The sequence below is a fragment of the Rhineura floridana genome, chromosome 7, assembly GCF_030035675.1.
Source record: "Rhineura floridana isolate rRhiFlo1 chromosome 7, rRhiFlo1.hap2, whole genome shotgun sequence".
In the NCBI taxonomy this organism is placed as follows: domain Eukaryota; kingdom Metazoa; phylum Chordata; class Lepidosauria; order Squamata; family Rhineuridae; genus Rhineura; species Rhineura floridana.
In genome coordinates, this window is record NC_084486.1 from 73,533,448 (window position 1) to 73,677,626 (window position 144,179).

The 144,179-nt window shown below is 41.9% G+C and overlaps 2 protein-coding genes across 9 annotated transcripts; one reads left to right on the forward strand and one right to left on the reverse strand.

Moving 5' to 3' along the window:
* Positions 1-1,679: 1,679 nt before the first annotated feature.
* TDRD1 (tudor domain containing 1) lies at positions 1,680-51,300 on the reverse strand. Of its 5 annotated transcripts, none has more exons than XM_061635932.1 (25): positions 51,146-51,300; positions 45,814-46,133; positions 44,935-44,999; positions 44,106-44,247; positions 43,374-43,479; positions 42,336-42,387; positions 40,805-40,909; positions 39,641-39,817; positions 33,439-33,582; positions 33,038-33,209; positions 29,900-29,986; positions 28,934-29,110; positions 27,456-27,563; positions 24,513-24,680; positions 23,571-23,825; positions 22,623-22,745; positions 21,866-21,976; positions 17,725-17,895; positions 9,303-9,557; positions 7,958-8,068; positions 7,134-7,247; positions 4,639-4,806; positions 3,852-4,061; positions 3,608-3,654; positions 1,680-2,531 (listed from the first exon to the last, which is right to left on the reverse strand). In XM_061635932.1, the coding sequence occupies exons 2-25, from the start codon at positions 46,091-46,093 to the stop codon at positions 2,439-2,441; spliced, it is 3,441 nt and encodes a 1,146-aa protein (XP_061491916.1). In that variant the 5' UTR covers positions 46,094-46,133; positions 51,146-51,300; the 3' UTR covers positions 1,680-2,438. The 5 variants fall into 5 exon arrangements, with proteins under 5 accessions (XP_061491916.1, XP_061491911.1, XP_061491914.1 ...); XM_061635927.1 differs by having other exon boundaries at positions 1,681-2,531; positions 24,513-24,683; XM_061635930.1 differs by lacking the exon at positions 51,146-51,300 and adding an exon at positions 49,976-49,996 and having other exon boundaries at positions 1,681-2,531; positions 24,513-24,683.
* Positions 51,301-51,309: 9 nt separating this feature from the next.
* Positions 51,310-112,795, forward strand: CCDC186 (coiled-coil domain containing 186). 4 transcript variants are annotated; one of them, XR_009764011.1, is made up of 18 exons: positions 51,310-51,520; positions 61,586-62,262; positions 69,734-69,860; positions 71,518-71,646; positions 73,136-73,348; positions 76,665-76,784; positions 79,240-79,344; positions 80,504-80,602; positions 80,787-80,873; positions 83,215-83,357; positions 91,901-92,156; positions 94,443-94,632; positions 94,729-94,809; positions 95,379-95,589; positions 103,471-103,690; positions 105,287-105,421; positions 106,362-106,603; positions 109,603-112,785. XR_009764011.1 is itself a non-coding variant. In XM_061635933.1 (16 exons), the coding sequence occupies exons 2-16, from the start codon at positions 61,601-61,603 to the stop codon at positions 105,368-105,370; spliced, it is 2,727 nt and encodes a 908-aa protein (XP_061491917.1). In that variant the 5' UTR covers positions 51,310-51,520; positions 61,586-61,600; the 3' UTR covers positions 105,371-106,132. The 4 variants fall into 4 exon arrangements, 2 of the variants coding, with proteins under 2 accessions (XP_061491917.1, XP_061491918.1); XR_009764010.1 differs by having other exon boundaries at positions 106,362-112,795; XM_061635933.1 differs by lacking the exons at positions 106,362-106,603; positions 109,603-112,785 and having other exon boundaries at positions 105,287-106,132.
* Positions 112,796-144,179: the final 31,384 nt, after the last annotated feature.

Consider the following 144,179-nt stretch of genomic DNA (forward strand, 5'->3'; position numbering starts at 1 on the left):
AGAGGGGCCTATAGATAAAGAAACAATGGATCTAATGTGGAAGTATTGTGTTGAAGAATGAAATGTAAATGTATCATCAAAGAAAAGCAAACATAAATCTGTGAAACTTGTGTAAATAAAGAATAAAGAGAAACTGAACTGAACTGAAACTGTAAATAGAAACTGTAAGAATCCATGTACTGAAATGTATTTGTAATGAAGGTTAATGTTGTAGAAATGTAATAATTGTAACATGATGTTTTGAAGTCTGCAAGTCTCAGGTGGGGGCTGTTGGTCAGTGACGCAGGTTGTGAGACTTACAGATAAGGTTTTTAGCAGAGAGAGAGAAACCTGAAGCAGAAGGGTTAAACTGTGAGAACAGAGTTCCAGACAATCAAGGTCAGTGTGGCTAGCTGAGTGTGTGATAAGCTGGGAACTGGCAGGATCTCGGGTGTGGGGGAAGAATTGTCAATGGAGGAAGATGTCTCTAATGTCTTTGCCTAGTAAAGACTCTTACATGAAACTTGCCTGGCCTGTATTATTCCTGTTCTAAACGGCTCTTGGACTCATACTACGTCTCACCTACACACGCAGTGCGCTACAAATCCATGGGCAGAGAGACCGGAGAACACATTAAAAAAAATGACCAGCTTTGCTTTCAAGCCTGTGTCTTTGCTTTAAGGTGAAATTGATAAACCTGTGCTTTGCTATCAATAAACTTGATAAGCCTGTGCCTTTGCTTTGCTAGAGTGAAACTGACAAGCTTGTGTGTTTGCTTTGCATTAAAAGGATCTCTTGCTTTCTCCCAGGGCTGGGGAGGGAAGGATCCAATACAATTCAGAGGAGGAGGAGGGGATGGATGGCAGGTAGGCACCCTTTAAAGCCCTTGTTAAAGCTGTCCCCACCATCTATGAACAGGTGTAAGAACCTATCCCCATTCTTTCTATGTTATGTTTTACCTCTGATATAAAACTTTCTTTTAAAAAAGTAATGTCCCGGAACACATCTAGTTTGTTAACTGAGGTATTACTGTATTTATATTCTAGCTTTTGCTAGCAACCTATTCACAACATGCAGTGTATAACAAGTTCAGAGTTGCAATTCTTTGTGACTGAAGGCCATGTACACAACAGTTTCAAGAGTATAACTTTCTTGATTTAAAGATTCATAGCACAATCCTATGAATGTTAGAAGAAAATCCCACTGTGTTCAATGGGACGTAGAACCTGCTAATAAAGGAATTCTAATTGGGGCTGTATCAAAGTCCCTGGCAGCCAGGACAGAGGGAGAGCACAGTTTCCACCTCTTTTTGCTGCCCCAGCTCTAGGGTTGGCTCAACAGAGGAACATGAGGATCAGGTCCCTTGCGGGACCAATGCTGCTTTGGTTCTCATATTCAAAGCCTCCAGCACCCTACCTCCACTCTGAAAAAAGATTTTGTGCTACCTACTGGCAGCTGGAAAACCATGGGGAAGGGGGTGCCCAGGTATAGCAGAGCAGGATCTGATTCAGCACATACCCCCATCCCACCCCATGGATCATAATTCTCCCCAACACAACATCAGGGGGAGAGGGGGTTAGGATTGCAGTCTGGGTAAGTTTAGGATTACAGTCTGGAAAAAAAATGCAAGGAGAATCACCTCACTTCTCCAAAAGAGGCAAACAATTCAGAAAATTATTTTTATTAGCTACATTAACTAAATACATTTCCATTTTTCTTTATGTAAAGTCCTAAATACTTTTTGAAAAAGCCATTTCAAATTTAAAATTAGACTAGACATATTAAAAACTTAAAATACAGAATTTTAAACCAAATAATTACGGTCTTCATGGGCTATTTAAATGAAAAGACGTTATATTAATTGCCTTTTTAGCTTGAGTAATTTCTCACAGAATGAAGTACAATTCCCTATATCCAGAAGGCATCATGCCTTTAAATTTCTACTCAGTATCAACACTGAGCAAGGTAATCTTTGTAACATGAATACTGGAAAAAAGGTAATTGGTTACACTGATACAAGGTGAGCAAGAACTGAACACTTCCCTGACCATCCTCTGAAGGGAAGTATGCATTCCAAATGCCAGATAGGGACCAAGCCTTCGTTTATCACAGGCTGTAGTAGCTGCATTAAGTACAGTTGCATTCTATGTGCTTTATCACTAGTTCCATCTTCTGTAAAAAAAAAAATGTGTTGCATTTTTTGTAGTATCTTTCAATAACAACTTCAATATATTGGTGCAGTCAATATTCTACTGAAGTCAGCAACAAAACTTCCACTGAAGATGGTTTTCTGTTATATCTCATACTTTTTGCATTCTGATCTTATTGGTCTTATTACCAAAGACCTTATTTCCAATTAAATATGTTGGACTGCAGGCTTAGGTTAGCGTTCTCAAAAGGCATGGTACATTTTAACTGTACTCTAGAATCATATAATTGCCATTAATTGCAGCCCAGCTTTATCCTTCCAAGGGCTTTATCATTTCAGGAAGTTTATCTTCCCCAAAGCGGTCTTTTAAGAGAAAACAAATAATCTGTTCAAGCTTTGTAACCTATGAGAAGATAGAAACACAGCAGTTACAATGGAACAATTTTATCATATGAGGGGCTCCAACCTTTCTGGCACGGAGAGGGGGTACATTTGGCAAACGGAAAATGTTGTGGACACCACAAAATACCATTTTCACATCAAGTAAAACCAATTATAAGCAGTGGAAAAACCCACCAAAACAAAAATCCATAGGTTACTCCTCCCCCAATTAAATTAGGAAAATAAAAAAGAGCAGGTAATAATACCCTTCCCCAGAAACAAATGAATAAGGCTGGCAAAAACCACTCCAACAAGAACATAAACCAAACACAAGCAACCTCCACCCAACAAAATAAAAAAACCCGGCAAAACTCTCCCAACAGAAAACTGGGCAAAACAAAAATGCAGACTCTATATACACCAAAAGCAGGCAAAAGCACACTCCGGTTAGTCCCCTATTCCTCAACCCTTACCAGGTAAGACTTACTACATAAACACTAGGTCCTAGGTCACATACCACTGTGAGTTATACTCCACTTCTTTTGATGCAAATGATGTACCTCACTGAAGAAATACAAGTTTCTGAAATTATCCTGGACCTACAATATCTGAGCTTCTCTTTTGGGTTTATTCAATCACAATCATCATGCTATTTTTTTTTAATGCAAACACTCAACCCCAAGTATTTTGTAATCCCCAAACCTAGTTACTTCTTTATCTTGAATCCAAAAACACTTCTGTTGGAGGAAGGAAACCTTCAAATCCAGCCTCATCTCTCTCAAAATCAGGTGGAATATACTAAAAATCAGTTTGAAAGTTAATGACATACACCGAGTTTTTGAAGCCAATATTGTTTGCCACCCAAACTTCGCTAGTAAACATTCAGGGTTTTTTTTTGACAGCAACATTTAAAAATCCATGTTTTACACTAGTGATCTTTCCATGTATGTTACACAACTGATCGTCTGACTACTTTTAGCACACTCAATACAGTCTGTAGGTGGATGCATCTTTACACATAAAAACAATCTTTAATTAGCTCTGTAAGCAATCAGCATTGGGAAATAAACAGAACTTCAGTTCCAAATTGAAACTTACTTGCTTTCTCAACTCTGTACAACAGCACTTAGTGTTCTTTGCACATTCTAAAAGAAAAACAAATATGTTTCTTACACCACTGAGCATCATTAACACTGAATATAGCAAGGCATTTCCAATGTAGAAAATTAAAATGCTGACTTAAATATTTGTGTTGTGTGTGTTAAGAGATACCATTTTGAATCCTTTGAGCAAGTATATGCATTATTTTAGCAGATACACAAGCAATTGCCTCTGTACTTACGATTCTCACTGTTGCTATATCTCGCCAAGTTTTCGATTACTAATTGGTCAGCTACATTCAGAATACCGTTTTCACAGTTTTTTTGAACAGTTACTGCATGGATACTCTTGCTAACTCCTTTCACAGTAACTATGATACACTCATTCAGTAAGAGACTTTTCAGCTTCTCTGTTGCTGATATGCACCACTTTCCATCCAGTTCCTTAATTCCTAGAATACAGACAATATTTGTCAAGGCATTTGGCTAGTACAATAAATATTTTTCAACTGAAAATTAAATACAGACAAGCATTAAATTAAAGTCTAGTTTATTGATTGTTTGCAATGCTACAGTGTTTATAAATCTGACTGCTTACAGTACTCTTCTAAATTTAGTACCATTAAAATAATGGAAAGTGCCTTGCTCAGATATGAATACATTTGTACTCCTTCTTTCAGATTAACTCTGCCACCACGAGAATACATTCTGCATACAGTTGAATTTCACATCATGTTCCTAATTCTCATGGTTATGAAGAAATGCTGAAAAGGAGTGCATGGAACACCCTATGGAACATTTCACAATTTAATTTCATATTTGTATTCCACTTTTCTTCCCCAAAGAATTTCCAAGAGTACATTGGGAAATAACATTAGCATTGCTTATTAGTGCACTAACAATTCAAGGGTCTGGTAACATAGGTAACAATATAGAAACAGAAATATTCATGGAAAATATAACTTCATGTTAGACATTTGGTGGGTTTTTTTTTTTTTTTTTGACAAATTAGGCTGGCTGGTTTGTTACCTGCAAGGGAACACTTAAGTATTTGAAAAGGGAGTTCCAAGTAGGGCACAGGTATAGGCAGAAGCCTAGAAAACGGCAACATTTCCACATTGCCATAATCTGCATATGCCACTTTGACTTCTGATGCACCAATTCCCAGAATAACAGCACGGTACCAATTGTCATCACCTAAAAAAGTGAAAAAAAATTAATTCATGACTTAGTTTGGAGGTTTACCATTATATGCACGAAGCATCCAACTGCATATCCTGCTTGTTGAAATTTCTTTTAAATGTGAAACTAGTAAGCATCTTCCTGAAAAGCTAGTCCTTGTAGATATTCATTCCATCTCCATCGGGAGAGAAGAGATCTTTACACAGTTAAAGATAGGCAGAACATTTAAAGATGCTTTTACTTGTATAGCAACCTAACTCTGGGTTTACTTTCTCCCAAGGAAGTAACCGGTCCAATGGACCCAGAGTACAAAGCTAGCACATATGCAGTCCTATTAGCTTATTCTGTGGCCCATGAAAAGAGCAGATACTCCAAGTTACTGAAGACCTACACACATGCAATAAAAATGAAAGCCATCACATTGTCACTCAGCATGGCAGCATCATTCCATGGGAGCAGGGGGATGAAGGCACTGGATAGCGTACAGGTGGGCAAGCGAAGTGGGCATGAGGCAAGCAAGCAAGGTGGGAGAGTGAGGTGGCCTGGGTACGCCACAGAGGAAGCGAGGACAGGCCAGCATAGCTGAGCTGTCCTGCTGTTGCTGCCGGTCCCCCATTGAAAGCCTCAGCTGCAAAAGGCAAGGAGGAGGGAAGTGGCGGGAGAGAACGGTTCCTGAAGTGCTCCCCCAGCTACTCTCCACTGTTCCTGTGATGCTCAGCCAACCACCTTTCTCCTTGCAGAAGAAGGTCTAAAGGAGAGGATGAAGTTTGGCAAGCAGTTTGGGGATGGGATGGAGACGAAGCTTGGAGACCTGTAGGAGGGGGAGGGCAACCTCTTTGAAAGTCCCTGCGTATCTATGTGTTTGGGAGTCTCTCTGTGTGCGTTGGGAGTCCTTGTGTGTGTATTTTTGGGAGTCCCTGGGAGTGTTGGTGCACAAAGCATGCAGGGGCAAAGCCTCTAATATGTGATAAATTCAGGTGGTCATTCAGCGGCTGTAGTAGTAAAGGTTACAATTCGATAAGCTGGACTTCACCAAGAGTTTTTAGTCATGCAGTAAGTTGCCAAGAATATTATTCTTTTCTGCGATGACATATTATGCAAGAATTGGGAGCTACCATCTTTTAAACAGGATAGTGTGAAATGGCTCAGATTTTACTCAAGTCATCCTCCCTTTTTGCAGGCTACAAACTCTACAGGATTACTTTTGACACTTTTACAAAAGCTGGGCGAGGTCATTAGGAGATTTGGAGTGCGTTTCCAGCAATATGCTGATGATACGCAGCTCTACTTCTCCTTTTCATCTTCTTCAGGTGAGGCTGTTAATGTACTAAACCACTGCCTGGCCGCGATAATGGACTAGATGAGAGCTAATAAACTGAGACTCAATCCTGACAAGACTGAGATGCTGTTGGTGGGGGGGCTCTCTGCCCAGATGGTTGATGTCCGACCTGCCCTAGATGGGGTTACACTCCCCCTAAAGGAGCAGGTCCGTAGTTTGGGGGTCTTATTAGATCCGCTCCTGTCACTGGAGGCTCAAGTAGCCTCGGTGACACGGAATGCGTTCTACCAGCTTCGGCTGGTAGCCCAACTATGACCCTATCTGGATAGGGAGAACCTTGCCACAGTTATCCATGCTCTGGTAACCTCTAGATTGGACTACTGCAATGCACTCTACGTAGGGTTACCTCTGAAGACGGTTCGGAAACTTCAGCTGGTGCAGAATGCTGCGGCCAGAGTTCTTACTGGGACAAAAAAATTTGATCATATAACACCTGTCCTGGCCCAGCTGCACTGGCTACCAATATGTTTCCGGGCCAGATTCAAAGTGTTGGTTCTTACCTATAAAGCCCTTAATGGCATCGGACCGCAATACCTGGCGGAACGCCTCTCCCGCTATGTACCTACCCGGTCGCTGCGCTCGACGTCGAAGGCCCTTCTCCGTGTCCCAATGCATAGGGAGGCACGGAGAACGATAACTAGAGCTAGGGCCTTCTCAGTGGTGGCCCCCGAACTATGGAACGCCCTCCCTGATGAGATACGCCTGGCGCCTTCTTTGTTATCTTTTCGGCGCCAGGTAAAGACCTACCTCTTCGCACAGGCATTTTAAAAATTTTTAAATTTGAATTTAAAATTGGAAAATTTTAATTATGTTTTATTGTGTATTGTATTTACATCCACTTGTATTTTAACCTGTTTTATTATGCTGTACACCGCCCTGGGAGCTTATTGCTATAGGGCGGTCTAAAAATGTAATAAAATAAATAAATAAATAAACCTAATCCCCCCCCCCCCGTTTATAAAGTGATATTTCAGTTTTCTATATATACATTTCATTCTCTCACCTGTGAATCTAGCACAACATGGTTCACCAACTTTTGGTTTGAAACTGTGATCACTCCAAGAATTGCAGTAACCTGCAAGTCCAGTCATTAATTTATGGAGCCTCTGTGGATCTACTAAAATGAAAAAAAAAAGTGCAATATCACTTACCACACACCTGCCCTCAAGAACCTTTCAGGACAAAAATACATTTATAGCATTTGGAAACATGCTACTTAACAAAACTAGTTTCTTGGATAAAATTATGCATAATAAATTATCAAATTTGCAAACCTAAAGGATTTCCTCTTTGTTTGATTCAAAAATGTATGCTTATCAGGATTGTCTTCCTTCATTTCTTCAGTAAATCCAATCCCAAAATTACAATACTTTCAATTGCAGCAGTTTTTAAAAGTAATTTTATGTTAACAAAATATATATACTGCTTGATTGTAAACAGAACCTCTAAACAGTACACAAAAAATAAAAAACACTGCAATTGTCAATAAAACACAATTTTTGAAGTCTTTGCACATTTTTTGGTACAGATACAGAAGTTAAACACACAATGGGTTCAAGATGTAATGGGAAAACATGATTTTTAAAAAAGCATGAAATGATAGTTTAAACAAATCACAGCTCTCCAAATCTGGATGTGATTAGTTAAGATTAGATGTAGAAGGTTCCAGTTTCTTTCTCACAGGAGCTAAAAAGGAGAGGGAAGGATAAGGATGCATGCCCAAGGTTTGCCACGGTTTACACAGTGGAAAACATGGTTTCCTATTATGTCTGAACTGGGCCTGTGTAAAGAAACATATGTCAGCATATAGTTTACTTTAGCTCTTACCTTTCATTTTTGTTGGTACAACATAGAATAAACCAGGGTTTATCACATCTAATACATGAACAGACACAGTTTCATCAACTGGTAATTCTGCTGTTGTCCACTGTTTGCATTCTGTAATATCAGACATGTGAAAATGATTTCTAAAGCATTTTATGTGGCAAACCTCACATATGAAAATTATGTCATTAATTAGATCCCATCTGAGCATGCTAGCCAGGGATTGTGGGTTGTTGCTCCCCCTTGCACTATGGAGGAGTAATCTCCATGTTTATGGTAAATCATTAACTACTGCTTACTGCACGAATGGGCAATCTTGCTGTCTCCACGGGCACAGCAAATGCTGGGCAGTGCTTTTAAATATACAGACATTTATTTATTATTTGATTTATATCCTGTCCTTCCTCCCAGCGGGAGCCCAGGGCGGCAAACAAAAGCACTAAAAACACTTTAAGCATCATAAAAACATACTTTAAAATACATTAAAACAAAACATATTTAAAAACATTCTTTAAAAAAGCTTTCAAGACTTTTTTAAAAAAGGTCAAAAACATTGGTTTTAAAAAAGTTTTAAAAACACATTGAAAGACATGACACGCACTCCTTCAATAAATACTCCCCCCTACACACACACACACTCATTCCTCACTGCTCAGCCACTAGCTGGGCAGTGTATAAATTGCTGGGGGAACAAATGTTAAAGCCTGCCCCTTAGGTTTCTGATGCAGCGTGAGGACAGCGATCTTGTCTGGATCAAAAGCTTTGGGGGAGGAAGTTAAAGCTCCCACCCCGCACTTCCAGTGTGCAGAAGGTTGCTTAGCAGTGTGGTAAAAGTTACCTTTTCTCCACTGCTGATGGGAGGATTGCAATGGCTCCATGGGCTTTGAGAGGCCTCATAGAAAATGGCCAACGGCTGCATGCAGCCCACTGGATGCCCACCTGTGGTTTACTGGGCCACAGGTTTCAGAAATAGATTTATTTATTTATTATTTGATTTATATCCCGCCCTTCCTCCCGGCAGGAGCCCAGATCTGTATCATGGCCTGTTATGAAAAGCACAATACTTCATCGATAATGGATTTTGTGATGTTTGTTTTCTGTTTGAAGTATGTATGTGTACTATTGCTTTGGTTCCTTCAGTTTTTCTACCAACCGCTATCAAGTTTCATTTATATTTCCATCAATGTGGCAACATTTACCAATGAAAGTCCAAAACATGCCTAGTGACCCAGTAATTTCTGTCCTTTGCAACCTAATATGCTCAATGCCGCAGCAGTTATATCATACACTTAAAGAACAATTTTTATAGGTATTCATGCCACTAAAAAAATCAGTAACATTAAATTACCTTGGGAATAATTGGTTGCCAATTCATCTGGCAGCATACTGAGATTTGACAATGTTTCCTTTTTTAAAGCCAATTGTTCATTAATTAAAATTTCACTGATCATTACTGGATTGCCGGTGGAATTGTCAATAAGCTCTACTTCAGCACCATTTGTTGTTAAAGAAACTACTCTAGCCTGAAGCTTCTTCCCAGCTGTGCACATCTGTAGTGTTGCTGTCGCTTCTGTAGTCCATTCCTTATTTATAGGCCTCACACCTGAGAAAAATATTATTTAAACAGTTTTTAGTTACTCTTCAGACAATGTTCTTAAGATCACTAAAAGCTTCAATCCATCACAGTAGCTAGAGAACTTGCATCTCAGTAAACATGAGTAGAACCACACTAAGTTTTTCAGAGGACCATGAAAACTTTAGAGATCTGTTATTGCAACTAAAGCAGCTATCTAAAAATCTGGATTGCCTGCATTAAAAGAAATTTCAAGTTGTCCACTCTCATAATTGTACAGAGCTCTTGCATACAAGTGCATACTCAAAGATTTGTCTCTTGAATACAATGATGAAGCACGATGAAAATGTCGACCCAGTGTGCGGCAGCTGTGAAAAAGGCAAATTCCATGCTAGTGATAATTAGGAAAGGTATTGAAAATAAAACAGCCGATATCATAATGCCATTGTATAAATCTATGGTGCGGCCGCATTTGGAATACTGTGTACAGTTCTGGTCGCCTCATCTCAAAAAGGATATTCTAGAGTTGGAAAAGGTTCAGAAGAGGGCAACCAGAATGATCAAGGGGATGGAGCGACTCCCTTACGAGGAAAGGTTGCAGCATTTGGGGCTTTTTAGTTTAGAGAAAAGGCGGGTCAGAGGAGACATGATAGAAGTGTATAAAATTATGCATGGCATTGAGAAAGTGGATAGAGAAAAGTTCTTCTCCCTCTCTCATAATACTAGAACTCGTGGACATTCAAAGAAGCTGAATGTTGGAAGATTCAGGACAGACAAAAGGAAGTACTTCTTTACTCAGCGCATAGTTAAACTATGGAATTTGCTCCCACAAGATGCAGTAATGGCCACCAGCTTGGACGGCTTTAAAAGAAGATTAGACAAATTCATGGAGGACAGGGCTATCAATGGCTACTAGCCATGATGGCTGTGCTCTGCCACCCTAGTCAGAGGCAGCATGCTTCTGAAAACCAGTTGCCGGAAACCTCAGGAGGGGAGAGTGTTCTTGCACTCGGGTCCTGCTTGCGGGCTTCCCCCAGGCACCTGGTTGGCCACTGTGAGAACAGGATGCTGGACTAGATGGGCCACTGGCCTGATCCAGCAGGCTCTTCTTATGTTCTTATGATTAACATGCTTTAGGAACACATCTCAGCCCACAGCAAGAAAGGGTACCAGACACACCCTCTGAGGCCACTGATGAGTGAAAGCATAAGTACATCTGCTTAGTTCAAGCCCTAAAGGGCCCTAAAATGGACCATTAGTCTCACCTGAAGGGTGATTTTCATAGGAGGTAGGCCATCAAAGCGGGTAGTGATTCCACCTATCGTCCGAAGGCAAGAATGTTTCTGAAGTCAAGACTAGGGGCGTCAGGCCCCTCCCACTCTCCAGTTCATTCACAGCGAGATATCTAAAAATGCAGGAAAAAAGGCCAACGGGCCTACCGGCAAGAGCATAACATAATAGCAACATTCATAATAATACGATTCTAACATAACCGTAATAGGAGTCTTGACTTCACTAATAAACGTAATAAAATAGTGTAACATAACAGGGATATCAAAAACAATCCCCAAGACTATCAAAGCATCCAGGTTTCCTCCAACTGGGAGGGTCATGATGGCCTACCTCCTATGAAAATCACCCTTCAGGTGAGACCAATGGTCCATTTTCCATAGGAGGTAGGCCATCAAAGCGGGATGTACCAAAGCAGCCCATAACAGGGAGGGACCACCCACATGCTAATCATCATTAAGAACCTGTTGCAACACTCGTCTGCCAAAAGAGGCATTGGCAGAGGCATAACGATCTATTCTATAATGCCTTATAAACGAGTGTGGGGTAGACCAAACGGCTGCTCTGCAAATATCAGCAACAGGAGCATTAGCAGCAAAAGCAGCCGTAGTGGCAGCTGACCTAGTAGAATGAGCTGTTATACTAGGTGGAACAGGAAGCTTAAGGGACTCATAAGCTAAGGTAATACATGCTCTCAACCAGCGGGATAAGGTAGAGTTAGCAACTTTATGCCCCATAGAGCGTGGATTAAAGGATACAAACAAAGACTCAGTCTGTCGTATATCCTAGGTCCTGGAGAGGTAGGTCTTGAGAGCCCTCTGAACATCCAACGAATGCCAAGCCTTCTCTAGATGATGGGTAGGATTCGGACAAAATGAAGGAAGAACAATGTCCTGGTTGCAATGGAAAACTGAATTGACCTCGGGGCGGAAAGAAGGATCAGTTTTCAGCACAACAGAATCCTTGTGAAATACACAGAGATGGCAAGCAGAAGACAATGCACCCAGTTCCGACACTCATCTCGCAGAAGTGATCGCAATCAGGAACAGGACCTTGAAGGACAGCAGACGTAAAGGCACAGTCCTGAGGGGCTCAAAGGGAGGGCGTTGTAAGGCCTGCAGAACCTTTGACAGACTCCATGAGGGAAAACGGTGGACTACAGCTGGTGAGCATAGAGCAGTGCCTCTGAGGAATCGTTTGATGAACGGATGTGAGGCAATAGGGGCACCAGTGGAGGACACTGAAAGAATGGACGACAGAGTGGACGCATGTCGACGCAATGTGTTGGGTCTAAGTCCCATCATGAGGCCCCTATGAAGATATTGCAGCACTTGTTGTACTGTAGCCTGTGAAGGATCGAGGTGCTGAGTCTGACACCACCTGGAAAAAAGCCACCCAAGTATGTTGATATATATGGGTGGTGGATGGTCGTCTCGAGGCTAGAATAATGTCAATGACAGCGTCCGACAGTCCAGCCGACCTCAAATGTCGCCATTCAAAAGCCACGCTGTTAGGTTGAGCCACTTGGGGTCCTGATGACATACTGGGCCCTGGGATAGGAGGTCTGGCCTGACTGGGAGTGTCCAAGGTTCCGTCACTGACATTGCAAGAAGGTCTGAGAACCACGGTCGACGGGGCCAATATGGTGCTATCAGAACCAGTCATGCCCTCTCGCGCCTCGTCTTCCTCAAGGTTCTGGCTAGCAGTGGAATGGGAGGGAAGGCGTACAACAGGCCATCCGGCCACGGTATTGACAGAGCATCCACCGCTTCCGCTGTCGTGTCCAGGTATCGTGCGAAGTACCTGGGGAGCTGGCAATTGTGACTGGAAGCAAACAGGTCAACTGAGAAGAGGCCGAATCGACGCTGGAGAAGATGGAAAATGGTTGGATGAAGTTTCCATTCTCCTGGAAAGACTTGTTGTCTGCTGAGCCAGTCCGCTGTCACATTCCAAATACCTCTGAGATGCTCTGCTTTCAAGGACTGTAGATTTTGTTCTGCCCAGTCGAAGATGAGGTAAGCTAGATCCTGCAAGGAACGCGACCTCGTTCCTCCTTGTCTGTTTAAATGTGATTTCGCACACGTGTTGTCGGTTCGAATGAGGACATGGTCCAAGGGGAACAGAGATTGAAAATGGAGCAGAGCAAAGTGGACAGCCTTTAGTTCCAGCCAATTGATGCTCTGAGTCTGTTCTGCTGCGGTCCAAACCCCTTGAACATACTGAGTTGCAGTGGGCCCCCCAACCGAGGAGACTGGCATCTGTGGTGATGACAGTCCTGTGGGGTTCTCTGAACGGAGTGCCCTGGGTGAGATGTTTTACCCTCATCCACCAGCGGAATGACAAACGCAGTGTGTGGCTCAATGGAATTGGTCGATGGCTTGAGCTGGCAATGTCATGTTGGAATGGCAGCAAGGCCCACTGTAGCTGGTGAGTATGAGCTCGAGCCCATGGAATAATATGAATGGTGGACACCAACATTCCTAGCGCCCTGGCTAGAAGCATGACGTCTGCGGATGTTTTGTGCATCAGAGATCTTGCTATGTCTGTGATAGCAGTTATGCAATCTGGGGACAGGAACACAGTCGCTTGCAGGGTGTCCAACATTGCTCCTAGGTGTTGCAGACGTTGGGTTGGTTGTAGATGGCTTTTGTCGAAGTTGACTAGCCAACCGTGGGCCTGTAAGACATGTAGCGTGAGTGTTAGGTGACGATGAGCCCGATCCCTAGAATTCGCCCGTATTAGAAGATCATCCAGATAGGGGTAGATGTGGACCCCTTGAAGCCTAAGGTAAGCCACTAGTATGAGTAGCACCTTGGTAAACACTCTCGGAGCAGACGAGAGTCCGAACGGCATGACGCGATATTGGAAGTGCTGGGAGCCAAAGGCTAAACCAAGAAATTTTCTGTGGGCTATGCAAATAGGCACATGGAGGTACGCTTCCTTTAGATCAATAGAAACCAGGAAGTCTCCTTCGTGCAGGCTGTCTGTAATGGAGTGGAGGGATTCCATTTTGAACCTGCGATACTTTACGAAACGGTTAATGAACTTGAGGTCCAATACCGCCCTCCATGAGAGATCTCGTTTGGGCACAGCAAATAGGAGGGAGTACACCCCTTCCGACCTCTCTGCAGTAGGGACTGGCTCTATCGCCGCTATGTCCAAGAGGTGACGTATCGCAGTCTGCATGATGCAATGCCTGGCTGGTGCCCTGGGACAAGGGGAGGGATGAAACTTGTCTGGAGGTATTGCCCAAAACTCAACTGCATATCCATAACAAAAAAGATCTCTGATCCAGGAGATCTGAGTCAGACGTAGCCAATGTTTGCCAAATAGAAGAAGTCTGCCCCCAACTGGTATTATATTAATACTGTCTGCGCTGGCGAGACCCTCCCCTGTATGAGGACGTTGAGGAGCCTCTGCGGCCCTGGTACTGACCTCTACCCGGGAAACGTCGGTTCCAGCCTCCTCTGGAGGAGCGGAAATCATATGTTGGGAACTCACGGCCTCGTCCCCCGTTCCTCGAAAGGGCTGAGACGTGCGGTACGAAGCGAAGCGTCTAAAAGGTCTGCGCTCAATGTTTCTGACGGTGGCCAAGACAGGTTTTTGAGTGTCCTCAGGGTCAACAAGCACCGCCTTTAGTGCCTCCTCGCCGAAAAGTAATGACCCGGCATAAGGTGAACGAGATAGATTAACTCTGGCAGTAGAGTCAGCCTGCCAGTGACGGAGCCAGAGGGTCCGTCGGGCAACAACCTGAGCCGCCATGGCTCGTGCTCCTAGCTGATTTGCGTCCAAAGTGGCGTCGGCTACGAAAGCAGCTGTTTTGTGCAATTTTAGTAGCGATCTTCGCAGAGAGACAGGATCTGGATTGGGATCGTCGATGAGGTCGTCCAACCACATCATCGTGCCCTGGCGAAAATAGAGGCTGATGTAAATGCACGCATAGAAAAGGCGATGGCCTCATGGGTCTTGCATAAAGCAAAGTCCAGTCTGCGTTCAGTGGCATCCTTTAAATGAGATTCTCCTTCTCTTGGCAAAAGAGATCTGGAAACTAAGCTGGAAATTGGCTCGTCTATGCCAGGGACAGCCAGTCTGGTAGAAAAGTCCGGGGCCAAAGGATAAAATCTGTCCGCAATGTTATTAAATCGGCGTGCTTGTAAAGGGTGAGACCATTCATCCTTGGCCAGTTTAGCGATGGGGTCTGGCACAGGAAGATAGTGTTCTGTTGGAGCGGGGGATTTCAAGACCCTGGCCCCTTTTAAAGAGGGAGTAGAAGCTGCAGTGGGAGTGGATTGAAGGCCTAGGGTGTTCAACACTCTGCGCGCAAGAGGCGGGTAGTCTGAGGCATCGAAGAGACGATAGGATGTATCCTGCTCATGTTCCGGATGGTCACTCCAGTCGTCTCCTTCGTCTTGCAGCGCGAACGCGGATTCCTCCGCACAAGAGACGTCATCAACAAACCTGCCCCTGGCAACGTCAAACGGATTTGGGGAACATGAAGGGTTCGTCTCACTGTGAGCAAATTGGTCCCCACTGTGTGGAGGTCTAGCGGGAACTTGCGATGGTGACTGTCTCTGAGCGAAAAACGACAGCATGCCCTGAAGTTGAGTAATGAACTCCTGGACAGCTGCAGTCCCGGAGATGTAGCCAGTTGCTCTTGGATAGGCGGAAGTGCGGACGGCCCCACAGGTAGTGAAGAAGAGTAAGCCCCGGGTTGGGTGACCGTTGGCTGCTCAGCAAAACCAGGGGAGTCCTCCTCATCAGAGGACGCAGCAGGAGAATGAAAGAGGGTAGTTAAGTGTGCATGGATTGACCCCTCTGGAACTAGAACAGAGACATAGCGGGGCCGATTGGTTGTGCTGTGGCTGGAAAGATGTTTGGTTTTGGCAGCCGCTTTAGGATGCTTATGTTTGACCGCCTTAGGTGGATTAGGCTTGGTCGTCTGGTTTGCCTCTGGCTGTTGTTTCGGCTTGGTTGCCTGGGTTGTCTCTGGCTGTTCTGCCATCATATATTTTAAGGGTAGCAGTACACGGCACATGACTGGGGCAGAATGCACTGGCTGATGGCTAAGTACACTGCCACGATGGGGCAGAATGTACACTATGAACAGACTTAGTACACGGCCACAGATGGGGCAGAATGCACGTCCAGATAGCGTGGCACAGTATCAACAGGTGTGGTACAATATAGAGCAGAAGTAATATTTGCACAGCTTGACCCAGTATCAACAGCTGTAGTACTCGTCCACGGATGGGGAGAATGTACAGTCCAAACAGCTTGTATGGTATCAACAGCCTTTGTACACAGCCACGGATGGGGCAGAATGTACAGTCCAGACAGGGATTATATGGTATCAGTGCCTTGCGCGCTAGGTATCAGTTAGTCTGGTGCACCATAGTGCAGTATTAATAGTTTGATGAAATAGGCACAGATGCACAGGAGTTGTAGCAGTAACAGTCTTTGTACTGGTTCAGATAGAAACAGTAATCAAATAGTTGCAGGGCCAGCAGCAGAAGCAGAGTTAATGAAGGAACCTATATAAAGTGATAGAAGCCTATCTGTAACACACAAACAGGGGCAGATCACACAGGGGAAGCTGACAGGAGTTCTGGACTCTGGTATCCACAGCCCGTGTAAGGGGGCCCCCCCTTGCAATACTAGTGGGCTAGCAGAAAGAGCGGGGAAAAACGGACAATCAAAATGGCACCCGCGAAAAGAAGCGGGGAAAAGGGCCAATCAAAAAAAGGCTAGAAACTGGTGAAGAAGCAATGGCGGTTAGGGAAGCACCGAAGAGCTCAAAAAACACCTTCAAAGGAGACGATCTAATGGCGCGGGGCTGATAAGCACGATCGCAGCTAGAGAGCGGGCTAGCTCTGTATTGCCGCGGGACAGTCTCAGCTGGCAAGGAGAAAGACGGAGCCGCAGCTGCAGGCTCTGAAGGCAGTCGCGGCGAGCTTTAAAATGCCGCAGACCGAGCTGGAGGGAGGCGGGATAGTTCAAGTACAGTGGACACTGAATAGGGAAAACTGCAGGCGCAGGCTTTGAAACTGGCGCAAAAGGGTTAAAGAGGAGGAGGACGGCAGTGCGAGAGCTGTAACGGCAGGCTGCCGGATTAAGTGAGCGGCCGCCTGCTGAGGAGGGGAAAACCGCAGCCGCGGTCTCCCGAAATGGCCGTTCAGAAAGGCAAGGAGCTGCAGCAGCAAGCTCCTGTAAAAATTAGTGTCCGCCGCCTCTAGAAGAGAGGACCGCAGCCACGGTCTCTCTGAAGTGCCGTCAGGCGCTCACTGGGGAAGAATCAAGGGGAAAATAAAAACCCTGCAAGAAAATCCCCAGGGGAAACAATCGAATTTTAAACAAGTGTGAACAACCAAATAAAGGATGAAGACAAGACAGGGAAGGACAAAAACGTACAGAAGTACACAGAAATCTCCCACCCTGTCACAAAAACACGAAAGACTTATCTAAGCTAAGCAATAATCTCAAACTTGTTCGGTATGAAGGCAAGAATGAACTGGAGAGTGGGAGGGGCCTGACGCCCCTAGTCTTGACTTCAGAAACATTCTTGCCTTTGGACGATAGGTGGAGTCACTATGCGCTTTGATGGCCTACCTCTTATGGAAAATAGTGAAGATTAATGAGAGAGGAAAACAGATTCAAAGCAGGCACGGATATGGGGGCAGTGGTTTGTTAATTGTTAGTTAAACAGAAATATGGTTTTAACACAGTGTTAACTTCTTGTCTCATTTACAGTTCAAAAGATCAGTGAGATTTGTTTCAGTCATAGACTAATATGTATAGAACACAGCAAACCAGAATATAAAATACAATACTGATAAAAGTATAAAAACCTCTCAGACCCCATATAGAACTGGTAAGGTTCAATATTTCTATTCAAGTAAGGGAACTGTACCTGACAGCCAACATCTGATTGCTTGAAATGGGAGTTTCATAAATGCAGATGAAATCTGTCTGACTTTGTCCAGAGTAACCTCTTCACAATTTCCATAATCCACAAACAGAACTTTAAATGATTCAAATGAACTGGTCTCTTTCACCAAGGCACGATACCATCTACCATCACCTAAATTAAAATAAGATGAACACAAAGATCCTGTACTAATTAATAAGCATACAAATAACTTGCTCTCATAAAAAATAGTTTGATTTTTGCTTCATGTCTTACTTACACGTACACAGATAAAAGCAGATTCATGCTATCCTTCTATTTCACAGTGATTCCATTTTTAGTCAGTCATTAAAGTTAGTACTTTTCTTGCATTAACAGAGTAACATCCTATTCAAGAATAATAAAAAATAATATCCATACCGTGACACACTTTCAGCCTTGAAAAGAACTTGGTGTGGAGAGAGACTACCATCAAAAGATGGCTGCTTCGATCTACCATGCCCCACACTCCAGCCCTAGGAATTTTCTTAAGGGAGTAGCTGCTAGGCGAACTGTGAGGGGGTTTCTAACCTTTTGAATCTAGCTGCAGGGAGGGGGTTGTCTAGGTACTACTCTGGGATATTAATTGACCTATTGGTAAGTATTGTGCTTAGTTCAATTTTGATATGTTTTAAACAAATGTTTAAACTCTCGGCTTAAGAATTTTACAACATTGTGTATTACTGTTATTGTAATATTGTATTTTTACTGAATTTCTTGCAAACTGCTTTGAGCATAAATGTGCAGAATATACAGATTAAGCAATTTTTGCTTGACTATTTTACTGCTGCTTGATTCGACTAATCAGAATTAGACACATTCAGTTTTACACTGGTATTCAAAATTTACCATTGAGAATTTTTCTAACACAGATCATTTTTGCTTTTTAAACTTGAAATATCTGTGGCAACAGAGGAAGGGTTTAACCTCCTACTTGCTCAGAACGTATTGTGTGCATTAGCTGTTTGTACTATACTCTCTCCTAGGAAACCCTTCCCCAGTTCTGTACTATGGCCAAGCTGAAGACAGAAAAACAAAAATATAGTTAAAAGGAAAAAAAATAAAAAAACAGCTATGACCTAGGCACTGAACTGAAACCCTCTTGTGGTGTGCTGTTGGATGAAACTGATGATCCACTTGAAGATATAAAATGAGAACAACCATTGAATATTTAGCAGATGTGCAGATCTTTGTACTTCTGAGCACCAAATACCAGTATTCTGTTCTCTGTTTAATGTGGGAGGTATCCAAATTGGATAAGTCAAAGCTATGCAAGATCCTGGTGAACTAAATGGTTGCACTATGGAGGAGGAACACGATTAGCATTCTTCTCCCTAATACCACCTCAAAAGAAACAAGCACGCTAGCCAAGAACCAAGTGGTGGTTCCACCAATTTCTACAATTGGTTCATTTGTTGATAGAATTGCTGAACTGGTTGCTGCTTTGGTAGAGAAGACTGCAATATTAGCGTGGTATGGATTCTACTGTTTCATAAGCTAAAGCGATGTAGCTCTTGAGCCATCATGCTACTATGGCATTGGATGCATTTCTTCCCACAGAGCTGGGGTGAAAGGACTCAACTGTCTGAAAGAGGCCATGCGATGCATGGAATTTCAGTTGCTGTGTATATCTAGTATGCCCAGTAGAGTGAAAAGGTTTGGGACAGAAGATGGTAGAATGAGCATTTGCAACCAGTGAGCACAAGACAAAAACTTATAAAGGTTGTGGCCTGATGACCACCTTGTCCTACTGGCATATGCTTTATAGTCCTTTATGTATAAGGCATTGATCTCACATACTTTTCTGGCCAAGGTTATCACTATAAAGCAGACTATCTTGAACAAGTCTCACTGCTTTTAAGAGGAGAGGCTTTAGCTAAAGCTTGTAGAACAAAGTGAAGATTCCAGAAGGGGAATTTTTGTACTGTCAGTAGACTAATGATGGTCTTCAGAGAAATCTCATAAGAGTGTGAAAGATGAATAGGTGGAATCCCAATTGGATAGCACTGTGAAAGGGCACCTGTCTTTTTAAGGTGTTTGACTTAAGATCTAAGTACAGGCTTGACTGCAGGAAGGCTAGAAGCTCTTGAAGGTTTCCTTCCTGTAGTTACATTTGCACCTTTTGGTGAAAGCCCTCCTAACTTCATAGATGCGAACAGCAGACTAGATTTTTCTTTGAGTTGGCAAGTCTTTTCTGTTCAAAGGAACTAGTCTGGGTCATTGACAGGTGGACTTGTTCGGAAAACCATGGTTTCCTTGGCCAGTACAGGGTTGTATGCTTATTTCATCCACATTTGCCAACAGAGGTGTTGTGTGTTTAGGCGTGTGTGTGTACAAGTACAGCAGGGTCAGGTTAATGCCAGTGCGCCTGTGGCTTCTGCCCCCTTGGATCAGAACTTGTACAATAATCTTCGGGTCTTGAGATTTAATGGGGAAGTGAAATTGTGATGGGGGATTGAAATGTGTCTGAATAGCTGTGCAAATGAATTGATTGTGATTCCATTTACTCAACAGCTGATGATCTGGCATGTGAAAAAATCTGCTTGATGGTGTGACTGTCGTGATGGTTTAAAAGGTTGGCTTCTGCTCATGTTAAGAAAGCCTCCACTTCTAGTGAAGGAGCAGAATCTAGGCTGTGCCCACACATTAAGTACTTTCAATTTTATGCCTCACTACTGGATGATGCTTGATGGAATGTTTGTTTTCCCCTCTCCTCAATTAGTTCCAGAAACCTGAGGTCCCTCGTGAGAATGTGTTGGCATTTGTGTACCTCTGTCTGTGCACCTTTAAAAATAAAGTCCAAGGAATTGCAGATAGTAAACATCCCTCAAAGTCATTTCAAAAACAGTCAATTTAATTTGATTTCTGAACTACAGAGTATTTGAGAAGTATATCAGAGGAGAAAGAAGTAAAAATGTGAGGTCAGATGCAGTTGTTTTTTAAAAAAACCATTAACTACAAGTGCCTAGTTGAGGTTCCTCAGGGTGTTTATAAGTAATGAACATTATTAAATCCACTCCATGGAACTATTAAGCATCACTTTAGAACAGAGCTATCTACCCTCACTTTACTCTGACCTAGCAGTTGCTGTTTCCTCTCCTCTTCCCCCACCCGTGCTAGGCAGAAGACTCAGTTAATCGAGAAACAGAGCACTTTTAAGTTTCCCTTAAAAACAGAACATGTGCAACAGCCCAATAAGGTGTGCCTCATCAGGACAAAGCTGCTGCATACTGAGAGGGAGATAGGGAAATCGAGGGGTGGATGTCACCTGCACAGCACTGATGTCTTCTCTGCTGCCTCCCACTGCCTCTGCTAAGGAGGCATCTGCAGCTACTCTTATGGAAGTATGGGCTAGTGTGGAGCTAGATGGCACCACACAAATGCTACCACAATTCAGCCATATAATGTGATTCAGTGCGTCCAAGTACAGGTAACATGCGGTTTTATATTGGATTTACTTCCCTTACTAGATGTGCCCTATATCAGGAAAATCCGAGTTTAATGTGCCAAAAGTATGGCTAGTTAGTTGGATGAGGATGTCGTGTGAATGACACCAAAAAATTAAGGCACATGCAGCTTCAACATCAAACTCCCATGTGGGTGAGCTTTGAGTTCCCTCTTGGCTGTTTATGCAGGTGGCAACCTCTGATGTACTTTCTTCTCTGCAGGTTTGCTCAGCAAATACTTTTTTGTTGGAGTCATGAGGAATGTAGGCAATGGAAAAGAGAAGTGGCAAAAGAAAAACAGTATACTTTTTAAAACAAATACATAAATTACAACAGTCTGAAAATAAAAGGAAAAAGGAGGTAAGGAATTTTCCTTGAGGAAAAGCAGGAGAGGAGGCCTCAAGAACTCTAAAGAGGTTAGCTTCTGTTTGCACCATTTGGTTAAGGTCTTTCTAGAAGTTTCAATACTTCTGACTCCTGAGTGATGACAAGGAAGAACAGGAAGAGCTTCTTCGGGGAGGGTGTACTATGAAGAGCTAAGTCACACAATTCCCTGCTTTCTAAGCAAGTATCCCGTTGGATACTTCCCACAGCAAACAGATAAATGCAATTCCTGTAAAACATCAATGTAACGCACAACAGAATGAGCAGGAACTTACCAGAGAAATAAGCACAGCACAGGTCTCCCTTTTTTACTTTGGAAACGTTAGTGACTGTTTTCTGGCAGTACTCTGCTAAAGACATATTGAGTTCTTTTAAAGCATTCAAGCCTGCAAAATTAAGATTGAAATTGTACAATTAAGCATTATCAAAAGTTTAATTACAACAGTCTAGTAGTGCTTCCAATTTATGACTTAAGTCAGCTAAAACTTCATAGTTAAACAAATATGGAAGAGTTCTATCAAGCAATTCTACTATTGCGATAGTACTACATATAAACCATATGACATGAAGTTTGAAGTAGTATAACAATTATGGTATTGACTTTGAAAACAACTTAAATATACAGCTATTAAATAAGCTAGCATGTAGCCAGCGTCATTATCAATTCTGTCTGAATTCCCCTACTTTATTGTATTCACAATTTTATGGTGAAGAAAACCAAACAAGATATATGTACAACAGTATGATAGAACATCCTCTCAATCTTCTCTACCTCTATACAAAATGGAAGAGAATGCTCCTCAAGGACCAGAAGAATTCTGGCCTAGGTGAACTTGTTTGCATGTGTGAGTGAAACAAGCAATGAGACGTCTGCCAGCTCCCCAAATCATGCTTAGTTAAGCAAACTGGATAGATATGAAAGTGACAAGCCTGAGTGCAGGAGTGTGTGGTTGAAAGGGAGCTATAGAACTTTGAAATATAAAGCCAACACATAAGAACAGGGCACTCAGAGGGGGGGAAAGGAAGATGTACCGTCACTGTTTAACAACTGGCAATAGAACTCGCTGGGGTTGTACAGCACACACACCACCACATTTACCACCTGTTCAGCTGTTAACGTGACCCAGGACCAATCAAGTTTGTCCAGTTGTTGACCTATGCATAAATACAAAATATAAATAACCTTATTTCCCCAATGCCCATTCTGCAGGTGCTATAAAACGATTTCCATCAGTAATTACAGCTAATGTATTTCTCATTTTTTCTTTTTTAGCACTTGCAGTGTCTGAACTAAGTTTCACAGGGAGATTAGGATAGAAGTTGTGTGAATATTATAATTTAGGTGCAATGAAGGGAAAAATATAAAATTCTGCACACACTGAAGGAAAAAGAAGGACTTAAGGCTGCTCCTAAACCCCAGAGTGTTGTTTACTATAGTAGGGGCCTGCTTCTCGGCATTCCGCTAATACGGTGCCAGCAGGGTGATCAGCTGGAGTGGAGGCTGGAGCTCCCCGTGCCGGAAGAGGGGAAGATCAGCTGCAGCATGCTCCAGCTGATCTTCTCTTCCAGCATGATCAGACTCCCGTGCTGCAGCTGATCTCACTGCAGGAGGGGAAGATCTGCAGCTGATCTTCTCTTCTGACATGATCAGACTCCCGTGCTCCAGCTGATCGCACCGGAGGAGGGGAAGATCAGCTGTAGTGCATTACAGCTGATCTTCTCCTCCAGCACGATCAGTGGGTTAGGTTCCAGACCGCCGCGCTACAGCTGATCTTCTCCTCCTCAGCGCGATCAGCGGGTTAGGTTCCAGACCCCCATGCTACAGCTGATCCGCTTTTGGCGGTTTTCACTTTTTGGCAAGGGTCTGGAACCTAACCTGCCGTATGAGTGGGGCCCTACTGAATTGTAATAATCAAACTAAAGAACTAGTATAGGACAGATTCTCAAGCTAGCTACAGTAGCAACTTTTCACACACTTACCACTAATTTCTTGCAATGTTCCAGTACTTGTTTCAACCACTGTTGAGATAATTGTGGTTTCTTCCATTGCAAACCCCAACTCTAAAAGGCATTTAGCCACATTTATTGTTGGAGTCATGGATTCATCTATAAGTTCTACCACAAAAGTTTTTTCCTTCTTATCTCTTACTCTTATATTGACCACTTTATTTTGCACCAGCTTCTTCATGACAGAAGTTGACTCTGTGGACCAGATTCCAGATATTGGCTTCACACCTGGGAATAAGAGGGTTTTTTTTTAATTGTCACCCTTTTACAAGTTAGATCTTTTGTGTTTTTTTACAGCTGGATTACATATACCAAGCACTATCCTTATAAACAGCAACATAGTATATTTCTAACATTTTAGATCAGGTCCCAATTACCTTTTAAGGTATTTGCATATCCACCACTCTATTATAGATTTCACATTCCCAAATACAAAATGACACACAAGATGTTCCTTTAATGTCAGAAGCAGCTACACTAATATTGAAGCACTGCTGGCCCTTTCTGCTACTGTGCCTCTTACTACGTTTGCAGGAGTGCCAGGCTATTCTGCTCAGTTCTAAGCATTTAGTACTAGAGCCTCAGGGACTACAAGATTTCAATGGCAAACTTTAAATGAAAGGAATTAACATAGTAATCAGTATACATATAAAAAGTTATTTGCTATCATACACTCCAAAATCTCCCACCTCAGAAGGAACCTCACAGCTGCTTTGTATAGCTTGCATCACATTGATGCATGTTTCTGATGGGTCTGTATCCAAATCCCGAAGCTGTACTTGTTACAAATTCTATGGCACAGCTCAACCTTGCATTTTGTCTACTCGTGCTTCCTCTTGACTTTCCTCACTAAAGCAGCAAAATAATAGTTGCATCTGCTATTTTCAATGTGTATTTACTCATTTTGGTTGATACCTGCTAGGGTGCACTTTATAGCCTGTACTGGTAACTCCATTAATTTTGGAATGATTGGTCTAAGTTTAGTTAATTGAAGGACTTCAAAGTTTCCATAGTCTACATAGCCCACTAGAGCAGTTTTCTCTGAGACGTAGGACAAAACTGATGCACGATACCATTGGCTGTCTTCTGGAAGACAAAAATGCATTTGTCATGTAAAAATCATATTGACTAACAGCCCCATGTTAGACTGATTTTTGCTGCACCTGCACAAGCAGTGGCTTTCATTGCTGCAGTACAAACCTTACTCAATACTAGCCAAGCTAGTTCTTCCGCACACAGCAGCACAATTGCTACCTAAAAAACATCATGGGCACAGATCTGCATTGACTTCTCCAGTCAGAAAGGATGCTGTAATTCAGGGCCAACAGGGATTCTGCTGCTTCTGATTGATGTGCCTAACTGTCCCTGTGTGGCCGGCCAGCTGTACTGCAGAAAGGGCAGAAGAAAGCTGCTGGCTCAGCAGTGCCAACAGCCATGTAATTGTTTTGATTAATTGTAAACCAAAGATCAACTGAAAAATGCTCCCATATAAAATGCCAGACACTAGCCATTGGCCAATAAAAAGCAAGTACAAAAATTCCATTGAAGAGCTGAACCTCCATTTTCTGCATATAGCTAAAAAAGCTGGCAAGTCCCTGGCATGCACATGTAAATCAACAGAAGAGAAACTGAGCTGAAATCTCATATTCCACGACAATTCCACAGCGTATCCCAACAATTATTTAAGTTAATTCTGCCTTGGAAGAACTATTATATAGGCACACAACTACATTGATAAGATACCCATGAATTATCTATTCAATCCTCATTCTTTCCGACCTTCTCTGCTGCCTTTGCACTGTTGACTATTCACTTCTGTTCAACTCATTCTGACCTAGGTCCCCATGATTCTGATTTCAGATGTTTCTCTTCCTACCAAAGTGTTTTTCAATGGTTCCTTAAAGGGAAGCTCTTAGCCTGTTGCCCCTTTCTGTTCCCCCCCCAGATATATATATATATATGTTTTAAATTGTTTTTAACATATATGTGTTTTAAATTGTGTATTTGTTTTAATGTTTTTGATTGCTGTAAACCGCCCAGAGAGCTTCGGCTATGGGGCGGTATACAAGTGTAATATATATTGATTGATTGATTGATTGCACTTGTATACTGCCCCATAGCCAAAGCTCTCTGGGCGGTTTACAGCAATCAAAAACATTAAAACAAATATACAATTTTAAACACATATATGTTAAAAACAATTTAAAGCACAATTTTAAAATTTAAAACAATATACAGTAGGGCCCCGCTTTACAGCACTTTGCTAATGCGGTGGCTTTCAATTAGGGAAAGTCCCCGCATTAAGGCGCTTGTTCCGCTTTTACGGCGCGTTTTTTTCCGTTGCGCGCCATTTTGATGTCATTTTGGCACGACGTGCCCCATTATCGTCAATGGGGTTCCGCTTTACGGCGGGGGTCCGGAACGGAACCCGCTGTATAAGCGGGGCCCGCCTGTAAAAACAATTTAAAACACATGCTAAAATGCCTGGGAGATAACTGTTATTGGCTCATAGCTTCCTTCTTTCTACATTATCATTCCCCAGCCTGGCACCCTCCATATGTTTCAGCCAGCATGACCATCATTCAGGGTTCAATGGAGTTTTAGTCCAAAATATCTGAAGGGCACCAGTGTTCTTCAACGTTGTAGTCAAACAACATCTGGGGACCCAAGGTTGAAGAGCACTGTTTTATGTTGTTCCTTGGCAACTTCATTAAATCCCGTAACTTTCAGCACTAATGACACCCAGTTCTGCCATCTACACCAGAATTTTCTCTCTACCCAATTCAGATCTTCAACTGCCTTTTTTACCTGAAACTCAGTATATCTAAAACCAACCCCCTCATATTTCCTCAAAAGCCTTTCTCCTTATGTTGAATAGGCATGAAGCCATGGCTTTGTATTTGACCTGTCTCTCTTTGTACCACATACTTTTTGCAGTCTGCTGCAATAATGTCACTTTCCAACATCAAAGTTACAGCCCTTCCTCTATGCCCCTTTGGCAAGAACTCTGGCTCATATCCGAGTCATCTCTTGCCTTGACTTCTTCCACCTTCTTTTCTGATCTTCTGTTGTCTTACCTCTATCCAGTGCAAGCAGCCACCTCTTGTTATTCTGATATATGACACTCCTCAGATCACTACAGTTGCTTCTTATCCATTCATAGAGTTAGCACAAGTTCCTCATCTTCAAAGTTCCCAAATAACATTCTCCACCCATCGCTCTCTCAGCTCTCCCTCAGCTGGCTGAAGGTATCTTACTTCCTAAAATGACTCTTGCCCTTCTTCCTTGCTGCCTCCTATGTTTGTACCAGCACTCTTTATTTCCTACAAATGCTTCCTCAAAACTTAAGGGGAGGGCTGTAACTCAGTGGTAGAGCACACACTTCACATGCAAAAGGTCCCAGGTTCAATCTCTGACATTTCTAACTAGAGCTGGAAAAGACTCCTGTCTGAAATCCTGGAGAGCTGCTGTCAATCAATGAAGACAATACAGAACCAGATCGACCAAGCACCTGACTTGGTATAAGGTACATTTTTATGTTCCCATCTTTTCCATGAAAACTTTTGCACAACCCTCTACCCCAAGTTTGTGTAACTGAAATACTTGCATGTTCTTTCCCTATTGAGCCCTCCCCTCCATCTCCCTTCCCATTTCCCATGTAGACTGTAAACTCCTAAGGCAGGAACTGGTCCTGTTGCATTCTGTGAAGCACCACTCACTTAGTAAAGGTGCTACATAAATAATGGCCTAAATCCAACAGAAGCAAGGCATGCTGAACTCTGTATTGGATTTAAGCCAACACCACCAAATCTTCATCATCAAGACATCTATGCACTTTCCCTCCCCCCTCGCCAGTACCTGTAAACTGGGCACAACACAAGTCTCCTACTGCTGGGACGAAATCTGGAGTAGCTGAGATTTTGTTGCAGTATTCACCCAGGGATGCTTGAAGCTCAGAAAGTTTGCCTGTCAAAATAGGTTTTATGTGAAACTCGTAATACCAAAAACTAGTTGCCCCAAAAGCAAAGGGAGGCAATTTAAAAGTGTGTAATTTCCTTTGCCAGCAAATGCTCACCAGATTACTGGAACGGTCAGCTATCATTTGAAAAGTAATCTTGGTCCTTTGGAGGTTATAAAGAAAGCCCAGTCATGTTGTCAAACTGGATCTCCTACCCTGTTTTTATAGTCATGTTCCCATAAGTGTTAACCTCCTTACACTTCAATAGGGAATTGGGGAAAAAATTATCTTCTTCATGACATATTTTCAAAGTTCTGTTACATACAGCAGAACCATGATATAACGCATCTCAATGTACTGTGGAATCTGATAAATCATTGGTTATAATCATTCCCCACCCCCCAAATAAAATATACGGTACAGGAGTTCCCACAATATCAAAACATGCTGTAGGCTCCCATCCTTCTAAACAACTTTCCTCATTTAAATGCCTGTCTAGGAACCAGTACTGTACTCGTTGGCTTTAACTCTTAAGGATGAACCTGAGCTGAACAGCAACCAAGAAAGAAGTTTCTCATTCACTCTAATATCAACCTCACTTTCTACTTTATTTTTTTTCCTGTTTGTTCTACCTTAATCTTCATCCTCAGTGTTTCTTTTCATGGCGAGATCCTTCCATTTGCTTCCCTGTGTGTTCTTGAGCCATATTTTGTCCTATCAGTGTTCTTTTAATTTTTCTCCTGGCATGTGTTTTAACTTGTCTTTCAGTTTTTAATGGGTTTTAATTTGGTATGGTTTAAATTTGTATACTTGTTTTTAATGTTTTTAATTGTTGTAAACCGCCCAGAAAGCTTCAGCTATGAGGCAGTATATAAATGCAATAAAATAAATAAATTCTCCCCCAATCGTCCATTTTCCTGCCCATTTCCGTTCCTGGTAGCTTTTTTCTAGAGGTCTATCACTCAAATTCTCATCAGTTTTGGTTAGTTCTCAAGTCCTTTTGGTATTTTCTCTGGAGTTTAATTTAACTTATTCTTCCCTCAGTGTTACCCTTCCCGTTTAGTCCGTCAGCTGCAGTGGTGGCAGTTTGCCTTTTTCAAGCTTTCCTCACCCCTCTTTTTCCTTCTGCTGTCCTGTATCTGATCCGTTTCCTCTTTCAGCTCCTAGTTACTGTTTTGGTTGCATCTTCTGCTTCTCTCGTCCGTTTTATTTTTTAAAAAATCACCTTTCATTGCAGTTTTCATTATAATGTGGAACCCTATAACATGGGTGCATCGTTTGTTCCAACCCCTGCAGTATAATGAGGTTTCACCGTATTCACATATTACTCATGCATAAATAAATGTTTACATCGTAGCTTAACTAAACAGGGACTTACGGCCATTTTCCATCTGCTGACAAAAAAAATCTCCTGGTGTTTGTATGTGGGCAACCATACCAAAAAATGCATCTCCTACAGACAGCAAGATAACCTTTGGAATTTGACAGCCAGTATGATCCAGTCCTTTACAGTCAAATTTCTTCTCCTTAATAGATAGCTTTTCTACAGTAGAACCTAAGAAAATATATGTTATCAAAACCTGACTTGCCGGCCCTACTGGTATTAAGTAGTAATTTAAGTGGAAAAGCCTCATGCTCAGAATGCAGGGCCCCATTCACAAACAGATCCATCAATCTTAAGTAGTTATAAGCACTTAGGACTGAGACTCAGAAGGCACTCAATAATATGCTGCCTCTCCTGTGAACATGAACAGACTCATTAAATCCATATTAAGAGTGCTCACTAGGATATCAGAAAGGAGCCTCCAAACCACCAGCTCTTCTTAAGACTGTACCTCTGCTCAAAGGCTAAGAAATGAGGCAGCAACCACAGGTGCAGCTCAGTCTGAAATTTCATCCCGTTTGGATGAGATTTCATCAATAAAAGGCAAGTTCGACACAGCCCAAGTAGAACCTAGTCCTGTTTCCTCAAGCAACCAATAAACACCTCTAGCATGGAGCAACACATCTTCTATAACCTTAAGTGTTACAATCCACAAGCCAAGATTCTCGCAAGCTGGTACTCCAAAGCAGCCCTTAAACCTGGATAACCCAATTGTAATACATGGGCTAACCAATCGGTACACTTCCAAGCCCCATAAATATAGCACATTTATAAATATAGCACATGTTTTGCATAAATCTATTTCAGTGATTATCTTTAGTAAGATTATCTTGGGCTCCTTTTGGGAGGAAGGGCAGGATATAAATTTAATAAATAAATAATAGTACTGGAATGTTTAAAGTTAACTATGCCTTGCCTTTTCAAAAATGTTAAGCTGAATAAAAAAAGCTAAGGACTCACCAATAGCTACATTTTCCTTGTTGGTACTTTTACCTTTTGAATTCAAACCATGTTCCATTTCCAAGAGTATTTCATATAAGTGTTTACCTGGAACACACATTTATTTATATTGATAGAAAGGCAGCTGTGATGCACTGTACTTACGTTCACAATTTGATTTCTCCAAATCACTACCACTTGAAATGCATTGTACCAACCAAACATCTGTAAAGTACTACTGCACATAGATCTACCTGTAACACCTTATCCAATTTTACAGATCAAGTGATGAACGAAAGCTCTACAACTTACTTGAGTCAAGAGAGATAATGTAAGGAATTTGCATGCATCCATCTATCAAACCAAATATTCTGCCAAAAAAAGGGGAGGCAACTGCACTGGTCTCGTCAGTTATGCGAACCAGTAAAGAGTGGTAGCTACTACTCAACACAATTTTTTGCCCCAATGCAGTAGTTCAAGAACTTTAGGCTCTCCACAGCAACGTAAGACATGCCACACAAGGTATACATGCATGTGCACATGTGGTTAGTTTCATAACTAACCACAAGGAGGCCGGTGGCAGCAGATAACACTTTCATTTCAGCAGCAAAGGTTTAGAATAGCAGCAAGCAAAATTGCTATACCACCAAGAGAATCAATCATTAGGAAACATATGAACCTCAGGTTCTGCATAGTTTGGTATTCAAGAGGAAGTTAGAGATGCATTCTTTTAGTCCTCCAACCATCAATGTTGGATTAGTACCCAAATTTATAAATCCTTGCATGAAGTAGAGTGCTAAATACATGTGATGTGTAAGTGCTGTGCATTCATGTGCCTGACAGATGGCTGTCAGTGGATTTGGTAGAAAGTAGGGGCATTCAAGATCAGAGAAACACTGCTCAAGTGTTTCAAGATTTGTCTGATGTTTAAGCTTTAATTACATTAAACCTCAAAAGGAAAGGGAAGTTAACAAGCTAGGCTTGGCCTGTCTCTAGATCTTTTGACTGAGAGATACTGCTTCCAATTCTTTTTCCACATAAAGGCTGTTCAAAAGCCCCCATGATGTGTATACCCAATTCAACATGTGGATTGGGAAGCAGTATCTTTCCCATAATTGCTTGCCTCCTGACTTTGTTCAATATCTGCGAGTTCAGTGGAACGTTGGTAAGAGACCTATATGTGCACAGCCAGGAGACTCTCTACTATAGAGCACAGAGGTGTCCAAACAGCAACATAAGCAAAACCTTGGCTTGAATGGGAGAGATGGTCCATCACGCAGCCAGGTATCTCCCAGGAAGATGCCCAACTTTTGGGGGCCGCTCTCCCACTGGTCTTGATATTTGAACAATTTGGCCACAGCATCACTGGATCTGGGGAAGTATGAAAGAAGCCAAGTAAAGCTGACCCCTTCCTGAGCCAGGTGGGGCAGGAAAATGTGTTTGTGTGGGGGGGAGTATGGCTCCCCAAACTTGAAATACACTCTTGTCTTAGTAATGAAGGGACACAACAGCTCATCCAAGCTGAAGGAGTCACCTGTACACATCTACCCATCTAGACAGCAGAGCAACAGCTGGCTAGCTAAACTTGGCACTTGCTGGTCTTGACACCTGTTTAAAGCTGAACCCCACTTTGATGCATGAAGATTTTACAGGTGTTTTTGGCTCAAGTGTGAGTACTATGAATGACACAGCATTGACAGCCAACCCAGCTGCTGGTGGGAAAGAGTAGAGATGGGGCCCTTTCCCTCCATCTTTGCACACCTAATTTTAGGAATAGCCCCTGTTGAATTTTGTACAGAGGTAATAAAGGATGTGACAGTAGTTCAATCCAATATAGGTGTCTCTCTCTTTACTGTCACCACAATCAAAATTAAACACATGCATCTGAAAAGTTATCCCAGAAGTTCAACATGGCCACATTTAGATTTCAAAACATAAACCATTTTCAAAAGTAGATTTGTGAAAAGCCCTATACTCCTATATGTGTAGAAAGTGCGGTAGAGGTTACACTAACAGACCAATCTACAACCTTCATTAGACCCTATCTACTGGATCAGTCCATTATCTACACACAAAGCTGATTATTTATGACCTGGGGAACCATGGAGGCTTTTGGTCAACCATGGAAAACTCTGCCCTTTACTCATATGAAGGTATATGAAGCTGCCTCTCAGACCACCAACTCATCTAACCCAGTACTGTCTGACTGGCAGCACTTTTCCAGGCTCCCAGGCAGGGGTCTGTCCTAGCCCTGTTGTCCAAGATTTCTAATCAAAGGGGAGTTTTGTTGATTGGTAGTACATGGAAGTTTTGTTATTTAATATAAAATGTATGAGTATGTTATACATGGCCAGATGCACTTCAACTCTATTTATACTTGTATGCCATTTTATAACTTCAAGAGGTTCTCAAAAACAGCTTACAAAAGATTTTCATATATAAATAGAAATATGGTGCTAGGTTTATTCAGGCAGTTTTTTGTCCTGATTCTGGGGTCACCAGGCCCATCAAGGATCTCTGAGGCAAGTGGGGTTGAGCAATTGGATTTTGCTCAGTCCATGATAGAACCAAATCTTCCCTTCTGGGCAGCTGGCAATTCCCAAACAACAGTTCCCACTGAACTTCTGAGATAATGGAAGAGGGCTAAGCAGCTGAAACTTGTCAGCCCATGATTGAGGCAAGGCTTCCTTGATATGTAGGGAATCAATGATCTCAACCAGAAGTCAGGCATTTGGTGTCACCAATCCCATGCTGTGGAACACCTTCTGGCAGAGATATGGCAGGCATCCTTGCTTTTGACTTCCAGGCATCTCTTGAATACTCAATGATAACAGGCATATGCAGTTGTTTAAAAAATTCTTGACTGGCCAGTCATTTTAATGACTATTCTGTACTGCTTAATTGTTTTATGTTTTTATATTGTTGAACACCACCCTGATATTTTATGAGAGGGTGGTATATAAATATTTTATAAATAAAGAGAACACATACAATCATTGTGCAATGACTCATCCACCCCAAAATATGCTTTCATACACAATCCAAATATCTGCTGGGCATCTTTCTGGATGCAAATATGTTTACCAAATTTGATGTCAATCATTATTACCTAATCATTAATTCCTTCAATAAAAAAGGATTACTGTTAACCAAACTTACCAGAAACTGGCAAGACAACATCTACAGCAAAGTATGGCATCTCATCCATCAAAACATCAATAATAGTCAATGAGCAGCACTTTCCTATAAGAAATGGAGCAACAGTATTTTTGCACTTTGCATTCCATTGTTCTTTAGCTGAGAGGACTTTAGCAACACAACACTTAATGGCCTGAAATCAAAACAAAAGAAAACACACTATAGGGATGTCAGCATTACTAGGTGCTAGTGATGCTAAAAACTATTGTTTTAAATGACCAATATGCAAGTGTTTGAAAAAATATGGTCACTATGGCCACATGTACACAATGACAAACCAGACTTTCTGATTTATTAAAGAATTTGACTCAGCACATAGAGTGGGTATCTGACACTGATTTTCCTCAGATATTTATACTTACGCAGGGTGGGAAATGAGCAAGATCTTGGTGCAGGCGTTTAATTCTATTTAGAGGTATGTTCTCTCCATTTCCATAGTCAATATATAACACCAGAGCACTCTTCTTAAGGATATCCACCTCTTTTATAAGCACTCTGCACCAGGTCTGAATATGAACAAGTTATTTCACATTTAGAAAAACTCAATCTAGGTTATACTTTAATAAAAAGGTGAAAAAAGTTTTATCTTCTATTTACCAAACAATGGTGATTTTTTCAGCTTTTAAGCTAATATTACACTATTGAACTGTAGAACAAAATGGAATACTGGACTTATTGTGGTTTGTTCATTTTCTGGAAGGAACTGTAATTTTTCAAGTACACCTGAGACACCACCTATTCAAACACTTCTACCATGTGGTGCTGTACTCCAAATGGAAATACTATATTTCACTAACTGTGACTTATTGAAGTTCAGATCTTGTTATACTGGTCCACAGTACTTACTTATTGTCTTACTACTACAAACGTTTAGGTATATTTTACACCTGCAAAGCACTAGGCTGTATTAGGCCAAAAGGTTGCATGTGCAGTCCATGTCATTACCATGGGCTATTATGTTTTCGGATGATATAACCATGTACAGCTGAACACAGGAAGAAGGGGAAACACAATGGTTGCAGCACACCTCACCTACTCACTGTCCACTCCTTACTTGAATCAGCTAAACAGATCTCACACATGTACAGTTTAAACATGTATATCGCTTATACATTTGGTTGGTTGCATGCCATTATGTTGCTAGTTTTAACCCAACTCATAATTTTTATCACATCTTGCGATTCCCCCAGCTCCTCTGACCCAACCAGTTACTGTGTACCAGGGTTGATTTGATTTAAATCATGATTTAAATCACTTCTATGAAGGGCTCAATTTTAATAATTTAAATCACTAGTAGTGATGGAAAGATCTGTCAATTTCGGTACTCTCAGTTTCTCATTTTTCCTATGTTAAATTCAGCTTTCTACATTTCTGGAGCAATCTGATTTTTTTTTTTTAATTCTCATGAAAATTTCCCACCATTTTAGTGCAAATCTCTCCAATCACATTTTTGTAGGCAGTTTTAACAAAGGTACACATTTCTGCAAGCCACTTCTGATCACATCATGCCTTTTTGCCTGTTATTTTCACTCATATTAATTTTTACGCACTTTCCCCTAATATATGCATTTTTATAAATATTGTTTAGTTGACAAACTGCATCCCAAAATTCTAATAAATGCAAATTTTGAAGGATGGCTGTGTTTTGGTTCTCATATTGTTCAGCAAAGAGCAAGTTTGATAAATTCTGCTTAAAATGCAAAATGAATAAAAATTCTCACCCATCCTATCACTAGTGAGGAAGATTCTATTTAATTATCATTTTTAGTAGAAGTGCATAATTGTTTAATATAACCTTAAACATATTCAGAGATGTAGGTTTCATTAGAAGGTACACACTAAGCAATTATTCTGAATTGTTTTCAGATTAATTTTCATCAAAAAATGAGATGTTAATTTGGTCATTTTTGTACTAAAGCAGAATGAGCTTGTGAAGTCATTCAGGAGAACCAGCTCTAGCTGTTCAATTAATCATGATATTTTTGTCACAATGTACACAATCACTACCCTCAAACATCCTGTTATATTGTACTAATAAGATTATTTATTCTTCTGGTTAGTTTTCTTCTTCAACAAACATTAACAAAACATGCACATGGTTTTTTGAATGGTTAACTATTTTCAGTTTTTAGATAAATGTAAGGTTATTTAAAAAATAAAATTTAGGCAATTTCAACCAAGTCAATATGAGAAAATATTTGGTGGTACATTTAACTCAGTCCTTCACTTTTGTCTTCTTTGTTTATAATATGGAAAAGAAATACAAGGTTCCCTGCTTTTTCAGTTCCCAATTTATTTCTCAAGTTAGAACGAATTAGTCCAAAGGAAGAAAAAATTCTACACCTGCAGAAGCTACTACTGTTAAGAGCTGGATTACCACTTCAGCAATCTCCTCCTTGTTCAGATCTACTCCATCTCCTCAAATTCTCTATTCACTGACCTTCTCTATCTTGGCACTTAGAAAATGTACACTTCATGTACACCACCTGCAGAATAGGACTGATCAGGTATCTCCTATCTCTATAAACTGCTAACATATTCATAAAACATAATTAGAAGTTGTATAATTAGTATTCATGATGATATCTTTGACCTAGGCTCTTTTTTACTAATTGTTTTTAGAAAACTTTGAAATCCCATTAAAATTTTTAAAATCCGATTTAAATTTTAAAAATTCATTTTTTGATTTTTTAAAAAAACCATTGATTTTTATCAACCCTGCTGTATACAGTTCTTGTACAACAGTTACTAGGGCTGCAGTTGGATGATGGGGTCAAATTAAAGCACAGAAATATCAATTTCCCAGCATGCCCACAAGAGTGACAATTTTAAAAATTTAACCCCCCCAACTTTCCTATATTCTTTTCAGAGTGTTTTCCTTCTACTTTTCTGTGTATAGATTTTCTCCACAATCCAGGGGTGGAGAATTTTTTAATTTGATGGGGAGGTTTTTTTTATTCTATTTCCTCTTATACTTCTAAATATTAGTGGCTGTGACATCACAGGAAAATGGAAATTTGGACTAACCATGAAGTGTTCCTTCTGGTCAGCAGACAGTGGAGCAGACAGGAATGGGTTAACTCTCCCGGGGGCAGAGTCAGCACTATTAAAATAGTTTAATTAGTGGCTGGCCAGAAGGGGAGTAACCTTCTCCCGTTCTCCAGTTTGTACCACAGCCGTAAGAATCTCAGTACTCAGCAGCCAGGCACTCCACCTACACGAACCTGAACCTTGAACAGTGGATAGAGTAAGAACAAATGTTAACAAATCAGCACACAGTGCCAGGAAGGGATGTAGGGTGCCCTTATTACTCTATCTAGAGGGTGAGCGACCGGTTGTTGCCAGAGGGTTTCCGGAGAGGTGCCCTCCCCCCCTACAGCCTAGGTTTTGCTGCAGGATGGGGCTGTCTGCTCCACTCTCCACTGACCAGAAGAACACTTCACGGTAAGTCCAACTTTCCGTTCTCGGTCAATGGAGGAGTGGAGCAGACAGGAATGGGATGTGACTCTCCCCTACATCCCCAGGTGGGAGCAAACCTAGGCCACCACCCTCTGAAGAACCCTTCTGCCGAAAGCAGCATCAGCAGAAGCAAACTTATCCACCTTGTAGTGTTTGATGAAGGTGGATGGGTGAGCCCAGGTGGTGGCTTTGTAGACTTCCTCCAGCGGGGCATCCTTGTGGAGCGCCACGATGGTGGCAGCCCCTTGAACTGAGTGTGCAGTGATCCCTGGAGGGGGAGCTCTCCCTTTTGCCTGATAGGCCTTAACCACCAATCCCTCACCCAGCCGCTGATGGTGGACCTGGACACCTTTCCCTGCACCCCGTTTAAAGGACACGTACAGGGCCTCAGACCTCCTGAATGGTTCTGTATGGTCCAGGTAGATCTGAAGCGCCTGCCTGACTTTGAGTTTGTGCCACTTCTCCCTGCGATGGACTGGGTTGGGGCAGAAGTTGGGTAGACAGATGTACTGTCCCCTGTGGAATGGGGAATTGACCTTGGGGAGAAAACTGGGATCGGGGCAAAGAACCACCTTGTCTGGGTGAAAAATGCACAGCTCCTCCCAGATGAAGAGGGCCCTCAGTTCCCCCACCCTCCTAGCTGAGGTGATAGCCACAAGAAAAACTGTCTTGAGGGTGAGATCCTTGATCGGTATGGAATGTGCTGGTTCAAATGGATGTTGTAAGGGAGCTCTAAGAACTAATGAGAAATCCCAGGTGGGAAACCTGTGTTGTACTGGAGGTGACAGCAGCGTAGCCCCTGAGAGAAAGCGTTTGACTCAAGGGTGAGAGGAAATGGAATGGCCCCCCACCATCAGAAATACACTGCCTAGGGCTGCCACCTGTCTCTTGAGGATGTTGGGGGCCAGCCCCTGGTCCAGACCGTCTTGCAGGAAGTCGAGAATGGTGTGGATGTGGCATTCCACGACAGGTAACTGTGTCTACACCACCTGTTGAACGGCTTCCATGTGAAGTCATAAATTCTCTGGGTGGATTGTTTGCGAGATGCCAAAATGGTGGAAACAACCCTCTCAGATAGCCCCTCTTCACTTAGCCACTGCTGCTCAGCCTCCAGACGTGAAGCTGGAACCACTCTGGGTCTGGGTGAAGGATGGGCCTTGTGAGAGATCCGGTCTGGAGGAAAGGTGCCATGGCGGACTGGAGCCAAGGTCCACTAGGTTGGAAAACCATGGTCTCTGTGGCCAGTGTGGAGCCACCACTATCCACCTAGGCATGGAGAACTTGGATTTTGCGGAGCAGCCTGGACAGTAGAGGTAGAGGCGGGCAGACGTAGAGGAGTCCCCGAGGCCAGGGGGCTGACAGGACATCTATGTCCTGGATGTGTGGAACCCAGCCTTGTGCCATGAACTGGTCCAGTTGGGCATTCACCAATGAGGTGAACAGGTCCATGCATGGGAGCCCTCAATTCCGAGTGATCTCTAGGAACACATCCCAGTGAAGGGTCCTCTCTCCCTGGTGGACTTGTTCCTGGCTCAGCCAATCGGCTTGTGTGTTCAGGATCCCCTGCACATGTATGGCTGATATAGAAGCCAGGTACCTTTCCGCCCACTGGAATAGCAGGTTGGTCTCCTCCTGAAGAGGGCTGGATTTTGTGCCCCCTTGTTTGCAGACATGTAATTAGGCTGCAACGTTGTCAGTGCATACTAGCACGAGCCTGATAAATAAGAGGTAGGAACTCCTGCAGTGCTAGTCAGATTGCTCTGAGCTCCCACCAGTTGACTGACTGGCACTGCTCCTGCGATGACCACTTCCTTTGTGATGTTGGAGCAACAGGTTGCTCCCCAGCCATATAGGCTCGCATCCATGGTGACTATTGAAACTGTTGGGGCTCTGAGGGAAAGGCCTTTCTCCAGATGAGGTAAACGTCCCCACCATGGGATGGACTCCCGCACATACCTCAGAAGGAGGATAAGCCAGTTCTGGCGCAAGGTGATCTGGTCCTGATATGGAAGCAGGAGTCACTGCAGAGCTCTTGAGTGGAAGAGCACTCACGGCACTGAGTCTATGGCTGCTATCATGGAGCCCTGCAGCTGAGCCAGTTCCATCAAAGGAGCACAATTGCCTTCCAGGCACATGTGCAGCTGGCACAGAAGCTTGTCTGTGCCTTCGGTGCACAGGAAGAGCTTGCTTCAAGCTGTGTCAATAACCACTCCCAGATGTTGAAGGTGCTGGGTGGGTCTCTTGTCCGTTGATGAAGCCGTGGTTCTCCAGACACTGGGTGGTAGTCTCAAGATCCTGCTGCACCACTGTCACTGAAGAGGCCCCCACTGGAAGGTCGTCCAGGTAGGGGTATATGTGGACTCCCTGAGTGCGAAGGTGTGCCATGTTGACTCTGTTGCTCACTAAAGGCAGAGTTAAAAACTGGAGAACAGGAGAAGATTACTCCCCTTCCGCCCAGTCACCAACTAAACTTTTTTAATAGTGCTGGCTCTGCCTCCAGAAGTTAACCCATTCCTGTCTGCTCCAGTCCTCCGCTGACCAAGAACCCTTCATTACTGTGTGTTTGTTGTAAACTGACATACTAGCCGGTAACAGTTAAAAGGATGATTTCCAGGAGTCTCTGGCTTCATCCCTCTGCCCATACCACTTTTCTTTTTCTGCTATGTTCATTAGAGCGTTAATCAATGTTGCTTAACAATACTACAGCAATTAAACTACATTTTATGACCATACTAGTAAGCTGATATACAAAAACTTTACAAACACTTAACCAGCAAGACAGATTTTACGTGGCATAGCCCATTTTAAAATAGATCACACTTCAGGACAACCATCCTATCCAAGTGCTCCAACACATTTCATCAGCTTTATCTAATGAAGAGAGTTCTGAAGCAAATAATTGGCAAAAAAGTTATATTGCAAACTATCTCTCACTTCGGGAATGTTATAAGCCATTGTCCACTTCAGAGTTATACATGCTGAAATAAGACTTGCAAATGCCTATATTTTCTATAAATCACCAATGATAAATTGCTAGTATTATTTTATCTTGGACAGCCTACCACAAATCAACTGGCCTTTGTGCCTGCTTGAAGATTACGTTACCTGATCCAAGGAGTATTTTGCAACAACGACTTCCCCTTTCGCAGGAATATATTCCTCTTGATTAACTCCACTAAAATCTTTCAGCTTCACACTAAGTTCTCTAATATTACTTAGAACTTCTGTAGAATTGAGTTGTATGTAGAATTCACTAGGATTATTGAACTCCGTTACCATACCCTAGAAAGAAAGGCACATAGAAAGAAGCTTGTCTACAATGCTAGATGTAATGAGTATTGTTTAGTATTCTTCAGGGGCAGCTAGAGGGGCTTTTTACCAGTACGGTGCAAGGGTAGGGGCAAGATTTGGGTGGGTGCACCTGAGTGACTGTGCTGGTGCCCCTCTGCCGCCCTGACCACACTTGGTGCTTTCAAACTACTGAATACTGAACATTTTATTCAGAGCACCAGATGTAGAGGATTCGTGTCAGCAGTAAACTTTGATATTGCTCTGCAATGAGTATTATCCATTTAGCTAAGCTGCTCATACTGGTTCAAGCACCCCATAATTCAGATAGTGATGGGGAACCTCCAGCCCACAAGCCATTAGGCCCATGGCATTATTTTCCTCAAACCATATCCCACCTGTCCCACACCTGTTACGTTACGCTCCCAGAAACTCTTAATGCAGCCAATGGACAGTCTGAATACAAACTGCTTACCAACACAGTTCAAAGGGGATGGGTCTCCACATCCATCAACTGATTGGTGCAGGAAGCCATCCCCTTTGAAAGTGAGCTCGCAGTGCTAATCAGCTGGTTGCTACTGAGAGCCTGTTTGAAGTAGTCACCTGGCATCATAATGATGTCACTTGATTGACAAGTGGTTGTCAGCACGCACCTGTCAAAGTTGCCCCACAGAAAGGAAGAATCCCACCCACCTGATGGATCCAGTTCCCCACTGCTGATTTAGGTTATACAGGGAAGACAACTAAAGCATCAGTGTTCCAATCAGAAAAGTGCAGTAATAAAAAGGATAACCAAGTCCAACAGTGTTATTTACCAATATATTCAAAATAACATATTTTCAGATGTTTAATGTTTGTAAATGTGTTAATATTTTTTTAAAATAATGTTGCTATTTGTTGTTTGCCACCTTGGGCTCCTTTGGGGGGGAAAGGAGTGACAGAAATTTAATAAATAAAATAGAAGTTGAAAGCAGAACTTACCTCTATTTTCATATTTTTCTTCAGTCCCAATGTAGTCAGATCGGAAAACATTGTTTTCTTACCCTGCTCTTCTGCTTTGTTGTTACTGATAAATAGTAACTTTTCCTATTGGAAGCAAATGGTTACCATTGCTTACCAACCAGAATATGCAATTATTAACTTGCTTCAGTAATCTAAAGGTCTTAAACCAAGTAATGAAGCTTTCAAAAGGAACTATGGCTTGAATCACAGAGTGAAAGGAAATTATTCCTGTTCCCTACTTTCTTCTTGCAGTTGCTAGCACCCCTAGACAAGCCTCTCCAGAGGATTTGGGGGGGGGCTCCTGGATAATGTTGGATTGTGTGCAGAAGTCTGCCAGTGTAATTATTCTATTACCAGACAGACTTTTGCTGCTTTCCTCAACAGCACTCCACGCTATATTTCATAATATTCAGGAGGGCCCCTATCTACCTTCTGGAGAGAATTTCAGAGAGTGGCCCCACTGTTCCGTGAAGCCCCACCAGCAGGGGAAGTTTGGACTTTGGCCTCTAAAGGATCAAAGTCACAATGGGTACCACTGATGGCCATGTCAGAAATATTAAAACCATCAAGTGTCTTGATGATCACGATGCCCTCTCAACTTATATGTCGTAGCGAACCGTAATAAAAAAAAATGCCAACACTTTTACAGAATAGGCAAATGGTATTGTTTGCATGTTATGAGATAACTTCATCTTAGGTAGGTTTCAGCAGAAAGAGTAGGTCCCATTAGCATTAAGACAAGAAGATGGAAAGCATTCAGGAAAAAAATAAGGAGTTTTTATAAAAGTGGAAGAGGGAGGGAGGAATTTATCCTGTTTAAAATTCAAGATGCTGGGGATAGGACAAGATTTAATGCTGCAGCAGACAGAACTGAAAATATGCTTGTAATTAAACAGTCTTTAGCTGGCTGGCTGTGTAGATAAAATTCATTCTCAGCACAATCCCATAAGATACAGTACATATTCTCTGCAACCATAACATTCTGCTGTGAAATAATACCAGCAAAGTGCTATAGTTCTGGCATTGATATGATATCCCATTTCTCTCAAGGAAGTAGGGAAGGTATCACAAGAAGGGATGGAGCAGTGGATGAATTACCAGCTCCTGAAGTATTAAGGCTGAACTGAGAATCTTAGCTGGGATTCAAAAGAACCCACTAAGTGCACCTAAAATGTTTTGTTCTAAGAGAACTTTGAAGAGTTTTGATTCCACGTGGAGCCCTTTGTGCCTCTTTGAATGCTGTTTCTAAGATTTTCAAAGCCACATGGGAGGCACTATAGAAGAAAAAGAAACTAAAAGGCTTCCACAGTGTGGAGGCAATCTCATGGTTCTCTGGATCCCAGCTAGTCATTGCAAGGTGACAGAAGATCTCTTAGGCAGTTTCAAGTTCTATAATGACAATAAGTTAAATAATTCACTGTATTACTGAATGGAATAACTATTTGATATACAAATCATCTACGCATTGTAATTTTTTTCCTCAACCACAAAAGCAAACTCTCCTCAATACCTTTTTCTTGATTTCCTCCAATGATTTTGCATTCTCTTCAACTTTATCTGCACTAAAAAAATTACGTTAATTAGCATAATTATGCTGTAATGCTCAAGAAGCCTTGAACATTCAAAACTGACCCACTTAAAGCAATAAGCATTTATATGCTGTAGAAGGGACATAAACTAGTGCCAGTTTATAAAACCCTTTACTGCTGACTGACCAGGAAATAATGAGGACTTTTTTGGGTATAACATTTCTGGTTGAATTAACTGTTTATTAAGCTAAAATAAGCATCCTTATAAATACATAAAGATAATAACAGGAGTGCCATTGCTTACAGAGCCAAAACAGCCATGCAGAAGAGAGAGATCAACAGAATGAAGCTAACTTCCAAGACACTAAACAAGGGCATCCACCCCTCCAAAAACAGCCCAATGAAGACAGTGTGTGCTCGGAATGCTGGCTGTTGGGAGAAGGGAAGGGAGGCACTGAAACCTTGAATGGAAGCATTCCACACTTCAACATTTTGTTGCAGGTACTATCTGTATACATTCTATTTCCCTTTATACATTTTAAGGGATTTAACATGTTTATCAAATGAAGATCTGGGCCTTCCTTGAAAGACCTCAAGATAGTGTAAACAACATAGGTTTTTCATATTTTATCATCACAGCAAACCTGTGAGGCATGTTGAGTAGCAAGATCACGCTGTAGTTACTGGTAATTAGTCACACAAACCCAATGGCAGACCTAAATATACATGCTAATGCACACCAGGAATTTGAGCATCATTATGTGTATGTGAACCTATATGTTTATGTATAATACAAGTAGATCTTTCTGGAGCACAGACACTATTAGAAGCTATATATGAGCAGCCCTGCTAGATCATCTAGTCCAGCCACTCACAGTGGCCTACCAGATATCTATGGGGAAGTCCACAAGCAAGGTAATTGCACTATGTATGCCAACACATGAATTAACAATCAGCCAAGAGAAAGCATCTACCATTCAAGTTATCAGAGAGAGTCTTAATATAACCTATGAACTTACTTATGTTTAACTGGCTTACAGACAACACTATGTTTTTGCCAGTCTTTCCTCTGACAATCCACAGAACAGTAATATATCTGCTTGCACTGCGTGCATCTCAAGGATCCTAAAGTAAAAAAATTAAAATAGTATTAATCTGTAGTACTGCACGCAGTCAGCAATTTCTGATTCTGTATCCAAGATTATGTTTACTGTGTTTCATTAGACAGTTCTTCAAAGTCAACCTCAAGTAATAAAATTCTGTAATACTAAGCCCCTGCTTTTGAAAATCTGTACTACTACTGTTGGCATCATTTAATAAATATCTTTTTTTTTCCTCCTTGGTATGGAAAAATGTAAGAGTTTACTCGATACAGAGAAGGTGCCCTTACATTTTTATATAAAAAATACTGATCTATACTTATAAATAGAATAGTTCATTTTTAATAATAGTCAGCCTTCATGAATTTTTTTTGAGTATTCAAAGTACTCTGCATACATTACTCCAATAATCCTTAACACACATCACATCATTTTTGTTCAGATATTGCAGATATGGTCTGATGCTGAGAAATGATGGTTTATAAGGTCGCCTAGTAAGCCTATGGCAGATGAGGGACATGAACCACAGACTTCAACTGACACCTGAGCTCACTTTCCAGTGCATAAGGTTGTAAGCAAGACACATAACTTGGATCAAATTTTCAATGTAGAGTTTGTGTTGTTCTATCATAATTTAGGTAACAAACTTACCAAACAGTCCACAAACATGGCATGTGCACAGATGCAATGGGCTTAATGGATTAAACTGTGGATCACAGCCCATAGATAAAGTGTTATCAGGAGACCTCTGTGGTCTTCTCTGCTTTGCATGTGTCAAGGCTGAACCAAACACCTGCAATATATATTTAGAATCGTAAGATACCTTAACATTAGGACCAACATCAAAGAGTAGGCAGGTTGGGCCCTGACCGAGGGTTCCTGCAGCCTGTGAAAGGCTCCTCCTTAGGGTGCGAGGGTACTGCTCCTGTTCCATGATCTGCAGCAGCGTCGGCTCCCAACCCTGCCATGCATCCCGGAGAGGGAGTTCCCAGGCAACACCCCCTCCCCATACAGTCAGTACAGGCTTCAATAAGCCCACATGCACAGCCCACCTATTTCTCCCATCCCTGTGAATGACATGCACACTATGTGTGCATGCCTCCCATCAACCGAGATAGCCCCATAGGGAAGCCCTTGCCCCTGCCGCCATCTTGGTTGATGAGTCATGTGTGCACGTCATTCACATGAGACGATGCAAGAGGTAGGTGGGCCCAGTCATGCCTGGTGCCAGCTCTGCTTAACATAGTAAGATACACTGCTATGTTAATTACATAAATGGCATGGGGCCTGCCCAATTCTGTCAGAATAAAATAAGTAGGACTTCTACATAATAATCACAATCTAGAGGTCAACTACATATCCACAAGGTAAGCATATGTAGTATCAAAGTTAACAAAGCCAGCTGAACATACTGTAAGCATTAAGACAGATACAGGAAACAGATACAGGAAAGAGAAAGACTCAAATATTGCCAACTCACAGGATTCATTTCATTTGCTGAGGATAACAGCAACTTACTGGCATCATTCATGGTTTCCAAATGTCCTAAAATATAGAACAGAAATGTTTAGATATGATCTAATTACTCAAAGGAGGAGGAAGACATCTCTAATAATTAATCCAGTTAGTTGGTTTTAGACAACAAACTAGGGCTGAATCCTATACACCATTCCTATACACAATATACTAAACTCAGGATTTACTCCAAATCAACATGCACAAGATTGCACTACATTACGTTAAAGTTTGTATGTTAAACATTTAAATTAACCACCACCTATAACTGGTAGAACATTGCTAAACAAGCTTATAATAAAAGTTAAAGCAGCCCATATGTAAACAGAACTAAGGAAGCAATTGTATCAAAGATTATGAATGAATTATAGCTACTCATTCTTCTCACCACTTGCAGAGAAGTGATTTAATAATAAGAAAAGGACAATAAGAAGCTTCAACAATATTCCAGTTTCTCTTTTCTAGTTATGGTTTGGTTTTCTAATCACAGAAAACTTTACTTCTGCACAGCCGAATTTCAGCACTAGAGATTGGATGGCTGGGACATGAGGGGGAAATGGCTAAAGATTTGCTTGAGATTGTTCATATTGTAATTGTAAAAAAACTGTATCGCAATTGTAAAAAAAAAAAGATAAAACTACCCAATATTTATTAAAGGAAAGCATTTATTAGAGACAAATGTTTTCATACTGATTAAGTGCAGAGTTTGAACATAACTTGTCATTCCCATTTTCCAAGGTTGCAAAAAGAAAGCAAGAAAAAAATGAAAGCAAGTCAAAATTGCAAAGACAGCACATGGAATTAAAGACATTCAAAGTATTTTAAAGTGAGGTGTCTTTCTCACCTCTTGGTTCCCCTCCATTCATTTTTGATGCAGTCATTTGCCTGTTAAAGCTACTAGGGGAGCCATCATGGCTGCTTTCACTTGAACTACTGTCACGATTTTCAAAAAACAAATTAGTTTGGTCACAAATTGAGAAATTGTTGAGTAATTTTGATGTTTTATCTTCTTCAGGTAAAGAGCTTTTGATGCTGGGACCTGTGCAGGGACTTCTCAGCGATTCGTTTGGTTTGAGCTCCTGATTCCTTATATGAAACTTTTGTGCCATCTTGTGTGCATCCATATCAGAATCATTCCATGACAGCTTTATGATTGTTTAGCAACTAGGAAAATGAAATAAAATCAGCATTAAAAAAATAAGTTGCGTTTTAAATATTTCAGACCAAGATGTCAGACAAATTCTCTATTTTCTGTATTCATTTTTATTAAAAAAAGACTGAAATGAAAAACTCATTTTACAGAAAACACAACCAACTGAAACATTCCTGTTTTCCCATTAGCTTCAAACTACTGCACAAGGGATTTAACAATTATCAATATTAATACAGTACCGCTGGCTTTCCTGAAGACTTGGGGCATGTCCTCAAAGGAGATTCACATCTTGATGTTTAAGGGTGCAATCAAAATGCCAGCTGCTCCATAGCAGGAATGAACACAGAAGTGGTTGTCACCACTGCATCTGCAGCAAATTGCTGCACCAGCCTGGAACTGGGGCAGAGATCAACCCCGGATCAGGCCTGATACAGTCCTGCAATGGCAGTGAAGCCAGCTTGGGATTCAATTTTCAATATGCCATCCTGGGTTCCAGCTGGGAGAAAAGGCGGTATATAACAGGAAACTCCACACTGGTGTCCCTGTACAGATGGATGTTAGCAGGAAGAACACCTCAGTCCAACTCAACCACACCATCTCCATGCCAAAGAGGGTTTGGATTGCAGTATTAATGCCTCTGCTAAAGCAAGTGAAAACAGAACCTGAAAACGTGATACTTTGCAGCAGTTCCCAGCAGGCTGTCTCTCCCATACAAAACCAGTTATTCTTAGATCAGTGATTCCCAACGTGGGCGGTAGCACCCCCCTGGGGGGCGTTACAGCCTTTCAGGGGGGTGTTGGCATGACTACAAACTTCAGGGGGTGTTTGGGTTCATTAGGGGGGCGTTGACATTTGGCGGTCTGATGCAACAGTTGAAGCATTTAAGTTTAATTTTATTTAATACACAAATGATTAATTTTTAAACTGTTCTGTCCCCAGTTAGAATGTATTTAATAGTCTCAATTCATGGAAATAACACTATAAATAGTGTGTGGTTTTTAGTAAAGAAATTCTGAATAGCGGCCAGTATTAGCCACGCCCCAGCACTAGGTAATGTTCTGATGCTGTCTTGAAGGATGTTGGAACCAATCACGAGACAGTGTTTGATAAGATGGGTGTATTGGTGGAGGGCGCATTCTTCCAACAGATGAGTGCTGTGTGCAAACGGGTGACGCAGACAGTCAGTTATTTGCTGGTTTTCTTCAGGAATGGGACACACTCGCTACCCGTTGTTTCTGTGATGTTTAAATGAACTTGTTTAACGAAACTATGCCGGTAAACTGAATGAGTTTGTTGTTAAGTAACACAGTGTATTCTATTGGTTCATACTGTGTGGACTTAATTAGTTTTTGCTTATGTTTTTAGGATTTGTGAAATAAGAAAACTCCTATATCTGCAATTTGTTTCTTGTGTGTATTTATGGATTTACAAACTCCAGATATTGTGAAGTTAGCCAAAACTCATCAAGCTCAAGGATCACACTAGTATTTTATAATAAATCTCATTTTATTTACTTTTCTATAACTATGTATGTATATTAATAAATCATACTAAGAATTCAATGTGTAATCTAAGTGCAATAAAAAGGCATGATAAAAACGATCAGTAATAATTGAAAATACCTTTTATGCATTACTCATATTTTAAGGGAAGAATAGGAAGCATTGACATATACTTAATCTGAGGGGGGCATTGGGCACAAAAAGATTTTGCAAAGGGGCGTTGGGTCAAAAAAGGTTGGGTAACGCTGGCTTAGATGTACCAATTCAGTTTATCAAAGTCCTGACAATAGTGACCAGCAGATAGCGAGAAACTCCAAAGGTGAACCTTTCATGATATAGATCATGAAATGATTACCTACTACACATCAACCCTACAAAAAAATAAAAAAGATGCTAATCTTATTTGGAGAGGATGAATTGTCAACCCACATAAGCTCATGTACAGAGCTTTGTTAGCAGAGCAATACCATAGCTGAGCTGTGTGTAAATTCTACCTGAAAATGCACACCTCTTTCCCTTGCACTGAGGATCTAGATTTAGGTAAATAAGAAAGCTTATCAGTTTGCACCTGAAAGAAGGTTAGGTCAGAAAGACAGCCTAGGAAACTAAGTTCTCTCTCTCTCTCTCTTTATCCCCATGCAAACCCACCCAAGTTGAGCTGCATCCCAACACTTCCAACAAGCATAATTGTACACAGGCTACAACTCTTCAATTCCCACAGAAGCACCTCTTGTATGTCTGGTCTACACATAAGCGGAACAATCTCATTCCACGATGCAGTTTTTGAATGTTCCCGCAAGGATACAGCATTTGAATTATTCCACATTGTTGTTTAAAAACTAGACAATTCTACAGGAAAAATGTCACCATATCAGAAAGAAATGCTAGACCAGCCTTTTTCCCTTCTGGTTTTCTACTTGTAGAACAGCTTTTTCTCTTTTCTTCTTTTACAGTAGGTATTGTTTAAACCAGGGCTGTGGAGTCGGTACACCAAACCTTCGACTCCAACTCCTCTATATTTCTACTGTCCGACTCAGACTCCTTCATAAGTGGGAAATGTATATTAACTAGTAATAACAAATTTACTCTAGCAAAATGGTAGCACGAGGCATTTCATCACCACCACGTGAATCATCAGGCTAGATTGATAGAACATAAAATATATTTATTCGATTAAAATTTCTGAACAAGAAAACTTTCCTAAATTCCTAGTAAAGTTTTTATTTTGAAGCCAGAGTCGGTACATTTCTACCACTCCGACTCCACCCAAAATTGCTTCCGACTCCACAGCCCTGGTTTAAATAATGGCACCTCAAATGGAGTCGTTAAGTTGCATTCTATCACCTCACCACTTTCCCACTTCATTCTACAGCATTAATAGATTTAGCCTACAAAAGTTCACTCCACACGACTTAGAACGATTGATCCAGCGCACCTTTTACCCAAAAGTAAGGCCCTGATATCTACAGGATTTGTTCTCAGACAAAGGTGCATAAGATCGTAGAATCCACCCATAAACAAGGCAGGATATAGGCGATAAGGAGAGATATGGAAACAGGTATGCAAACAGTTAAAACCAGGAGACAAGGAACCTGTGACCCGCCAGATGCTGGACTCCAAAACTCCCATAATCCTCGACCACCTGCTATGGGGGTCTGGTTGTTGGGAATCCAGCAATATCGGGAGACTCACAAGTTCCACGTTCTCAAGTTAAACAGTAAACCACCACGGACCCTGCCCTGAAGGAGCCTCTCTCTCTCTCTCTCTATATATATATAAAATCCAGTACAATCTGCTCGCCTGAGGTGACTAGTTTATGGGAGTTACCAGAACTGTTCCCTGAAAAGGCCTGCCGTCCTCCACCCAATGCCTGTACGCGTTCCGGAACTGAGAATACAGCTGTACACAAGACCACCTCCGCCTCTCAGTGAAAGCCTGACAGCAAGCTAATAACCAGCCGCAGTGAATTACCCCCAAAGGTCGCGAGACGCCGCCGCCTCCCATTCTCTCCTCCCTACACGCCTCGTGCTGCGAGCCCAGTCTTATCCATAAGCTCTTTTTCTTCTCCCCCTCCTTGTGAAACTGCCGCGTGATCACAAGGGCGCATGCGTCTGTGAGAACATAGACTATTGTAATAAACCTGAGCGGGAAAACGGGAGAAGAATGAAAGGGAAGCGTAATTATTAAAAGTTCTGCCTGGGGGCTGGAGGCGAATTAGAAGGCAATTCGCACTAGTTTTTTTGTTTTGCAGACTCATGCTTATACACATTTGGCAACTTTCTAGTAAGCACTCTCTAAAAAGGCAGCCCATTTTATATAAGCTTTGCTTGCTTGCAAAATAACTTAGTTACCTCAAACCTTGGTATATTTTTACGTATGTGCTGTAAGCAGCTCGCTTTACTGCCAGCTGATTCTCTTCGCGTGCATGCCGAAAGGTGCTTTTGCAGATGAAACTCCCTACAACAGACGTAGTCTTACCACTAATTTTACCACAATTGTTGCAACTATATAGCACGCTGTGTTTGTTATTACCCTGATTTGCATACTTTCTATGCGCCGCACAACTTCACTTAACTTGCGAAGAGGAATAGTACAAAACGTAGTTTAAGCGTTTTGGGAATTATAAACCTGTGAAAGGTAAACTACACCTCCCAAGGTTCCTTGGGGAGAAGGAGACTAGTACAACTCTTCAGTCAACATAAAAGCCCGTCTTGTAAGTAGAACCTGGTCTACACATAAACTGAACAATCTATTTCCAGGATGCAGTTTTTGAATGCTCTCTTAAGGATACAGCATTTGAATTCTTCCACACTGTTGTTTAAAAACCAGACTATTCTACAGAAAAAATGCCACAATATCAGAAAGAAATACTAGACCAGTCTTTTCCCTTCTATTTGCAAAGCAGCTCAAATGGAAATCCTACTATGGTCAATGGGGCTAACTTATAAGTGTGCATAGGTCTTCGCCCAAGGCTGCACCCATTCCTCTGAGTTAGTTTCATTGAACCCAATAACAGCCCTTACTGCTGAGTAGACGTCCATATGATTGCAGTTCAAATGCAAAAATCACTTACTTTACAAACCACTGCTAACTATGACTAGGAAATAGCTGCAAGGAAGTTATGATCAAGATACAACTCTGACAAATTGAAACACGTCTAACATGACTTTATACAGGGGTTGGACTTGATGGCCTTATAGATCCCTTCCAACTCTACTGTTCTATGATAGTCTCTGTATTTAACCACTCTAATCCTCCGCAATACCTCGAGATGGAGTGGTTTGCGGGCTATGAAAAAACAGCACTACTACATCCTTTTTAAAAATCTAACAGATTTTATTTTCGCCCTGACCATAAACAATCGGTTCTTGCAGTGGGGAAGTGAAAACGTACAACCTAACTCGCAAAACAGCAGCTCTAATTAGAAAGCCGTGTGGTAAAAACCTGAACCAACACTCCCGACCAAGTACCAGGGAGAGACATCTCCTCTTGGTTTATTACTGCTGTTGTGAATCACCCACCTGTGATGGATGATACTAGCTTCAGGGCTTCTTGTGACTCAAGCTGTTGGGCAATGCAAGAAGAGGAGAGCAAAAGAGAAACCTTCACACCGTCCCACCCTCTCCTTTCCTCATCACGCAGGTCATTCTCGTTCCTCCTCCTCCTCGAAGGCCGATAATCAGGTCTCGACCCGCCTTCGCTCCTCCTCTCAGCTGAAACCACTCTGGTGTCTGCGGCCGCCATCTTTGTTGATGTGTCAGCGTTCAGTTCCTCTTAGGAGCTTCCAGCAGGAACAAGAGGAGGGAGAACGATCCCTCTATCCTCGTTACTTTTAGCAATGGGAGAGCAACTACTATTGCAACTAATACTCTGGTTTCTAGCTTCCTAGCAAACTGGTAAGAGCTTCCTGACCGGGCGGGTGTTCAGAGCCGATGGTTTTAAACACAAGGAAAGCAGGTTAATATATATGTAGCTTGAGAGAGAACCTGTTACCAGGCAAGGGGGGAAAACACATCTTGCTTAGTGCATTTTATTTCCTCTGTGCCCTATTATCGATGCTTCTTTAGAGCTTGAAATGGCTTTGATGCCAGATACTCAACCTTCTAAGCGCCTTTCCGTCTCGTTCGCTCCCTCCCCGCGAATCATTTCGTAAGTCAATAAATTTTGCTGCTCGACTGTGCTGTTTTGTTTTTACCATTTCTTTTAACCGTATTATTCGTAAAAGATGGATTGAAGGGTTTCTCTGGGAATTGAAATAAACACTGGTGTACCTGCTTTACCAGGAAATAAATTAGTAAATGCGAGTGCCTTGCCCTCAAGGTCACACACACTCACTCAGGTACGCATCATTTATCATACCACCTAAATTCCCTTGCTGGTTAGCATTTTAGAGATGCCTTTCTACAGGTGTGTGGGTGTCCCTGTCACTGCAAAGCTTGTCTGCCTAGTAAGGTTTTTGTTTATATATCAAAAGCTGTCAGGTACTGAAATGGTTCAGGACTTTTAACTTTCTGACCCCAAATGCTGATAGTCTCTTAAGGTTGTTCTCTGAATATGACACCAGTTATGAATAGACACCACAATTTTTAACACATGCTGCTTAATAAAATGTTTTGATTGTTCCATATAAAGTTTGGGGGTGGGATTGTATTGGCTGATTTGCGGTTCATTGGTGTCAATTTGTTGTGAGGTGTAGAATTTGTCTAAATGTAGTACAGGAACAGACAAGATACAGTACTTTATTCTAGTTAAGCTTTGTAGCACTTCTTCGTTCATCTGCTGTGCTTCTCTCCCATTCTGCATGATTTCTTTACATATCAGGCATTTTCTCAATGGAGAATGGTAATTACCGTTTGTACTTGCTTCAAAGCATAGAGATTAGGAAAGCTTTTTCCTATCTTTGTTTCTGCTCTTCTTTTCCCTATTATCAGTTGCTATCCTTTAGCTATTACATAGCAAATAGTTTTGTTTTCTTCCTTCCAAGATTTAGAGCCTGGTTCTATGCCTGTTTATTTAGGAATAAGTCCTGCTAAATTCAGTGTCAGTTACTGCCAAGTAAGTGTGTATAGTACTGCAGTCTTTGTTACTGTCTTCGATTTGCTATAAGCAATGGGCTCTGTGGCTTCCATGTTTGCAAACCTGAGGGCCCTGTGGCCTGTAAAAGCATAAGATATTATGAACAGCCATTTATGTTATGGTCCTGGTCCCAGAAAGCAATTTGTTCACAAGACTATTCCACACAGTTTTATCACAGCTTCTTTTTATGCTTCTACAAGTGTCTTTCTGGACTGACTTTGTTATAGGGCTGAAATCTTATGTGCTATGTTCACAGCCTTGAGTAGTCTTCTCAAAATGGGTAGATAAGGAATTTCATAGCTCTGAGGCCTTTGTTTCAATACAAATACAATTTAAAAAATTCTTATTTTGAAGAAAAGAGGTAACCCTCCTTTTGTAAACAGTGCTAGCTTTTAGTGTGGACTAAACATGAGATTTGGTTATTCTAGTATGATATTAGGTAAATGTGTTCTTTGAAAAAAATGCTTACTGTGTTGCATGTTGATTTTTGGTCTGTGCACTTGATAATTGTTGTAGGGCATACAAACAAATGAACTGTTATTTGAAAGGCTTGCTGTGATGAGAGTCTAAGGCCAGCTGGTATGAGCTGTTCTTAGCAGATTTGTTTTGAAAATCTTTGTTTCTACCTTTCTAGGCAAAAGAAATACTCAAGGCAGTTTCCTGTAGTAGTAGTAATTTGCTATAATTAAAGGATATGTAAAAAGAAACATTGAAATATAAATAAACCAACAGTGTTAATTGCTGAAACAGCGTAATAATCACTTAACCTCAAAAAGCTTGGTACAATATATTTAGATTTCATCTTAAATATCTGGAATGAGTGTTTCAGATGTGTCACAGCACCTACTGTGCCAGTTCAGTGCCATGATCTGTAATACTTGGTTGGCATTTCAAGTTAGTTTCTCTATATTTTTAGCCTTTATATATTTACATAATAGGGTTAAAGTTTACCTGAAGCATAGCAGAATTTACTGTTTGCAGATTTTCAGGTGTTGCTGTCAAGAACTGATCTACCTTTACACAGCATAGATATTTGCATAGAAGGAGCTATGTGGTATTATTTGTGCTACTGGTTATGATGCTATTTCCAGCTGGAAATTGAAGGCCACTGCAGATACTAGGGCTGAGAAAGTTAAGGGTCCAAAATGAATTTAGTGTAAAGCCTCCAGCTCCTTTTAATCTGCCTCTGACAGCTGTAGCTATTTCAAGCTGTTGCAGCTATGTATGTATACGTATAGGACCAGGCTGGCAGGTTAACTGTGCATTTTGACAACTGTCTGGCTAAGAAATACATTTCTGTATAATGTCTGTTAAATTAAAAATACATTCAGAGCATTGGGCAACCATTTTTTAATTGAAAAAGTATGAATATAGCAATTTATGTGGTCAATAAACCTTATTTTAATGCCTATTTCTTTTGTATCTTGATTGGTTGCTCCCCTCTTATTGTGCTGTAACCTATGAGCAATAAATGGGACTTTAATTTTGAGCTGTAAATCTCTTGTCTGAGAAGAGCAGAAAATATTGGAAAATAGATGCTAAGTGATTCTGATTAGATACTTGCTCTTGAGTTTTTCTGTCAGGATTCCCCACCAAGCTATTATTTGGACCTGTGTAGAGAATTAAATATTTTAGATGATATCAAACCATTACAAAGAATACTACCAGTAGAAATGCCACCTTTATTTGATTTATTGTCCACTCCATATAAAGAACTCTGAATTGGTTGTGATATTTTAGTGAAATCCCAATTGAAGTTGATCTTGTCTATCCTGAACTACCAAAAATCACCTAAAATAAAAACATATTTTACAGTTTCTGGAAGATGCTACTACTTGGATTTTCCAGGCAAGACAATTCCACAGTTCAAACACCCCTATGTATGTTACTGTAGTTTTGCCTTGCTGCATGGGTGGTAAATATGTGTTTCTAGATGCTCTTAAAAGGTTACATGCAAAAGAATGGGTGGAGGCTCTATCTTACATATGTTTGGTTCACGCCATTTAGGGCTCTATAGGTCATTATCAAAGCCTCTTGAAGTAGTGGTGTCATGAGCTATTTGTGAAGAAAAAAACCTCTTCCTATCATCAGAGGTGCTGTTGTGTATTACTAAGTGGAGGCCTGAACACCTTCCATGCAGTGCTTTCCTATGTCTGTTCTGAAGCAAGTCCCACAGATTTAAGTTACACTTGCTCCCATGTAAGTGTGTGCAGGATTGCCATCTTTTCTGGTGTTAGCTCTTAAACAATAATGGGCAACACACTTCAATGTTTGTAGCGACCTCCTAAGGCATGAGGAAAAACCAAGCAGCTCTTCCCAGCCTTGCAAACCTGAAAAGTGCTACATCATGGGGCCTAAACTACACATTGAAGCAGTTATGTTGTGGAGCATGGCCAATGCTATAGCTATAGTTCAGGGATGAGGAATCTTTGACCCTCCAGATGTTTCTCAACTACGACTCCCATCCGCCCAACCAAGCAAGGCCAATGGCCACAGACGACAGGAGTTTTAGTTCAGCAACATCTGGAGGGCCAAAGGTTTCCCACACCTGCTATAGTTGCTAGGGGCGCGCATTGGCCGTAAAATTTGACTTAGGGAACAAGCTAATCTGTTGTGGAGCTGCTTGGTGTATTTCCAATTTGACTGGTTATTCAGGGCCAAATTAGGTCTGTTTAAAAATGAAGCTATCCTGCCCATTTACTATAATGGGTAATCTAAAAATGGCTATAATTTATTTCCTTTTATTGGTGTAGGATAGGCATATGTCTCCCACTACAGATTTTTGAGGATACAGCTTATTCTCCCTGGGAGAGAGAGTTCTCTCTATTGACCTGCATAGGGAAAGGCATAGATCCATGTGGAAAAACAAATAGTTTTTAATATTTGCTTCAACATTCCTCCACCAAATCACTGTGATTAGAGTGCCCTGAAAAGTGCCCTGACTTTTAGCAATGGGAGAGCAACTACTATTGCAACTAATACTCTGGTTTCTAGCTTCCTAGCTAACTGGTAAGAGCTTCCTGACCGGGCAGGTGTTCAGAGCCAATGGTTTTAAACACAAGGAAAGCAGGTTAATATATATGTAGCTTGAGAGAGAACCTGTTACCAGGCAAGGGGGGAAAACAGATCTTGCTTAGTGCATTTTATTTCCTCTGTGCCCTATCGATGCTTCTTTAGAGCTTGAAATGGCTTTGATGCCAGATACTCAACCTTCTAAGCGCCTTTCCGTCTCGTTCGCTCCCTCCCCGCGAATCATTTCGTAAGTCAATAAATTTTGCTGCTCGACTGTGCTGTTTTGTTTTTACCATTTCTTTTAACCGTATTATTCGTAAAAGATGGATTGAAGGGTTTCTCTGGGAATTGAAATAAACACTGGTGTACCTGCTTTACCAGGAAATAAATTAGTAAATGCGAGTGCCTTGCCCTCAAGGTCACACACACTCACTCAGGTACGCATCATTTATCATACCACCTAAATTCCCTTGCTGGTTAGCATTTTAGAGATGCCTTTCTACAGGTGTGTGGGTGTCCCTGTCACTGCAAAGCTTGTCTGCCTAGTAAGGTTTTTGTTTATATATCAAAAGCTGTCAGGTACTGAAATGGTTCAGGACTTTTAACTTTCTGACCCCAAATGCTGATAGTCTCTTAAGGTTGTTCTCTGAATATGACACCAGTTATGAATAGACACCACAATTTTTAACACATGCTGCTTAATAAAATGTTTTGATTGTTCCATATAAAGTTTGGGGGTGGGATTGTATTGGCTGATTTGCGGTTCATTGGTGTCAATTTGTTGTGAGGTGTAGAATTTGTCTAAATGTAGTACAGGAACAGACAAGATACAGTACTTTATTCTAGTTAAGCTTTGTAGCACTTCTTCGTTCATCTGCTGTGCTTCTCTCCCATTCTGCATGATTTCTTTACATATCAGGCATTTTCTCAATGGAGAATGGTAATTACCGTTTGTACTTGCTTCAAAGCATAGAGATTAGGAAAGCTTTTTCCTATCTTTGTTTCTGCTCTTCTTTTCCCTATTATCAGTTGCTATCCTTTAGCTATTACATAGCAAATAGTTTTGTTTTCTTCCTTCCAAGATTTAGAGCCTGGTTCTATGCCTGTTTATTTAGGAATAAGTCCTGCTAAATTCAGTGTCAGTTACTGCCAAGTAAGTGTGTATAGTACTGCAGTCTTTGTTACTGTCTTCGATTTGCTATAAGCAATGGGCTCTGTGGCTTCCATGTTTGCAAACCTGAGGGCCCTGTGGCCTGCTTCAACATTCCTCCACCAAATCACTGTGATTAGAGTGCCCTGAAAAGTGCCCTGACTTTTAGCAATGGGAGAGCAACTACTATTGCAACTAATACTCTGGTTTCTAGCTTCCTAGCTAACTGGTAAGAGCTTCCTGACCGGGCAGGTGTTCAGAGCCAATGGTTTTAAACACAAGGAAAGCAGGTTAATATATATGTAGCTTGAGAGAGAACCTGTTACCAGGCAAGGGGGGAAAACAGATCTTGCTTAGTGCATTTTATTTCCTCTGTGCCCTATCGATGCTTCTTTAGAGCTTGAAATGGCTTTGATGCCAGATATTCAACCTTCTAAGCGCCTTTCCGTCTCGTTCACTCCCTCCCCATGAATCATTTCATAGGTCAATAAATCACTCTTCATTCTGTCTGAGGCTCCCTCTCTCGTACTAGGCAGATGATGCAGTCTATCTGGGATCTGCCCTGTAGCCAGCCTTCCTTGTTAGGTTGGGCAGCCACATTTCTAGGTTGGACATTGGGGAGGGGGAGGCACATAATGCCAGTCATTCCCCTCCCCAACGTGTGGAGAGGATGTGTGTGCAGGCCAGGGGAACGGAAAGGCAATGACCTTCCCCCTCATTCCTTCTCCATCCGGAGAGTGTGCTAACTTACATGAATGCAGTTTAATTTGTTGAATTGTCTCACCCTTTTTTGAGAAATCCCCAGGAATGTGAGACTCAGAAGCTTGACTTTGCCTATAGCTAAAGTCCCCTTTCACCTGTGGTCTGATTCTTCATGAACTGAACTACTTTGGTAAAGACAGTGAGCTCCTGAGCTCGGCTTTGATGCTGCATTAGGTAACTTAGTATTAGATTCCACCTGAAAAACAAACTTGTCCATGCTAGAAGTTTATGGAAGGGCAGGGAGAAAATAAATATTCTAGTCTAGGGTGTGGTGTGTGTGTTAACTTTTCCTTAAGAATCCCTCCTTCTAGTCTTTTTCTTGACCTATAGGTGTTCCTTCCTGTTGGATAATCAAGGGGAAACTTTTTAATTGGCTGCAATATAAAGGACTAAGCAGTTGGAAACTAATTGTGGAAAGCAGTTGGAATTTATTGTACTGAATACTGGGCTGATTTTTCTGTCCAGAAACCCTGAAAAAGCCTCATGCTGAGCTGCCAATACTGGGAAAATCAGAAATTAGACTTGAATTACAGTTTAGGTGGCTAGCCAGCCAGCTAGCTAACACAACAATATTTCCATTCCTGTAGGGCTGTTTTCTTTGCCATCAAAAACTCAAGAAAAAGAAAGAATAGCCACTATGATTGTGAGTATAGTGAGTGCTTTAAAAGAGTAAAGAGTGACTTAGGGTAGCCATTTTTTCAGACCACTTTAAGTTATCTCTGTATTTCACCATTTAGCAGTAAGCACCTAATCCTGCTCTACTCATTATAATAACTGCAGAATAAACAAGCCCTTCTTACTGCAGGCAAACAAACATGCTGCCTTATTGCTGGCCAAGTAGAGAACACAACTGAAATTGAAAAGCAGAGGAAGGGAAAGTCCAAGGGATGGAGTCTATCTCTAGCCCATAATACCAAGTTCTAATGTTGAACTCTGCAAGGGTCACGTTACCAAGCAGAGTTTTTCCCCCAGGATCACTTAAGCAGCTATAGGAAAGGTTGCAGCATTTGGGGCTTTTTAGTTTAGAGAAAAGGCGGGTCAGAGGAGACATGATAGAAGTGTATAAAATTATGCATGGCATTGAGAAAGTGGATAGAGAAAAGTTCTTCTCCCTCTCTCATAATACTAGAACTCGTGGACATTCAAAGAAGCTGAATGTTGGAAGATTCAGGACAGACAAAAGGAAGTACTTCTTTACTCAGCGCATAGTTAAACTATGGAATTTGCTCCCACAAGATGCAGTAATGGCCACCAGCTTGGACGGCTTTAAAAGAAGATTAGACAAATTCATGGAGGACAGGGCTATCAATGGCTACTAGCCATGATGGCTGTGCTGTGCCACCCTAGTCAGAGGCAGCATGCTTCTGAAAACCAGTTGCCGGAAGCCTCAGGAGGGGAGAGTGTTCTTGCACTCGGGTCCTGCTTGCGGGCTTCCCCCAGGCACCTGGTTGGCCACTGTGAGAACAGGATGCTGGACTAGATGGGCCACTGGCCTGATCCAGCAGGCTCTTCTTATGTTCTTATGTTCTTAAAAATCTACTCTTGATCAGCAAAAGTCTTGAGTGAGCAAACAGATTTTTGGGGGCTTTTCCAGGTGAGGCTTTTGTTGTGCACTCACACTGCCTTATTCACTTAATTTTTCTGAGGGTCCTATTCTTAAATTGCTCCTGTTCTTATCATTCTTTAAATTCTTTAAATGGAGGTTGCCATTTGTCATGTTACAAATTACAAAGACAGTTTCTCCAAAAAAAAAAACCCTGAGGGTGGCTGAAGTACAGTTCTGGTGGGGGTGTACCCCCTCCCCGGACTACAGGGCTGTCTGGGATTATGTTTTTAGTGATGTCACAGGCATAGTTTGATTTTCCTATCAATATTTTTGCTCAATTTGTACATTGCAGCAAAACCAGGATTTTGCCACCAGAAGCATGCTGCTTGCTTGCCCATCTTCCTCTTCACTTCCTGGCTTGTGGTGACCATAGTTTGCTGTGATGTCTGAATTGTTGTACCACTAGCGATAGTTTAGCTTCAAAGCTACTTCAAACCAAGATTTCTATGTCCAGTTTGGAGGCTGGCTGTGGCTAGTGTACCAGATAGACTAGAAGATCGTTTCAGCACACGAAAGGAAGGGGGATAGCATACAAGCATGGTACATGGAACATCTGAATTGAGTGCAGCTTGAGTATTGGGCAAATGTAACATCTCTGTTACAAATAGATCGGCCTTTAGGAAAGACCCTGAGATCGCAAACAACCATGTAAGAATGCGCAATTATGCTTTTTACAAAGACACTGGGAAGGCTATTAGCCAGTGAAAGAGGACAATTGCTAATTGCCCCTTGAATTTTCATGTGTGTCCTGTTTTTAATATTGAACTTTGTGTGTAAGGTAATTATTTGTGTTTGCTGTTCTGCCGTAAGAAATCCTGGGGGACACTTAAAAGACTCCATCCCTTTTTTTCCTTCTATGCACAAGCTATCTCAGCTTTATTTGTATCTATGATGGATGATATGTTTATGTTTGGAGACATGAGCTATTCCTGAGAATTATGACTCACTGTCATCTTGGGAGGATACTACCAGCACCTTTGCAAACCTTCATTCCAAACTGGTGTGTGTGTGTTTCCCTTTTAACTTTCCACTCCCCCATCTTTATAAAGTTGGTAGCCAGTGCAGCTCTTTCAGGATTGGTGTTACATTCATGCAGTAGGGTGCCCTACTCTGCCCTGCCACAGCATTCTTCACTGGTTTCAGCTTCCAAACCAAGCCCAAGGGTAGCTCTATATAGACTGCTTTACAACAGTTCATTCTCATGGTTACCAGTAAATGGGCCAGGCTACTCCACTCCAGGAATATTCATAGCTGGCATACCAGCTGAAGCTGGCAGAAGGCAGTCCTAGTCACTGCGGCCACTTGGGTCTCATTGACAGTAATGGCTCCAGGAGCACCCCAAACAACATATGTGTTCTTTCAGTGAGAGAAAGCCCATCTAGGACAGGCAATGTGCCTAACTTTCAGATATGAGAACTCACCCACAGGTCCTCTGTCTTGTTCAAATTCGGTTTCAGTTTATTGGTCTTCATCCAGCCTACCACTGCATTCAGGCACCGTTTTGACCCCTGAGTCAGATGTAACAGAGCAAAGTGTTAGCATACTGATGACACAGTCCTCCAAACTATTTCATATAGATATTAAGTGGCATTGGAGGCAAGATTGTTCCCTGCAGCTCCTGCAGCACAATTGCCACGGAGGCAAAATGTAGTCACCCGATGCTACGCCCTGAAACTTGGAGATAAGAGTGGAACCAGAGCAAAACTATAATGAGGCAGGTACAGGACGATACCCTGGTTGATGATATTGAACGTTACTTCCTGTGTCCTTCTCTCGATAAAGATCATCCTACAGGGCAAACAAGGCTGATTTTAGTCCCCGACTTGGGTTGATTTTAGTCCCAAACCAAGACTGAAAAGGATCTAGATCAGGGGTAGGGAACCTCCAGCCTGTAGGTCAAACTTGGCCAGCCAGGCCTCCCTGGCTGTTCTGAGGAAGCCACACCTAGCCTCTCTACATCTCACATCATGCATGATATCAGGTGTGGGGTGGGTAAGGGTCGGGCTTCCAAGGAAAAATTGGTAGCTTAAAGTGGGCTCCCAATTGTTCCTTTGTTGGAGTAAGGTGCGCTCCCAACTACCCATCAGCTGATGGGCAGTAGGAATACACCTGGCTCAAGGAAGGGAGCAGTTTCCATTCAATGGGAATTGCTTTTCCCTCCCAGTGATACTTTTTGAACCCATCCTGCTCAGCTCCACACAAGCTAAGGGCGGGCCTGACCCTCTCCCTACATTTTCTGACTCAATCCAAATCTGTATGTTTCTCAAAAGATTATTGTCAGTTGCTGAAACCAATCAAGGTTATCGTAAACAAAAGTACAACTCAAAACTACTTTATTTTTAATTTTCTTCCTAGATTCTTGGTAGAAAGATGGATGAGCAATTACCAGAACAGCAAAGTACTCTGGGGCCGATCAATCTGTCAAAGAGTGATGACAAATCTTCTAGTTTATCAGCTGTTGAAGAAGCTGATACAACACTGGGAATTCAAGATGGTCTACAAATTACATACACTGGAGGTGAAAAATGCCCGTTGAGCATAGAAAATAAACAATTGACATTGGATCCTAGTTCAGCAGCTACTGATGCAAGTGCGACTGGGGATATTGTTGATGCACAGCTTACACCAGATGTTAATGGAGATGGAGATTGTTGTACGAAATCATTTGAAATGCAGACAAAAGGATCCAAGAACGTAGACTGTTTACCTGGGGCAGAATGTGAAAGACAGGTTTCTAAAACTGATGACATAAATCAGTCCTTGGTAGACCTGTTGCATGATCATATGAAAAGGCCTCATGGGGTCTGCTCAGAAAGCCCTTATGACACAGATTGTACTAAGAACCTTATCTCAACAATACAGAATGCTTCTCAGGAAGCTTTGTTAGAAGAAATAGAGTCTGAACTACTATCAACGGATTTATTGAAAGACAATAAGCTTCCAAACGGTGTATACAAGAGTGAAGCTACGTTGGCTGTACTTGAAAAATGCATGGAAGATAAATATCAGCAGCAAGAACATACAATAAAGAAGTGAGTACTGTGTGAACATCTGCACATAGATCCTCAAACATAAATGTTATCTGTTGTGTGTTGTGGAGTTAGGGCTTTGTGCTGCGTAACTATAGTGATGTGTTTGTTGCTAAACTGTTAGCTTGGCAGACAGTATAATAATAATAAAAAATAATAATACTTTAATTTATAGGCCGCCTATCTAGCCAATGGCCACTCTAGGCGGCTTACAATAAAACAAGTAAGTATTGCTTGCAGGAGCTTTTTCAGTAGTCTGAGAGATTATTTTATATATAATGTTGTTCCAAGTTTCATCACAAATACATAAAGTGACCATATGGTTTTTCAAAGCTTTTGTTAGGGTTGCGCAAAAGTGCCAAGATTCAAAGAATGGTGCAATTAGTTCTATGCTCCAAGTGAGGCTTTAGATTTCTATGTGTCTTTTTTTTCTTCACATGGCAATTGTTTTTGAAACTGAGAGTAGCTTCAAATGCAGTTTGTGATTAGACACGAGGGTCTGCTGTTTCAGGGATAAAAGCAAATTCTGCCATCGCTCCAGGTGAGTGCAGCCCCATGACTCACCTAAAGCAACTCTATAGATCTTGGCCATTGAGGACAAAATTACTTGTTACTCTGCAACTGTGTGTTTGTCCAAGAGCTCCTTTCCATTGCAATACTCCCTGTGGAGGGGGCTCCTTGCAGCAGGGAAGGGGGAAAGAATGCTTAACCCTTCCCCTGTGAGGTGTCTCCTTATCCTCACTACCACAGTGGAATTCCAAAGCCAAGTTTGAAGTACATTTCAGTCTAGGAACCTGATGGGTAGGGAACTTACTTCCCTCCACACCCTGTTTCTTTTCTACTGTGCAAAGCACTGGAGAGAGTGCTTTTCAAGCAACCACTGGAATAACATATTAATATGCTGCAGCTTTGTCATGTGTGTTTTAGTTCCAAGTATTTGCTGTTATTTCCTTGTGCATCAAAGAAAATCTGGGTGTACACACTTGCATGGCATTTAGTTAAGGTTAAACGAATTTTATCTTGTTGCAGTTTACCTCTGTCCCCATGGTGTATCCATTGAAGGCGTCGTTGCTTGGACAAGGCAGGGAGCTGATTTCCACCAATTCCATATCACCACTTTAGTCCCTTGTGCCCCTGAAAAGCTGCTTCTTAGGGCTGGGAGACCCTCTGGAATACTATGAAATGTAGCACAGAGGGCTTCAGTAGATGGAGGGAGTGACAAAAATTGGATCCTCTCCCTTGCACTAATGGAAACAATTTCTGCTATTGCAAAGCCACTATTACATTTATATTAGAGGAAGATTGCAGTTTTTCCTGGTAGCTTCTTAGTTACCTCATTTGAATTAGCTTTAACCAGGGTTAGCAGTAGGCCTACAGTAAGGTAGAGTTAAACCCAGCAGTTCCTTCTTAGTACAGCAATTTTCACAACTTATCTTTTGGCCAGGTACATGATGCAGCATAGTTCCTTGCATGCAGACACCACTAAAATCCATAGTACTTGTGCATGTTTTACTGTACTTAACAGTGAGAAGATGGATATGGTGACTAATATGCAAATCAGGAAGATAATAGGATCTTTTGTTCTTGGACCACAATATTTGTTTTTTGGCAGAACTATTCTGTAGAGTCTGGAAACCTAAGGTACTCCTCAGCGGGCTTTGATAAGTTGTGTGGGACCTTGCTTTCTGGTCCTCTTCTAGGCTGGTAGCCTTACATCATACAGTAATTTTAAGCAAGAAGGGAATGAAGAACAGTTTACAGAATATGTTGGTACTCAACAAGATTATCTAATAATATAGAATAATCAAAAGCACATTAAAGCATACTAGAACACACTTCATTAGAATCTTCTCATGAAGCAAGAAATTGATCCCAAAAAAACTTAAAAGGGAGATAGGTGTTCATTTGATTTTTAACTCCTCTGGTTTTTTGGTCCATGTCTCTAATCCCTCTGCAGCAGCCTGATATTTGGCAGGGCAGATTTCCATGTCACACTGTAAAGATCTGTTTGTGTATAAGAGCATGTGTATTGTGTAACGTGAGAATGGTCGTACCAGTCTGTTGCCCCATCCCAAGTACATCTTCCTACTTACAAACGTAAAAATATGCTGATAAAAATATGCTGAAAAATACATCTTTATAAGTACAGAACAGCATGTATAGAAAATCAGTAGGGGCAATAGCTTCAAATTCTTCATGGCAAGACTTAAATGCAGAAATAGCAACCCAATACCCTTTATTTTTACTACTTCTGGGACAAGATTAGGGTGTCCTGCCCAGGAGGGTCAGCTATGCTCCAGTTTGTGAATTGTTTATCAACTAAAGCCTTCCAAGAGCATATCTGTGATTACAAAGACTTTCCAGCCACAACAGATTGCATAGACAGGATGGTGTGTGAAGAACTTCCAAACAGCTGTTTAAGTTCTTCGAAGTATTGATTTTAAACTTAGCGGTTGTTGGATCCTGCAGTAACAGGAATTATCTGCTGTAAGTTTAACTCAAACCAGCTAAGCCCTGTGATTTGATAACTTCCAGTTATAACAGAAAACATTTTTGTTGCCAAGAGTTTATGGTATGTTCTAGGTAAATTTTACTTCGGTCCATTTGGAACTGAAACTTATATCCTTTCTCTGGGAAATAAGAATAGCTCTCCTATGATCTAATTTCAGTAGGCTGGTGCAGGAGGGTCAGTAGTCCTTTGTTTTTTTGTAATGTGTACACTAAAGTTTACTCTTGGGCTGCTTCGACCTGTCATTTGATATCAAGACTTTTAGGGGTTACTGTGCTGCAGAACAATCACATGTCTAGAACTGAGTCTTGTTGAGTTCAGTGGGGTTCCTCCCAGGTAAGAGGGTATAGGATTGCAGCCCTTATATTGGTCTGCACACAATGATAAATGATGGTAAAAGGCAATAGGGGGAAGATGGCAAGAAGTATAATGTAATTCCATGACCTGTTCCCAATCCTTTAAACCTTGGCCAAGGGATCCTACTGTTAGATCTGTATTGGCCCATTAAGGAAGCATTATTTATTTACTTCATCAGTTTCTATACCCCTTAGCATTGTGGTTTCTAAGTGTACAGTGAGGTTATAAAAGGTGAAATCAGTTAAAATTAGCCATAAAATCAGGAAAGCATATTTAAAATGCCTGCCGAAATGAAAGAAGTCTTCACCAAGCAGGGGGCCTGTGTGATCTCAGCTGGGAGGTAGCTCCACAAAATTGGAAACATCAGAAATGTTTTGACTGGGGCCTTTGAAGAATAATTCCTTATCAGCCTTCACGCACAAATCACTTGCATCAGAGGTGGGAAACCTGTGCCCCTCCCCCATTGTTGGTTTCCAGCTCCCATCATCCCTGACTGTTGGCTGGAACTGGTGGGAGCATCAGATCAATATTATCTGGTGGACTACAGATTTCCCGTTTCTGACATACATGCTTTGGGGGTACGAACTGGTTGTAGTTTAAAACGTGTGTTGTAAACTATGCAATAGTTGGGAGTTGGCAATAATCACAACTATTATATGAGCTATTATATATGAACACTCTGGACTTTGCTTGGCTTTGCTGAACCAGTGCTGAATTTGTTGTGCCAGTTCATTATTGTTTGCATGCTGTGCCATAGGCTAACAAGCCTTTCTTTTTTCCCTAGACAGCCTTGGACTCTGACCACTACTTTAATTTCATTCTGTCGTTTCATACACAAGGCTATAAAAAAAATTGGCCTGTGCTGTTTGAGGTCTTGTCAGGAAACTGTTGTTGGCCATTTTCTAAAGGGCACCTTGAACAGAGTTGAGTAAGTTTGGGCAACTTCTGGCCAGAGTATTATTAAAGCCACTAGGGTTGTAAATCTTTTGAGGTTTTGATTTGGCTGTAGTGTTCAAAGGCACAGAGCCAGCAAACTAAACACACGCTTATTATTTCTTTTTGTGACATTATTACCTAGACAACAGTGAAGTGCTTTGTATACTTTAAATGTGTAATTTTCCCTAAAATGCCAGCTTCTTTTCTTTTTTTAGTTCAAACTATTCAGACCAAAGTATCATAGTAGTCTGTGTGTGTATGTGATTTGGTTTGTTAAACAAATGAGATGCTTGTATTTTGAAGGTTCTTCCTATGGCTCCTTTGCAGGAAGTTTTTGTGTGTGACCAACAGTGCACTCCAAGCTCTCTACCAATATACGAGCAACACCAAAGCATGTTGTGCTTAGATGGCTTTAAAAAGACAGACACATTTAATGGAGGATAGTTTGTCAATGGCTGTTAGGATAAACAAATAGAGATAAACAATGAGAAACCTGTTACCTTTGTACCCTGCTTATAAGCTTTCTAGAGTCATCTGGTTGGCCACTGTTGGAAACGGGGTGCTGGGCTAGATGGACTTGTGGTCCATCCGGGAGGGCTCCTGTAATGTGTTCTTATTTGCTTCCCTCAGAAGCAAATCTCTGAGCTTATTTATGCTTTACAGTAGCCACATGGAGGCTGTTTAAAACTACCCCTGTAATGATCTTGAGAGTTCTAAAGTGGATAGGGCAGAAGGGGTTCAAAACTAGGTGCATTGTGGAGGTACCGACATGGAAGGATCTGGGGACACTGAAGATGGTCTCAGCCCCAGAGCAGGAAGGTAAAGAAGCCCTTAGAGCAGCGATTCCCAACATGGGTGGTAATACCCCCCTGGGGGCGTTACAGCCTTTCAGGGGGCCGTTGGCGTGACTACAAACTTCAGGGGGCGTTTGGGTTCATTAGGGGGGCGTTGACATTTGGCAGTCTGATGCAACAGTTGAAGCATTTAAGTTTAATTTTATTTAATACACAAATGATAAATTTTTAAACTCTTTTGTCCCCAGTTAGAATGTATTTAATAGTCTCAATTCATGGAAATAACACTATAAATAGTGTGTGGTCTTTAGTAAAGAAATTCTGAATAGTGGCCAGTGTCATATCAAGGAATGGGGATATTAGCCACACCCCAGCACTAGGTAATGTTCCAATGCTGTCTTGAAGGGTGTTGGAACCAATCACGAGACAGTGTTTGATAAGATGGGTGTATTGGTGGAGGGCGCATTCTTCCAACGGATGAGTGCCGTGTGCAAACGGGTGACGCAGACAGTCAGTTATTCGCTGGTTTTCTTCGGGAATGGGACACACTCGCTACCCGTTGTTTCTGTGATGTTTAAATGAACTTGTTTAACAAAACAATGCCGGTAAACTGAATGAGTTTGTTGTTAAGTAACACAGTGTATTCTATTGGTTCATACTGTGTGGACTTAATTAGTTTTTGCTTATGTTTTTAGGATTTGTGAAATAAGAAACAACTCCTATATCTGCAATTTGTTTCTTGCGTGTATTTTATGGATTTATAAACTCCAGATATTGTGAAGTTAGCCAAAACTCATCAAGCTCAAGGATCACACTAGTATTTTATAATAAATCTCATTTTATTTACTTTTCTATAACTATGTATGTATATAAATAAATCATACTAAGAATTCAATGTGTAATCTAAGTGCAATAAAAAGGCATGATAAAAACAATCAGTAATAACAATTGAAAATACCTTTTATGCATTACTCATATTTTAAGGGAAGAATAGGAAGCATTGGCATATACTTAATCTGAGGGGGGCATTGGGCACAAAAAGATTTTGCAAAGGGGCGTTGGGTCAAAAAAGGTTGGGTAACGCTGCCTTAGAGGAATGAGGGAAGGTTCCCAGCCTGGCAGCCCACAGCTAGTATTAGAAAAAGTATTTCCCTGCATTCCCATATCTAATCACTCCCCAGCAGCAGTTAACCTGAAGGTTAGAGACGTTCAGCGTCATTCATTGTATTGCTTCTCTCTTTATGTTGGGCAGGTCTTCCTTTTGCCAGCCCTATCTGCTCCCTTGAGTGTTTCCTTCTCCAGTCTACATCAACCTTTCCCTGGATGTGCTTCAGTTGTGTACTTAGGGTTGTAGTATCTCTGGACCGGCACTGTTGTCAGTGTTACCTCTGGTGTTGTATCCTGATCCAAAGAGAATAAGCTAGTGGTATTAATTTGGCAATGGCTGCTTTAGGCAGATGCAGTGCCATAGCTATTTCTGCAGCTGAAAATTCAGTGAACACAGAGTGTGGTGGGATGAGATTGAGACTGAACCGGGAGCAACTTTGTCATGGTTTCTGGCCAACCCAAAGTTAGCTATGTCTGGACAATCCTGTACCCAAATTTGTGTTAGTAAACTGTATTAATTTGATTTATTACCTGCCATTCACCTAAGGTCCCAGGGCAGGGTCACAGCAGTTTAAAAGATAACATTAAAATAGTTTAAAACAAACTGCAATCTCAAGAATAGGGTGGGTCCTAAAAATATACATCTGAAGTGTCAACGGCCAGGGTAAAGAGGTGCCTCTTTAGCATTTGATGAAAACTGTAGAATGAAGGTGTCAGAGCAACCTCTGTCAAGAGTGAGTTCTACAACTTGCTGCTCTGGGTTCCTAGTGGGAGGATGGGCAGGATATAAATCTAATAAATAAATAAACTTAGGGGCTGCCACAGAGAATGCCGTCTCCCAGGCCACCTCCTGAGCTTCTGAGGATGGTGGAACTACCAAAAGGGCCTCTTCTACTAATCTTAACACCCAAACGTGTCTGTAGGAAAGGAAGCAGTCTTTCATGTATTGGGGGCCTAAATCAATTAGGCTTTAAACACTAACATGAGTACCTTGAATTAGGCCTGGAAATGAACTGGCAACCAATGCAGCCATTTTAAAACAGGACAGATTATAACAAAAAGCAGAATTAGCTTGTCGCCACAATTTCATGTGCCCCTGTATGTAGAGGTAAAAGAACATACTGAAATTATCTGAGTGCTTTTTTACCAAAGAAGTTGGTCTAGTGCAGTTGTTCCCAAACTTGTTTTCCCACAGACCACTTGAAAATTGCTGAGGGTCTTAGTGGACCCTTCATGATTTTTCTGCCTGTTGTAGCAGTTGTAATGCCTTTTTCTAGATGCTATATGTATTTTAATTGTATTTTATTGGCTTCTTTTTTCCCCTTACATTGTATTTTTTGTATTACAGTTTGCATTCCATAGAATTCAAATTGTAGTACAATACAATGAAATATAAGAAATAAAGGAAGCAATAAAATACCACTAAAAATAAATATGAATATTTAATGTGGACATACTGCAGACCACCTGAATGAGCCTCACGGACCACAGTTTGGGAACCCCTGGCCTAGCGCAAGGGAATCTATATCCAGTTTGTACTTTTGAAGCAAATGTGGTTGAATAACAAAAACAGCTGCTTCAGTGGGGTGAAGCTCTTATGGCTAATACCTGTTCACTTGCAACTGCCTCTGAGGATGCCCATCTCATACCTTCAGAAAACTTTGGCTATGTGGCAGTTCAGAGTTTGGCAAGGTAAATTGTCTTTGTAACCTTTTCATCTTACACACTGGCTTTGCTTCATCAGTTACTCTTTTAATTATTTAATGGACAGATTGATTAAAGAGAACAAAAAGCATCAGGAACTAATTTTGGACATTTGTTCAGAAAAGGACAACTTAAAAGACGAACTGAAGAAAAGAACAGAAACTGAAAAACAGCACCTCAGCATTATTAAACAGGTACAGAATTTTATGCCTATTATTAATATGACATTTCACATAAAACTTATATTTCTATTTATACTTACAAAGCAGTAATTGGTTGAGTGGATTGTATTTCTTGCCATTTTTGCAACAGTCTAAAATCAAGAAAATTTCTATAGGGATTATGTTTTGTTCATTTGGCAGAACCTCAATGTTATATTGGCCTTTTTGTTTTTCAGCACAGTCATATGCATTTTGACATGGAAGTTGCATGGAAATTGCAGTGGGTCTTGGCTCTTACCTGTGTATAGGTCTGCAGCCTGAATTGTCTTGAAATTTATATTTAGCAGCAAATATCTAGTTTTAATGTGCTTCCAAGGGAAACGAGTAAATAATTATTTGCATTGAGATGTACAGAGAAGTCCCTTGGGTAATATTTTGATGCCCTTTCAGAGCATCATTACATTATAATGTGGATATTTAATTTCCCACATGAACTAGAAGTGAAAGTGTGCTAAACTCAGTCTTGTAAACAAGGCTACAAAAGTTATTACCCTGCAAAAATCAAAATAAATAAGCTATCCACTGGGGGCTAACAGAGAAGGGACCATTCCTCCACCACCAGCCTGTTGCATTTCCATGCTTGGCCTGGAAGAGGGGTGAAGTGCTTTGTCCTTCTTCGGTTAGCCCAGTCATTTGCCTGCATGCAATTTCTTGTCACCTATGGATACTAGGTGTGTGCTTACGGTCACAGTTGTGCTGGAACTGTTGCCAAATCTTGTTGGCCTGCTCCAGAACCAAGCTAATAATAATAATAACAATAATGTAATGGTTTGCTGCTGCAACAGGAACAACACAACATGTTTTTTCACAAGATGCATATTGCTACTTTGGGCTGTGACGTTCAAGATCTTATGTATAACTTCTCCCAAATTATAAATGCAATAATATGAAATGTGTCAGTTTTAAAAACCTCGACTCAGGTTGTAAATAAGCCAACCACACCACTAGCCAATCAGGTCTAGACACTGAAGCAAATATGAATTGGGAATAGATGTAGAAGTTGCAAAAGTCAATGTGGCTCAGGCAGTATTGACTGCAATGCTCTTTAACTGGGGAACAACATGTACCAGAATTTCAAGTATATTTGTTGTACTATGATAGCCACCTCTCCTATCTCAATACGTGGATCTTTTAGTTCTTCTGTGGGCATGTCAATTGATCCAGTGAAAAGTCTTCTTCCTCAGAAGGGTGAGCACAATATTTTCCTGAGAGCATTCTTGTGCTTTTCTACTACATCCATCAGATAAGCAAGAACCTTGGCAGGTAAAATACCTTGTTTTGCTACAGACAGAACTCTCTGCCTTATGATCTCCGCCATGCCCCCTCCCTGACAGGCTTCCGCCGAGAACTGAAAACATGGTTTTTTAGGCAGGCATTCGAGACCTCTGTCTAATTTAGTTTAAATTTTTGTATGATGGGGGTAGGTTTGGATTGAGTATACTTATTGTTGTTTTGTATTATATGTTATATTTTATTTTAGTCTATGTACGCCGCCTAGAGTGGCCGTTAATTCGGCCAGATAGGTGGCCTAGAAATAAAATTTTATTATTATTATTATTATTATTAATCACTTGTGGCCAAAATGCATACTGGTGCTGCTCTCTTATTTATTACCTACTGTTCTCTGCAGTTAGAGGCCAAAATAGAGGACCTTCAAAAAGAAGTTAAGGTTGCTAAAGATAAACTTGTATCCCAAGATTCTGCTGCGAAAAATGCTATACAACAACTGCACAAAGAGATGGCTTTTCGTACAGATCAGGTAACAGATGGTTTTTAATGTCAGACATTGTTTTTAAGAAATGTGCTCTTCATGTATAAGCACTGTAAGTAATAAATATGGTCAAATATTTAATTAAAAGCAGAATATCTTTTGGCTTGGACTGTGGAAGGATGCCAAGTCACTGTTATCAGCTCCATTCTGAATGCTGAAGTTGAAACAGTTGCTGAAGATGTGTCCAGGATACATCCTCTGGGATAAATTTCGGTTGTTGCAGTCTGATGTTGACAAGGTACTTGGAGTAGTAAGATGCCCTTCTCCAAATGCCACTATCAAAGGTAGGGTTAGTATCAACAAGGGAGAGTTTTTTTGGTAACAGCACCCCACAGAGGTATGGCTAGCACCAACTTTGCAAAAACCTTATCATTTATGCATGCCTTTTAAAAAGTTTTCATCATATTTAAGCATTTTAAACTCCCTGAGTTTTAATTGTTCTGCCTTTTGTAACCACCTTGAAATGAAAGGCAGTATTCCATTTTTTTTAAGATGTCTTCACATAGGGAGCTAGTGTGGTGAGGTGGTTAGAGCATCAGACTAGGACTGGGCAGTTCCAGGTTCAAATTGTCCTCATCCAAGTTGCTCACTGGATGACTTTGGGTAACTTACACCCTCTCAGCCTAACCTACCTCTGTAGGTTTGTTAGAAGGATAAAAATGCGGGGAAGAACCAAGTAAACTGCCTGTTTGGAGGAAAGGTGATATATTCCTCCCTTCCCCCAATGTGTGCCATAGGAAAGCCTTTGTTTAAACTAATACTGTGAGCCGATATTCAGTGTCCCATTGCTATTATTAAGACAGAAAGAATATTTACCTTTTCATGGTTATCAATACAACATAGTGTTACTGGGGAGGATGTGTGGGGCTTTTAGCTTGCTCTAAGGTAGGGGTGGGCAACCTGCAACTCTTGTCCCGGTTGCTCCAGGGTAGAAAGGGAGGGGGAGCGAGTAGCAGAAAAAGAGTGATAAACGGGATGATCCTGATAAAGAGGATGGCAGTATGTGGCCCTCTACAGACTATCCCTGTGGGACCGTGGCCCTCAACAGAAAAAAGGTTGCCCACATACGCTTTAAAGTTTATTAACAGGAATAAAATAGCATAAGCCCATTGTTCTGAAATGCTTTCAAGAAAGGGCAGGATACAAATATAATGTGTTTCAAAATATTGTTTATCTGCATATTTTGTTCCCTATTCTCTATTGTTTTCCTCTCTATTCTTGCTGTTTATTTGTAGACTGCAAGCTGTTTTGGCCAGCCATGTGTTTAGTCTAATCTGTTCTAGCTTTGTAAGGGTCAGATTTTTATTCCTTGCCCCCCCCCCGGTCTCCATTAGAAGTTAGGCATTCTTTAGGTATGAATTTTAGAGCTTAACTTCAGCTGAAATTATTTTGTATTCTTATTACCACGGGTTGGGTGGGAGACCCATGATATCACTCTCATTACCAAAAGTAAATTTGTAATGCTTGATATTCTAAGGCAAACAAGAAATGTGAAGAAGCCCGCCAAGAAAAAGAAGCCATGGTAATGAAGTATGTTAGAGGAGAAAAGGAGTCCCTAGACCTCCGAAAGGAAAAGGAAATCCTTGAAAGAAAATTGAGAGATGCAAATAAAGAAATGGAAAAGCACGCTAACAAAATAAAGCAGCTTTCCCAGGAAAAAGCACAGTTGCACCAGCTCTTTGAAACTAAGGTATACCACTTTGTGTCAAGTCTCTTTTGCTGGCTTTGTATTCTTGCTATTACCAGAAATGGGATAAAAATGCTCAAATAACTTGGTATCTCTTTCATAGAATCATAGAATAGTAGAGTTGGAGGGGCCTACAACCCCCTGCTCAATGCAAGACCCCAGCTTAAAGCATACACCTGAATTGGAAGAAGAATACAGTGTGTTGAGTTAAAATGAGGATATTTATTTATTTATTATTTGATTTATATCCCGCCCTTCCTCCCAGCAGGAGCCCAAGGTGGCAAACAAAAGCACTAAGATGCTTTAAAACATCATAAAAACAGACTTTAAAATACATTAAAACAAAACATCTTCAAAAACATTTTTTAAAAAGCTTTCAAGGTATCTTTTTTTTAAAAAGGTTTAAAAATATATTAAAAAGCAGTTCCAACACAGATGCACACTGGGATAAGGTCTCAACTTAAAAGGCTTGTTGAAAGAGGAAGGTCTTCAATAGGCGCCAAAAAGATAACAGAGATGGTGCCTGTCTAATATTTAAGGGGAGGGAATTACATAGGGTAGGTGCAGCCACACTAAAGGTCAGTTTCCTATGTGGTGCGGAACGGACCTCCTGATAAGATGGCATTTGCAGCAGGCCTTCATCTCCAGAGCGCAGTGATGGACTGGGTATATAAGGGATAAGACGGTCTTTCAGGTATCCTGGTCCCAAGCTGTATAGGACTTTGTACACCAAGACTAGAACCTTGAACTTGGCCTGGTAGCAAATGGGCAGCCAGTGCAATTATTTTAGCAGCGAGGTGACATGTTAGCAATACCCTGCCCCAGGGAGCAGTCTTGCCACTGCATTTTGCACCAACTGCAGCTTCTGGATCAACCTCAAGGGCAGCCCCACATAGAGCGCATTACAGTAATTGAGCCTAGAGGTTACCAGTGCGTGGACAATAGTGGTCAGGCTATCCCGGTCCAGAAACAGCCACAGCTGTCTTACCAGCCGAAGCTGGTAAAAGGCACTCCTAACAACTGAGGTCACCTGGGCCTCCAGCAACAAAGATGGATCCAAGGGCACCCCCAGACTACGGACCTGCTCTTTCAGGAGTACAACCGCATCCAGAGAAGGCAACTGACCAATTATCTGAACATGGGAACCACCAACCCACAGCACCTCCATCTTGCTAGGATTCAGACTCAGTTTATTGGTCCTCGTCCACCCCACCACCGAGTGCAGGCAGCAGTCCAGGGCTTGCATGAAGTTATATGATATGAAGATACGAAGTTGAGACGTCTAGCAGAATGAGAGCAGAGTAAAATGTAGCGGCAAAAAGATGCAGCCACATTTCTGTAGACCTTAATCCCAAATCTGGGTGTTACATGCTGCATGATCAAATAAATATGTGGTGTCTTTGTTTTATTTGTGAGAGGGAGGGAGATCTGCTTGCCAGAGAATATTAACTACCTAGAATGAAAAGGCTTTTGGGTTCTTTATATGTGTTGCATGTAAAGTTTAAGATTGTACTTTATTAAACTGTTTTAGTTTCAAAATATTTATGCATATTGGCTGTTGAGTGTTTCCAAAATTTAATTCTTGAGACGGATTCCCCAGGTGAACTGCTGTTCCGCATGCTCAATGTAACCCACAGGCCTTCTTTATTCACTTTACTGCTAATAACATTGACAGCAGGAGCTTAAACCTCTCTCATCTAGCCCAGTGCTGCAATGGGGAGGAAAATGCACCCCCCCTTGTTAATCTGGGCAAATCAGCTGAGGCACAGAGAGGTGTGCTCCAGTGTGTTCATGCATATGCAAGTGTGTGGCCATCTTTTTAGCTGCACCCATCACTGGCATGCAGCTACTGGAGGGGTTACAATGTGATCCTCTGAATGAAAAAAGACGGCTCATTTCTGCCCTAAGAGCAGCTTTGACTAGTGCCGTTCTTGTATACCTTCTGCATAGCTGCACAACAATGATGCTGTGAAAGGCTTGCATAATCTATAGTTTTTCAAAGGAAGTCTAGGCCAGAAGACAAACTATTGCTTTAGTTCAAACCAGCTTTTTTCATCATTGAGTGGGGTGAATTGAAAATGACCCCCAAATATTTGAGGGGGATAGAATTCCTAGTAATTTGTTTTGTGGGAGAGGAATTACTTTACTATAAATGAGGTGGGCAAGCAGTTGTGGGGGGTTTTTTTGCAGTTTAAAACAATTTTTTAAAAGTCTCCTGACTGCTTGTAGCACCGACAAGATTGTCTGTAGCCTCCTAGCTGATCTTACTGGCGTGTTCATGGCAACAACGCTACAAGCGGCTTTGAGCTTTTTTTACTGTATTCTTTTTTTAAAAAAATGAGGGAACCAACCACTTACTCACTTTGACTTAAAATAAGACAAGTGATATGCACACCCTGAACATTTATTTGAAATTCCGCATTCTTCCCCTCCTATCCTACCCCAAAACTCCTGAATATTGCTTCCACTTTGGTGAGGACAAATGCTCCCTGGAAAGTGCCAGGAAAATGTTCCAGTACTGCTCTATCACTTAGATCCTTTTTTCATACTTCTCAGTACTGCAAATGTTTTACTGCCCCCACATGGTGATATTAGTATATTCCTTGACGTTAGGCTACACATAAATTGTGTCATGCCTAAAGGCATTTTTATACATGAGACTTAAAATGCTTCTTTCTCATTATAAAAAAACTGAAGAATGTAAAACCTACATTGTCCAGAATGCTTTTTTAGTATAAATATATTGTTGCTGTCTTCTGCTCTTGTGCATTAAGAATGATTTTTTTAGAATGTAAAATTTTTGTTGTTAGAATGCAAAACAAACCTAAAGCAGTACTTGTCCTCCCTACAGTGACCCGAAAAGAGAGGGGAGTGGGTGGGATGAGAGGAGAAACAGAGAAAGAGGCATCAGGGAGGTGAACCACTAGGGATGCCCAGATGTTAGGGAGAAAACACAGGATTTGAAGAGCTCTCAGGTGTTCAGACCTGATACCATACCATTTAAATTGATTGCCTTAATATGCAACACTAGACATTGCATTATCAATAGTGGCGTTAGATTGCAAGAGAGAGGTTCAAAGGCTTTTCAGAAAAGAAATCTTTCCATCATTGCTGACATAATATAGTTCAGTGATAGGGAGGGAAGATTTCCTGAAAACAAGAAGTCTACAAATGTTTGATGTTCCACTTCATTAATTCCTTGTGTGCATGCTTAACTCCATCTGCTTGCAGAAAGGTCCCTTATATTTCTGCCCCTCTGGCCCTATCCATTTAAAGGGTTTAATACAAAATCTAATAATCTAAAATTGTTCTTTTTAAGGAAGCTGATGCCAACAGAATGTCAAGAGAAACAGAAAAACTGAAAGAAGAAATCAATTCTCATATGATCAAAGTAAAATGGGCCCAAAACAAATTGAAAGCTGAAATGGATTTACACAAGGTAGGTATACCAGGCCTATAGCCGGGGGGGGGGGGAGATGGGAGCACCACCACCCCAGAGCTGTGCTTCCCCCCCGTCCAGATTTTTTTGGGGGAAATTGTCTTTTTAATGTGTGATATGACAGACCATGACAACCTCAACAAAGAAAGATCACTTGTTTTAAGAACAGGAGCAATTTAAGAATTGGACCCTCCGAAAAATTGAGTGAATAAAGCAGAGTAAGTGCACAACAAAAGGCTCATCTGGAAGAGACCCCCAAAGTCAGCTGACCCAAGGTTTCCCTGACAGAGGGTGGATTTTTCATTATCACAATCGCCTTATAATTTCTTATGTGATCCTGAAAAAGAGCCTGTATAGTAACATGACCCTTGAAGAGTTAGATATTAGAACTTGGTATTATGGGATAGAGTTAGACTCCACCTCTTGGACTTTCCTTGATCTGCTTTTCAGTTTCTGCCAGTTTCTACCAAGCCAGCAGTAAAGAATGTTTCCTTGCTTGCAGTGGGAAGTAAAAGTTTTGTTTATTATACAGTTACTATAATGAGTAGAGCAGGATTGGGTGCTTATTGCTAAAGGGTGAAATACAGAGATAACTTAAAGTGGTCTTAAAAAATGGCTACCCTTTACCCTTTTAAAGCACTCATTATACTCACAATCATAGTGGCTATTTTTTTTCTTTTTCTTGATTACTTGGGTGGCAAAGGATGAAAACAGGCCTAAGGGAATAGAAATATTGCACTACAGTTAGCTAGCTGGCTTGCTAGGCACCTAAGCTGTAACTCAGGCCTAATTTCAGATTTTTCCAATATGCGTAGTTTAGCATGAGGCCTTTTCATGGTTTCTGGACAGAAAAATTAACCCAGTATTCAGTACAATAAATTCTAATTGCTTTCCACAATTAGTTTAAAATTGCTTAGTTCATTGTTTATATAGCAGCCAATTAAAAAGCTTTCCCTTGATTGTCCAACAGGAAGGAAAATCTATAGGTCAAGAAAAAGACTAGAAGGAGGGACTCTCAAGGAGGAGTTAACAAACACACCCTAGAGTATTTATTTTCTCCCTGCCCTTCCATAAGCTTGTAGTATGGACAAGTTTGTTTTTCAGGTGGAATCTAAAACTGCGATACCCAACGCAGCATTAAAGCCGAGCTCAGGAGCTCACTGTTTTTACCAAAGTAGTTCAGATCACGAAGAATCAGAACACAGGGCAGACCACAGGTGAAAGAGGACTGTAGCTATAGACAAAGTCAAGTTTTTGAGTCTCATATTCCTCGTGCTCTCTCAAAAAACCCTGAGACAATGCAACAGACTTCATTCATGTAAATTAACACACTATCTGAATGGAGAAGGAGAGATGGGGAAGGTCACTGCCTTTCCCTTCCCCTGGCCTGGCCCTCACACCCTTTCTACCAGTGAGTGGGAGGGAGGATTGGCTGGTGCTATGCGCCTCTCCCCCTCAAATGCCCCACCTAGAAATGTGGTTGCCCCACCTAACAAGGAAGGCTGGCTACAGGGCTGAGGTATGCTAAGGTTATAGAGGTATGTTTTCACTGTAGTTCCTGTATCTCTTTTTAAAGCATATGGCACAAGGTCCAATGGGCTGCTGCTTAGAAGGGCGTTTTGTAAGATTTCAGAGCAATCTGTGAATGTAGGGCAAGTTGACTAACACAATGGGAGTATAAGTGAAATGGCAGCATTCTAGGTAAGCAATCTTTCATGTCTTTTGAATGACCCTGTTCAGTATCTGCCTGTGTCTGAGCAATGAAAATTGGAAATGAATAAAGAGGGTAAGCGTTCACATAAAATGAAAACATACAAAACTTAACAGAGTAGCAGTACTGTGATTTTGTGGGAGACCTTGTCTCTTGAATCAGAGGAGTTATTGGTGAAAGACTGTGCAAACATTTTAGGTTGCACTAATTGCTTCATTTGGTGGATGAGCAAGTAGGTATTTCTTATTTTTGTGAAGCTGAAAAAATTTGTGACCCATTAGTCAAGAATTTAACACACTAAACAGTTGCACACAGAGTACTCTTGGGTAATTGGTGGTTTAGCCACTGCCAGCTGGTGAATAATAATGTCCAACAAGTGCATCTTAATTAAAGAGAGAGGGGGTTGAGGTGTTCAGATGCACCCTCAATTGTTTAAGGAAGGCATGAAAGATTACCACCCCATCTTGACCATGTTTACTCAGATATAAGTCCCTCTTATAAGATATAAGACCATGTTTACTCAGATATAAGTTACTCTCAAGTAAGTGTGTATAAGATTATAGTTTAAGTCTTTAGATTCCTTGGTTCTCAAAGAATTGAGCTTTTTTTCTTTTAAATTTTTAATTTTATTCCCTACTGTCAGCATTAAGCAGGAATTCTGTCAGTTCCATGTAGTCCTGAACTTCCTGTTGTCTTGTACATAGCCTTTTAATGCTAGCAAGCCACTATCTATCTGTTTTCCAGGATACCAAAGATCGGCTTAGAGAGGCATCAGCAAAGGTGACTCAAGCAAAAGAGGAAGCTGACCAAATTCGAAAGAACTGCCAAGAAATCATTAAAACATATCAAGTGGGTATAGTGTCTTGTGTTGCAAAATTAACATGTTAAACTTATATACAGATTTTCTTGCATGCACCATTTTTACCACCAGCCCTATGCCCTTCTTACTCAAACGTGTCTGATTAAATATTGTTTTTAAAGTAAATGGTTGTTCTGGGTTGGGCAAATCCTGGCCTGTTTGCAAATTCATGTGACTCTGTCTATAAGTTCTGACCTTCTGCGCTATCATCTCTAATAGAAGGATCTTTCTGTACTGCTGAATGTGCATTGCATTATAATTGTTCTCTAGGCACCATATAACCCTGGGGCTGATGACCTAACATGCAATGTGCTCATACGATATCGCTGCCTGTGCGTGGTGATGCTAGGGACCAAGGCTATTGACCAGTGGGCACCAGGACACCCCCAAGTGGGTATTGTCTTCCTCTCCTGTTGCTTGAGACAGGAAAGAGTTAACACTCCAAAGGACTCATGAATTTTTCAGTCCCAGTCTAATGGAGGGCAGTATGTCTAATATTTCTGCAGGGCAGAACACGGTACAACATCTAGAAATAGTATAACATTTTTGCTTTCACACCCAGAGAGTGCAGCGCTATAGATTTCAGTATCAATGCACACTGAGATTGCATACACACAGATCCTGATTAAGTAATTTTATACCTCTTGCAATCAACGTGCCCTGGCTTATTCCTAGGAGGCTGAGGGACGACATCAAACATTATGCAACGAAGAAAGTGGATGTGTTGAGAGGAAGTAATGTCTGACGTTGTTCTTCTGCCTGTTTATTTATCCTTGGGGAAATCAATTACAGAGAGAGCTATTCAGTTATCTGATAAAGATCTCTGTCTTGACCACATGTACACTTTCCCTGATTCCAGTGTAATGTCTGCAGGTGCTTATGTATGCCTCTTGTGGCAAAATGCACATAGTCCACACACATTTGATGCATATGTTGTTGCTGAGAGTGTGTCTCTCCCCTTGCATGTTACTCGCAGGTACAAAAAGCAGCTGTTTGTTTCCACCTTATTAGAAAATAAGTTCATAGTGTTTGATGGGATAGATGGCTATAATGAAACCTGTACAATAAATACGTTTTTTGGATATACGAATTACCATTTGAAGATAATTGACCATTTAAGTCTGGTACTTGCTCATTTCCTCTCCCTAGGAGTCTGAAGAAATTAAGTCAAATAAATTGGATGTAAAACTCCGGCTTACAAAAGGAGAGCTTGAAAAACACTTGCAGGAGAAGTCTGACCATCTAGAGGTAAAATACGTTACTTTCTTCAGTGGTTGTACTTTAACGAAGGTTAAATATTATTACAACAGTCATACTGGGGAAGAAATGTATAGTGGTGGGTCCAAATTATAATTGTTATCTAGATTGAAGTGGATAGGATCCTGTTGTCCTCCATAGTTACATGCAGAATTGTCATTTCTAACTTTCAAAGATACATCATGCCAAAATAAAAGAACTCGAAGATGTGAAGCGAACATTTAAAGAAGGTATGGATGAGCTACGAACCCTAAGGACAAAGGTAAGAGATGGCAATTCCCTGTAACTACAGGAATGAAAGTGAACATAAGGATAACTAATTTTATAATTTACCTGGATAGTTTGGCCACATAGATCAATGCAAATGTGATTTCCAGGTCCCTGAAAGTCTGTGGGCTAAATCTATTTCTTCAGGGTTTAAAAGTATGTATGCGTTACAATACATGATAGCATTGTGCATGCAATAAACAATAGCCCAAAGACAATAATAATGTGGTACAACCACTTATTTCCTTGTCTTGTTTCCTGTGTTACATTGCTTGTTGTAGGGGTTGAAAATAGTTATTTCAAGTACCCTTCTAAAGTAAGAAGTATTGAAGTTGGCAACAAGTTTAGAGGATTTGAGCGAAACACGTTCGCTAAAAAAAATTATTGCAGCATTACCATCCTTTCCTGACCTTGAAGTTTTCCTTCTGGAGTTGGCATACAGCTGCAAGAAGATTTAATTTCCCCAAGCAAATGAAAGTGTTCCTGAATGGATACCAGACCTACAGCTTCAGGGCTATACTCAGCTCTTTTGACCTTGAATTCAAGAACTGTCATTGAAATGTATCATGGGCAACAAGGCTACCACAAATTTAATTTTTTGTGCAACAGGCAGATCTGGAAGGGGGTTTGGGTGGAGGCTGGAGTTAAGTGTCTGTTACTTGGGATCTCATTTCATTTATTCCATAAGGATATATAATGTACATTATTTGCTAATTTATGTCCTAACAAAATATAAACACTTTCATTTTCAATTGCTGTTCTGCTGAAAAATGTGATTAGCCACTTCCCTTAAACCATATCCCTTACCGGCTGAGCCTTCACACCCCTAATAGCAGGTGGTAAACCTGTCTGTTGTTAATTTCTGGTGTTTGAAATCATGAGAGAGCCATCAAGTTTCAAGATGCTAAAATGTAATAAATTTGCATTTCACTATAATTACCACTTGATTTCTAAGCATTTAGAATGCAGTGCCATATTTTTTTCTTCCCTCTCTGCAAATTTAAAGGATAAAAATACCACTTTGTAATGAAAACTGGTTCTTAGGATTCTGCTGAGTTGAAACATGTGGTGCCTAGCTCTGTATTAAACTTGTTCTTTACATTTGTTTTTTATCTTTCCTCACCAAAGTTCCCACAAGATTTTCATAAAGGTATGGGACTAGTCAAAAAAAGGCCTCCTACATAAATGTCCAGTACCTGATCACTAGCTACACTGGGCACAGCACTCAAGATCTATTAAATTGGCCTATCTAATTAGGTGTAAGTAACAATGTCTGAAGATAGAGTGGCTTTTTTCTAACTTGGAAATTTGAAACCCTGGAAAAAAGTAATTAGACTTTTGTCATAGCATTTTCCCAAGTATGTAGAATTCGTTCCTGTGCTCAGATAATTAGGAAAATAACACTTTAAATAAAAAACAAAATGACAAAACAAGATTAGGATGAGAAAAAATAGATTACGTTTAAGATACCTTGTGACTGTACAGATAGTTTTATTTATTTAACCATTTATAAACCACACTTTCTAAAAAAAAACAAGGTGGTATGCAAAATAAAAACATAATACTGCAATAACATCAGTAACAGCATCAAGAAAGACTGACTGGTAAAACAATCACATTTGACAAGCCTCTCTGAACTATAAAAGACATCTAAGGGTAGAGACATACTGTTCTGCCGGTTCCAGTGCATCTCCACCTTTCTCTTCTGAAAATGGGGGCACATGACGCTAGTCAAACCCCTGTCATATATACCATAAAACCAGGTGAGAGCAGCTCAAGTACATTTTTTAAAATTCAGCTTCAAACAGATTTTGCAACTGATTGGCGGATCAACCCACTGCCCATCCAGGTGTGGCCAATGGAAACGCTTTGCTGTAGGCGACTAGTGTGCTCACAACCTAAAAGAAGGCAAGGATGACTCCTTCCAGCCCTCTACTAGCAAGGAGTTCCATAGGGAAGGGCCTGTCACACTAAAAGCTCGGTCCCCAGTAAAGGCTGGGCAAACCTTAGAGGACCCCCAAAAGTGTGTCATCAGTGATCGAGGTAAAGCATAAGAAATCAGATAGTCTTTAAGGTACTTTGGGCCCAGGTTGTTTAGGACTTTGTGAATTAACATAAAAATCTTCAATCTAGCCTGGGAGCAAATTGGCATCCAGTGTTTCCATCAGCAAAGCAGTAACATGTTGCCAGTAACCTGCTCCTGTGAGCAGTCTGATCACTGCACTCTGAATACAAGGGCAGCACCACATAAAAGCACTTACGTCTCAAACAGTGAATGAAATCTATCAGAAACAGTAAAATATACCATTTACCGTAACAATTTCTGTTCTTTTTAGGTCAAGTGTCTAGAGGATGAACGACTGAGAACAGAAGATGAATTATCAAAATACAGAGAAATTATTAATCGTCAGAAGACTGAGATTCAGAATCTGCTAGATAAAGTGAAAATCATAGATCAGCTCCAGGAGCAACATCAGAGGTAGGCCGTTACATTTTTATATTTTGATCTTATAGACAAAATTTACTTCTGGAACTAGAAGATTGTCATTAAAAAGTACTATTATGCTTATGTACAGAACTTTTGTACAATCCAGACAATGTTGTGTGAGCTATAAACCTGACTGTATGTATTAACCTTGGACATGGCAAATAATCTTTTGTTGTTGTTTGGCATTTCTAGAGTTAGCATCACTTTGAATCCACTTGGTGTGTATCTTTACAATGACTATATCGGGAGAAGTCAGAAAAGATGTTTAATACTTTAGCTTGATTTGATTTTTCAGAATTTTAGCATTCAAAGATACACATTTATATTTAATTTTGTCTGGATAGAATAGGGTTTTGAGCATACGAAAGAACTATTGTTAGACCCTTAAACAAAGTCATAGTGACTGGCATTGTCTAAATGCAAAAATCTTTAAATATTGATGTCTGTGGACTCAGGCTATCCCAACCTCTTTAAACAATCTAGATCTTATTTGTTTGTTTTAAGACATTATAGACTGCTTAGTATCAATAGATCTCCAAACAATTTATATAAAAAAAATCCAAGTACATGTGTATACAGTATTTATTTATAAGATTTATATCCCGCCCTTCCTCCCAGTAGGAGCCCAAGGTGGCAAACAAAAGCACTAAAAGCACTTTACAATAGCATAAAAACAGACTTTAAAATATATTAAAACAAAACATCTTTAAAAACATTTTTTTAAAAGCCTTAAAATACATTTTTAAAAAAGGTTTAAAACATACTAAAAAGCAATGCCAATGCAGATGCATACTGGGATAAGGTATCTACTTAAAAAGTTTATTGTGAAGGTCTTCAGTAGGTGCCGAAAAGATAACAGAGATGGTGCCTGTCTAATATTTAAGGGGAGGGAAATCCAAAGAGTAGGTGCCACTACACTAAAGGTCAATTTCCTAGGTTGTGCAGAACAGACCTCCTGGTAAGATGGTATCTGCATCTGCAGGAGGCTCTCACCTGCAGAGCCCAGTGATCAACTGGATATATAAGGGATATGATGGTCTTTCAGGTATCCCTGGTGTATTGTACAACAAAACTGAAACCTTGAACTTAGCCTGGTAGTTAATAGGTAGCCAATGCAATTCTTTCAGTAGCGGAGTGACATGCTAGCGATACCCTGCCCCAGTGAGCAGTCTCGCCGCCACATTTTGCACCAGCTGCAGCTTCCAGACCAACCTTAAGGGTAGCCCAACATAGAGTGCATTACAGTAATCCAACCTGCAGGTTACCAGTGAATGGACAACAGTGGTCAGGCTCTCCTGACCCAGAAACAGCCACAGCTGTCTTATCAGCTGAAGCTGGTAAAAGGCACTTCTAGCCACGAAGGTCACCTGGGCCTCTAGTGACAAAGATGGATCCAGGAGCACCCCCAGACTACGGACCTGCTCTTTCAGAGGGAATACAACCCCATCCAAAGCAGGCAACTGACCAATTATCCGAACTCAGGAACCACCAACCCACAGTGTCGCTGTCTTGCTAGGATTCAGTCTGTTTATCGGCCCTCATCCAGCTCACCACCGAGACCAGGCACCAGTCCAAGGCTTGCATGGCCTCTCCTGATTCAGATGTTACAGAGAAATAGTACTGGATATTGTCAGCATATTGCTGATACCTTGCACCAAATTTCCTGATGACCACTCCCAAGGGCTTCATATAGATTTTAAACAGCATGCGGGACAAGATGGTATCCTGCAGCACCCCATAGCACAACCGCCAGGGGCCCGAAAGACAATCACCCAATGCTATTCTCTGAAAACTATCCTAGAGATAGGATCGGAATCACTGTAAAACAGTGCCTCCAATACCCATCATACCAAGTCAGCCCAGAAAGATGCCATGGTCAATGGTATCAAAAGCCACTGAGAGATCAAGTAAGAATAACAGGATTGCGCTTCCCCTGTCATTCTCCCGATAAAGGTCATCCCTCAGGGTGACCAAGGCCGATTCAGTCACATAACCAGGCCTGAACCCAGACTGGAATGGGTCTAGATTATCTGTTTCAGCCAAGAGTACTTGCAGTTGCTGCACCACAACCCTCTCAATCACCTTCCCTAAGAAGGGGGTATTTGCAACTGGTCGGTAGTTGTCACAAACCAATGGGTCCAGGGTGGACTTTTTCAAGAGCTATCGGATCACCGCCTCTTTCAGGGTGGCTGGAACCACTCCCTCCCACAACGATGTGTTGACCACATCCTTGATCCACTCTGTCAGACCCCCTTGGCAAGCTTTAATAACACAAGAAGGGCAAGGGTCGAGAGGACACGTTGCTGGCCACATCATCGCAAGCACCTTGTCCATCTCATCAGGCCACATCAACTGAAACTGATCCCAAGACACTGCACCAGACATTGCACTGGACACCTCACTGGGGACTACAGTAGATGTGGATGGGGCATCAAGGCGAGCAAATTTACACTTAAAGTGCCTTGCGAACAATTCACAGTGGGCCTCCAAAGGGTCTAAAACTCCATTTCCATTGTCAACACAGCTCTGACAATGTGAATAGCTCCACTGGATGGCTACTTGAGTATGTGATGGTGGCAGAGAAGTGGGCCGCCTTTGCCGCCCTCACTGTCACAAAGTAGGCATGATTATGATGTTTTACTTGTGCCAGTCAGTCTCAGAGCATGTCTTTTGCCACTTGCACTCTAGCCATCGTCCAGCCTGTTTCATTGCCCTTAGCTCACTGGTGTACCAAGGTGCAAACTGGGCTCCACAATGCCAGAGAGGCCGCTCAGGGGCAACCATGTCAAGAGCCTGATGCACCTCGCTGCTCCACAGTGTGACAAAGGCTTCAACATGGTCACCTGCTCTATTTACTGGGAACTCCCCCAGGGGATTCAGGAATCCTGTGGATTCCATTAGTCTCTGGGAGTGTACTATCTTAATCTGTTCATCACCTCTGCAGGGGAAGATAAGTCTAAACTTCACCAGAAAGTGGTGTGACCATGACAATTGGGTAACATCCACACACACCCCATCTCCAGACCACCCCTTTCTCCATCTGGAGCAAAAACCAAGACAAGAGTGTGCCTTGCCCTATGTGTCGGGCCGGTGACAACTTGAGACAGCCCCATGGTTGTCATGGAGACAGTGAAGTCCCGGGCAAGAACACTAGAGGCAGCCTCAGCATGGACATTGAAATCACCCAGGACTATCGTTCTGGGCTCCTCCAATACCACAGCTGAGACAGCCGCGACCAGCTCAGTCAGAGAAACTGCCAGACAGCAGGGTGGACTGTACACCAGCAGCAACCCTAGTTTACTGACTCCTTGGCCTGACATCAGGTGCAGGCCCTCACAGCCAGGTCCAAGACTGAGTGGCTTCCTGGTGATGGAAGTTCTGTAGACCACAGTAACTCCTCTCCCCCCCCCAAAAAATCCCTGCAGCATGTGTTGGTGTTGCACTGAGTACCCAAGATCAACTCCTCTCAACTCACCCACCCAGGTCTCAGTAATGCACACGTGGGCACAGGCTCGACAATTTTAAAAAAAAATCCAAGTAGCTAGATACGCCGTAAAAGACAATATTGGTATATGTAACAGATTGTATCAATATAAGATTCAAAAAGGGAAACATGTAAAAATTTGTTAAACGTAAATCAAGCTGTCAAAAACATTCTACCCACAGAACCGCTCTCATAATCTCTCACTTTCATCAACCACTCACACCTGCGTAAACTACTATTACACCTTTACCAGGGTTTTTAAATTACACATCCTTTTACCAATCCCCTACACTTAATAACCAAACACACCAGTCATTAATAACAATCATAATGATCATCAGCAAACAATAATGCTCAACAGCTCAACAACTTCAATAATAATAATAATAATAATAATAATAAAATTTAATTTTTGTGTCGCCTATCTGGCCGAAGCCACTCTAGGCGACGTACACATTAAAATTCAATAAAATACAATACAATACAAAATAAAATACAATGCAGTCAAGAATGATCATTTTAAAATAGCGGCAGTATAAGACAATGTAGGGCAATCAATAAACAATTAACACTCATAAAAAATTAGCCCACCCCGGAGGTCCCGAAGGCCTGTCCAAAGAGCCAAGTTTTTAAGGCTCGGCGAAATGTATCTAGGGAAGGGGCATGGCGGAGATCGAACGGGAGGGAGTTCCAGTTAACTCTCATTAAACTAACTGGTGCTCCCTTTATTTATTTATTTATTATTTCAATTTATATACCGCCCTTAGCAGAATAGCTCTCAGGGCGGTGAACAAACAAGATAAAATACAATATATCATAATAAAAATCGTAAAAACATATACAAACAAACAACAAAAAAACACTACAAAAACACAATACGACAAAAATTAAAAATACGGATTAAAAGATTAAAATGGTTAAGAAAATTAAAATGCCTGGGAGCATAAAAAGGTCTTTACCTGGCGCCGAAAAGATAAAGTGTAGGCGCCAGGCGTACCTCTTCGGGGAGGCTGTTCCACAACTCAGGGGCCACCACAGAAAAGGCCCTAGGTCTAGTAACCACCCTCCGGGCTTCCCGATGGGTTGGTACCTGGAGGAGGGCCTTAGATTCTGAACGAAGTGAACGGGTAGGTTCGTATCAAGAGAGGCGTTCCACAAGGTATTGAGGTCCCACGCCGTATAAGGCTTTATAGGTAAGAACCAGCACCTTGAATCTCACCCAGAAGCAAATAGGAAGCCAGTGCAGACGCGCCAAGACAGGTGTTATATGCGAAGACCGACTGGTCCTCGTCAATAGTCTGGCAGCTGCGTTCTGCACCAGCTGAAGCTTCCGAATTGTCTTCAGGGGCAGCCCTACGTAGAGCGCATTACAGTAATCCAATCTTGAAGTTACCAGAGTGTGAACAACAGAGGCGAGGTCGTCCCTGTCCAGATAGAGGCGTAGTTGGGCTACCAGACGGAGATGGTAAAACGCATTCCATGCCACCGAGGCCACTTGGGCCTCGAGAGACAGGGAACAGTCGAGAAGAACCCCCAAACTACGTACCTGTTCCTTCAGGGGGAGTGTAACCCCATCTAGAACAGGGTTAACATCCACCATCTGAGCAGGGAAGGCATTCACCAACAATGTCTCGGTCTTGTCTGGATTGAGTCTCAGTTTATTAGCTCTCATCCAGTCCATTATCGCGGTCAGGCAACGGTTCAGCACATCAACAGACTCACCTGAAGAAGATGAAAAGGAGAAATAGAGCTGCGTGTCATCAGCATACTGATGGCAACGCACTCCAAAACTCCTGATGATTGCACCCAGCAGCTGCATGTAGATGTTGAAAAGCATGGGGGACAAAACCGACCCCTGAGGGACTCCACAATGGAGAGTCCATGGTGTCGAGTGCTGTTCCCCAAGCACTACCTTCTGGTGACAATCCGCGAAGTAGGAGCAGAACCACTGCCAAGCAGTGCCCCCTACACCCAACTCCGCGAGTCTCCTCAGAAGGATATCATGGTCGATGGTATCAAACGCCGCTGAGAGATCAAGGAGAATCAACAGAGTCACACTCCCCCTGTCCCTCTCCCGACACAGGTCATCATACAGGGCGACCAAGGCTGTTTCGGTGCCAAAACCGGGGCTGAAACCAGATTGAAACGGATCTAGATAATCGGTTTCATCCAAGAGCGCCTGGAGTTGGCTGGCAACCACCCGCTCCAAAACCTTGCCCAGAAAAGGGACATTCGCCACCAGTCTATAGTTGTTTAAATTATCTGGGTCCAAGGAGGGTTTCTTTAAAAGAGGTCTCACTACTGCCTCCTTGAGGCTACCAGGGACCACTCCCTCCCTCAAGGAGGCATTAACCACCTCCTTGGCCCAACCAGTGGTTCCAGCCCTGCCAGCTTTCACTAGCCAAGATGGGCAAGGATCCAGAACAGACGTGGTCGCCCGAACCATTCCAAGCACCTTGTCCACTTCCTCGAGCTGCACCAACTGAAACTCATCCAATAAAGAAAGACAAGGCCGTGCTCCGGACACTTCAATGGATTCATCTGTCACAACATCAGAGTCAAGGTCCCTGCGGATACATGCAATCTTATCTTGAAAGTGTCCAGCAATTTCATTACAGCGGGTCTCAGATGTTTCCATAGTATCATGGGGGCCAGAGTGTAAGAGCCCTCGCACGACTTTAAAAAGCTCCGCTGGGCAGCTTAAAGATGATCTAATAGAGGCAGCAAAATAGAGCTTTCTACCTCTCAGGTTGGGGGAGGGGAAGGGCAGTCCTGGAGCCAGATGGCAGCCAGGCTGAGTCCTGACCGAGGGCCCCTGTGACTCAGAGAGGCCCCTGAAGGGCCCCTCCTTAGAATGGTATGGTGGTGCTCCCATTCCATAATTTGCGGCAGCTCCCAGGCATCCCCCCATACAGGCAGTGCAGATTTCAGTGAGCCCACCCACATGCCCCATCTGCCACTGCGATCAGTATGTATACTGTGTGTGCTGTGCACACATTCCTGCCATCACCCAAGATGGCAGTGGAACTTCCTTAAGGGTTGGTGCCTCTGCTGCCATTTTGGTTGATTGCAGGCATGCGTGCATAGCTCACGTTATGCACACTGATGTGAGAGGTAGGTGGGGTACGCAAGAGGGCTTATTAGCCCTGCGCCGCCTGTATCAGGAGCAGGTGTTGGGTTACAGTGCCATGGGGCCAGGGCAGGCTGGTGCCGGCCCTGGGAGAGGGACACAGTTCTGTACCAGTGTAGGCTCTCAGCCTAGAGGGAACAGGTGAGGAGATATAAAACTTTCAGATAATTCCAAACAATCAAATCTTAACCTATCTAGTACTCCAAGCCCCACCCCCTAACAAATCCACATCACTAGCTACTGACAAATCCTCTAGATAATGCTGGCAAGATATGTAACAGAACATTGGGATGGTTGTGCCCATGCCGTCATGGCAACTGAAAAGTTCACTTGTGCTGCAGTCCTCTCATAAAATCTTGCAATATCCTTTACTTTTTCCCGTTTTTTAAATTGAACTGAGATCATCACAATGAGTTAGTATGACAAAATATAATTTTACACAATGAGTTAGTGTGACAAAATATATTTTTGCACAAATGCTTAATCCCCTGAATTTGCAAGGTGTTCAGCAGAAATCTAAAATAAGAAATCTAAAATGTATATAGTGTGCGAGCTGTTACCTTAATCTAAATCTTCAGAGACTTCTTATGATACTGAAAAATGTGATAACTACACGTTTGCTGCTTTGATCTAGGCTGCAATCCAGTACATATCTATTCAGAAGTAAGCTCCATTGGCTTCAGTGGGACTTACTCCCAGGTAAGTGTGTATTGGATTGCAGCCCTAGTTGGGGAGAAGAGTGAGATACAATTGTAATTAAAAGTAAATCATCATGTAGCTAATAGTTTTATTAACTAATTGTTTAAAACATCCATCTCCTCTTACCCCTCCCTTGGTCACCATGAATTTCCAGCTCCAAACCTATAACTTCTCCCCACTTCCTCAAGAACTTCTCTATCTTTTGTCTCTCCATTTTAAGTCTCTCTGTTGAGCTTGTCATACTCCTTCATTATAGGTGTATTTAAATCTCCCTTATTTTTATAAAAAAAACCTTCCTTTCTCTGCTTTCCCCTTCAATAATTAATCCACATCCCATCTCTTTGAGAAGTGCCTTGCTTTTCTGTCATGGGTTCTTTATTTTGACTAGGTCACATTCATAATTTCCCCCTTCCTTAAAAGAAAAGTCAATTAAAATAACAGACTGTGTAATTGCTTTCCTTGTTTAACACCAGTGCGGCTCCATTTAATTACAGTGGATTTACTTCTAGATTTCAGCCTTGTAAATTACAGAACAAACTAACCTATAGGTAACCAGAATAAAAACTTCTGTGTACAATCATGTTTCCATATGGCATGGGTGAACTAGGGGTTAAAGTATATTCTCTGCTTTTTTTGTTATTTAATGTGTTGCATACTGAATACAGCAGAGCATTGTATAAATAGAGAACCATGCATGCAGCCCAGGGCATTTGTAACCAATAATTACCTGAAATTTAGCAAGGTTTCAACAGTCCTACAAATCCTAAGGGAGGTTGAGGACTCAACATTTGCATTTCCTTAAAAAGCACTTGCTTCCAATTAACACTGCAATGTTGGCTTTTTCTAGGAAATGTGAAATCACAGTGCATGCAGTTGGTAACTTATGAGTAACATTTTAATGATCAGAGTGAATCCTGAAATGAAACATATCTTCATTTTGAAGCTGAAAGATTGAAATGTATGCTATCAAGACTGAACAACAGCATTGGTTTATAGCATCTGTTTCACTTTATAATATTGATTTCCTCAAATAAACTGTAAATTACCCACAATCTATGTCTTGTATTGCAGAGCAGGCCTACACAATACCAGGACTAACTGCAGCTCTGAGCACAATAGCATTGACTGCAAAGTATATGTGAATTGTGTAGGCCTGATATAGATAAACCAGGAAACATGATACTTGCCTGCCTAATGTGAATTCCTCTTTTGATTTCATAGAGATGCACAAGAAATTAGCTCTTTGAAGGAAGAAGTGGGCAGTCTCAACTCCCTGCTTACTGACTTCCAGAAGGACATTGATGGCAGCCGGAAAAGAGAATCAGAGCTATTGGTCTTCACTGAAAAATTGAGCACCAAGAATGCCCAACTACAGTCAGAAACCAACTCCTTACAAATGCAGGTTGATAAGCTCACGTACAGTGAGAGAGAGTCTTGGAATCAGCTGGAACTTGTGGGGCAAGCAAGAGATGAACTGGTAAATCAATATCAATTAAATCAATTAATGGGTTAATGTTTATGCAATTCATATTTTTAATTACACTCTAAACCCTGGAAAAAGCCTGGATGTATGCCTCCTACTTCTGCTGTTGCACAATAAATTGTGCTACAGTTGGGCCAAAGCACAATGACACGAATTCCTTTGTACCAGAAGAGAACCTTGGAAATGTTATCAGGCCCTATCTTTAGGTCAGGTAACCGCTCTGCACAAAGGCAGATGTGTTTTCCTTTTCAATTATACCATATTTATAGTTAATGGGTTGACGGAATGTCAAAACCCTTGTGCTTTTTGGCACCACTGCTGAACCCAAATTTGGAAAGTTTCTTCTTGCTGTACATGGGGGAGGGGGGAGTTTCCTCTTGGCATAAACACGGGGCAGTCTGAGTAGGGGAAAAAAACACAGCCAGGCACATGCATAATGATCATATAATTTGGCCCTGCCAAATTTAATCTGCCTGAATTAGAAGGCGGCTGGGAATTAATTAATTGATTGATTGATTAAATTGGTTAGTTGCTTTTCCACACAAATATGTGCACTCAAAGCGATTTACAGTAAAACAAACAAACAAACAAAAAACAGTATATAAGGTGGTGGAGCAACCCTTCTTAGGAAAGCTACACAACTGAAGCCTTCCAAAGTTAAGAACCAGATGCTTGGGAGAAGAGAAATGTTTTTGCCTGGCACCTAAAGATGGATAATGATGATGCCAGACATATCTCCCTGTGAGGGGGTGTTCCACAAATGGGGGGGCACCACTGGGAAGGTCCGTTCTTGTGTTGCCACTCTCCACACCTTTGGAGGGGGCACACAAGGAAGACCCTCCGATGCCAAGTGCAGGGTCCAGGTTGGTACATATAGGGGGAGGCGATCCTTGAGGTATTGGTGTCCTGAGTCATAAAAGGCTTTATAGATCAAAACCAGCACTTTGAATTGAGCCTGGAAACTACTTGGTAGCCAGTGCAGTTGTGCCAGAATTGGTATTATGTGCTCAAACCATCTTGTCCTGATGAGCAGTCTAGCTGCTGATTTCTGCACCAGCTGATGTTCCTAAACTGTGTTTGAAGGCAGCCCCATGTATTACATATTGCAGTAATCTAACTTAGAGGTTACCAGAGCATAGACAACAGAAGACAGTCTATCCCTGTCCAGTTAGGGTCGTATGAGAACTGAAGGCTGTGCTGTCTGCTGCAAACCAAAGCAGTATAGCTGTCACTTCAGGGATGTGATGGCTTTCCTAATTCTTCATCCTGATAATTGAGAGTTCCAAAATTCTGGGATGTATTGTGCATATTCTTGTACTTTACTGAGTTGTACATGATGTTGTCCATCTAATATAGGTTGTAAATTCTGTGGCAGGATCACTTCTGTGCAGGTTCCTAGCCCATTTGGGGTGCTAAACAAATAGTTAGCAGAATGTTGTAGAAATCTATACAACCTTACATCTGTTTTTAAAAAGTGGAAACTGAAATCACGTATAGCATAACATAGGCAGCAAGCTCCAAATCCTCCCTCTTCCCCCTCCTGTATGTTCCCCTCCCCATCCCCTGTGGGCAGTTTCACCTATCCTAAGCATGATTGCAGGGGAATAAATCCCACTGAACACAATAAGCATGCAAATGGTCAATCCATTCTCAGCAAACTTGCACAGGATCCCATTTCTTACCTCCCAGATTAAAAAGCAGAGAAATTCACTAATAGGCAAAAAACCTTACGTTTTAAGAATGTACCTATAGCCAACAAACATACAAAAATGTAATTCTCCATCTTTGGAGATGGCAGGTGTTGCCGTCACTCGCCATATGCTCAGAGGCACATGTTACCAAATTCTTCCAAATTACACAAGAAGTGGATTGGACTGTGAAAGACCAACCCAAATTGTGTTTGCATTTTGACAAATTTATAGGGGAGTACAATATCTCAGAGAGGAGGTCAGGTCTTCTGCTCCCCTGGTGCATTCACTATAGCTGTCCAATTTCCTTGCTTTTTAGAGTTTGATAGAAATATCTGTTGGCTATTGGTACGTTCTTAAACTGCAAGGTTTTTTGCCTATTAGTGAATTGAACCATATTCTTCAAAGCCCACACAATATACTGAACTGGAATATAAGCATCTGAAATTTGTTCTTGGGTCTGGTTTTTTTTTTGGGGGGGGGTGCTAAAACTTTTAAAAATCGTATAAAATATATAGTGGACAATGGGGAAAGCAAAGGCACACATCAGGAGTTATATTTTATAAGTAAATATTTCACTTTATAAATTCAGGCAAGTAAATTGCAGAAGGAAGAGGAGCTTCACAGAAACAACATTCAGGTGTTGCAGACGGAATTAGCATCTCAGCAGAAAGCATTAGCAGACCTGAACACGCAAGTGGATGAATTAAAAGATGAGTTGATCACTCAGAAGCGAAAGCACACAGCAAATCTTAAAGACCTCACCAAGCAACTTCAGCAAGGTTAACATTTCTCAGACCTTGGTTTGTATGCTTTTTTTCACATGGAGGTTGAAACTATCAGTATTCCATCAAACGACTTGTGGTTTGTTTTCTTAGCACGAAGAAAACTGGATCAGCTTGAAAATGGCAACTATGATAAAGATGTCAGCAGTATGGGGAGTCGTTCTAGTTCATCAGGTATGTTGTTTGTTAGTCTTGTCAATTAAAAAAAAATACCAAAATCTTGCCAATGAAATATAGCGGTGTTCCCCAGAACTATATTTCCACCAGCATGATTTACTCCACTCCAATAGTTGTTCACAATTTTCTCTGCATTATATCATGCTGGAACCTAAGCCTGATGGGCTTTCTTATGCAACCAATCCTAGGTTAGCCATAGGAAATACTAATTCACTGTAACTTTCTTGGCAGTGGCCCCACGACTATAGCTTCTACAATTAGGCAGGATCCATCCCTTAAGTTCTTTAAGTGGGCTTTCTCTCTGTGGCTTTTAACACTTAGTATAAATTGGGGTTGTTTCACTGAGGTCTGTCTTACGTAGTTTCTCTGTGCTAGTAAAGGTTTTAGTACTACGATGAAGTGGATATTTTTAAAAGTTCTAATATATTTGTATTTTTATATACTTTGTGTGCAACTTCTGTGGAGCATGATCTCAAAAAGCAGATTATAAAACCTTTAAAGACATAAATAATTTTTCTTGAGTTTAGAGCTAGGCATTCTAAATAACATGTGATTGGTATTAATAGGATCTCTTAATGCTCGAAGCAGTAATGAAGATCGGTCACCAGAAAACAGTGGCTCTTCAGTAGCTGTGGATCATTTCCCTGAAGTGGACAAGACCATCTTGATTGAGAGAATAGTAAGGTTGCAGAAAGCACATGCTCGGAAAAATGAAAAGATGGAGTTCATGGAGGATCATATCAAACAGCTGGTGGAAGAAATCAGGAAAAAAACCAAGTATGTACAATATTTTTTAATCAGTTTGAAAAAAAAACAGTACAAGATGCAGTGTTAAAACTTAACATTGGTGCTCTGTGTTGTAATCTTATAACTTCACTGTGCTTATTGGAGTGGAAATGGTGCCAGACATCTCAAAATAGCCCCAAGGTATTTCCATGTTTTCCATAGGAGGTATGCCATCAAGCGGGTAATAGCTCCACCTATCGTCCGAAGGCAAGAATGATTTTGAAGTCAAGACTAGGGGCGTCAGGCCCCTTCCACTCTCCAGTTCATTCTTGCCTTCGTACCGAACAAGTTTGAAATTCTCGATAGTGTAGCTTCTGGATAAGTTTTTTGTGTATCTGTGTGACAGGGTGGGAGGTTTGTGTGTGTAGTCCCGTGTCCTTCCTTCCCTCTGTCCTGTCTAAACTGTTTTGTCTAAGCATATTTTTTTTCTTCCTGGGGAAGTCCTTTGGGGGGGGTTCTCCCTTGCCCTTGCCTTTTCCCCAGTAACTAGCCCAACGGCACTTGGGGAGTCTGCGGCTGCGGTTCCCCCTTTCTCCGGCGGCAGACGCAGCTTTAATCAGGAGCTCGAGGCTGCAGCTCCCTTTCTGCTCCCCGCATTTTTTCGTGCCTGTTCGGCTTGCTGCCTACACAAGGAGCCCGCGGCTGCAGCTCCTTTTGCCTTCCCGTTACTTCTGTGGCAACTTCTCGAGGCGGCCCTGGAGCCTGCGGCTGCGGCTCTGTCCTTTAGAGGACGCAGATTTTCTAGGAGCTTGTGGCTGCAGTTTTGAGCCTAACGGCGATTCTGTGAGATCGCGGCGGCGGTTCTTCCTTCCTTAGCAGAACGAAGAATTGACTAAGAGCTTGCGGCTGCAGCTCTCTTCTTGCCGCCTATTTTAGCGGCAGCTCCAGAGCCTGCGCTGCGGCTCTGCATCAGGGTCCCCTTTTGGGTTGGGCTACTCCTGGCTCGTTTTGCGGCATTTTAAGTCTCGCCGCGACTGCTTTGGAGCCTGCGGCTCCAGCTTCCTTTTCTCCTTGCTTGTTGAGCTGCGATCGTGCTTTCTCAGCCTCGCGGCTCCAGAGTTTTGTTTTTGAGGTTGTTTTTTGAGCTTACTGGTGCTCCCCTGTGACCACCATTGCTTCGTTATTGCCCCAAGCCTTTCTGATTGGCTTTTTCCCGCTCTTTTTGCGGTTGCCATTCTGTTTGTCCCTCCTTTCCCGCTCTTTCTGTTTAGTCAGTTACAGGGCTGAGAAGGGGGGTTTCAATTACTGGGGCTGTGGATAGCAGAGACAAGCCTTTTCGTCAGCTCCCACAGCGTGATCTATACAGGTTCCTCTATTGAATCTGCTACTGCTGCTGGCTCTTGCACTACTGCAACTATCTGAAGGCTAACAAAGGCTGTTGATAATACACATCTGGACTGTGCATTCTGCCCCATCTGTGGCCGTGTACTAAGACTGTTCATAGTGTACATTCTGCCCCATCTGTGGCCGTGTACTTAGCCATCTGCCAGTGCATTCTGCCCCAGTCATGTGCCGTGTACTGAGCCTGTTCGGGTCTGTGCATTCTGCCCCATCCGTGGCCGTGTACTGCTACCCTTTAAAATATATGATGGCGGAACAGCCAGAGACAACCCAGTCAACCAAGCCGAAACAGCCAGAGACAAACCAGACGACCAAGCCTAAACCACCTAAGGCGGTCAAACATAAGCATTCTAAAGCGGTTGCCAAAACTAAACATCTTTCCAGCCACAGCACAACCAAGCGGCCCCGCTATGTCTCTGCTCCAGTTCCAGAAGGGTCAACCCATGCACAGTTAACTACTCTTTTTCATTCTCCGGCTGCTTCCTCTGATGAGGAGGAATTTCCTGGTTTTCCTGAACAGCCAACGGTCACCCAACCCGGCGCTTACTCTTCTTCACTGCCTGTGGGGCCGTCCGCACTTCCGCCTCTCCAAGAGCCACTGTCTACATCTCCAGGACTGCAACTGTCCCATGAGTTCATTTCACAACTTCAGGGCATGCTGTCGTTTTTCGCTCAGAGACAGTCACCATCACAAGTTCCCGCTATCCCCCAACACAGCGGGGACCAATTTGTACACAGTGAGACGAACCCATCCTGCTCTCCAAATCCGTTTGACATTGCCAGGGGCAGGTTTGTTGATGACATCTCATGTGAGGAGGGGTCTGCATTCGCGCTGCAAGATGAAGGAGACATATGGAGTGACCACTCTGAACATGAGCAGGATACATCCTGTCGCCTCTTTGATGCCTCAGATTACCAACCCCTTGCACACAGAGTGTTGAATGCTCTTGGCCTTCAATCCACTCCAACTGCAGCTACCACTCCCACTTTAAAGGGGGCCAGGGTCTTGAAATCCCCCACTCCAGCAGAAAACTATCTTCGTGTGCCAGACCCCATAGCTAAACTGGCCAAGGACGAATGGTCTCACCCTTTACAAGCACGCCAATTTAATAACATTGCGGACAGGTTTTATCCTCTGGCCTCGGACTTTACTACCAAACTGGCCGTCCCTGGCATAGACGAGCCAATTTCCAGCTTAGTTTCCAGATCCCTTTTGCCACGGGAAGGAGAATCTCATTTAAAGGATGCCACTGAGCGGAGACCGGACTTTGCTTTATGCAAGACTCATGAGGCCATCGCCTTTTCTATGCGTGCATCTACATCAGCCTCTATTTTCGCTAGGGCAGCGATGATGTGGTTGGACGACCTCATCGAGGATTCCAATCCAGATCCTGTTTCTCTGCGGAGATCGCTAATAAAATTGCACAAAACAGCTGCTTTCGTAGCCGACACCACCTTGGACGCGAATCAGCTAGGAGCACGTGCCATAGCGGCTCAGGTTGTGGCCCGACGCACCCTCTGGCTTTGTCACTGACAGGCTGACTCTACTGCCAGAGTTAATCTATCTCGTTCACCTTATGCCGGGTCATTACTTTTCGGTGAGGAGACACTAAAGGCAGTGCTTGTTGACCCTAAGGACACTCGAAAGCCTGTCTTGGCCACCGTTACAAACATCAAGTGCAGACCTTTTAGACGTTTCGCTTCGTACCTCACGTCTCAGCCCTTTCTAGGAACGCGGTCCGGGGGACGAGGCCGCGAGTTCCCAACATATGATTTCCGCTCCTCCAGAGGAGGCTGGAATAGACGTTTCCCGGGTAGAGGTCAGTACCAGGGCCGCAGAGGCTCCTCAACGTCCTCATACAGGGGAGGGTCTCGCCAGCGCAGACAGTATTAATCCAATACCAGTTGGGGGCAGACTGCTTCTGTTCGGCGAACATTGGCTAACCCTGACTCAGGTCTCCTGGATCAGAGATCTTTTTTGTTTTGGATATGCAATTGAGTTTTGGGCAATACCTCCAGACAAGTTTCATCCATCCCCTTGTCCCAGGGCACCAGCCAGGCACTGCATCATGCAGACTGCGATACGTCACCTCATGGACATAGCAGCGATAGAGCCAGTCCCCACTGCTGAGAGGTCGGAAGGGGTGTACTCCCTCCTATTTGCTGTGCCCAAACGAGATCTCTCATGGAGGGCGGTATTGGACCTCAAGTTCATTAACCGTTTTGTAAAGTATCGCAGGTTCAAAATGGAATCCCTTCACTCCATCACTGAAAGCCTGCAAGAAGGAGACTTCCTGGCCTCTATCGACCTTAAGGAAGCATATTTCCATGTGCCTATTTGCATAGCCCACAGAAAATTCCTTCGATTCGCTTTTGGTACCCAACATTTTCAATATCGAGCAATGCCATTTGGACTCTCGTCTGCCCCAAGAGTATTTACCAAGGTGCTACTCATACTAGTGGCTTACATCCGGATTCAAGGGGTGCACATCTACCCTTATTTGGATGATCTTTTAATACGGGCGAGATCGAGGGAGCTGGCTCATCAACATCTAAAGCTCACGCTCCATGTTTTGCAGACCTACGGCTAGGGGCGATGTTGGACACCCAGCAGGCGATGGTGTTCCTGTCTCCAGACCGCATATCGGCTATCACAGACATCGCAAGATCTCTGATGCGCCAAGACACCGCAGATGTCATGCTTCTAGCCATCCATATTGTGCCATGGGCTCGAGCACATTCTCGCCATCTCCAGTGGACTTTGTTGCCATTTCAGCAGGACATCGCCAACTCAAATCATCGAGCGATCTCACTGAGCCCAGCATCTGTCATTCCGCTGGTGGACGAGGGTTCATCACTTCACCCAGGGCACTCCGTTCAGAGAACCCCACAGGACTGTCATCACCACAGATGCCAGTCTCCTTGGCTGAGGAGCCCACTGCAACTCTCAGTTCGTTCAAGGGGTTTGGACCGCTGCAGAACAGACGCAGAGCATCAGTTGGCTGGAGCTAAAGGCTGTCCACTTTGCTCTGCTCCATTTTCAGTCACTGTTCCCCTTGGACCATGTTCTCATTCGAACCGACAACACGTGTGCGAAATCGCATTTAAACAGACAAGGGGGAACGAGGTCACGTTCTTTGCAGAATCTAGCTTACCTCATCTTCGACTGGGCAGAACAAAATCTACAGTCCTTGAAAGCAGAACATCTCAGAGGAATTTGGAATGTGACAGTGGACTGGCTCAGCAGACAACAAGTTTTTCCAGGAGAATGGAAACTTCATCCGACCATTTTCCATCTTCTCCAGCGTCAATTCAGCCTTTTCTCAGTCGACCTGTTTGCTTCCAGTCGCAATTGCCAGCTACCCAGGTACTTCGCACGATACCTGGATACGACAGCAGAGGCGGTGGACGCTCTATCATTACCGTGGCCAGAGGGCCTTTTGTACACCTTCCCTCCCATTCCACTGCTAGCCAGAATGTTGAGGAAGGCGCAGCGCGAGAGGGCACAGCTGGTCCTGATAGCACCATATTGGCCCCGTCGACCGTGGTTCTCGGATCTCCTTGCAATGTCGGTGACGGATCCTTGGCCTACCAGTCAGGCCGGACCTCCTATCTCAGGGTCCAGTATGCCATCAGGATCCCAAGTGGCTCAACCTAACAGCGTGGCTTTTGAACGGGGACATTTGAGATCGGCTGGACTGTCTGACGCTGTTATTGACATTATCTTGGCATCGAGAAGACCGTCTACCACCCGTATTTATCAACATACCTGGGTGGCATTCTCTAGGTGGTGTCAGGCTCAGCACCTCGATCCATCCCAGGCCACAATACAACAGGTGCTGCAATACCTTCATAGAGGTCTCACGATGGGGCTCAGACCCAACACCTTACGTTGACATGCGTCCACTCTGTCATCAATTCTCTCAGTGTCCTCCACTAGTGCCCCAATTGCATCGCATCCGTTCATCAAACACTTCCTCAGAGGCACTGCTCTACACTCACCAGCTGTAGTCCATCGTTTCCCCTCATGGAGTTTGTCGAAGGTTCTGCAGGCTTTACAACGTCCTCTGTTTGAGCCCCTCAGGACTGTGCCTTTACGTCTGTTGTCATTCAAGGTCCTGTTCCTGATCGCAATCACTTCTGCGAGACAAGTTTCGGAACTGGGCGCATTGTCTTCTGCCCGCCATCTCTGCGTCTTTCACAAGGACTCTGTTGTGCTGAAAACTGATCCTTCCTTCCGTCCCAAGGTCAATTCAGTTTTCCATTGCAATCAGGACATTGTACTTCCTTCATTTTGCCCGAATCCTACTCGTCCTCTAGAGAAGGCTTGGCATTCATTGGATGTTCAGAGGGCTCTCAAGACCTACCTGTCTAGGACCCAGGTCTAGGACCCAGGAGTCTCTGTTTGTATCCTTTCATTCAAGGTCTATGCGGCATAAAGTAGCTAATTCCACCTTATCCCGCTGGTTAAGGGCATGTATTATCTTAGCATATGAGTCCCTTAAGCTGCCAGTTCCAGCTAGTATAACAGCTCATTCTACTAGGTCAGCTGCCACTACGGCTGCTTTTGCTACTAATGCTCCTGTTGCTGATATTTGCAGGGTTGCTGTTTGGTCTACCCCACACTCATTTATCAGGCATTACAAAATAGACCGTTATGCCTCTGCCGATACCTCTTTTGGCAGGCGAGTTTTGCAGCAGGTTCTTAATGATGATTAGGATGTGGGTGGTCCCTCCCTGTTATGGGTTGCTTTGGTACATCCTGCTTGATGGCATACCTCCTATGGAAAATGGACCATTGGTCTCACCTGAAGGGTGATTTTCATAGGAGGTATGCCATCACGACCCTCCCAGTTGGAGGATAATTAAATTTACTACGTTTGAAATTTAGTGGCGTTATGCTGTTATGTTAGAATTTCTAGTGAAGTCAAGACTGCTATTAATTTTAGATAGCCATGTTAGAGTCATACTATTATGATTATTGCTATTGTGTTATGTCTTTGCTGGTAGGCCCGTTGGCCTCTTTTTTCCTGCATTTTTAGATACCTCTCTTCAGACTCGCTGCGAATGAACTGGAGAGTGGGAGGGGCCTGACGCCCCTAGTCTTGACTTCGAAATCATTCTTGCCTTCGGACGATAGGTGGAGCTATTACCCGCTTGATGGCATACCTCCTATGAAAATCACCCTTCAGGTGAGACCAATGGTCCATTTTGTAGGGTGAGAGTGGAAGGCATTCTTTAGTGATAAGAGAAAGTTTCCTCCATTTCTCACATATAGGCACTAATTCAGTAAAAGAAATCTCTTAATAGTAAACAGAACTTAACATAGAATTAAACTAAAATAGCAATGTTAATTAAACTGTAGTGATTCAAAGCTAATTGTATGTATTGATGTATGTAAAATAGTCTGTGCTGTAAAAAAATAATCCTGATTTGAAAATAAATTCTGAAAGTACTTCCATAGCAATTTGCTGTTCTCTCTAATTGCTGCCTTTCATGCAAATTGATTCTTAGCAAATTACCCGCTGGGAAGCAATAAGCTGAAAGTTTCCTTCACAGTTCTTATGCAGGCAGATGTTAGACACTAAGACCTTCACCTTTGTCAAAAACAGTTAATTTGCATTAGCTACTTCAATTCAAAACTGCTAAGTAGTTATGTAGTACACATCACTGCAGCAAAATGTACAATGCACCCATTTTCAGAATATATGATAGACAGCTGCCTGTATAAGACATAAACTGGAATCCATTTAATACAAAGGCCAGATTCCTATGTTCAGCATAATGAAGTATCCAAATCAGTTTTGTGGGTGTGTCCCCCCCCCCCCCCCGCTTTCTTTTGCACGGTGAGAAGAAGCTAATCAACTCTCATCAGTTGGAGGCTTCTACACCTAAACTCCTTAAGAAATGTATACTTGATGGCTCTTAGAGTTAAAAATGAGAACAAAGTTGGGGAATGCTCGTTATAGCTTGGTCTTGCAGCCACTGATGAAGTCTGACCAAGTTTGCTTGCTTTTTGAGGCGATGGTGATCTTGGGGTCTGTAAGTCCAGCTGGAAACTGAAGGGGCATGACTCTGTGTCTCTGAATGCAGTTATGTCAATTTAAATGTCTCAAGATTTGTTGCTGATGATGAGACTAGCTGTGGGGAATTGTGAACTATTGTTCCATCTTGCAAAAAAAAAAAAAAAAGACAGAATCTAGTTTTGGTAGGAAAGTTATCTACATGTTTAAAGATCCAAAACAGGATGCTTTAAAATATTGCTGCTCTGGCTAGAGAGTTTTATGAATAAAGTGATGTTGGTGGGGTAATATTCCCTATCTCACAGGAAAGACTTGTATAGTGCAATAATAGCAGAAGTAAGTCCCATTGAGTCCAGTCTGAGATCCTGGAGAGCCATTGCCTGCCTCCCTCACTGCGTGCGTGTGCAGTACTGAGCTAGATGTACCAATTGTCTGACTGTACGGCAGCTTCCTGAGTTAACATGCCCTTTATATTGTCCCTGTTTTAACGCTGTTTTGTTTTCTGCAGAATAATCCAGAGCTACATTTTGAGGGAAGAAGCTGGCACGTTGTCGTCTGAGGCGTCTGACTTCAACAAAGTGCATTTAAGTAGGCGTGGTGGGATCATGGCCTCTCTCTACACATCTCACCCAGCAGACAGCGGGCTCACTTTAGAACTCTCTCTGGAGATAAACAGGAAGCTCCAAGCAGTGCTAGAGGATACTTTATTGAAAAATATTACGCTGAAGGTAATTGAAATAGAAATTTTAGGGAGGAAAAGTCATCATGCTTTTCTTACCCACAGTATCTATAAAAAACAACTAGGGTTGTAGTTTAAAAAAAGCCCCCAATAACAAAAATAAGTTCCTATTTTAAGCACACTTACCAAGGACTAATTCCTGTACCCAGAGGGACTTTCATCTGAGTAACTGAACAGAATTGGGTGTAAATCCGATTTAAAACAAAATGGAATAAAGTAGTTAAGCTTCGTTGAAAACAATGAGAGATAGTCATGACTAACTAGATCAAAGCTGAAGGATCTATCGTAAAATAAAAGAATTGTCCACTCTTTTTCTTGATAATTTGGTGAATTGGGCTAAAGCAGACCTGTTTGGAAGAAAGTTCCCAGATGAGGATGGGGGTGTCATGACTAGGAAGGTCCTGCTCTTTCTCCTCACATATCTTGGCTCCTGACTAAGTGGAATGTGGGCCAGAACCGAGCAGATATTATCTGACAGATGCCATGCCTGGGCCATGTATCACTTTATATGCAATAGTCAGCACTTTGAATTTGGGTTGGAAACTTAACCAGACAGCCTAAGAACTTCAGTCAATTCAAGTAGTTATGGACTGGGTTTGTGCTAGCATTTTAAACTTTACATTTGTTCCATAGACCACCTTTTGTGCTACACTGGAATCAGTTACAGAATCTGGAGCATTTTGCTGCTGTTAAAGCAAGATCCTGTTCCTTTTCATTTGAAATAAAATAATTAAAATGTAGGGACAGTGGATGCTTTAAGTCAGAAACAGGAGACAAATAGTAGTTAGGATTGCCCTGCCCAACCCTTACTTGCTTCCACCATCCTTTTCCTGAGCAGAGTATTCCAAATTCTGCAAAATATGAAATCCAATTATCCTTGAAAAGTTCATAATTTTGGATGTTGAACTGGGGTTTCTTTATTTAGGGGTGGGGAGAGCCCTGAGAGCCACTTCTGGGAGCTACATGCCAGTGGGGGGTGAGGCCAGAGGCAAGCATGAACAGAGCAATTAATGCAAGAGGTATTAGCACAGTTCAAGGGCACATTTGAGCCAGAGAGCACACTGAAGGGCAGGTGAGAGGTAAGACCTGGGGGAGTGTCCTGAAGGACCCAGAGAGAAAGGGCTATTGAAGGTTGCATTCAGGCCCGAGCTTCTCAGCACCTGATATAGAGTCTGAAGTCGATATAGCCTTTGTTTAAAAGCCATTAGATGATCTTACGGTGACTAACTTGTATGTTATCAAAACTTCTCTTTTTTTTAGCATTTATTTTCTTGCTATGACCTTATGGATCATTTCAGATCATGACAGTGGGGTGTTTTTTTTTTAAAGTGGTGGTATATGATTGCAGGTTATTACAGGAAAAAGTCTTTTAGACATATTCTAAACAAAGTTACACGTGACAGGCTGCCCTAGTTATTGTATCTGGAAACAAAATAATTTGAATAAATATATCCCCCCCTTTTCCTTAAAATGTGTGCAAATTTCAAACTTCCGTAAACTTGAATTCTTTCAACTTTGATGACTAGATGTAGTTTTGTTTTAATTTATCATAGAATCCACTAATGTTTGCCTCTTTTTTTCAAAGGAAAATCTGCAAACTCTAGGAACAGAAATAGAGCGGCTAATTAAGCAGCAGCATGTATTGGAGCAGAGGCTGAAGCAAACATAGCTGAGTGCAAGGCCATGGAGGCAGGAAGGACAGGCGCTCCATACCCTCTTGGTATATAAGCTGAATGTCTGCCAGTGTCTTCTGTCAAATCCCCTGAAGCTTTAACAAAGCAAACTGGCATATCCTTATGAGCGAGGTTTACAAGGCCTAAGTCCCAACGCCTGCTTTGCCTGAAGTGATGGAAACTTTGGGTGAACTATTCTAAACACTCGTTGCATCCATATTGCTTTTTACTGAAAAAAAATACTAACATTCAAAACTTCTGCTTGTATTTGGAGAAAATGCAAAAATCTCTGCTTTGTGCAGTTAAAATACCCTGTTAAATGAAGAAGCTTGGGAAAAGAATAAGACTCCTGGGTTTTGTGATTCTTGGGGCATTGTGATGGAGAGGGTTGTCTGTTGGACATATTGCCCTCTAGGGCATATATGTTTGGTTGTCCCAAAACACATACATACTTACTCTCTCCATGCTCTCTCTCTCTCAGATTTATTTAAATTGCTTGGTTTTATTTATAATATGCATTGGAAAAGGGCTGTATAGTAGACTGTTCTCTAAGGACATAAAATTGCCTCTTTTATCAATTAGGGAAGAGAAAGTTTTTAAAAATCCCTGTTGACTGTTCTGATGTGAATTGGATTTGTTTAATTAAAGAGAATAATTGAATGAGATACTTCTATTGCAGCTAATTGACATAAGCTGTTCAAACCAGGCTTGTATCTGTTGGGATCACTAATAAAATACAGAGTTATTTATTCTTTTAACACTTGGAATAGACTATGTAAATTGAAATGGAAATAGTAGTTACATGCATGTGCTGTGGCGTAATCATAGGCTACTACTACTTTATCACCTGTCTCATCTGTGCAATACTGTCATACATGTGGATGGAAGAAGGAAAAGGGAAGTTTACCTGGGCAGTTGGGTTGTCAATAATTTACAAATCGAAGGTAGATTAATACCAGAAATGACTGTGCTCATGCTTTTTTACAGCAGGGGGTGGTGCGGCAGTGGTGGTGGATGATGGCTTGTGGTCCTCCACACCTTGTGGGATTCTAACTCCCGTTAGCCTGAGCCAGCATCGCCAAAGGCCAGAAATGAATCCAGCAACATCTGGAGGGCCAGACTCCTCAACCAGGACACAGAGTGAAAAGAAAAGTCACCTGCTATTGCTTGCTGGAACGGTAGGCGTTGCTGGAAGAGAATAACAAAAGAAGCATCTCTGCCTAAAATATGTAGGTGATTATGTGATTCCGAAAATGCAAATTGTAAAGCATTAAAAATAATTAAGCATAACAGTAGTCTTGCTGGTGGGATAGCATTCGGTTAGCAAAAACAAGGAGCAATCAGTAAAACTGAGCTCTTGAGGCTTTGGGGGGAAAGATGGTGAGCTGATAGGAGCTTCAGGTTTGCCTCTTTCTCTTGCTTTGGCAAGCACTAGCATGCATTTCCAAGAAGCAGAGCAACAGAAGGAGGCTCCAGTTTCTTACGGTTTAAACATTGACATTATATGTGGTTTCTCATGTTCCTTTTCCAGGGGAGGGCAGTGCATGTTCAGGTTTGTGCTTGTCCTGTTCTGAGAAGGAAGATTAGGCAAATGCCTGCCTTCCCCTCCTTGCTTTTCAGGAAGTCCACTGATTTAATGTGAATGCATTATTCTAACTAGACTTTTGTTTTGCTTGGTTACAAGATAGGAGCTATCCCAGACTACACTGCAGTAAAACTCTTGATATTCGTGACTGCCTTTAAGCTGAACTAATCAAAAGACTAAAGAAGAAAATGGACATGCTTTTCAAATTTAATTAACTTTCCTCCTTTAACTCCACCCCACCCACCCCCCAAAAACAAAAAAATCAGGAGGAAGTCTTGAGAGGAAGGCAGCCTCCATTTCAAGTTGCAGTGTTTTTTGTATTTGTTTGTTCCAAAGCTCCACAAACTGTCTACATGGTTGCATGTGACAGCTCCATTCCTCTTCTCAAGTGTAATGTGAGTCACACTTTGAGAACTGCTTTTTTAAAAACAAACAAAACCTGATCAAATTTATTGTGTGAACATGTATAGAGTGCTAGAGTTTGTATTTTTAAAAAAATATCTATTTCATACCTGTATACAGTAGCAACATCACATTAGCCTTCCAGATTTTCCCTTGTGGCGTGAGGGAGAGAACTCTCCTCATTGTTGTACATAACAAACTTAGGCACTTTTCCCAATTTAGTTTTACTTCATTATGTATAAATTAGGAAAAGAGTAACTAACTGTACAAGTCTGCATTTTTTTCTTCAACGCCGCAGGGGGTAGTCCTTGTTAGTCACAAATTATTTGTTTTTCAGGACTGGCACTTAAGTGTTTGTAAAAAAAACAAAAACAAGGTTTCTTAATTTTTTTATGGCAGAGTTGTATTTATTTTCAGAGTAGTGTGTCGCTAAGCATCACAAATTTAGCCTATCATCTAGGTATACGCTTGAAAAGTTTTATATTTGGAATTGCACTGAGTCTTGTTTAAAATACATTCAGGCCTGGAACAGCCTTTTCTACTTTCCTAAGGAACATGGACAAGTCAGGTCCTTCCTTTTCACTTGTCTTAATTGATCCTGCATGGAGTTTGCATGTCTGACCTAGACTATTACATTAGAAAAAGGAGTTTGAAAGAAGAATCGTGTGGCCAAAGCCATGTTCACTAAAAACTCTGTTTTGAGACACCTTTGATATGCTTAATTTCTTCTTCCGTTATTAATGGAGGATATCAATAAACTCTGTGAGTGCATGTTACTTGATCGGGCAGCAACTACCAGGCTGTGGTGAGCCAATTGTCTGAATCAGCAGGCATATGCAGGACTAGACTTTTTGAGCTGTGTCCAGCGTTAGTCATATTCGGATGGGTCCATTAATGACTGACATATGTCCATTAATTTCAGTGGGTCTACTCTGAGTAGAACTTAGTTGGATGCATCCCTTAGTGGTATGCCATAAAGCCACCTGTTTTCATTGGCATGCAAAATGTAAAACAGCATATTCTGCATGCAGCACTCTGTTACAAAAAGCTAACCCAGAGAACAGAAAGCAGTGCACAAGCAAGATTTTGAAGTGTCCAGTATGCACTCCAAGTTCAGCCTTGAAAGAAGAATTATAAGGATTGTTGAAGAACCAGGGGGATGTACTCCAAGAACTGTTTTTTGTGCAATGTAGGGCTCCACTCTCTGCCGCAGGGTGTATTACTCGGATCCAAGGGAAGTACTTTCTCTGGAAAGCAGAGAAGAACTTTGGGATATCCTCACTCTGAACATGTTCATAATTTTGTTATGTGTATTTCAGTACATATCAATCCAGTTCAGACATACAAATCTCAGCTTAGCCAAGATGTGCACAGACCTTGTGCTTGCATGATCCATGCTTGCACCATTCCTCCCCTCAGCGTGACAAGATTAATGCAATAGATTTCCTATTAACCACAGTTTCCTGTTATATTCAAACTAGGCAAAAATGATAACCAGGTTCAGAACAAGCTAGACTCTTTACTACAGGTTGGCTTCTTCTGAACCTAGTAATCACACTTTCCCAGTTCAGACATAACAGAAAACTATGAATAATTAATCTCATTATGCCAAAAATAGAAGGGGAAGCATGAAGGCTTGTACATATCTCTACTGACAGCTGATATATTTGTATGTCCTAACCAATCTAAGTACAGAAGGCATGTTGCCCATAGCTTCTACAGAAGTACCTAATACTGGTGGCCTTTCTTAGTATGAAAACTATCTGTGTGTGCATACTTGTCCTTGTTATATGCTGAATTCTTATGGGAGATGTCCTGGCACCAAAAATGTAGAAAGACTAAATGTTTCCAATGACTCCATTCTAGCAACAAGTTTTGCTTTGTACAATAGCAGAGAAATATGGATGATGATAGTAGAACCTGATAATTTGTATTTTCCAGTGTAAATGGAGTGAAGGAAAAATACTGTAGAAATAGAAATGTGCAATTATTATGCTTTAAAAATGAGCAGCTTTAATTTTACAAGTCTGAATTAGAGCTTCCTTCTGTGTTGATCCTCTGTACTATGTAACAGTTTGAGATGGGTGGTCTTCTGGGTTGTACAAAGTACAGCTTTCAAGGTATTTTTCTAATGGAAATGTTAACAGTATCTCTCATTAGTCCTGTGCTCCTTTATCACTTTAAAGTTTGAATAATTAGGAAGCAATTGGATTTGATTATATCTTTGTCATTCTTTCATAGATGCAATTTGCAAATTCTGAGAGGGCAGCTAGAAGAGATGATTGGAGATCTGAAATAGACAAATATAGCCATACAGGAGGATTCAGGTTTGGATAGTCGTACTATAGGAGCAAGGGTTAGCATGGGAGTCAAAGTTTATCTTCTGGGTTGAAATTGCTCCCCACCCCACCCCGATTAACCACCTCTTCCTCCTGATCCAAATCTGTCGCAAATATTTAAATTGCCCATTATATATAGGAAATCCTTATAAGCATGAACAGTGCATGGCCAGAGCATATTCATGGCTAAAATTGTGTGAAAAAACCAGTAATATTTCAATGAAAGAAAATAGTTGACTGGGATTGCTGATTATTACATATGGTGTGTAAATAAATCCATAAATAATGTAAACAAATAGTGCCCTGAGCTTTGCAAAGGTTCAGGAATTTCCCTTCCTGTGATCATCTTGGATTATAGCATCCATCCCCAGCTCTGGTGACTCCAGATGGTTTGGACTACCACTCCTGTCATCAATGGCCCTGCTGGCTGGGGCTGTTAAGAGTTTCCTTTTGCTTTCTTCTCCTGTCTCTCTCTTCCTCTGGGAACTCTTTTCTTTACTGACTTTCAGGTTTCATTGCAGTGTGCATGATGTCCCTCAACAGCCACAAGTATTCATTTATGTGTATACTGTGGGCTACTTTAAAAAAAAGTATCCAAATTCTTTACCATGGTGATACAAATTCTGTGCCAAGAAAAGCTGGCTCCCATAATCTATGGAACGTTATGGAAAGTTTTGTCACTGACAGTGTCGTGAAGCTACATAAGGCACTGAAATCCATAACCCTGTGGAAAGCCTATCAGCCCCTATCTCCTCCATCTTTTGAGATGACCCACTCCTTTCAAACCTTTCTTTCCAGCCATAAGGACTAGAGCTGGGATCCCCAACGTATGTGATACATTTGGGCCATAGCACCCCAGACACCTTGTAGGTGCCTGCTAAGGTCTCCTGCCCCTCTTAACTTTTTACTTTTTAAAAAATGAGGTTATTGGTTTGGGAGGGGATTTCCTGTTTGGGCATGTATAGGTTTTTGTCTGTTTGGAAGAGGGGTTCTGAGCATCACCAGTTTTTTTATGTGTGAAATTGGTGTTTTGTGGTGCCTATGACAGTTTCTTAGATTTCCAAATACCAAGAAGGTTAGGAAGCACTAAGCTCGAGGCCTGCTTTAGGAATTTAATGAGAGCTGAGCTTCTCAGGATGCCCAGTTCTGTACCTGGTACCAAATTTTGTACTTTAATTGTGTTTGCACAATTGTGGAGTATGCATAGCTTTGCCAATATTGTTACTTCACCACTACCATGCTTTTCTGCCGCCTTCCTTTTCTGTGCAGTAGAATCAGCAGATGGCTAATCCATGTGTGTATTTACACAGTCTAGAGGAAGCAAAAATAGTTAATGCTGTTCCTTTAACCACTAGATGTATTTAGATCAGCATATTAGGGCATCTTATTTTGAATATTCAGAATGGTTAATTAGATATCTTCAGGGGTGCCTGCAGCAAACCTTCCAAAGGACAAAAATGGTGAACCAGCAATTTCCACAGAGGGGAGCTGAGTTAGTGCACTGCAGAAAAAAACAGAACAAAAGAGTTTTGTAGCACCTTAAAGGCTAATAAATGTATTATGGCATATAAGCTTTCATGGACCAGAGTCTAATTCACTATATGTATGAAGTATTATCAGCAGTATCTGAAGAAAGTTTGATTTAGCATTGCCATATGCTCTGCACTGTTGGGCATTCATAGTAGCAACATGACATCTTCATTGGCCTTTTAATTCCTGATTATTTTTGCTGATGAACAGACAATGGTAATACTAGGACTAGAGCATGCTATAAGCAGGAAAATGTGAGGAACTGAATATTTATGAAATTGGTTCAAAATTTTAATAATGGGAAAACAAGGAATTGTTGTTAATGCTATATAATGCATTCCTGAAACAGAACTTAATAAGCTGTTGTTCAACTGTTCCTCTCCTAAAGGGGGGAGGGGAGCAGAATTCAGCCAGAAGCTGTTGGTAGGCTGCAGTAGGTTTGATCTGATTCTGCATTACACTCCTGTTGAAAATATCCAAATAAATGGAAAACGTTTCCAACCTTACATTACAATTCTTCCTTTTCAAAACCATTCAAGAAATATATTTAAGAATAACCTGGCCCTTGGCTGTGAACTTATGCACACTTCTTTAGGAGTACCATCCCCTTGAACTCAATGGGACTTTCTTTTGAGTAGAAATACCCATGATTGTGCTGCTAAATAGGTCACCAGAACTTTCTGTCCTCAAAGGAGGAAAAGTACTACTGAGCCTCTTAAAAGCAGAGTTTGAAACGGGCATGCCAGAGTTCACAGAAAGTATTAATGATAAATAATGGTCTGTCTTCATTTGGGGACAGAAAGATACAGCAAACTAGAAATGAAGAGACTGGGTGCCCTCAGTCTGCTTTTAAGATTCCTTTTTGTTCTGTTAATAGAGCTCCTCTTTCTAGTCTTTTAAATTCAAGTGCCAACAGGTCTCCAGACAGGTCAGCTTAGCAGCCAATTCTGATGTCTGTTCTAAATGGGAAGGTTGCCCACAGATTTGGATTCAAAATCTTGGTACCAGTCAGCAAGTTTTCCTAGCAAGTTTTCTGTTCCAGTTCCTTAACAGCAGCATCCTTTACCCAGTGTCAGAATAACAGTATTAACTGTTAATAAGTTGACTTCTATAGGATGTAGGGCAACCTCTATTTTTTTTTAAAAAGTCAGTAATCCGTCGTAACGGTTGTCTGCATATACATGAAAGTTAATGGTAAATCATAGGTATTTTTGCAATCAACAGCACACATACTGAGAGGCAGGGTTACTGTCATCTGAACACATATCTCATACAAGAGGGACAGACCTAAGAATACTGACTTGTGTATGCATGTATGCATCATCCATGACAATTTTAAAGAGCACATAAATGAGCTGATGTACACAGTTATGTACATCACTTGATGACTGGCTGAATGACCACTGAAAAGTGTTGTGTTTCAGGTGATGTTGGGTGATAGTTCTATCTTGGTATTAAATTTGTGATGGCTGAGTCATACCTGCAAGCAATCAGTTGATGTCACTGAGTTTGGTAGTTATTCTCTAGTTCAGCCTTTCCCAACCAGTGTGCCTCCAGATGCTGTTGGACCACAACTCCCATCTTTCCTGACCATTGGCAATGCTGGCTGAGGCTGATGGGAGTTGTGGTCCAACAGCATCTGGAGGCACACTGGTTGGGAAAGGCTGCTCTAGTTACTAGTGACTACTGTGTATTGCCAGACACACAAGAGACAATTGGGGTAAGGGAGAATGAGAAGACAGTCTTGATATTTTTTGTCTGTACATTGGTGTTCTCGTGATATTGGCTTCCCAAAAAAAGTACTCTACTCTTGCTGGTGATTAATTTGCTTGCAGCTAATTCCCTCCAAGTTGATTAAAGTGGGTGCTTAATAATGAGGACCAAAACTGCCTTTTTTCCAAGTTAGCAGACCTGCTTTAAAAATGCATCTGTTCCTAAAAAATAGAGTGGTGGGAGTGTTTTCTCCTTTCTGTTCCATAATATTATTTTATAATATGCAAACCTCTGTGAATGTTATATTTTATTCATAATCTTTTTAATGTAAGATAGTTTAATATTTTGTTAACAGTAGGTGGTGCTAGAAAACACTTCATATCTTCTAGCAAAAACAAATGTAGAGGGAAATGTTGCCATATCTATGTGAATCTTTCAGTTAATTACAAGTGATGAACATAGCTATTTTGTTTCAAAAAGGAAGGATTTTATTTATTTTGTGTGCTGATAGGTTCACTACAGCCAATCTTCCATTTGTATGTATGTGTATTAAGACAAAAAATATAAAATATTGGCTTGAGTTGATCGTATTCTGTTGATATTTCTGTATAAATGAAGACACACACACACACCCCAAAAAAATCATGGCTATACATTATGTATATATTGGACTTTGAAATAATAAACACAATGAACAAATGTACATCAGTTTGTTTAGTTCTTCTGGTTGTAACTCTTATGAGAAACATTTGTTTTTGACCTTCAGTACACTGCTGAGATTTGATAATTTATGAATCTTACATTTCAACCAATGGTTCTTGTTAGCATATATACTCTTATCCAGTAAGGCAGATCCACACATCACTGACATTGATACACGCTGCAATGTGTGTCCAGTTCCCATTGACTTAAATGAATGGATCTGAGGAGGATGGAGATCTAATGTAAGGCTTGTCATCTTAAATTCCTGCGCTGGAGAATCAAGTTCCATAAATTTTCCCTTTAGGTATATGCATCCTGGATGAATTATGTATAGAATCATAGAATAGTAGAGTTGGAAGGGGCCTATAAGGCCATCAAGTCCAACCCCCTGCTCAATGCATGAATCCAGCTCAAGGCATTCCCAACAGATGGCTGTCCAGCTGCCTCTTGAATGCCTCCAGTGTCAGAGAGCCCACTACCTCTCTAGGTAATTGGTTCCATTGTCATATGGCTCTAACAGTTAGGAAGTTTTTCCTGATGTCCAGTCAAAATCCGGCTTCCTGCAACTTGAGCCCATTATTCCATGCCCTGCACTCTGGGACAATCGAGAAGAGATCCCGGCCCTCCTCTGTGTGACAACCTTTCATGTACTTGAAGAGTGCTATCATACCACCCCTCACTCTTCTCCAGGCTAAACATGCCCAGTTCCAGTCTCTCCTCATAGAGCTTTGTTTCCAGTTTCCATTTATGTTTTGTTTCCATTTTGTTACTAATGAGTTCATAACTTGTTTTAGGATGCGTGTGTGCCTTCTTGAAAGCAGCCTGCAATGATTTAGTCCACTTCACATGTTATTAAGCTTTCAATGCACTGGTGGATAGGTGGGAGCAGGGCTGTGACTGGCCTTGCCCCTGACATCATGATCGTGTAGAGTAAGCAGTTTTGAGACATCTAAGCGCAATGTAGAGAAATGGGGGGGGAGCAGAATAGTGAGCAATATTGGGGAAAGGGACAGTAGCGCAGCCCCCTTTCCCCATGATTTTGTGAAACATAAACAGCTTGCTTAAAAAAAAAGTTGTGACACTAGCTGAAAGCTTCACCCATTTACGCTTCCTGGAATAACTTTTTAATAGTGTCTTGTTTGTTGCTGCAAGCACAAATTTGGCCTGTATGTGCAACTAAACATGTCTTGGATTGTTTTGAGTAATCGCAACCTACTTCTATGAAGGAAGGCCTGGACATGCTAGGTGTGCCTAAACCAAATTCTTAAGCAGCACAGGAGGAGTTTCAACCAGGACATGTATGCTTTGGTTGCCAGAGAGAGAACAAACGAATACAGTGCCTAGCTGAGGCATACAGGGAAGCCCAGCCGCATGAGGAATCTCAGAAAGATTTCTGGGAATTTGTCATAATCTAAGTTCCTTGGTGTGTTTACATGTTGCATGAAAGAAACAACTATCTTTCTGTCTCCTATCTAAAGTTGGCAGTTGCAGCCTCTCAATTTTTTACAGCATAAGTTTGGTCTCGAGGGCAGGTGAGGGAGGGACACACCATTTAGATTTCTTTTTAAAATACTATCTGCAATGCCCTAACGCAGGAAAACAGGTATTAAATTAACCTTGGCAATATTGAATTAACCTAGAAAAGTGGCAACAGTAGAGAGCTTGGAACTCAGGTTAAGTCTTAATTTTCTTTACTGACAGGGAGGAAGATGCCTTGAGGTACTGTGGAAGGAAGGGAGTTGAGGATTTTTTCTTTGTAGTTGCTTCTGTAAATTGCATTATCATTTCATTAGCATTTTTATCCTTCCCTTTCTCCAAAAGCTCAACACAGAGAATGTGGCCTTCCCTCCACCCTCTCTACAAATCTGTGAAATGGGTGAGATTAACCCAAAGGTAATTTCATTAGTGACTTGGTGGCTACAGATGGGCATTTGAACATCTGTTTTTCTTGGTTTAAGTCTAGGGCAACACTCAACCATTACACCACACCAGGGATGAGGGAGAAATTCACTTTGTATTTTAATTCTGAGCCAACTTAATTTGCACTTCCTGAACTGAAATGCAACTACCCCTTGAAATTCTCACATCTGAATTTTTTGTTGCAGTTCTCCAATGAGAGGAAAAAAATACTCTGAAATGTGTATTTTAGAGAAATGTCCATAAAAATATGTAATACTAAAAAAAGTACAAAAATGCATTTAAATTAAGGAACATTGCTCTGAAAATGCATATCTCAGGAGACATACAAATCTATACGGCTTTTTGTCATTTAAAAAAAAATTCACAAAGGGATGCAGAAATGGGAAAAAGTGATTTTAAGACTGAAAGAAACAAAATTGACAGATGTGTCTATCCCTGCACCACCATGTGTCCCTCTAAGCCATGGCCAGTACTTTGTTGTATTTACTTGTTTAATCTTTTGGGCATTGGAAGGGTGGAATCTAAATTGCATCTCATTTAGCACTACTCTGATTAAAAAACCTCTATAAGTGAGCGTTGTGCTAACCATAATTTTGAAGATTCCTTGTTGCAGTCAATAACTGAAGTGCAAATCATGAACAAAAATCAAATGAAAAGCAATCAGTCACTAATTTCTATACAGAGTTTATCATCTGTTCATAAATAAAGTGGTTAATGGATGCTAGGCTCTATACAAAAATAGAAAACAACAAATTGCTTCCTGCAAGCCCACAATCTGGCAGCATGACACACACAGGAAAGGAGACTTGGAGAAAAGTGAAGCTGAACAAGCTTGGAGAGAATGGAAGAAGAGTAAAGGAATATAATACTTTACTTATGTGTGTTATGTGCCTTCAAGTCGATTTTGACTTATGGTGACCCTATGAATCAGTGACTTCCAATAGCATCTGTCATGAACCACTCTGTTCTGATCTTGTAAGTTCAGGTCTGTGGCTTCCTTTATTGAATCAATCCATCTCTTGTTTGACCTTCCTCTTTTTCTACTCCCTTCTGTTTTTCCCAGCATTAAGAATAGGAAAAAACAGAAGTAAGATAGTCCAAGTGTGAAAAGCAAAACAGAAAAGATCATTTTTAATTCTTTTTTAAATTTCCCCAAAGTTTTCAAAGGACTTAAGCCTTCAAAAGCCTTTTATTTGAACAAGCAGAAATGCTTAAGCGTACTTGCAAAACTCACCTTGGACCAGGGTAGGCAACAGCTCGTAATCTCCTTGGCAGAAATCATGTGTTAGTTTCCCACCAATGATTCTGGGACTTCTGAGGAAAAGTGGCACTGCAGGGGCTTGGGATTGCTTCTGTTTTCCCAAGGTATGTTTCTGAATCTTGAGGCGGGGGGGAGGCAGAGGCAGTTTGCAGCATAGCCTGGTTTGCCTTGATCCTGCTCACAAGCATTCGAGCAGTGCCACTTGCCTTAATGAGCACCTCCGCTCAAACAGTGCATGACACTACTGAAAGTGAAACTTGCAGAGGAGGCCAGCCAAATATTTAACAGAACTAGTTTCACCCACAAGGAGCAGCTGTGAGTAAGGAAGCATGGAGATAAGAGAGCATATGGGGGTGGAGGTTTAATAAGATTAATGTTTTATGAATGAAGGGACGAAAACAGAAAAAGCAATTAAAATTCACAGGAAAATATTGTTTATTCAGGATTTCTGTCCTCATTTCTAACAGCTATTCCAGATTGTGAAGAAGCAAAGAAGTCTGAACTTAATATGAACAGAGGAACTATTGAAGAGAAGCTAGAGTTGTAACTCACTTTATTTGTGTTTATTATTTGTCTCTTACAACATTTTTTTTGTCTCCAAGCAACTTACAATTTTTCAATTGCATCTAATAGAACATTTAAAATGCATCAGATTAAAAAGGACAAAGTGCTCATTCAATAATAACATTAAAATGATACATCCTCCCCCATCTAACCAAAAGATGAACACCAATTAGGAGCAAAAAGCCTGGGTGAATAAAAACATCTCCACCTGGCACCTCAAGATTAATAGCAATGGCACCAGATTGACCTATATGGGGAGAGTATTCCACAGTCAGGGAGCCACCACTGAAAAGTCCTGATTTTTTGCTGCCACCCTCTGTACCTCCCTTGCATGGAGCACACAAAGAAGGGCCTCAGATTATGAATGCAGTGCCTGGCTAGATTCATATGTGGAGGGTAATTGGGGTTCTGAGATGCATAAGGTTTTATAAATCAAAAATACCACTGAATTAAGAATTAGCTGCCAATGCAGCCAGGCCAGGAGTGGTGTTGTATGATCAGATCTCCTATTTCCAATCAACAATCTGACTGCTGAGTTCTGCACTAGCTGCAGTTTCCAAATTGTCTTCAAAGGCAGCCCCATCTTTAACACATTGCAGTAATCTAACCTAGACATTACCAGAGCATAAACAACAGAAACTAGTGGGGCTGTACACAGCCCCCCATCCACCCTGCGGTGCTGATCTGGGGGGCATCAGGCTGACCTGACCTGGGGACCACCACCTTGCTTTGGATCCGGTCATGAATAAGTTTGGGGGCAGGGCTAATTTTTTAATTAGGGTTTAAAAACCCTAATTAAACATATAGCCAGGAAAGGAAAAGGGGAAGGATCTTGCAACTCCTTCCCCCTCCCAACCAAGATGTCACTTCTGCAAGGTGCTGCAATCCCTCCCCCCCAACTAATCAATGCCTCAGCGAAGGCATTGATCTAAGGGGGGGGGGAAGAGAGGCATCACAACACTACAGAATCAGTCCCTTTGCTTATCAGCGCAGATGATGCTTTGCAAATACCTTTTCTAAAAGAAAGCTCTTTGTGGAGCATCATCTGCATGCTGCAGAATTGACCCCTTCACCGAACAGCTGTTGAGCAGAGGGGGCAATTCTGCATGGGTGATGCACAGCAAGCAACTTTCCTTTAGGGAAGCCATTTGTGGAGTATCACCCACATCCTGTAGAATTGCCCCTCAGCATAGGGATAATGGGTGGTGGGGGGACTGGCATCAGGCAGGCAGAAGAGCAGTTAGGCAGGCAGGAACCTGGCCCTACCTTCTCCCAGAAGACGCAGTCAGCATTCTGAGGTAGATTTTGGCCTTTTCATGGGGCTTTCTTGCTGTGCCTGGCTCTTCTACTTGCCTGATGCCCCTGCCCCCTGACAGCCATGGATGCTCTGGATCTTCCAACTGACCTGTGGCTGTCTGAACCTAAACCATCTAATACCCAGGTCTTTCAGAATAGGCCCAATGCAGCTTGGGCCTCAGTCAAATCCAGTGCACAGCCCTAGAAGCTGGACTACCCCTGTCCAGGTAGGGCACAGCTGAGTCACCAGCCAAAGCTGATGGAAGGCACTATGTTCCACTGAGGCCATTTCAGTCTCCACTGACAGTAATGGGTCCAGAAGTACCCACAATCTGTGAACCTGCACCTTTAGGGGGAGTGCAACCCCATCCAGAATAGGTTGAACAACACCTATCTGATCAGAGAAACCACCCACTAACAGTGCCTCAGTCTTATCTGGATTGAGCTTCAGTTTATTGGCTCTCATCCAGTCCATCACCAAGGCCAGACACATCCACTGCCATACCTGCTGATGTAAAGGAGAAACAAGGTTGCATGTCATCTGCATATTGATGACAATGCACTTGAAAACCCTGGATGCAATCCTGTAAACACCTTCCTGGGAAGTAAGTCCATTAAACTTAATGGGGCTTACTTTTGAGTAGACATGCATGTGATTGTATTGTATATGCGAACAGGAACCACAGGAAGACTGATGAAAAAACATTGCAAGAGTCAATGCAAGACATAATGAGGATCTGAATAAGTTTTGGTAGAGTTTTTTTTTTCCATGCTGTTGTGAGGACTGAGGAGAGGGAGGATTTTTGTTGTAATCATGGAGGGAGGGGAGTCTTTGCTTCTCCCCTTATCCATAACAACATAACTCTACTAGATCAGCCCACCTAGTCCAGCATTCTGTTCTCACAATGGCCAGCCAGATGCCTACAGGAAGTCTGTAAGCTGTCTATGAGCACAACCGCACTCTCCCACTGGTATTCCCCAGCAACTGGTATTCAGAAACATACCGCCTCCGACACTGGAAGTAGAGTGCTGCCATCATGGCTAGTAGTTATTGATAGCCTTACTTTGTAAAAGTATCAAATCTCCCATTAAAGCCATCTGATTTGGCAACCATGACTACATCCTGCGGTAGCTAATTCCACAGCTTGTATGCACTGTGTGAAGAAGTACTTCCTTTTGTCTCTTCTGAATCTTCCAATATTCATTGGATGATGTCAGGTTTTGTATTTTGAGAGAGGAGGAAAAAACCTCTCTATCCACTTCCTTCACTTCATGCATAATTTTTTTTTGCTTCTATCACATCTCCCCCACACACCCTTGCCTTTTTTCTAAACTAAAAAGCTCCAAACGGTATAACCATTCCTCATGGGGGAATTGCTCCAGCCTCTTGATCATTTTGCTTGCTCTTTTCTGCATCTTTTCTAGTTCTACAGTATTCTTTTTTGACATGAGGTGACCATAACTACACAGTATTCCAAGTGTACTCACACTATAGATTCGTATAATAGCAGTCCCTTTTCTAATGATCCCTAACATGGCATTTTAACAGTTGCCACACATGTCAGGGGTGTAGTTGTTCAGGATCTCAGGGGGTCTTAGACCCCTTACTTTTTGGGAGCAGGGTCTCTATGTCTCCAGCATCCTATGAGACAATCAGCATGAAAGTATGTGCTTCCTTGTCCTTTCCTGCTGATTGGAGCCAATCAGAGCAAAAGCAGGTGAGTCAGTTACTGAGAAGACTCTTCTCAGCAACGTAACAATCTCCCCTTTCACGCTTATTGGTTCCTAGGCACATATGTGTTGTAGTGGAAGAAATTAAACCAGGGTCATTCTCAACCCAGCAGCAAAAAAAAGGGTATGTGGCTATGACTAACATGAAGGGACCCTGCACTTCTGAATTTGCTACTACACTTCTGCCACACACTGAGATCCACCCTACATTTTCTGCAGTGAAGACATAGGCAAAGGATTTATTCAACTTCTCTGCAATCCCCTTTTTCTCCTTCACCAGAACTTTAAGTCCCTTGCTGTCCAATATCCAACCACCTCCCTAGCAGGTTTCCAGCTTATTCTGTCAGTCTTAACTTTTTTGAAAGATATGCTCTTCAAATTATTTATTATTTTTGTACCTCTGCTTGTATTTCTTTTCACACATTTGTGTTGACTTTTTGTTCTCATGTTGGTAAGACCTTCACCTTCTTAAAGACACTTCCTTAGCCCTAATAGCTTCTTTGACTCTGCTAGTTAGCCTTGCTGGCATCCTTTTGACCTTGGTGGTACCTGTCCTGTTTATAGTATATATTCTAGCTGAGCTTCTATTGTTTGTTTATTTATTTATTATTTGATTTATATCCCGCCCTTCCTCCCAGCAGGAGCCCAGGGCGGCAAACAGAAGCACTAAAAACACTTTAAAACATCATAAAAACAGACCTTAAAATACATTAGAACAAAACAACGTTAAAAACATTTTAAAAAAAATATTTTTAAAAAGGATTAAAAACATTATTAAAAAAAACATATTAACAAGCATTGTTGTGGTTTTGAATTACCCCCAACTTTTTGGAGCACTCTGATCCTTTTGGCTTTCTCTTGCAACTTCATTTTTAGCACAGTCCAGTTCTGCTCCCTCCATGACTGCTTTTTTAAAAAAACAGATCAGTGAAATGCAACCACTCACTTCACATAATGTCTAGTTTGGCCCAAGAAAACACTCAAGACTGTTGTTGAGAAGATGGGAAGAAGATATTTCCAGCTGAAAAAGATGACAGAAGTAGAATGGGGGGGGGGGGTGAGACACAAATACATTGTCTTTTGCATACTACATTTGAGATCACTATCTGACACCTAGGCAATCAGATATAGCTTTATATGATCAGTGTAAGGACAGAAAGATAGAACCTGATATTGTCACTGTGAGAAGAAGTTGCTGGACTTTGGTTTGATCGGGAAGGGCTCTTCTTATGTTTTTCTGTTCTTATTCATGAGACAGGAGCGAAACCAAGAAGAGAGATAATTAAAATCAACAGACATGTTTATATGTCAAAATAGGCTTCCTTTTTTTTCTGTACAAACATTCACTGAATATTCTAAGCAATACTTTGTTTTGCCTGCTCTCTAGAGACAGATTTTTTTTGAGGAGTAGGGAAGGTGTGGCCCTTCACATTTGACAACTCCCATCATCCCTAACTATTGGCCATACTGCCTGGGGGTGCAGAAGCTGGAGTCCAGCAACATCAGGAGGACCACAGCTTCCCTATCTCTGCTATTTCATAAACAAGGGTGTCAAATAATTGTGGGTCTTGCCTGTCAGGGAAGACAGTTCTGGTCTCTTTTCTATCTCTTTGGAGGCCACACTGGCGAGTTGCTGTTGGCTTCAGACCCTACCCTGTTCATTGTTTCTCTGTATGTGACATGACATAACAATGTCTCCTTCGGCTTAATGAAAATCCTTCGCAGTACCAACTGATCAGAAAAAACACAGCTTTCAAGAGGAAAAATTAATTGGCGTGTTATTGTCATTGAGCAGTCTGATGCACCATCTCTAACTTGGCCATTAATTGATGTCTCAAAGGAAGAGGAACAACCTCTAAAGAAATCCTTTCCTGATCCCATCAGGCTTTTCCTGTGGCCTCCCATTAGTATCCATCTCCCAACACATTGAAATGATGGGGGAGGGGGAAAGTGGATAAAAATAAATGCTCTCAGTCTGACTTTCTGACAAATGCAGAAGCTCCTTTGGAACTCGTTTTCTGAAAGCCGTTGTTACTATTCTGCTTGCCCCAATGCTGCTTCTGCAAGAGCACTTGAAGCCTATAGGTGTGGTGGGTGATGAATATGCCAGTAAGTCAGAAGCAAGAATACCAGTGACACAATTGCATTTTAAGAGCAGAATGAGGCGAAACAATTTCCTTTCCCCACAGGGTCTCAATAGTTCATTTCCCCCCAGATTTACTCCTTTGGGTGAAGTCCAATTTTCTTGGGCAAGATCAAATGGCTTGTCAAGCTGGGGGTGCTCTGAAAATTACTCCTCCTCTTGCCTAGGCAGCAGGTATTACCATAGGCCAGTCTCGTCTTTTTGCTGGATTTCAGCTGCAGAGTGAGCAACAGTCTTACTGAATATGTGCTATTAAATACTGAAAGTTCCATCTGGGGAATGATGATTAATTACTTTCCCTGTGTACAATTGTAAGTACAATTCTCTTGGGATCTTACTCGGGATAAGTATGTAATTCATATATTCTTAAGATTTCGGAAGACTGTTTCTGAGTTCATGAGTACCATGTACTCATGGTGGAGAGATAATATACACTTGGTTAAAATCAAAGCATGGTAGTTAAAATCGAGGTACATGTAAGCAGCATGGCACACAAATACAATACATCTACAGATACACAGTGCCACCCAAAACACTGAACGCCTTCATCCCAATACAATTATGAATGGTCATGTCTCACCGAAATCAAGTCAAGCTGCAACTAACTGAAATCCTTTTAATTCCAATCAAGCTTGAGCATAACTAACTTTCTTTGGGCTAAGGCATAGGCATGCAATCCTTCCTATACCACACTTAGTTCCAAACAGAATGGTTCTCCATAAGCCTGGAATGAATATGCAATCCACAGTGGGCCCATGAGGAGCTGTGCTTAGATTAGGTTCACAGCACATCACACAGGTGGACAAGGAATTAGCAGAGTTTATAACCAAGCCCAGTTTGACCTGGGCCAGGATTTTCCCTTTGGAGTAAGAGTTGCTATAATGTAGCAGTTAAGAGCTAGGAATCAGGACGACCGTATCTCTCTCATCTCAGCCATGAACATCTGAAGAGGCTCTAGGCAAGCCACTTCCTTCAGCATCACCCTCCTATCCCTGACTGTAATAGAAGGATAGTAGCAGCAGTCACCTACCTTATAGGGTTGCTGTAAGGATTACAACAAAATAATAGACCTATCCATGTGACTTATCTGTAGATATCAGTGCATGAGGGAAAGGGGAATCATATCTGCTGCCCTCCCATCACTAGATATTCATCCAAAGCTGTGAACAGAACCTATATTGTGTACAAGCTATATGCCCATAGAATCTGTATGTCAGTAGATGCTTTATGAGCAATTGCAGACCCTGAAACAAGCAGAGTCCCAAACTGTGCAAAGAAGCTCTACCCATGTAGGCACAGCTTCAGATGAAGGCATACAGGTTGGCACCAGGGGGCGTTCCCCCTTTCTGTCACCCATTCATATCACTGGAGAGCTAGTGTGGTGTAGTGGTTAAAGTACTGGATTTAAATTTCTACTCAGCTACAAAGTTCACTTGGTGATCTTGGGCCAGTTGCTCTCTCTCAACCTAACCTACCTTATGGGGTTGTTGTGAGGATAAAACTGAGAGAAGAGGAAACCACAAGCACCATCCTCAACTCTTTGGAAGATGTGATGAAATAAATATGTCATAACCAAATAAATTCCATGAATTATGGGCTGCTCACAGTGGATTGTGCATATGGCAAAGTAGGCGCAACAGGGTCCTCTACTTGCTCAGAGCAGTAAACATCTTGAACCCTTTATAAGTTGTCAGGGAACATAATCTTATCTGTTCTAACCTATGGTTATCAAAAGGCTTCTTTTTGGCCAGAGGTGGGTGATGGCACATAAGGGGAGTCTCACCTGAGATCCCTCAGGTCCCAGGTTCTGAACATGCTGTAGGTTGTGTCTTCTTGTCACAACAAGCTGGCAGGACAACAACAACCATATTAGTCTGACTGGTGATTCAAGAGAGAAATTGATATCCCCCCCCCCTTCTGGGTTAGTTAAAACTTTTCATATGCCTTTATTTGATCAGTTTGTCTGTTATTGTCACTTCCTCCAGATCTGATTATCTCTGACCATGAGAGTGCTAAGTGGCCTGTAAAACAGTTATTACTATATTGGTTCCTTCTAAAGGCAGTTTATCAAAACAATGACAATAGTAGTTTATATATAGTCTTAGTATCATCAGCCATCACCTAGCCTGGAATTCCAAGCATGTTCTGACCTTCACATTGATCTCAGAGCAAAGCATGCCCCATTCCAATGCACACCACACTTCTACTACACTTCAGCAATAAGACAGCTTCACCCAAAGACACATGCTGCTAGAAACTCAGCATCTTGTGACTGCAGTGCCAGTTTCTTTGAATATATAAAATCAGTTCTTTCTTTTCTTTTCCCTTCTGGAGGCAATATAAAATTGGATCAGATTAAGGAGAAGAAAAGCATGGAGAACAACTGTTGGGAGTTAGTTCCTATGCAGAAGAAGCCATGCAGAGTAACAAAACACACATGCATGTACACCCTTTCTCCATCCTGCCTTTTCAGATCCTTACATGAGACATTGTGTGTACGTGCTAAACCCTGTTACGCTGTTGTAACAGTTTGTGGGCTGGCAAAAGTGGTTTGATAACAAACCAGTGAAATGCAGCCTTATCTTTTGCACCACAGTGTGTTTTGGGGGAAGGAAAATTTGCTGTGTCACTGCTGCTGGATTCAACATGTTGCTGTTAGCCTAGTAATGGGCTTACTTCTAGAGTTTGTAGTCACGGGGGAAATTCTGATCCAGCTCTGGGTAATGTGATGTCTCTTTATACTATTGAAATATAACTCTCTCTTTTTTTGTAAATCTAAGGGAGCAAAAAAATGTAAGCTCAATGAGGACTGAGAGTGCTCTGTAGTAGCCATGGACTGCAAAATGACACTACCAAAAGAGAAACAATGTCGTTGAGGAGTGGAGCAGAAGGCCCTGTTTGGAAGGAATGAAGGATACACTTCAACATTTTGTTTCACATACCACTCGTAGAGATTATAATTTCCTTAGACTATGATAACAGCCAAGTTGAGGTCATTCCAAAAACCTCCTGTAGAAAATTGTAGACCACCCCTTCCTAGTTGTTTTCCTGAATATTCTGTACTCATACAAATAGTACAAAAGTGCTATTATTTTTAGTCTTTCCTATAGCTTAAGGCTGCAATCCAAAACACACTTACCTGGGAGTAAGTCCTATTGAACCCAATGGAGTTTACTTCTGAGTAGACATGTATTGGATTGCAGCCTATGCCATCTTTTGTCATCACCATATTCATTCTATCAACAACAACCTTGGGAGGCATGGCTTTGCTGTAGCTCAGTGGCAGAGTCCATGTTTTGTATGCAGAAGGTCCCAAATTTGACTCCTGGCATCCCATCTGAAATCCTGTAGAATCAAGTCAGTATAGACAAGGAGTGGGCAGAAGGTAGATAGGGATCTATTGGTAGATCTCTGGATTGTTTGAAGTCAATCAGCAAGAATTTCTGACTTCCAACAAATTGAACCACAAATTATACTGCTGAAATGATGCAAACTGATGCGGGGGAGGACTAAACAGGAGTGGATCTTTTGTTTAGAAAGACTGCAATATGAAAAAATCCTGGGTTCAGAATTCCTTAATTTTGCATGTATATCTTTTGCTTGATGGACCTTGGAGTTGTAATAAAAAAAAGTAGATCCCAGAAGCCTGTCTCCACTCCAGAGGGATGGAAAGATCTGTCAGTGTTGGTTCTCTGTGTTTCTCATTTTTCCAATGTTAAATCTCGTTCTCTGCATTTATGTACCAATTTGTGATTTAAAAAAAAAACTTCATGAAAATTCTTCATCATTTTAGTGCAGATCTCTCTTACTAAACACATTTTATATGCAGTTTTGATTAATATATACTTTTTTGCAAGCAATTTCTCCTAAACATAGAATCATAGAATAGTAGGGTTGGAAGGGGCCTACAAGGCCATCAAATCCAACCCCCTGCTCAATGCAGGAATCCAAATCAAAGCATTCCCGACAGATGGCTGTCCAGCTGCCTCTTGAATGCCTCCAGTGTCGGAGAGCCCACTACCTCTCTACTAATTGGTTCCATTGTCATGTGGCTCTAACAGTTAGGAAATTTTTCCTGATGTCCACTCGAAATCTGGCTAATATTATGTATTTTTTATGTTATTTTCACTAATACATTTTATGCACATTTCCCCCAATATAGCATTTTTGTAAACATAGTTTGGTTGGAGAACTGCATTGAAAAATGGCTGTGCTTCAGTTCTCATATTGTTTTGGAGAATGCAGTTTTGATAAATTCAGCTTTAAATGTGAATTGAATTGTCTCTCTCATCCCTAGCATATATGATACTGAACCAATGACCTGACCCCATATAAGACAGCTTCCTATGTTCCTAATCCTCCACGTGATTAGTTCTATTCTAATTTTAAATACAGAAAATGGTTGAGAGAGACAAAGTCAAAGTACATGATCACTCTTTGGGTGCATTCCTCCCCCCCCCCCGGTTTGCATGGAACAGACTCACTCTTCATGTTTGGGCCGAAAGGCCTGATTTGCTCTGTTCTGTTACCTTCAATGTTAGCTCCAGATTCTTTTGAGGCAGGGGAAGGTTGGGAAACATGTCCCCAATGGACTCCTCTCTCACCACTTTGCGATTGCCACTGTCACCACTGCCCATTTGTTTGTCCTCTCCCTCTGGCACCAACATCCAGAAAAAAAAGGCAACGCAAATGGAGGTAACTTCTCCTTACTCTTTCTACTGTTCATATGCCTAGGGACAGCTGTTGAGCAAGTGGCAATAGCAAGGAGAAGCCGATCTGGAGATCAGCAGCGGGGCTACTATTGAGGAGTGGGCCTTGCAAGTAGCTTTGCAATGTTGACTCCTGATGCTGGCCTTTGGTACTTGTCATTGGGAGCTAAAGCCAGTTAGGTGTTTCCTGCACACAGGTGTTTCTATCATATAGGTATTTCTCAGAGGGCACACCCCCTCCCTTTCCCCTCCCCTCTCTCTCCCTCTCTCCCCCCTCTCCCCCCCCTCATTTATTAGGTGAAGAGGTCTTTCTGTCCAACCTCATGTCAGCTGCCTCACCCTGTCAGCACCCTTTTGACCAACCAAATACACAGTTGGGCAGTAGCCAACAGAAGGCCCTCAAATGGGGTGTTACTAGAGTGGGGAGGGGGCACAGCAGAGTCATCTTAGGGTCACTATAATCGTGCAACGGACTGATTGTCCTGCCTCAGAGGCTTCTGTGAGCAGCAGGTTGGGGATGTAACAGTGGCCCCATTGCTCTGCAAAGCCCTGCTGGTGGGCAGTGGGAGTTTGGATTGTGCCCTAAGTCTGCTACAGCAAAAACAACAGCCTTGTGACCCTGTAAAGACTAACATGTTTATTACAGCATCAGTTGCCACAAACTCATCAGATGCGTGAAGTGTTATCCTGAGCTGCAAGTATATATACAGTACATATGGTTGAGGGGAGGATTGTTAAAAAAAACAGTCAAGTGTCAAAAGCAGGGGTTCACAGAGGCGTGCAGCTAATGAACAGATAAGGCCAGACCATAAATCTGCCAGGCAGGAGGAACCAGGGGTCAGCCAACGTGTTTTACCATTTGGGAAGTGCCAAAGGAGGAGGCAGAGAAGTCCTTATGGGAGTCCAAATGCCCAGAAACCAAGAGATCCAATCAGGCTGGGCAGTTTAAAGGTACGGGTTTAACAGGAGAGCTGGAGTAATGTCTGCAGCAAGGCTTGACGTTGACTCTAGCAAGGAGTCTCCCTTTCCTTTCAGCATTTTGTACTCTGCATGCTGGCCCAGGTGCTTCCAATCAGCCTGTGTTCTTGTGAGCTCTCCTGCTCCTTAATCGTGCCGATTGCCTTTGTTGCTGCAACACCTGTTGGGGTCTTCTCTCTGCTGGGTAAGGGCAGCCTCCTGGTCACTTCCTGATTCTGACAGGCAGGCTCCCTGAGGGGCTTGTCTCTGGTCTGGTGAAGGGTCCTGGGCTGTCTCCCTGCTTATCCCTTCTCCTGGGTCTGCGGTCACCCATTCCTCTTTCTACTTGGATGAGTCCTCTGAGGAGGGCATGACATCAAGTCAGAAGGAAATTATACGCAGAAAAGTACAGGCAGTGATAATTACATGATTGTGTGGTCAGCTATTATCATCTACCTTGTCTGCATTTCATTTTATTCCAACTTCACTGTTTACAAGTCCCCCAGCCCACCCCAAACCTTGTGTATATATGCCTGCAAACTGAGTTAACACTTTATGCATCTGATTAAGTGGATTGTAGTCCTCAAAACCTTATTCCTTCATTGCTAGGGTGCCATAAGACTTTTTTCTTGCATTTGTACATACTGTATTTCATATGGCCCATGTGGTTAGAAACTGCATTATTCTGTACAAGGGAGAAAAAGCTGAAAGTTCAATCAGCATTTTGTAGTAGTGACGGTTACTCTAAATGCTCATGTTCTGCCAATTAACTTGTCTATTTCTCCTCATCAAACACTTCAAGTTACAGCCACCAAACAAACAGTTTATCATACCTTGGAATGGTTGACAGGTATTGTGCTGCCGAGGACACAGCAGACTAAAGCCAAGATACAATCAGCTTTTCTTTTCTTTTTCCCCCCTGCACTGCTGAATTATATGTAACTATTCCAGCACATAAGACCACCACCCATTTTCTTGCATCAATCAGATATGAGTGAGATCTTCCAAGGGATAACCTGAAAAACAACATAAAAACAACAGCAGTAGTGTTCACTTCCCAAACAAAAACTGAACTCGGCAAAGATCAGAGGGTTTGGATTCCTAATCAAGAGAGAGCCCTTGTTCAACTGCCAATGGGGATTTTTGCTTTTTCCTGAGATGGGCAGGACTTTCCACCTTCCTGTTCAGGAAAGAAGGGTTCTTTTTAATTTATTTTCACCACTGGCCACCACTGTGGAAACTGCACCCAACTTCTTTCGTCAGCACGGGAAACTCTGTCCTCAAAAGTCCCACTCCAAACCGCTCCCTGTCCTGCTTCTAGAAAGTTATCGCTTCTTGTGGCATTGAGTTTGGATAGAGTTGAAAAGTATAAGAGATTCCCAATCTGTTTTTGAAATGAGCTCAGGTTTTAAAACAAACAAACCATGGGGAATATGATTACATATCTAAAGCAATATACTTTATAGAATACTGATAGGAATGAACAGCAGAAGTATACCTGTTCACTTAATGTCACTAGCCTTGCCCCATTAGATGGCTTCCTGGGTCAATAGCAGCTTCAGGGTGTTTTTAATATATTTGCTCAAAGATATGGCAGTTTTCCAATCAGATTGGGAACTGCCAAGTATGGGACAAGGATCAGAGAGTCACCATGTTTAGAGCATGGATTGAATCCTCAAATATGGCAGCTGGCTGATCTTTGCAAGGATGTTACATTTCCATGCGGCATGAGTCTACACAGCAGTTGCTAGAAAAGAGGGAGCTGTCCCAGGTAAATCAGAGCAAATGGAGGATAAAAAAGGTTCACCACCCCTGAAGGAGAGTCCACACAATAGCCCAGAAAAATTATAGGGCAATACGCTGGCCCAACCAAAACAAGAAACTTTGTGCCACTTTAATAACAGTGGAGTGTTAAATGGGACAAAAGGGTAGAAGACAGGATAGGGGAGAAATGTGGTTTGGCTTGCATTTTAATGAGAACCTACATAATTTGCACTTTCCGATCCAGTACAAAATTTACCTTTACTTCAAAATTTGCACTTCTCTGAATGTTTTGGTTCTCTAATCAAAAAATGTGTACATTTTAATGTAAGCTAATTAGAGCCTTTGATTAAGCAGTATACAAATCCTATTGGGGGGAAAATGGAAATGGCCTGCCTTCGAGTCGATCCCAACTTATGGCGACCCTATGAATGGCGTTTTCATGGTAAGCGGTATTCAGAGGTGGTTTACCATTGCCTTCCTCTGAGGCTGAGAGGCAGTGACTGGCTCAAGGTCACCCAGCTTCGTGGCTGTGTGGGGATTCGAACCCTGGTCTCCCAGGTCGTAGTCCAACATTCTAAACACTACACCACACTGGCTGTCACAAATCCTGTTAAATAAACAAAATTGTGTATATTAAAGGAAAGTGTTCACAAAATACATTAGTGAAAATAACATACCAAAATGCATTTGATTAGAGAAAATTGCACACACACATACTCAGAGAACTGTGCACTAAAGTGCTGACAAATGTTAATGAGTACTTTAAAACACCCTACAAACTGATGCAGAAATGGGATGAATTTAATTTAAGCTTAGAAATATGAGAGCAACTATTGACAGCTCTGTCCATCTATAGTGGGACATTAGAGAAAGGAATATGGTCTTCTCCAGTTCTTGTGCAATACGTAATGGACACTCCTTTGTCCATTATTCAAATACGAAAGCAGCCAAAGTACATGAAGTACAGGTGGGAGACCATTTCAACATCTAAATCCCTCATAAAACACAAAGACAGTTGCTGATCAAGCTAACTCATCTCCTGCAAGCACACTGAATGCAAGGATTTCACCATCTCCCAACTCATTTCTGTCTGCACAGTAAGAGCAGATCCTCAAGCTGATGTCAGCAGAAATGAGTTATAATTCACAGTCAGATCTGCAGAGGGACTGTTTGTATTGTTTTTTTCCTTAAAGGTTTCTTATTCTCTGTCATTGCAGACAAATTCCATTCTTCTGGCGAGGTGCTCAGGTGTTACAACTCTACTGCTGTTCAGAAATGGTATCACCTCCTTTGACTTTTGACTCCATCCTTTCAGATGATGACACATTTTCACCCTGCCTACTGTGACTGCTGTGCAGCCCAGTGTGGAACTAAAATTTGCTTACAGCAGCAACTGAAAATCAGTCAGGGAGTGTATGCATGTTTGATAGAGGCTGTGTATGTGTGTTTGATCGATGAGAGAAGGGATGGATGGGACAGAGAAGATGCAATGGCAAAATATTTCCTAGATTCATAGTTTCTTGACTGATTTGATCTGAAGTGGTTAAACTGTATATTTCCTTCAAATACCTGCTTTGCACCATCTTTCTCTTTCGGGATTCACTTGATTCTACAGTCTATGGCTTGATTCACTGCATTATTTTTGAATTCTTTGATGTGCATTCACTGCCTGCCTTTCAGAATAAATATATGTGTATGTATATATAATATTTCTATCCTGGTTTTCAGTTAAGTATTGTCTCCCAAAGCAGCTCACATCTTTTGAAAAAAAGAGACAGTCCCTGCCATCAGGTTTACAAACTAAAAAGAAAAAGCACACAAAGGCAGAAGTCAGGGATGATGGGATGGCACTCCAGCAACATTTGGAGTGCCACAAGGTGCCCACCCCAGTTTTGGATGACCATCACATTTTCTGTGGGCTCAGCTCCTTTGCTACCTTGTTCCACCCCTAGGTACATGGACTGTATCTCTTGGCCCCACCAGGCCCCTAGCCTCCTGCCCAGTTGCCAGAATAATGGGCAGAATGCAAATAAAAAGGAGCATTAACACAAGGATTAGCACTAGCGCAATGGAATTTACCTCTCCTCTCCCTGCATCAACCCAAATCTTTTCTGGAGAGTTGGGGAACTGCCAGAACAGATTTAGGAGGTTCACAGGGAGGGGAGATAGCTCAGTTGCTCAAGGAGAAATCCTTGCACTGATGGAACCATCTGCTTAATGCTACGTTGAATACAACCCATTGTCTTCTGGAAATTGGCAGTCCTTCCTAGCAGAGGAACAGCTGGTATAGCACAGTGGGGAGGAGAGCCTGGCTGGGAGTCCAGAGTCTGTGAGTTCAAATCCCCACTCGTGTCTCCTGGGTATAAAGGGCCAGCTAAAGATCACCTCCACAGTGAGTGGCTCAAGGGTTACGTGCCCTGCCACCTGTGCAGCCGTGGGCAAGCTGCATAGTCCCAAGGAGCCCAGTTGCCCCCCAGCTGGCAGTTGCGGTCAAGGAAGGGGCTGGCTTGTGCAGCTGTGGCAAGCTGAGCAGGCCCTAGCCTGCTGGGGAGGACTAGGCTTAGAGGGAGGCAATGGTAAACCCCCTCTGAATACCGCTTACCATGAAACCCCTATTCTTAGGGTAGCCATAAGTCAGGATCAACTTGAAGGCAGTCCATTTCCATTTCCTAGCAGAGGACCCAGTCAACAAAGAAAAGTTGGTTAGGGAGGGAAGCCAGCATGCTCCCTCCCCTTCTTCTCACAGTGATTGTACACATATAGTCCTGTTAACTCATCTTGTTCTAGTGATTTTTAGAATACGTCTTCTACTTAGGGCTTTTGTAAAGGATCAGGCATGCTTATTTGGCACAGGCCCTCCAGATGTTATCAGACTACAACTCCCATTATCCCAGGCCTTTGGTCATGTTTGCTGGAGCTAATGGGGGGATGGAGTTTGACATCTGGAGGGCCAAAGATTCCCTACCCCGATTTAGCACCATCCAATCTCAATCCCTGGCAGCCACCAGTCCCCAAAAAAGAGCCCCACCAGTCCCTCATCCTTTACATAACAAAAGGATGTCCTGGGCAGAACAATCCAGATAGAACTACCCACACGACCTAACCTGTGATGTTATCACATAGTTCTCCCAAATGCCATCATAACTACATTGGGCAAAAACTGTTTTTGAAAACTGAGTCTGATGTTAACTTGCTGAATCTGGAGAAAAATAAGTTGTGGCAAAAATGGGCCCACCCACAGTCATTACCTTACAATATATTAGAGTCATAGGTACCAATGAAGACCAAGATCAATTTTCGTACAACAATTTTTGTAGTAATTGCAAGGGTAGTTAAATGTCAGTGGCCTTTGATATGCTCATCCTCACATATCTGAACCAGAATGAAAAAAAGTAGCCTAAACTGTAGCTTTCAGCAGCTTGAGGATTACGTTTAAATCCAATCTTATACATGTGAGATGCATTAAAAGAAAAACGGAAGACCCCATTTTTCATCCTTCACCCCTCTAAACATGAAAATTCCACAGATTACTTTCTATGCCAAATATTTATGACTGAGAACAGATTTCTTTGGAAATCAACACACCCACTAGACATGTTTGAAGAGTTACCACAAACCTTGGTATTCGGGATTGCCTAAAGGTAGACCTGCCCTTAAAATGTGATGGGACACTCACATTTATAGCTCTTCTTCCTTGTCCAGTTGAGGGATATCATGAAATAAGGTGACCAGTAGGTAAAGATGGACAGGACTGCCATATTTGATCAGTGGTTAGAGACAAGGAAATTCAACAGGCATAGCAATGTTTGGGTGTGTATCTGCTAAGATTTCATCACATCTATGGAAAGGCTTGGGGCCCTTTCCTCCTTTGCATTTGTATGCAGTACACACTCCCCTTCTTACACTAGAAGTTCATCACTTTTTTCTCTCTCTGAGGCCCGAACTAGCAGAGAAATTCAACCCTGCTTTGTTCTGTGTGTATGAGTGTTGGATTGGGTCCCTCTGCCAAGGGCTGCCAGCTTCCCACCACTTGTGAAGTGACACAAACATCACTCCGCCACTACAGAGCTCCCCCTTCCAGCTGCCAAATGTGCAGGCGGGCAGAAGTGCCGGCGGTGCAGCAATCTGCCTGCCCCCCATGTTCTGCCCTGACCATCATGCTGCCAAACATGACATGCAGGCTTGTGTATCCTTTCCCTACCTTTCCTTCCCCAGCTGTGAGTTTAAGCAGAAGGACAGTACAGGCAAGGAGGTGCTTAACCCTTTCCTCTCCTAAATACTGGCCCAATTACTTTCCTCTACATGTGGCCAACTGGGTGCCTATGGAAAGCCCACAAGCAGAACCCGATCACAACAAAACTGTCCCTGCTCATGTTTAACAACAACTGGTATAGCCTACTGCCTCCCACAGTGGAGGGAGAGTATAGCCATCACGGTGAGATAAAATGAAGAACATTCCTGCAGCACAAGCCCAAACCTGTTTTAATGGCCACGGCCTTCTCCAAGAAACACTCGGCATTTATTTCCATGAAATCTCCAACAGAGACAGCTCTCACAAAATTACAGTTCTCCTACAGACTTTGGCAGAAAACAGGACAATTAAACAAAGGTTTTAAATTAGGCAATGGGATGTAAAGAAGGACAGAACCACTGTAAGGAACCTTTAATGGTTGTGTAAAAGAAATTTTGGCAAGTGCAGCTTGTTATGATAAAAACTGTACCTTGTGAAATGTCCTCCTCTGTTAAAGGCACAGGAGCCCTGCTCATCTTAGCCTTGTGTTATCATCCTCAGCTTAAATGTGTAGTGTGGATGTGCTTACAGCCTTTTTACACTCATGTGGGCAATGTCTGTGCTCTTTTAATGACTTGTAGCGATGACGCCTGTGTTTCTGTTTGGACAGCAGGGAAAAACTGTACCTGCTAGTTATTTATTTTATTTTTATTTTACAAACTTATAAACTGCTTCACAGCCTGAGGCCATCAAAACAGTATACAACAAGTTACAAATGAGATAAAATACAAATTCTAAAAATAATTAAAATCGTTTCTACAATGGCACATGAGAAGTGCCCCTCAAAACCGGTAACCTTGAGGGACTGAGTTTCTTAAATCACCAGTACCAGTACCATTATTTATTACAGTATTGTTATTGTTTTAAAAAGGGTCCCCCTCACTCTCATGTTAATACATACACAGAGGATAAAATATACTTTGTCCTCATGGAGAAACTAATACTGATATATAGAAAATGGCAGTTCATCTTCAGATGTGCCTCAGAATAAAAAATCTGCAATTTACATTTTACAGTATATCGAACTGTGACACTGCAAGGGGGAAACCACCCTACCAGAAAATTGCATGCTTTACTCATGCATAATTTCCACATAGGGAAAAATGACCAAAATGACTATAGTGCAAATGAGAGCTATTATGGTAGATTGTTCTAAATCCCAAGCATTTTATGAGAATCTTTATAGAATTAAAACCCTAAAGATCATACTGGGGTCTTACATAAACAGGAGTGCTTGCATTTATACTGAGGTTGCAATCACACTGGAGACAAGCTTCATTTAAGTACTAAGGACTATGATGGTTTCATTGTGTTTCAAATTTCATGCTCTCAGCTTGCCTTATATGCAATTAATGGCTGCTTGAAGTGGGCATTGTCACATGCCCTGCCTTGTTGGCCGTGGCTGGGACCCACCTTCATACTGATGAGCCTCTGTTCTCACCAATACCTGTAAGGACAGAAACACACTCACTGTTCTGCTGGTTCCAGTGTGTCTCCACTCTCCACCTCTCTCTTCTGAAAACAGGAGCACATGACACTAGTCAAAGCCCACCCCTTTTTACTGTAAAACCTGGTGGTAGCAGCTTGAGTGTTGTTTTTTAAATTCAGCTTTAAAGAGATTTTACAACTGATTGACAGTTCAACCCGTTCCCCCTCCATGTGTGGTTAATGGAAACACTTTGATATGGCAAACAGTGTGTTCACAGCCTAAGTAACTCCTCTGCTTTAAAACCTCCCTAATGGGTTAGTTGGTGAATATGTCATTTGCAATGTGCCACAAACATAGCAGGAAGAATTGCAGGCTGGTGCATGATGCGGAAGAGCAAGTTTAATAAAACACACCCAGATGGCTCAGGATTGCCCTGGAGAATGCCCCTATTATTAGTGCACTTCTAGGCTAATGATCACTGTGGTTCTACAGGTTTATTATGTAATAGAAAGGGGAAGACTCATCCGGCTACCAGAAGAGTCAGAATTGTCTTTCAGAACATGAGCTCAGTAGGATAGGCTCAAGTAAAGCCAGAGGACTAACTTGGATCAATAGCTAAGAGGGTCAAGTTAAAAACCACAGGAGAAATAGAAGGTCTGGTTCATAATTTCCATCTCTCACTTGGGGGTGGGGTAGGGGAATGGCGAGAAGAAACCAGAATGCCCAACTCTGCCATCATCACAACAGAATTTGGTTTAGCAGTACGGAGATCAAATGCAAATCAGGGTTCTTCTGGCTTAACCATTGTTTAGGGCTGCATACCCACCATACATTAAAGCACATGGCTTACCCCAAAGAATCCTGGAAACTGTAGTTTACGTGTGCTGAGAATTGTAGTTCTGTGAGGAATAAACTACAGTTCCCAGGACTCTTTGGAGGAAGCAGTGCTTTAAATGTATGGTGTGTATATGCAGGCATGAAGAGAGAGTTATTTATTTATTTATTACATTTATATACCGTCCCATAGCCAAAGCTCTCTGGGCGGTTTACAGCAATTAAAAACATTAAAAATAAATATACGAATTTTAAAACACAAAAAACAATTTAAAAACACAATTTAAAAAAAATTAAAAACAATTTAAAAACATATGCTAAAATGCCTGGGAGAAGAGGAAAGTCTTGACTTGGTGCCAAAAAGATAACAGTGTTGGCACCAGGTGCACCTCGTCAGGAAGATCATTCCATAATTTGGGGGCGACCACTGAGAAGGCCCTCTCCCTTGTTGCCAAACTCCCAGCTTCCCTTGGAGGAGGCACCCAGAGGAGGGCCTTGAATGTTGAGCATAGTGTACGGGTGGGTTCATGTTGGGAGAGGCGTTCCATCAGGTATTGTGGTCCTAAGATGTGTAAGGCTTTATAGGTTAAAACCAGCACCTTGAATCGAGCTCGGAAACATACAGGCAGCCAATGCAAGCGGGACAGAATCAGTTTTATATGTTCAAACTGTCTGGTCCCTGTTACCAATCTGGCTGCTGCATTTTGCACAAGCTGCAGCTTCCGAACCGTCTTCAAAGGCAGCCCCATGTAGAGCGCATTGCAGTAATCTAACTTAGAGGTTACCAGAGCATGGACAACTGAAGCCAGGTTATCCCTGTCCAGATAGGGGCGTAGCTGGGCCACCAACTGAAGTTGGTAGAAGGCACTCCGTGCCACCGAGGCTACCTGAGCCTCAAGTGACAGAGATGATTCTAGGAGAACCCCCAAGCTACGAACCTGCTCCTTCAGGTGGAGTGCAACCCCATCCAGGACAGGTTGGACATCCACCATCCGGTCAGAAGAACCACCCACTAGCAGCATCTCAGTCTTCTCTGGATTGAGCCTCAGTTTATTAGCCCTCATCCAGTCCATTGTCGCAGCCAGGCACTGGTTCAGCACATTGACAGCCTCACCTGAAGAAGATGAAAAGGAGAAATAGAGCTGCGTGTCATCAGCATACTGATGGCAATGCACTCCAATGCTCCGGATGACTGCACCCAACGGTTTCATGTAGATGTTGAACAGCATGGGGGACAGAACTGACCCCTGTGGAACCCCATACTGGGGAGTCCAGGGTGCCGAGCAATGTTCCCCAAGCATTTAGCAGATACAGCCATCCTTACCCCTTTTATGACAAGCTTCACCATCGCTTTCCCATGTAACTTATAGGTGCATTCCTCTCCTTTGTATCTACCCGTGCTCTTAAGCGTTAGACACTCTAATTGTTTGTTTATTTAAAAGGCTTTTAAAGATTTCACAACTGATCGGCAGATCAAGCCATTCCCCCTCCAGGTGTGGCTAATGGAAATGCTTTGATCTGGCAACTAGTGTGTTTAGAACCTAAAATAAGTTAAAACCAGCATTGAACACATGGCCCAACCATTCTAACCCAACAGCTGACCTCACATTTTAATCCCCAAAGGCCATTCTTTAAAAAGTATGTTTTTAGAGCTCATTTAAAAGAGATTGGTGATGAAGTTTGTATGACTTCCCATGGAATTTCCATTAAATGGGGGGCCACCACAAAAAAGGCCCCAACACGTTTCCCTGGCTACAACTTGCAATATTGCCATATGAAGAAAACATCCTGGCTCTTTCCCTTACCAACTGTGGGCTTACCTGGTGGTGGTAGCGCTGTGGACTAGGAGGACTAGGAGCCCACTTACTGCTCAGCTCAAATTGGCACTTGGCAAACATCAAGTGGCAGCAGGCGCTGGGAGTGGGCAGTCAACTCTCTGATAGCAGGACTCCCCCCCCAAAAAAAAACCCTGGAGCTTGTATATCCTCCCATCATAAATCCACAGAATCAGCATTTACAGTATTGCTCCTCTATGGCAGTGGTAGCTGATGTGTTGCCTTGCTGGACTATAACTGCCATCATTCCTGTCCATTGGCTATGCTAGCTGACACTGATGAGAGCTGTCCCACAACACCTGGAGGTCACCATGCTGGCTACCTCTGTCGTAGGGATACAGAGGAAGAAAGGAGGGATAGGATCCATCTATGGACGTCCACACCCCACACACATTTTTCTATGGCTGGGGACAAAGTCAAACATTGAAAGTGAGAGCAGGCTAACTTCTCCCAAAAGCTGAGAATTGTACCTGTACATTTTGCCTTACAGGAAAGGGCTGTAGCTCAGTTATAAAGCATCTGCCTTGCATGCAAATGGCCTCTGGTTCAATCCCCGGTATCTCCAGATATGGTTGGGAGAGATTCCTGCCTAAAACCTCAGAGAGCTGCTGCCAGTCAGTGTAGACAATAGTGAGTTAGATGGATCAATGGTCTGACTCAGTGTAAAGCAGCTTCTTGTGTTCCTGTGTACATCTCAAGTTTAAAAATACTAGAAACTCTCTCTCTCTCTCTAAAAATGAAATGTAGGAATCTTGGGATAGTGTTTCATTCAGAGTGTGCTTGTGTATAACTACACTCCGCCCGCCCCCCGTGGACGCCCATGGAATGAATATATATATATTTGTATGCCGCTTTTCATGACCAGATGACCTCAAAGCGGCTTCCATAGCAACCTTCTGCTGAATCTCTTTGTATTGCAGCTCTAGCCTTTAAAGCCCCCTTGAACATGTATGTTTTTAAGAAATATTAGGTAGTAGTTAGTTACAGAATACTTTCTACATCAGATAATATCCCCACTGCACATTTACCAAGTTACAATGTGCATCAATTTACCAATCAGCCTTCTAACATTTTATGTAAATGTTTCTGTGGCATAACACTTTTGAAAGCAGTACTCTCCTCAACTTATACTTTTAGAAATATTAGCATTTCTTTACCCCTGGGTAAGGATAGAGAGCCATTGTGGTGTAGTGGTTAGAGTATTGGACTACGACCTGAGAAACCAGGGTTTGAATTCCCACACAGCCATGAAGCGCACTGGGTGATCTTGGGCCAGTCACTGCCTCTCAGCCTCAGAGGAAGGCAATGGTAAACCCCCTCTGAATACCGCTTTCCATGAAAACCCTATTCATAGGGTTGCCATAAGTCGGGACTGACTTGAAGGCAGTCCATTCTTTTCAGGTAAGGATACTCTCCCTGTGACTATTCCTTTTAAGAGATAGGCAAACCCATCTGAGTGAATTCTGTTGAATGTTCGACTCATTCCCATGGGTATCTGTGAGGGCTGGGAGAGTAAAACCCTGAAAAGAGGAGAGCAGGCTAGTTTCTCACAAAAAAAAATTGAGAAGACTCGTGCCTATACATTTTGCCATGTATCTACATTTTGCTTCATATGCTAGAAACTTACTATTTTTTTAAAATTGGGAATTAGGGGATTATGCCCCCTCTTGCCAACCCCCATGGACAGACATGTTCATTCCATATATTTGGAAGGCAATTATTCCCAGGATCTGCTAAAAAAAAGTATTATTTACCACTTCCTCTGTACAAGGCCCACATTACATTGGCCTAGCCTCCTCTAAGCTGTCCCTTGCCAGTGCCCTGTACCTAAGTATAATTATCCTAGCAAAGACCAAGTAGAAACTGGGAGGTTTACACCCTCTCAAGTGGCTTCTCTCCCTTCCTGGGTCCCAATACACATCTGGTTCTTCTTTGGCTTTTTCCTCTTTCTAAGTAGACCCTTGATCATTAAGTCCTCCAGCTGTCACATGAGCTCGCTTCTGCCAGCTGAGCCCAGCTCTGGACTTCTTGGCAGGCCTGACACCACCTCCCCTTCTGAGGGGGTGAAGGGGAAAATCTGGGGTTCAAGGCAGGGATCCAGGTGCAATATGTGGGGTAATTGGGAGGGGTTAGGCAAGGTGGGGAGTGCCCCACCTGCCCCTAGTGAGGGGGCCTCCACTTATCAATAGAGTGCTGTTATGAATCCTGCTCAATGGCTGGCTGGTTCTGTGACTGCTTCTGCCCAGGCACCCCCTCCAGCCTCCCACCAAAGTTCCCAGAATCCAGCGGAAACTTTAGTATTTTTAGCCCTCGCCTTTAACCAGCCCTGAACACTTGTTTTGTTTTTGATCTAAATTCAACAGCAAAAATTGTGTTATAAATCTCATCTCATTCCTCTTTCTTTTTAAAAAATAGTTCATTCCCTCATATGGTGTTAGTAAAGTTTCTTGCACTATACTACATTCCGCACCCCCCCACCCCCCCAAAAAATCTAAGTGAAAAATTAGAGTGAATTTTCACACATCCTTACTTTTCCTGGTTTGATTTGGTTACTTACTCCAAATCTCTCAAGCCAATAAAGCAGAATTTGGATGGTTGACAGGCAACATCTTATTTTAGTTATTTCTCAGCATACAGTAGATGGAGTTTACTGTGGAACAAACAGACTTGATACAAAAGCAACTTTAGCCACTCAACATTGTTTCTTAAAATTAAGTCTTTTTCCCCCTATTGTCATTTTTATTTATATTTAGCTTCCAAAAGGATTATGCATACTAAATCCCAGCAGCTCAAATTGACATCCAGTTTGGACATGAACTGAAATCTTGTTAAGAAATATGCCAAATACCTGCCTACTGAATGCTAATGCCTTTATCATGGCTTGCAGATCTTTTTCTCCATGCTCACCCAATGTGTTTGCTAGGAAATGGGAGACTCAGGGGAATGGGTAACTGATTTTAAATACAATCTTTCAAGCACTTGGTTGCAGGTTTTAATCTGGTGTTGGTCAAAAATATTTATTTATTGCATTTATATACTACCTCATAGCCGAAGCTCTCTGGGCGGTTTACAACAAAAAATAACCTTCTGCCAAGGTGCCAATGTATAATTTTATTCTACCATTGTCATATTTATGTCCCACCTTTCCTCCAAGGAACTCAAGGTGGAATATATAGTGCTTCTCCCCATTTTATCCTCACAACCCTGTGAGGTAGGTTAGGCTGAGAGGCAGTGACTGGCCCAGCGAGCTTCATGGCTCATTGAGAATTTGAACCCTGGTCTTCCAACACTGTAACCCAGGGTTAGCGAACATGGTATGTTCCAGATGAGGTTGGACTCCAATTCCCATCAGCCCCAGTCAGCATGGCAAATGGTCAGGCATGACAGAAGTTGTAGTCCAGCAACATCTGGATCATAGCATCTCTAACCACGACACTGACTCATATGGAAACACAGTCAGAAAGATGGGATATAGTGGAGTGGATGGATGAGGGTGCATCTGAAATTTCTAGGCTTCCTTTGCACAGCTTCCTTTCTCCTACACCCCAGACAATGCTGACTCAAGGTATTTTGCTGCCTGAAACAGACCCCAGGTGGTGCAGCCTCCCTGCTTAGGGTCAACAGTTTTAAAAAGTCTGACTGTACCACCCCATGCCAGTTTCTTCAACAATCTACTTTGCAAGTTAATGAGCCAACTTATTTATTTTATTTTAAAAATTTATATCATGCTTTTAACCATCTAGGTCTCAAAGGTGCTTACAATGTTTAAGATGTACAATATACAAAACTTAAAACGTAAATGAAAACTCAAAATTTATAAACTCAGAAATTTATAACCTCAAACATTTAAACAAAAGGATGAAGAAATTTAAACAGCAGAGAAGGATTCATGATGCAAAGGCTCCTGAAATAAAATGGTTTTAACCAGGCATCTGAAACTCAGCAGGGACAGTGCCTGTCTAACTTCTAATGAGAGGAAGCTCCACAGAACTGGGCCCACAACACTGAAGACATTACTTCTTGTTGACATGAGTCATGCTTCTGGTCCATGAGGGACCACTAATGGTGCTCTCCCTGTTCATCTCAGTGATCGACTTAGGACAGATATGGTAAGACGATCCTGAAGGTATCCTGGGCCTCAGTTGTTGAGGGCTTTGTACCCTAGTACAAGAATCTTGAACCTGGCCTGGCGGCAGATGGGAAGCTATCCAATGCACGTCTTTTAACACCTGTGACATGTGTTGGCAGTAGTCTGCTCCTGTCACCAGTCTAGCTGCAGCATTCTATCCCCTTTGAACATTATGGTGTTCACAGTGGTGGCCAAACATACTTGTCATATAATGTGTGAAGTGATTCTGAGGTATCAGGAAGAGCTTATTGGAATTTCTTCAAGTCAAGCCGTTGTCTTTGGGGATTTGTAGTTCAGCTGTAAATATTTGTTCTGGGTCAAAACTTGGCACTACAAGGGCTCAGCTTCAAAATGAATCACAACAGTAAAAACAAACCAGCTTGTTCTGCCATCTTTTAAAGTCAAAGGAATAAAGAAACAAAACAAAAAAGTTTCCTGGTTTTGGATAGGATGCCACTGCTTGCATGCCAGAAGCTAAGAAATAACCTTGCGTATGGCAAAGGGCATTTCTCAAGCCAACATAATTTTAATATGAACCAGGCTTTATTGATGGCTTTGCTTTTTCTTGTCCTTTTTAAAAAATAATTACCTCAAGTTTTAAAATGCAATGTTTGTGCATTAAAGATATTTTTCCATAGTACCTTTATTGCCCATAAACATTATTTGCTTTGTACCCTCTGTCCATTTAAGGCAATAAAAGTCTTTTCATTACAAGTAACTAGTTTACACGCAACTAGTTTACACATAACTAGAGCCGACCCAGAGCTTGGAAGATTACTTCTAAAAAGTAATAAATTACAGTTACATGGCCTCAAAAAAGTAGTAATTGCTGTTACAATTACAATTGCTCTGAAAGTAACTGATTACTTTACTTTTACTCAAAAGTAATTGCTACAATTACATTTTAGTTACTTTAAAAAAATGCCTACAAGGTGCTGGCCTTGGCTGCTGCACATCTAAGTAGCCTAAAACAACATTAAAAATAAGCACACACACAGAGAGGGTAGTAGAATATTTTTTTTTGTCCATAAGATTAACAGAATGGCATAACAGAATGTCACATCCTCTCACCCCACCCCCAGCAATGATGATACCCTAACACACATATTTTTGTATATATATATAGCCTCCAGCTCTTTTCTCCTTCCACTCCTGTCAATTTTTAAACAATTGTTTTCTCCATGCCGTCTCACTCTCCACCTCCTCCCTCGTTGCCTCTTAAGCACCCACAGAGCATGAAGGAAGAACAATGCTGCACAGAAGCCCAGTTTGAGGCACATGATTTTCATCCACAAGTCAGAGGAGCAGATGAGTTCCCCTGCTCCCCCCCCAAGTAATGCACAAAAGTAATGCTGGAAACATTACAATTACTCCTCAAAAGTAATGAAGTTACTATTCGTTCTATTACCAGCAAAATGTAATGAAGTTACCCACTTGTTACTAAAAAAAGTAATAAATTACAAGTAATTCGTTATTTGTAACTAGTTACTTCCAAGCTCTGAGCCAACCAAGTTCTTCCTGATTACAGCTGCTTAGATGGCATTACTGAGAATGCAGCATGTCTGTCCAGTCGTGTTCATGTCTGTTCTGCATACAAATGTGCAGAAATCAGGGGCACCGCCAGTGGATGTGTGATCCTGATCCCCTCACCCTGTATTGATTCTACATACA

What these genes read in the sequence shown, in the direction of transcription:
- TDRD1 (XM_061635927.1), bottom strand. Translation starts at nt 46,093, where the DNA reads ATGGATGCACACAAGATGGCACAAAAGTTTCATATAAGGAATCAGGAG. An exon ending in TGGAGGAAATCAAGAAAAAG is followed by an intron (nt 40,910 to 42,335) that starts GTATTGAGGAGA and finishes TGCTTCCAATAG; the next exon opens with GAAAAGTTACTATTTATCAG. An exon ending in TTGCTCATTTCCCACCCTGC is followed by an intron (nt 33,210 to 33,438) that starts GTAAGTATAAAT and finishes TTTTGATTTCAG; the next exon opens with GCCATTAAGTGTTGTGTTGC.
- CCDC186 (XM_061635933.1), top strand. Translation starts at nt 61,601, where the DNA reads ATGGATGAGCAATTACCAGAACAGCAAAGTACTCTGGGGCCGATCAAT. An exon ending in TGGCTTTTCGTACAGATCAG is followed by an intron (nt 71,647 to 73,135) that starts GTAACAGATGGT and finishes TGATATTCTAAG; the next exon opens with GCAAACAAGAAATGTGAAGA. An exon ending in CTGAAATGGATTTACACAAG is followed by an intron (nt 76,785 to 79,239) that starts GTAGGTATACCA and finishes TCTGTTTTCCAG; the next exon opens with GATACCAAAGATCGGCTTAG.